Genomic DNA, 142,883 nt, shown 5'->3' on the forward strand with positions numbered 1-142,883 from the left:
GCGATTCCCAGAGACCCGGGGACGCTGCCTCATGTTGGTTAAGCATGGCATAGATATAGGCCAGTTTTTTTTATAAGTTCTCATCTGGCTTAAGAAATTCACAAAAAAAAAAAAAAAACCACTCCCGTACCTAACTTTACTTTTTTTTTTTAAATATATTATTATTTTTTTCTATTTTTTGTTTTTTCAAATAAAAAATCAAAAGAGCGAATTGTCACATGCGTACACGTGTGGCAAGAGACTGGTTAGTAATTAAGAGGCATTCTATAATAAGGATGTCCTTCTTTGAAGGAAAGAAAAACATAGTTTTTAGTGTCAAAACCGTGTAACTTTTAGGTTCGAAAAATATCAATATTGAGCCATTTCTACGAAACAAAAAGGAAAGGAAGGACATGCCACCAATTGGCTAAACAAGTAATTGTTGAGCCCTTCACTTATACAAATTTAAGTTTCAAATTTATATAAAAATGAATTTTTATTTCACATTTTAGATACTCGATATTTTGAATTTATAAATAACATTATACATACAATAAATGAATGAGGAGCTAAAATATTCACGATTTGATATATAATTTTTTATACATCCGTTGGATCATCATCAAACAACTGTTATGAAATAGCCTTGCAAATGATGTATCAAATTCTAACCACAATTATTATCATTCGCATCTACTATATAAAAGAAGAAGTCACAGCTCGCAGCTCATAAAATATGCAGTAGATTTGTGAATATGATCCAACAAGGATAGGCTTATCCAGCTTCCAGTCCAGGTGGCAGCCTGTAAGTGAAGTTCAATATCCTCTAAACAAAACCCATCTCGGCACGTGTCATGCTAAGATCCATGCAAAAGATCAAAAAACCAATCACGCTCCTTAACCCAACCGTGACACAGAAGAACCAGAAAAGGAAAACTAGTAAGTCCAGATACTCAAAGAGTAGCAGTAGACCAATATTATTGTTAGGCAATGGCATCTTTGGCAACCCTAGCAGCTGTTCAACCTGCAGCCATTAACGGCCTCGGCGGAAGCTCCCTCACCGGAACAAAGCTCGTTGTGAAGCCCACTCGCCAGAGCATCAGAACCAAAAACATCAGGTACTACTACATGGATATTTGAAAATAGTAAATGCTTCTTGTTTCTTGTTCTTGTATGCATTGTGATGGTGTGTTGAGTGATATTACTGGTGTGGTCTGTGGTGGTTTAGGAATGGTGCTGTGGTGGCCAAGTACGGAGACAAGAGCATCTACTTTGACCTTGAGGATCTGGGCAACACCACCGGGAAGTGGGACTTGTATGGTTCGGATGCGCCCTCACCTTACAACCCTCTTCAGGTTCTGAGAGAAACTTTAACAAAAAGTTCCCGTACTGTTCAATTTAACAAAAAACCATATTTTTACACTAAAAAATCAATCTGGTATTATTCACTTTACCTTTTATTTTGTCATTTTCGTTAAAACTCAAAGCTTTCAAGCACTTTCATTAGTTTTCCCTTCTTTCAATGTGTTTATCAATTAAAAACAAAAGCGGAAAAACGGAAAGAAATAAAAACGAAAAATGCTTTCATTGAGAGTTGAACTCAAGACCTCCCACTTACTAAACGGGTGCTCTAACCAACTGAGCTATGAAAGCTTTTGTTGACAAATTGTTAATTAATCTTGCATTAGTTTGTAGGGAAAAATTTATCGATGTTCCTTGAACTAAAGATCTATTTTTCTGTTTTTAATCTCTTTAAGGAACCATCTTTCAAATTTTAAATGTGTCAATTTGTCTTCATTGTCAAGTTATCACATTAAATGTTCGTTTACTCTATTTGAATAAAATAGCCGTCAATTTAACAAATGTTAGAATAGCAGATAAATTGACATTTTTTAAACGATTAAGTATTCGGTGCCAAATTAAAATTCAAACGCTTAATCAAAGTAAGGCACTTGGTTCATGGGACATTGCTAAAATTTTCCCTGCATTCTATCATGATCAAGGGATATTTACTTCTTGACCTTTAAGCAAGCATTGTTTGAGTTAATTAAGTTGTTGAATCTGACTGCAGAGCAAGTTCTTTGAGACATTTGCTGCTCCATTCACCAAGAGAGGCTTACTCCTCAAGTTCTTGATATTGGGAGGAGCTTCCACCATTGCCTACCTTAGTGCCACTGCCTCCGATGACATTCTACCAATCAAGAAGGGCCCACAACTTCCACCCAAGTTGGGGCCACGTGGCAAGATCTAATTCTTATATGGGATTTAATCCTCATTTTCTCATGCTTTTCCTCATGTATGTGTAATTGCTTCTCTATTTTGTAATTGTAAAGTACGTTTAATGCAGAATTAAAACCCCTAAATTTGGCAATATGTTAAAGATATTTGGGAACTACTATTTATATTTTAATAGATTATTGTTTGATCATGATATTATTTTTATCTACAATTGTCGACGTACGATTTCAATTTAATACCTCTTTCAACAAAATAGATACGGCAATACGAAGAAAATCGGTGAAAAAACATTGCAAACATTGTGAAGAATCTGGAGTACGAATAGGTGAGGAACAAAATTAAGATATGTCTAAGATAATTCATCAAAAATTTTTTTTTTGTCAGTCTACAAACCCTCATTGGTTTTTTTTCCTTCTTCCCTATTACACAACAAGGAAGGAATAGAATGAAAAATAAAGTCATCACACAACTCCAAGGATGCCAATGAGTGCTGTGAAATTCACATTTGAAGGCTTAGGCTTTCTGTATCTGTCTCAGTTAGTTCCTCATTTTCTCGCTCTTTCTTCTCCGATTTCCCCCTGTTGGCGCTGTTAGTGGCGTGCCGTTGGACTTCTCAATCCACCCAAGGTCTCTAGATAGGAAACCTTCTTGTTGGTCACTATGTTTGCAATCTTCTGTATATGTGGATGCTTAATCTCACAAGAGTCTTTGCCTTCATCTGCAGCATCCGGGTCCTTTTTTGGCTCGGTCTCAGATTGAACCACGCCCCAACCCATGAAATCCAACAGTGTCATTGAACCGGGTGTCTCCCCACCGGCATTTTCTTCCTTTGAAGACCTATCCGGAGAAGTTTCAACTGTAGCGTTTCCTAAATAGGGCCGTTTACAAGCTACATGTGATGGATTCTGAGTAGCAAAATCAGCATATAGTACATCTTCAATCCGCGACAAAACTGTGAAGGCCAAGCTTTCTAGTATTCTTGAATAGCTCTCCAGAATAGCCTGTCCAACATCCTGTAAAGCCAAAGAATAAGCATATGCATAAGTTCATAAGCATGATCAAATACTTTATAAGTGATTCACTCATTTTTCTGCAGTATTTTGTGTGTGTAAAATGTGCACTAGTACTGGAAAAATCAAGGCATAAATTATGTCCTTACCTCGTTGTATTGGATTTTACTAATGTCAAGTGACGATTGAGGGATTCCAGGGAACCTCTGCTTGAGGAGGAGTAAGATTGTCTCTGCTCTCTCTTCAAAAAGTTCTCTCTTCTCCAAGCTCACTGCAGAGCCCCAACCCGATTTCCCATCTTTTTGGTTCATCTTTCTCTTCCATATCACCATGGAAGCCTCCATTTTGTTCTTGAGGTCTAGAATTTTGTGCTCTGATGATAAGTCCATGCTGCAAAGAAATTGGTCAGGATCAAAGAAATCAACTGTAATGCTCCGGTAAATTGAGTCACCAAGACTTGCCCTCCCATTCTGCACAAAATCGACAATATCAGAACCTGGTTAGAGAACTCATCAAGTCACATGTAATGTGACACGACAACGAGGATAGTTCCCTCTTTCTTACCTTGGGGAGGGATTCAATGTAGTTTTCGGGGATCTCCATTTCTGTTAAAACTTGAGCATTGATGGCCATAGCTGCTTTAAGCACTTGGTTGACGCAATCTTTTTGATACTGTATGAACTTTCGTGCGGCATCTGATAAACCATTTGGTGGAACTTTAGGAGTAGGTAGCCACCATTTGTCATCTTTTCTCTTTGCAGTTCCTTTCTCTTTCTCATCGGCATCTTTGGATACATAATAGAACTCTTGCTTTGTTTGGAAGTTATCTAGACAATCCTGCTAATTATAAGTTTTGTTCCAGAAACATAATCCATTACCACATAAAACATTGATCCGAGTCTCATTAAAGAGATTAAAAAAGCGTTAACAAGACTTACAATAAGCATTGCATCGAGCTTACGCAGCGCAGGGATGTTCATGTGAAGATCTGTTCGTTGCCGAGTCACCATGATCTGTTAATTCAAAACACACATTCTTAAGAAAATGTGAGACACAAGTGCATACGAGTATGTGACATGGAACGAAAGAGAATAGATTTACCTCCATGTTAGTTCCATCCTTGCCCTTCTGTTGTGAAGGAACAAATTCAACTATGTAATCGCTGACACATAATAACCAATCTATTTCTTTTCTCCACCTCTTTTTCCTGTCGGCGGACATGGGTTCTAGGCGAGTTTGTTCCCCAAAAACAGAAGCTGCATTGCATTCGGAAAGTAATCGTGAGCGATATGCAATCCAGAAATCAAAAAATCTGCTTCACATTGCACTAATACAAACCATATTGATAGTATACATACCGGCAAGATTCGTAATAGCATTCGACAATGCCAATGCTGACGAAACGCCCTTACCTCCACCGGACATATCTTCACCCAGAAGCAATTTGGCGAACCTCTCCTTCATCTGTTCCATATCTGAATCAAAAATCCAACAAGCAAAAAATAATTAATAACTCAAAAAGAAAATGTATGCAGCAAAGTACAAGTTATATACGGCTGACAAATCATCACCTGTTTGCTGTTGCTTTTCTCTGGCTTCTCTAGCGGCGGCTTCCTCTTTGCTCAACCTTGATTTAGGGCCTTGAGCTCCATTACTACTTCTCGATGAAGCCTTCTTATCATCATCCTGAAACTCTAAGGCGGTAGCACTCTCGATGCTCAAGCTCTTTGCATGCCTTCCGGTATTCTCATACATTCCCTTGAAATGATACAATCTAGACTTGTAATCCTCTTCTTCTTCTTCTTCGAGCGCCCGAACCATTCTCAGCTTTTTGGCGAAGACTTTTATAGAATGAACGAGGGAGAACAAGGCATGACTGCTGTTCAGCCTATTGGGAGGGCGAGGAGGGAGAGATGGATCTATTTTGTCGGTTACGCGATTTCCTGCCGGAGAGGGAAGAGAGCTTCCAAATCCAAATGACTTAAGAAACAAGACTTGTTAATCTTCTTGTTTTTTGTTGTTGATGTTCTTGTTGTTCTTGTTGTTTTTGTTTCTTTTTCTTTTTTTTTTTCCTGAGAAAATGGTAAGTTTTGACAGAAATGTGGAGGTGATTGATTGGGAAGATTTGATGGGTTAGTTAATTTCGTTTTCTTTTCTTGATATTTTTCAGTTGGGTTGGAGGAACGTGGGGTGCATGTTGTGAGAAATTAGGATGAAAAAACAAATGTTTTTTGATAATTTTTTTTTGTTTCTAGTTGTTTTGGTGAGGTTTGGTTTTTGGCTTTCTTGAGGAATGCATGAATTGGACGGTTGAGGTTTTGGTGGTGGTCCCGAGCAGCTAAGATCCCGGGAAGGACAGCGGTGCTTTTTTCTAATTTACCACCTCTTCTCTCTCTCTCTCTCTCTCCCTCTCTCTCTCTCTCTCTCTCTTAAGTGGACGATTCCGGTGGGTCAATAGTAGCTCTAGCTCCTCCCCTAGAATATTCAATTTCATTAGGTCATCTCCGATGAAGAGAGCTAAAAGTTCAAAAGCCAAAAAATAACATGATTTTTCCAAAAACTCATCTCCAACCGATGATTGAGCTATAATTTCATGGAGCCCACTAGGCCATTATTTGGCTAGAGGGGCATTAGGTCATCTCCAAGCGAAAGAGGGCCAAAGAGCTGTGTTAGCCCTATAGCCCGCAAGAAATTATATTTTAATGACAGTGCCAAACCATATTTTATATCATCTCCAACCGAATGGGCCAAAGAGTTATAGGCCAAACATAGCCCTTTGACAAAAAATCATCTCCAACTGAGAGGGCCATAGGCCAAACATAATTTATTATTTTAATTGAATTAATATGGTTGATTAAATTAAACTACCATATTAAAATAGGATTTTCAGACATATTTTAAGTGTCACTTATCACCAAATGAATAAGCCTACAAATTAATATTGTTAATTAAAATCAAACACTTACTTTGTCGTAGTAATTGGCTCCGCTTTCATATTTGCTTTCAGTCCTTACCACGACTTGATGTCATTTATTCAAACTTTGTTGAAGATGTTTTTTCCATCTCGAAGACCAATTCTCGTGGTTTCGAGGATTCAGTGGAGTTGTGCCTTCGTAGAACTCATAGTACTTTTTGGACATACGAGTCCAAACACCTTCACTTGTTTTGATAACTACCTTTGACACTATCTTCCCAAACCCATCTATAAGCCCTGCAAAGAGCTTCATCTTCTTTTCGGGTCCAAGCCCTTCCTTTCATTGCAGATGTGGCCATTTGAAAATTATTGAAAAAAATTAAAGGAAATATTATTGGAAGAAGTAAGAGAATAGAATGTGAAGAATTGAAATAAAATGAGGTAAGATAGTATGGAATGGTGAAAAGTATGTGAGAAATGGTGTAGGAATGACTTAGGTATTTATAGGAAAAAAAATTCATCCAAAAAATAAAATTTCAATTGCTAGCTAACATCATGCTAACGCCAGGTTACCATTGGAGTGCAAGTGGGTTGGGCTGAAGGACTGGCTAGTTGGTTGGTTGGCTGGAAATGGCCAGCCCGCTAGCCTGATTTAGCGGTTTTGGCCCGGTAGGGCCCACAAACCTTTTGGCCTAACCCTCGGTTGGAGACGATTTTCGTGTCATTTCGAGCTATTTTTAGCCTTTTGGCCCCTTGGCCGGGTTGATTAGGCCATCTCCAACAGAGGGCTCGTTTTAGCCCTCTGGCTCTCCAAGATATTAGTATTTTAATGAACAGTACATGGCCATATTTGCCTCCATCTCCAACCGAGGGCCAAAGGGTCATAGGGCTCGTTTTAGCCCTGTCACAAAAAACCATCTCCAACCAGGGGCCAAAGGGCCATAGGGCCAAACATAATTTATTATTTAAAACCTACAACTTAAATTCAAATCCAACGGCTAAGTGACGTCAGCATGGATTAGGCGTTTAAGTTTTATGTTGTTTTTTTAAAAATGTTGTTTAAGTTTCATGTTGTTAAATGTTTTTTTTATGTTGTATAATTTTTATGTTGGTTAATGTTATTTAATGTTGTTTCATATTGTTTAATGTTGTTTCATGTTACTTAATTTAATTTAATGTTGTATAACGGCTTAGGAAGTTATAGGAAAAAATTATAATTTAAAAAAAAATGAAAGAAATTTTGTAAAATAGAAGTTATAGGAAAAAAATAGAATTTAAAAAAAATATGAAACAAATTTTGTAAAATAGAAGTTATAGGAAGTTATTGAAAAAATAGAATTTAAAAATATAAGTTATAGGAAAAAAAAATTTGTAAAAAAAAAAAAACTGTAAAAAAAAATTCAAAAATAATGGCTAGCTGACGTCAGCTAGCCATTGCATTTGAAATTTTGTGACACACCCCGACCCGGAATGTCCACTAGGACTCCGAATCAAGCTGTGTTGGCCGACACTCGGAAGGTGAAGAAGCCATAAAGTGTGATGGTGTGGAAAATTGTGAATAAATTTAAACCTAAAAGTGTCTAAATACCAGAGTGCACTGGTGACACGTGATGTTAGAGCATAAGCAAGTACAGAAAAATGATATAAGAATCGTACCCTCAAAATAGTCTCCAATACTAAGAATCACTGCGAGTCTTTGGTGATAATAAAACTCAGCTAATAATACCTAGAGGCTGAAGACAAGACAAGGGTGAGTGGCCATGTAAGTAAATTACTAATAGAAAACATATAACACATGTAATCCCTCGTTACAACACCTGTATAATTTCCAAAGAAATCATAATGTACCACAACACATCATCTCAACAATAATATCAAATAATCATGCGACTAATATCTCATAATAGTACGCAAGTCGGAGTCACCTCTAGCGACGTGTACGACATATTCATATCTCATCACATATCTCATCAATCATGGCTAGCAAATAAGTCGGAGTCACTTCTAGTGACCTATACGACATATTCATATCTCATCACATATCTCATCAATCATGGCTAGCATATAAGTCGGAGTCACCTCTAGTGACCTATACGACATATTCATATCTCATCACATATTTAATCAATCATGACTAGCACATATTCATATCTCATCACATATCTCATCAATCATGGCTAGTATATAAGTCGGAGTCACCTCTAGTGACCTATACGACATATCCATATCTCATCACATATTTAATCAATCATGGCTAGCATATAAGTCGGAGTCACCTCTAGTGACCTATACGACATATTCATATCTCATCACATATCTCATCAATCATGGCTAGCATATAAGTCAGAGTCACCTATAGTGATCTATATGACATATTCATATCTCATCACATATCGGAGTCACTTCTAGTGACCTATACGACATATTCATATCTCATCATTCATGCTAATACCGTATACATACTTGAATTTACTTAAACTTACCTGAACTTACCTGAATATCCTACGTTCACCTTTGCACTTCAGAGCGTTCACAACAACACAATTATATATAATGCATCAATACCAATTCATATGCGAATTATAAACTTATATGCATGGCATTCAAGGCATAATCTCATTTAAACATATTTCTGGGAAAATATCAAGTGTATACATATATACTTAAAACCAAAAGGCCACACATATTGCTCAATTCCTTAAACAAGGTTATGGTCTCGGTTATTTAATCTCATTTCTTATATGGCTGCATCTAACGTCTCGTTAGACTGCTTACGTACCCTAAACATGCATCAAGCTATTCGTAGTTCACAATAATCATTTATAGTAATACGCATATGGATAGATCACGATGAAATCTAACTCAACCATCTCATAGTATTTTATAACATATAAATATAAATATATATATATATATATCATGGCATAAGTTTCTTAGTTTTATTTAAAAGCATTCATAGAATTATCAATCATGAAACATAAGATGAGTAAGGAAAGATCCACTCACCTGGAGTCCGTGCTACAACTTCCTAGCACAACCATCGGGGCGTTTCGAGCGATCGGCGCCAACTTGGAGTCCAAATGGTGGCCAGAAAATGGTCTGAAAGACTGCTGTCCGCGGGAAAACTGGTAACTTGCCGGAATTTCTGGGCAACCTTACACGATGGCTATCTCACCGTGATTTGGCCGGAAAACGCCTCGAAAGTGGTGGAGGTCGCCAGAAACTGTAACCCAGGCCAAATAGTCCGGGAAGAGCAATTTTGTTAAAACCCGTCGGTAACCCTATACTTGGGTGAACTTCGATTCTTCTTCCTCGGTGCTCTAACGGGGTCAAGGCTGTTCGTGATTTTCTCCTAGGATGATGGGCTACAAAGCCCAAGTGGTGGTGTCGGCCATTGCTTTGCCGATTCGCCGGAAAAATGAAAAGGGTGGTCGGAACACCATTGGTTTTCATCGGATTTTATGGCCTCGAACCGCCACGTACAGGGGTTAACCAAGGTGGTTCTTGGGTGGGTTTTGTAGAGGGGAATGAGAGCTTCAAGATGGTGTGGTGGCTTCGAAAAACTCCGCCGGAGTTGGCCGGAATCAGCCTTGGAAAATGGGTGGTCGTGAGCGGAAAAACCCACGGGAAAGCTCTAGCTTTCCCCTTTTTTTTGTCTTTTTCTGATTGGCTGGAGGCTTTGTCCTCTTTTTATGTGATTGGTTCTCTTTTCTCTTTGCTTAAAGGCTGATTGGTTACTCTTCCCACAAGGTAGGAGTTCAAATAAGTTAACTACCTTTAAATAACCAAATTCAAACGTCTGTAACTATACCGTTATAATTCGGACTCATAAACGGCTTTCGCCTATGTGTTTGTAGTGACAAGTACTACGAGAATATGCTAAAAAAATAAGTTATACGCCACTTTAACCGATGATCCGCGAAAGTCAAAGTCCTTGCCTCTAGGGCATTTTCTTAAATTCACACTTCTAAAATTAATAAAAAATGTAAAATTTGGGACGGACTGTCACATTTTGGCCTAGCATTCCTATTGGATATAACCGAAGGGAAACTAAATATTCATGTCGGTCATATCCCACATGAATGCTCACATTTCTGGCTAGCCCGAGGTTGGCTGGCTAGCTGGATTGGGCCAGTCCTTTGGCCCTTTTCAGATTCTGTGGGGCCCACGAGCCCTCTGACCTAGCCCTCGGTTGGAGATGGTTTTCAGGCGTTTTTCGGCCCTCTGGCCCTCTGGACCCTTCGATTGGAGATGGCCTTAGGCTGGCTAAATGTAGCCCCCTCTTAACCTTTTTTTGGAGCCTAACTGCTTAGTTGCAATAATTGATTCAAATTCAACGTCTAAATTTGAGAACATTCAAAGGTAATTTAATTAAATTGACCAATAAATTTAAATATAAACTTAAAACTTTAATTTAGGGAGCTATGTTTGGCCTATTCGGCTGTAGATGGTATATAAGTATGGTCTGACACTGTTTATTTAAAAATAATTTTTTGAAGGGCTATAATTTTGGACGAGGTTATATTTAGCCATTTCGGTTAGAGATGACCTTATAACTAGGAGGGAGAGATAAATATCATTCATGATTGATTGATTGATTACCAGTTCTCCAATGCATTAACGGCCTACCTATCTAACAACAAAGAGTCTTTTGGTTTTAAGGATCCAATAAAAATATATTAATGACGGTTGTCCAGTAGTATTTATGTTTATTTAAAAGAAAAATATCATTTATTCATGATTGATATTTGACGGTGTTGTTTTCTCATGATGTAAACATATTAACAACTATGGACCTTTCAGCATGACAATGGACCATACAAGTTGGATTCCAAATTTTGATCCCCACTAAGAATTTATTAATTTTATCATGTAGTGCTAGCGAGTGAGTCCAAAAATATCGAACAAAATCGAATAAGAATAAAAAGCATACTGTAATTTTTTTTTCTGTAAAATAGTGAAATATAGACACTTAGGCCATCTCCAACCGAAGGCTGGCCAGAGGGCTCGTTTTAGCCTTCTGGCCCTCCAAGAAATTAATATTTTAATGAATAGTGTAGGGCCATATTTCTTATCATCTCTAACCGATGGCCAAAGGGTCATAGGGCTCGTTTTAGCCCTGTCACAAAAAACCATCTCTAACCGAGGGCCAAAGGGCCATAGGGCCAAACATAATTTATTATTTAAAAACTACAACTTAAATTCAAACATAATTTATGCTGTTAAATGTTTTTAAAAATGTTGTTTAAGTTTCATGTTGTTAAATATTTTATTTTTATGTTGTCTAATGTTATTTAATGTTGTTTAATATTGTTTAATGTTGTTTCATGTTACTTATGGTGTGTTTATGAAACCGGAACGGAATGGCAAGATACGGAATTGCATTCTTTTACAGGCATTCAAGCTGTTTACTAACATTTCCGGAATCAAAATAAGATGGGATCCACTTAAAATCAGGAATTGGATCCCCTGGATGGAGGTGGTATTTGGATTCCGGGGAGAAGGCTCTTCCAGGAATCCAACTTTTATACCTAAACTCCCCTCATATCTTCTACCTCCCCCTTCATATTTGTGACTATCTTTGCTGAGTTTGCTGACTCCCTTGCATGTTCACTAGCTCGATCACGGTTCTGGATGATTTTGTGCCAGGATGGGCTTCAAAGAATGAGTTGGTGGAATGGGTTGTCGTTGGCGAAGAACGGATTTGAAACTTGTTCGGTGCCACATCTGCCAATTGAACGACTAACACCTAGAATTGAAGCTGCAATGGTGGTGGACCCACTGCTATGGTGGTTGTGGGTATATTCCAATGGTTGTGGCTATGGAGGCGTAAGGGGGGTGGAAGATAAAGACAGGGCAAGGAAAGGCATGGGTGGGTGGTGGGCAGTGCAGCTTGACCTTCAGGATGAAGGCGTGGGAAAGATGGAGACGTGGGGAATGTGCAACTGGACCTATTTATATATTTTTATAGATGATTTTTATTATATAAATTTAACTAAGAAATTTAATTTAATTAATTAGTATGAAAATAATTTATTTATGTAAGGGCAATTTAGTAATTAACCTAGTTTTAATTCCAGTTGAAGTCAATTAGTAAACAACTTATATAGATTTAGCATCATTCATACTCCGATTCCAAACAATTTTAGTAAACAACTTCAACAGGAATCTAATTCTGATTCCACCTCATTTCAATCCCTCCTCAATCCAATTCCTCCTCAATCTAATTCCTATCAATCTGATTACGGATTAGTAAACGCACCCCTAATGTTATGTAATGTTTAATGGTTTAGGATGTTATAGGGAAAAAAATAATTTTTTTCAATTTTTAAAACAAATTTTGTAAAAAAACCAAAACAATAAAAAAAAATAATAATGGCTAGCTGACGTCAATAGCTAGCCGTTGCAATTCGAAATTCAGCCCACCCAGGGGCCGATTGGCTGGTTGGTTTGGGCCGGACGGTTGGCCCTTTGGCCCCTTTTTTGTTCAGTGGGGCCCATGAGCCCTTTGGCCTGACCCTCGGTTGGAGACCCTTTTTGGGCTATTTTCAGCCCTCTAGCTCTCTAGACTCTTCAGTTGGAGATGGCCTTAGTACTACGGTCTAGTAGTAGTAATATTCTTCTTTACCTGTAAGTAAGAGGTCTTAGGTTCGATTCTTGTCAAAGGCGAATTTAAACCACATTATTGCTTGCCCATTGTAAGGGTAAAACCCTACCCCTCTTCTTAGTGTAGATAATATCGTTTGTTCAAAAAAAAAAAAACAGTGGAATATTTCAAAGCCAACATGTTGAAACTTCCATTTGATCATGTTTGACAAACCATTCAAATACTTAAATCAAACTTAATCCCCAATTAATGAAAAAGGCTAAAACCCAGTTTTGATTTTGTTATTTTAATCTACTCCAGGTCATCCTTAGCTATATTTTTTATTAGCAAAGTTCCCATTAATATCCATATGCTTATGTAAGAACCAGACTCCTAACAAGATTACTTGCTCAAAAATCGAAGAGGCACCGCTCTCCGAATCTCGAGAGCCAGACTCCCAACAGGATTACTTGCTCAAAAATCGAAGAGGCACATCTCTCCGAACCTCGCTCCCAATAGGATTACTTGCTCAAAAATCGAAGAAGCACCGCTCTCCAAATCTCAAGAGCCAGACTCTCAACATGATTGCTTTCTCAGAAATCGAAGAGGCACTGTTCTTCTCCGAATCTCGAGAGCTAGATCCCCGACAGGATTGCTTGTTTGAAAACTGAAGAGGCACCGCTCTCCGAACTTTGAGAGATAGATTTCCTTGGATAAAGCTTGTCTGCAATCTTCACACGCAACATCAGCTTTCCAGATACCACAGACCACTTTTTCAAAGTGCTCTAACAAAGTTAAAACACGTGAATCTTGCAGCTCCCACTACATTGCTATGACCTATTGGGACAATTCCTATATATGTCGACCTTCATCCTCCACAGTCAGGCAGACTTGCAAATAAAAAAAATGCTCAACTTTTCTTCACATCCGAGATGGCACTCTCAGCAGAGTCTTTCGAAATACTCAGCTTCTTTTCCCCCTTATAATACCTCTGCAAACAAGCCACACCAGAGTAAGAGTAGCTCATATCATCAGGGTTAAAAGCAAGACTATCTCATATCATGTTTTTTCCCTGTCTTTTCCTTTGGCCTTGTTCTTACCTGCAAGACAAGGAGAAAGAGAGTAATCAATCAGCACTTGGAATCAAGCTTCCAGTCAGGAACTGACTGCCTGGAACCCCTTGCCTAATTACTTACCTGGCATTGCTTTCGCGTACTCATCTTTAACATCTTATGCTTTCAGATAAGATATCACATCTGCCTGAGGAACAGATAGGGCAAGTTAGAAGGATATAAGGAAGCATGTGGAGACAAGCATAACATAACATGTGCCAATACATCCACTACTTTGTCAACAGCAAAAGTATCTCATATCATCAGGGTCGAACGTACTCTAGATTTAATGGACTTGTTTTGACCCTCAAATTCTTGAGTCGGCCTTTTACTCTGGAGGAAACCAGAAAACCCTTCAGCCTAGTTCAAGAATAAGCTTGTGGAAAGTTGCTTCTTCAAAAGCAAAAGTATCTCATATCATCTCTTATCCATTTGCTTCTCCTTATTCTTGTTGCTGTTTACGACACAAGGAGAAGGAGAACAATTAACCGGAAGCCGAAGTCGAACCTCCGATCCAGGTTGCTTGCTTGGAAGTCTGATTACTTACCTTATCTGTTACCTCCTTCGGCAAATCTCCTAGCTCGGCGACTTGGGGGACTCCTACTATAGGGTTTGTATCGCACTTGACCAAGCCCGAAACTACAAGTAAGCTTCAAGTGAAATTGATACATTACCTTGTGCATCTTCATCGGTTAAAGATACCACCCTTGGATGGAGGAAAAGTACTTCCAGAGAAGATGCCACATCTACATATGAGACAGATAAGGCAAGTGAAAATGATACCACACTTTGATACTTAGAAATTTCGTGATTACTCAATGGCTTGGATCTTGCAAGTCCCCAACCGAAGAGCTTCCCTCACTCGGGAACTTAGGGGAGCACTGTTTGTACCATACTTGACCAATCCTGAAACTACTGAGCACCAATCAACGTTATTCCGTCAAGGACCTAGAAGAGTTTCCCTCAAACCAGGAGGCCAATCACAGTGTGATACGTGTTGACATCAGAAGCCAATCACAACACGACACGTGTCAATGTCAGAATGAAACTAGAAACTCTCTTCTATAAATAGAGATCATTCTCTCACAATATTTCATAATGTCATTTGTACTAAATCATTCACTAGTACTCACTAAAGGAGAGCTTGAACCTATGTACTTGTGTAAACTCTTCACAATTAATGAGAACTCCTCTACTCCGTGGACGTAGCCAATCTGGGTGAACCACGTACATCTTGTCTTTGCTTCCCTGTCCCTATCCATTTATATATTTATCCACACTAGTGACCGGAGCAATCTAGCGAAGGTTACTTAACACTTTCTGTTGTACCAAAGTTCTCACTGATTTTGTGCATCAACAAAGTGAATTAGTAAACAACTTATATGAATTCAGCATCATTCATACTTCGATTCCAAACAATTTTAGTAAACAACTTCAACAAGAATCTAATCCTGATTCCACCTCATTTCAATTCCTCCTTAATCTTATTCCTCTCAATCTGATTACGGATTAGTAAACGCGCCCTTAATGTTATGTAATGTTTAATGGTATAGGATGTTATAGGGAAAAAAAAGAATTTTTTTCAAATTTTAAAACAAATTTTGTAAAAAAACGAAATAAATAAAATAACGGCTAGGTGACGTCAGTAGCTAGCCGTTGCAATTTGAAATTCAGCCCGTCCCGGGGCCAATTGGCTAGCTGGTTTGGGCTGGATGGTTGGCCCTTTGGCCCTTTTTTGTCCAGTTGGGCCCACAAGCCCTTTGGCTTGACCCTCGGTTGGAGACCCTTTTTGGGCTATTTTCAGCCCTCTGGCTCTTTGGTTTAGTAGTAGTAATATTCTTCTTTACGTGTAAGTAAGAGGTCTTAAGTTCGATTCTTGTCAAAAGCGAATTTAAACCACATTATTGCTTGCCCATTGTAAGGGTAAAACCCTACCCCTCTCCTTAATGTAGATAATATCGTTTGTTAAAAAAAAAAACAGTGGAATATTTCAAAGCCAACATGTTGAATCTCCATTTGATCATGTTTGACAAACCATTCAAATACTTAAATCAAACTTAATCCCCAATTAATGACAAAGGCTAAAACCCAGTTTTGATTTTGTTATTTTAATCTACTCCAGGTCATCCTTAGCTTTATTTCTGATTAGCAAAGTTCCCATTAACATCCATATGCTTATGTAAGTTTAGCAAAGCGATTAAACAAAACCCTAATTTCAAAACTTTAGACATAAAAGTCAATGAGTCACTACTATTTTACAAAATGTTTGGCAACTTCTTAATCATATTCATTGAGAAGCTAAGATGAATTTGCCTTTTTAGGTCTGGTATATCCAAAAACTCATCTCCAACCTATGACTGTGCTATAATTCATCGAGAAGCGGTCATAATTACGAGTGCACGATCATTCATATATCTGATCTAATAATTTTCTAAATGTAATCTTGTCTAGATTAAAGTTTGACTTGTATGGAGGATTTTCGAAAGAAAACGAGTATGAAACATAAAATAGGAATGAAGAACTTAGAAGCACAAATGATTCACAAAAGATAGAAATACACAAAAGAAGGAAATAGTCATTTACATGGAAAGAGGCATAATAAACACCAAAAGCACCCTTTTAACAACATACAGTAATACAGATGAAGGGTCTCAAACCCTTACCACTAGCAATTTGCTTAGTTCAATGGACAACTATGGATTCTGATCCCAACGAAAGCAAGCAATAACGTGAACACCGTTAACCCTAGTAGTCGAACGGCCATCTTGAATACCCCATCTGATTATTGTGTTCGCGCATAGTTGATGAACTACTTTCAGTTGGGTTATGGCTAGAGCTGGAGCTGGAGCTAGAACTAGATGAGCGAAATGGCCACAAATAAGAGAGAGGATTTCGCCTTCCTTGGTTTTCTCTACCACTCTCCCTTGCACTGGTGTTACTACCAAAACTACTGCTTCTACTTCGACTACTTGTGCTATGACCGCTTCTTGCTCCTGGTGAACCTTGCGGAGGGAGTTCTTGACGGCAAACAGGGCATGAGTTGTGTTGTACTAACCATGGTACAATACAATCTGTGTGGTATAGATGGTCACAAGGCATTTGCCTTGCTTCAGATCCCAACTCGAATTTGTCCTTGCAAACAGGGCAGTGCGCATCAGAACGGAGATGCCTGTTTGTGATCTTAACAGTAGGCATTGCATCAATTGAACCTCTGGAGGCTGGGGCAGGGCCTCGCCGGTCATTAGCTGAAAGCTGTTCAAATAGTTCTTCTAAGCCAGGACCTACAAAATAATCACCCATGTTACCCCGTGTCACGCCTATTCCAGGAGACCCATTGAAAAGAGCTTCAAAAGCACCGTTCCCAGACAGTCGAAAAGGTATTTGGCCACCAAAAATCAAGAGATGAGCAAATGCCGGGTTGCGCTCAGGAACTAAATCTGATCTTGCCCTAATGCTACCATTACGCCTTCTGTCTGTCAATTGGTGCAACACTGAGAAAGCTTCCAAGAACCTCCTATCACGATCATCATCATTGTGCAGTTCAAAGAAATCCATTGGGCTGACATGAACCATATCATCAAGTTCTTGAACAAATCCTCCATCGCAGCCTGGGCAAACCGCGTCTCGCCCTCTCAGCCGAAATGGGCGCCTGCAATCGTAACACCAGTGGGTGTTTCGGCCACCTGACATCCTCTCCTCTTTTAGAAATTTATGGGTACAAACAAGTCTCGTCCCTGAACTCCTCAATATATTAAGCATCACCTGAGCATGGTGACTTAGGAGATCGCAATTCAAGGTCAAGCCACCTATTTCAAATTCAATATCATTAAGATACAGTATGGACCCAAACAAGTTCGAAATTGGCGGCTCATATAAAGTACTTGAAACTGCATTCCGTACTGCTTACACAGGAATATAAGAACTCAGATTGTATAAGATATTTATGCACAAAATAAATAAATAAATTGTTACAATTGGTTTCCAAAATCCAAATAGATAAACAAATAAACAAACTCCAATTTATTTCCTATACGATTACAACAATTACCCAATTCAGATACTCCAAACCAAAATAGAATTCGAGTCGAATTGCATCCATCTATTTCAGGTTGATCATTGCTTGAGTAATTCCATATTAAACAAATAAACAAAATATTATAACCAAGATCACATCAGCTCAACAACAGTATCACTCAGATATAATCTTTTTTGTAAAACAAAAACAAATATATTTTTATATTTAAATTTTCAATCCAATTTATTTCCTGTACAATTACAGTTACCCAATTCAAATACTCAAAATCGAATTTGGGGTCGAATCCAATCCATCCATTTCAGGATGATCATTGGTTGAATCTAAACAATCAGTAATTCCGTATTAAAAATACCATAATAGTCAGCTAAATTAAAGCCAAGATCAGACTTTAATCAGCTCAAAAATCAGTAAATTCAAATTAAAAAAATAAAATATGAATAAAAAAAACACCAGTCTTATTTTGCAGCAGGAAATTTAGAAACTTGAAACAACAAAGATAACACTAACTTCAGATTCATAAAACCATCAAAAATATTTCATACATACATATATATATATATATGTATGTATAGTGCAAAAAGGAAAACCCTAACCTTGAGAAGGCGAAGGTGAAGGTATGCTCAAATATCTGAGACTGTTTCCGTATCGATGGTGCGACGAAATGAACGCTGTGTTTTTTCTGTCCTCTCTCTCCCTGTCTAGTATCTTCCTTCAGATTGGTCTTCTGTTACATCACACCCGTTAATTTGATCCTGCGGCTGGAATTGAGTGCCTGTATTTACCACTGCAACTTGACCAAATAAAGACTTAGACAAGTCAAATCTTAAACACCCGGATTAGGTGGTCTTAGCGAGGGCCCTCGAAAACATCAGGATTGCTAAGACTTCGCTCGTCTGTTTCCACGGCTTCCCACAAGATGAAAAAGGTAGGGGATCAAATCGCCAGGCTTCAGCTCCAAGAAGAGTGGGTCAGCCGGGTCTGGGTCCTGGGAAGCCTAAAGGGGCTATGACGGTGGGTGAGCTGATGAGGATTCAAATGGGAATTTCAGAGGTCAGCTCAATTTCTTCACTTTTTTTCTCGTTTGTGTTTTTCGTTGATCTGAATTTGAAGGGTTTAATTTTGTTTTAATTTCTCTGTGATGTTTGATTTCTTAAATGTTTAGTTGCTGGGTTAGTGGATTGGATTGCCATCTTAATTTGTGTAATTTCGATTTTGCTTGATTTGAAATTTACAACTCTAATTGTGGTTGGGTTTTCGTGATATCTTCTGTTCCGTGTTTTCGTGTTCAATTTCAGTGAATTTCCTTCAAATTTGGGGGAATGTCAGCGAGGTGCTTGATGATGATGATTTCGTTATTGTTGGTGCAGTGGACATTGGGGAAGGTAAGTAAAGCGAGAATGATGAACCGGGCAGTGGCGAATTGAGGAAGAAGAAGAGGAAGAAAGAAAAAGTTGCTGGCGAGTTAAAGGGTGAGAAAAGGTTGAAGAAATCAGCTAAGGCGAAAGATGATGCTGAGTTAAATGGGGAAAAGGATGTTGGTGAGAAGAAGTTGAAAAGGTCATCGAAGGCAGGAGAAGAAGATGGTGCCACTGTCAATCATAAGAAAGATGGGTTGTCCTTGAAAGAGAAGAAAGAAGATGGTACAAGGAAGAAAGCAGATGAATCGTTGGCTCGAGGAGAATAGTCTATTGGAAAGAAAGAGAAGAGAATTGACTAAATAACCATTCAATAAAAAATTTCAAGTTTTTTTTACAATTTTCATGATTTTTATTTATTTTTTATCAATATCGATAATATTTTAATTTTCAAATTTTTTTTTATAATTTTCATAGTTTTTATTTAATTTTTATCAATATCGATAATATTTTGATAATTCCATAAAAAATTTCATATTTTTAGAGTACCGATATTTTCGATATCATCTGTTTTAAATCTTGGTCACTACCACCGCTATCAGTTCACCAAATCCCAACCTCTCCAACCGTTTTGATATCTGGGGCACCCAAAAAACCCACAACCAATCAAATCCCACTCCAAATCCATCAATGGAGTCCGTCGGCGTCCTCATGCCAGTCCCAATGTCCCCGTACTTAGAGCAAGAGCTCGAGAGGCGCTTCAACCTCCTCAAGCTCTGGACGGCCCCTGAAAAAGCGGAGTTCCTCAAGGCCCACTCCGGCGCCGTCCGAGCCGTCATCGGCAATGCTGGGAACGGAGCCGACGTCGGGCTCATCGAGGCGCTGCCGGAGCTGGAGATCATCGCCAGCTTCAGCGTCGGAATCGATAAGGTGGATTTGGAGAAGTGTAGGGAAAAGGGTATTCGGGTCACGAACACGCCGGACGTTTTGACCGACGACGTGGCGGACCTTGCGATTGGGTTGGCGTTGGGTGTGTTGCGACGGCTCTGTGAGGCTGACGGGTATGTGAGGAGTGGGGGGTGGAAGAACGGCGACTACAAGTTGACCACCAAGGTTTTGTTTTTTTGGTTTTTTACTGTTTTAGACATAATTTGAATTTGATATGTTTTTATAATTATTGCGTGTGGATTGACAACTAATTTCTTAAAATGTTTTAAGAGAATTGGAGATTGTGGTAAAGAAACCAATTGTTGAAGTAAAAAGAGAGGAATAAGAAATGTGATATGGATATTGAAAAGTTGAAAGGGTGAATTTTTATATGACTTTACTGGTAAGATTCAAGAGCATCACGACATGAGGTTGTGGATTTGATGTTCAACTTGTTGTGCAGTGGCAAGACCTAGTAGTGCCTGCATCTGCATGTGAAAATTAGTAGTCGCTCGAAGATGTCTCCAGTTGTTAGTCTTTATTGAAATCGACTTTGTAATAGTGATGCATTTAGGATGACACTGAGCCAGCTAAGGTAAAATGGGTGAGATTGTAGTCACTAGTCAGTGTACTGCAGGTCATCCGTTTTCGATTCTTGTCTGGACTGGTTCTTGTTCTTCTGCCAATGCAATGAGGCATTCTTGCTGGCGTTGTCGATTTCTTTTTCTCTGAGTCTCTGCATGCCTATCTTTTTCCTTTTTGGTTATGGAGTGTACCGTGTTTAGTTCGTTGGTTGGAAAATTCTGACTCATTGGCTGCTTTATTCTTGGTCTTTGTGTATGTTGAAGCTTTTCTGTTTGCATAACTGAGCTTCTAAGTTTCAAATTTAACAATGATAGATTTGAAAATTGGTTTGGGAAGGCATAGTCTACTGTTCTTGTTCATTTTATGCATTCCAAGCTCCGTGTTTAACATGAGAGAATGCCGATTATTAGTCTTGATTTGATTAAATTACTGAATGTAGTTCATTCTGAATTTTCAATTTAACATACTGCATTGTAAAACTGGTTTGCAAGGAAATTGTAAACTGTTGATGTGCTGCATTCAGCGTTGTTGCGCATTTAATGAAAGAAAATGCTATATATTTTCAATGGTAACCGAAGACGTTTTTCAAATAATGATAGCAGGATGCCCATGATGTGTTTATAGGGTGGTTTAAGTGCACTAATTTTGTGACAGAAGTTAGATGCAGCTTTAATATGAAATGTAAGTTGATAAAAAAAAAAAACTCAGCAGTAGTTTGTGTTTTCTTCCTGAAACAGAGTCAATTGTTTAGTTAATAACTGCAAGCAAGTTACATGTCTGCCCTGAATCTGTTCTTCGTTATAATTTTAATAGTTTTTCTTTCATTTCAGTTCACTGGAAAAACTGTGGGCATCATCGGATTGGGAAGAATTGGAAAAGCAGTTGCCAAGAGAGTCGAGGCTTTTAGCTGTCCAATCGCATACTACTCCAGAACAGAAAAACCAGATTTAAAGTACAAATACTATCCAAGTGTTGTGGAGTTGGCCTCCAACTGTGATATCCTGGTTGTTGTATGCCCGTTAACTCAAGAGACCCGCCACATTATTAATCGTGAAGTCATTGATGCTTTGGGTCCAAAGGGTATTCTCATTAACATTGGGAGGGGTCCTCATGTTGATGAATCTGAGCTGGTATCTGCACTGCTAGAAGGCCGGTTAGGTGGTGCTGGGCTCGATGTTTATGAAAATGAACCAGATGTACCTGAGCAGCTGTTTCAGCTCGAGAATGTGGTACTCTTACCTCATGTAGGAAGTGACACTGTGGAAACAGACACTGCCATGGCTGACCTTGTGATTGGGAATCTTGAGGCTCATTTTTTGAACAAGCCATTGTTGACGCCGGTGGTTTAACAGTTATAGTACCTAAAGGAAAAGTTTGCTGAAATCAGCACCGTCTTGATCAGATACCATTTATCTTCTTCAATTAATAACCGTTGTTCCAAGAATCAGCGAATGAATCTTAAACGCAAACAGGCTTCTGCTTGACTAGAGATGATTTCACCCGTTTATCCAATCAGTTATATTTTTTGGATGTAGTTAGACTAAGGATTTGGGAGCAGCCTCTCCATAAATGGGGGTAAGGCTAGCCGACATTCACCTCTCACAGATCCTGCGTAAAGCGGAAGCCTTGTGCACTGGGTACGACCTTTTTAGTTAGACTAAGGATGGTTCGCTAACAAGTCTTTTTGCTTCGCTTCACAGCTGCTTGGAACCTCTCATATGCATTCAGCTGAATTTCAAAGAATCAACATTGTTTTCCTTTTCGATTATATGCAAGTATTGTAATTACAAGGATGCACATTGAATACTAATTGTTGTTTTATTTTCTTAATGTACTCCACTTCTGCTATGGTGATCGAACTTAACTAAATTAGTTAGGAGGCCAAGGGCACGTGCCCCCTCGTAATTTGTCAAAACTACTTTTAATACATCTCTTTTTCAATCATTTTTTTCAGGAAACAAACGAGTTAAAAAAAACTAAATAATATCGGCATCTCTCCAATGCAATTCTATTACTAGATCCTCATTCAAGACCACCAAAGGAAAATTGTATATTTTTTTAATGAAACGACACTGTTTTTTTAGTAAATTTTGAAGTTAGTCATTTAAAAAAAATAATAATAAAAGGCCCATTTGCGATCAATGAGAACCCGTATATATATATATACACATAAGTTCATGTGGTCTATAGCATCATTAAGACCCACTATAACAAATTGTCAACCGTTCATTTTCCCCGTAAGCCACCAATATTCATGTTCATTAATTTATCCTTGTAATTTCTTATAGAACTTTCCATTTTATTCGTATGAGTAAAGCTCCACTATGAGCCATATGTTGTTATTTATCAGTAGTCTTAGCTTGAGGGGTGGACTTAGCCTTACGATGGATTAGTAATAATGTGGTTCAAATTCGTCTTTGACGAGAATTGAACCTAAGACCACTCACTTACAAGTGAAGAAGAATACCATTAGATTGTAGTACTAAGTGGTATTGAGGTGACTACTTTAGATTGGTTATAAGATAAAGTTTTTGGCACGAGAACCCTAATATCAGGATGAGGGCAAAAGGTGCTCTTTCATTAGGTATAGTTTGCTTACTGTTGGAAGCTATACTTTAGCGTGGCACATCATGGTTTATAGCTCTCTCCTTTTATATTTTATATTGAGGTTTTAAGGTGCTTGTGAGCACTTTTCGGGTAAAGGGAGATGAGAGGTGGTCTTTGATAGTGTATGCAGGGGCGGATTTACAGAGGGATCCGGGTGGTCCCGGGACCCTCCAAAGTTCTGGAGAAAGGCTTGAGAGGACCTTCGAGGACCCCCCGGTAATCTGGGCAGTTTGTGCTGGCTGGGTTTATATGCACAATCGACGGTGCAGTGGCTGCAGCTCGCGAAGAAGACGAGTCCTCTTGTTTTCTCTGTTTCTCTTTTAACCTAACACGTTGTCGTTTTTAAAATCTTGACTTTAATAAAACGGTGCGTTGCTGTTTTTTTCTTTTGGGGAAAGGTTGCGTAATTGTTTGCTTTCCCTTTTTTTTTTTTTTTTTTTTTTTTAGATCTGATTTTTTTTCTCCTTTTTTGGGTCAGATTTTTTCTCTTCTAAAACTAAAACCCCACAAACTCCAACATATCTTCACTGTTATATAGAATATCCGTGCCCTGATAATTTTATTTTATCCTAAAACCAAAGCAACTCATCTAAACACTACATTAATGAAATCCTATTTATCGATCAAAAGAAGGTAAAAAGATATGTTCTACCACAAAATAAAATCATGGGTAGTAAATTAAATTCACACAAACTAAATTTTACAGTTTTTTTCAAAGCCTCACCCCAAGATGAACTGCCGTGGGGCATATGCTAGTATTAATTATAAAAACACTTATTAAGGGCAGTTAGATAACCATCTTATTTTTAGTTTTTATTTTTTTTACACTTTTTTAGTTTTGTTTTACTTTTTTTCTCTACCATAGGATTAAAATTAAACGATGAGTGAACGTGATTTTCTTGAACCCTAGAGTCTAGGAGAACAAGACTTGTGTTGTTTGTACCAACATTTATAAATGAAAGTGACGGTTTAATGTTTCAATGTTGTTTTCATCTAATTTTTTTTTTTTTTTAACATTTACTTTAGGACCACCCGAAGTTAATATCCTGGATCCGCCACTGAGTGTATGACACCTTTTGCATGCATTTGCTTGATCACCACGTAGTAATAGAGTAGGAGCAATATGCCCCATTATTTTACATAATTCCTCCAAAAGGGTATTTATCATTTATAGCCAAAACTTAGTACACAAATTCATTAATGTCAGTTTTTATAAAACAATTCAAATATAGCCAAAAATTCACTTGAATAGACCCAATTATTCTCAAAATTAAAACTTAATTACACCTAAAACCAAAAGCTAATTAAGCATCGTTGTTCCCCAATAACATTGCTGCCATATTGGGATCCAGAAGCAACAACATCAATTTTCTTAGACTTTGGATTTGAATCGTCATATATATGATTCTCCTCACAGAAGAAGCCAATCACCATAAAATCGATCTAAAATATTCTCATCTTCCAATGCACTTGTCTGGAGTGATTTGCTGCAAAGACCTTCGTCCACCTCCCTCTTTTTCTTTTTGCCTTTTACAGATCCATATTAAAATTGATTTACCGGTTGTGCATATTATGCTCAATTTCCCTTAATTAAATGCCTAATTTGGGCAACCCTCTACTTAAAGAGATCATATGCAGAATGCATAAGAACATGCAATCGCCGTTTCATAAAAAAATTACCTGCCGAATACTATTTAAAAAATATCCATAAGTTAATAGTTCTAGCAAAATTTTCTAAGAAATATCAATTAATTATCACACAAGAATATTCAAAAATTGTAGTTATGTGAAATTTTTATCATGATCTTCGTTGTAGGCTTGTAAATTAAGAAATGAAATTTGATAATTTGATTGACTTAATTTCCATTAGAATAAATACCTCTTTATTAAATGTTTAATTTCATCAGGCTCCTCCTTCTATCTTTTTGGATTCGAATTGAGATATGAAAATAATTAAGTTCCCTGTACTGTTCACTTTAACGAAAAACCAGATTTTTACACTAAAAAGTCAATCCTGGTACTATTCACTTTACCCTTTATTTTGTCCTTATCGATAAAACTCAAAGTTTTCAAGTCATTTTCATTAGTTTTCCTAATAATAAAACCCTAAAATGAAAAAGAACACAGAGAATCTCTTTGGCGTTTGTTTTACATTTTGAGGGTAATTTGGTATATTGATGTGAGATTTTGGTTATAAATGATAGTGTTTATAAAAACTGACAATTTTGAATTTAAGACATAAATTTTGGCTATAAACGATAATTTCTCCAAAAGAATAGGCTGCAAGCGGTGCATGCAATATGGTTCTCCTAGGCAGGGACGAAGCCAGAGATTTGTGTGAATGGGGGCATCCTCAAACAACAAAGTCATAATTAAAAAGCTCAAGAATTTACTAAACACAATACTTATATATTAATCCAAAAAGTTTTTCATACAACAGTCCCTTACAATATCCCTCGACGCGTTTTCATGTTTTGAAAGCGTTGCATGACAACATCGTTACCAATACCATCAAATATCTCTCTCTCTATAAAAATAACCATGTTATCATTCATCCATTGATCTCCCATTCGATTTCGCAATCGATTCTTCAGAATTTTCATGGCCAAAAATGCTCTTTCAACGGTTGCAGTAGCAACTGGAAGAGTTAGTGCTAATGTCACAAGCAAGTAAACCAGCGAATACACCTTGTGTTTTTTGCATTGAACCATTTTTTTTGCAAGATCTCCAATCTCTTTTAAACCTGAAAACTCAATGCTAGACCGCATATCCATAATGTAAGTCTCAAGTTGAATCTTAAGTATCACCAGCTCATTCATAGAGAAGTCTTTAGGATAAAACTGGGCAAGACGCAATAGCTTTTGGCTATCAAAAGCAGAGAAGGAGTCGGTTGGACATAAACATGCCAAACAAAGAAGTAACTCAGTGTTGGTCTCATTGAAACGATTATTTAGTTCTTGAAGCTGCCAATCCAAAACAACATAAAATATCCCAACACAATAATGATGCATATTTGTGACTGCTTGTGCTTTTCATTGCCCTCGCCTTCGAGAAAGAAACATATCATCCATATTAGGCACATCAATATCATGTTTAAGACAAAATTCTGAGACTTCACTAAGTAAAGAATCCCAACCACTTTTCCTCATTATCTCCAACCTTTGCTTACAAACTCCAACCAACTTCATTGCATTTACAATATCCTGATCCTTCCTTTGCAATGCTTGTGACAATTCATTGGTTATTCCTAGTATATCTTTCATCAAGTGTAGATTAAACACAAAATCAAATGATTGCATGGAATCCAATAAATTATTCGCTTCACATCTTTGTTGAGAGCTTACTCCATCATCTGCTATTACTTCAAGTACATCAAGTATGGATGAAAACATAGTCATGATACTTACTAAAGTACCAAAGTGTGAACCCCAACGTGTTTCTCCAGCACGTTTCAAAGTAGTTTCTTGATTTTTGCCTTTCCCACTTGTAAACTCACCACTGTTAAGTGCTTTAATAACTGCAATAGATTGATTCTCTCGAAGAAGATCACAACGCTTCGATGAAGCTCCAACAACATTTACCAAAATAGTAACTATACTAAAAAGAGACTCAATTTGGATGTTCTTCTTTGCCACAGCTACAAGAGCTAATTGAAGTTGATGTGCAAAGCAATGAATATAATAGGCACAACCACTGTCTTTCATAATAAGAGCTTTAAGACCATTGAACTCACCTTGCATATTGCTGGCCCCATCGTAACCTTGCCCACGCAACCTAGACATGCTCAATTTATGCCTAGAAAATACCTCATCAATGGTTTCCTTGAGTGAACGAGCAGCAGTACTAGTAACATGCTCAATGCCAATAAAACGCTCAACGACATGCCCATTCTTGTCCACATAACGCAATACAATAGCCATTTGTTCCTTCGTTGATACGTCGCGAGATTCATCAATCAAAATAGAGAACAATGAAGTGCCAATGTCTTTAATAATAGTCTTGATGGTCTCAGTTGCACAAGCATTTACAATGTCTTTTTGAATATCTGGTGATGTCAATTTGTGATTCTCCGGAGCATTTTTCAAAGTAACGGCTTTCACATCCTCATTGTGGTCGGCAAGAAACTGTAGAAGCTCAAGAAAGTTTCCATGGTTGCTTGAATGTTCAGATTCATCATTACCACGAAATGCAAGCCCTTGTCTCAAAAGAAATCGACAACAATCAATTGATGCATTCAACCGAGCTCTATATTGAATTCGAGCTTCATCATGAGTTTTAGAGAAAAAAGATTGGATATGTTGCTTTTGACTCCTTAAAGCTTCAAAATTACTCCATGCTTGATTGTGTGCACTATTGACGCCTCCAATATGAGTTAGAAGTCTTTCTTTCTTCTTCCAGTTAGAAAATCCTTCTCCAACAAAGAAATCACCACCTGCTTGTTCTCCAATGTTTGGTTTAAAAAGGTAGCAACACAGACAAAAGGCAACATCTTTTTCTACACTATATTCCAACCAAGTAGGAAAATCATCAAACCAAGCAGGGTTGAATCGTCTTTGCGTGTCTCTATATTTCTTGTAAGGAAAATTATGGGTTTTAGGTTGTTGAGGACCAGCTAGCACATACGCTCTTCGTACTTGATCTCGAATATTAGGATTGTAATCCAAAATTCGAATTCGCTTACCAGGATCTGATGGAAGATTTGATAAAATAAATTCTGTACTATGTTGTCCCTGAGTATCATCATTTTTCTCAATAACTGGGGATGGCGGCACTGATATTTTTTTGAAAAACCTATCCATGATGTTTTAGTCAGCAAAGTCAATCATATTGATACCAATAACATATAAGGTTCATACGTAATTTGTAGAATTTATAGAATAAAAATCTCAATAAAATTCTTAGACTCTTAGTCCTAGAGTATACTATGCTAATATGCCTAATAACTAATCCATATCCAACCTAGGCAACAATTCAATTAATCAATATGGCAATACCAATAAGCATACAAATTCTTCAACAAATAAACATTTAATTCAACTAATCATATGAATAAATGTATACCCATATTCATAGAATTCGTAATTTCATAATTTCATTCATCAATAATCATAGAATTCATATCAATAATCAATAACCAATTACCATATGATTCTATATGTCTATACCAATTAAACAAAAATTCGTCTTAAATAATTAATTAGGGTTATGGATTATAGATTTAGGAATTAAAAATTTTACCCTAAATATATATATGTTGGCTAGAGAGTAGCTGGCTGGAGTGGCTGGCTGTTGGCGTGGCTGGGAACAGCACCTTGCTCCTGTTCCGTTCCGTTTCAAGATGTTGGGAATTTGGGGAAAGAGAGCAGCACCACGCTGCTCTCTGATTGGCAAGGGAAATAAAAAGGAAACGGGGAGATGGGAATCAGGGAATGGGGGTGGACTGGGGACAAGCGGTCCCCCCTTTAACATACTTTTTTTTTTGTTAACATATACGAAACGACGCCGTTTCGTTTTTTTTTTTTTTTTGTACCAGGACCAAAACGACGTCGTTTTGGCCTGGATTTAAAAAAAAAAAATATAAGACCCAGCTCTGCTTCTGCAGAACCAGGTCAGTTCAGTGGGGGCTCTGCTGCTGCAAACCCAGCTTAGTTTGAGCAACATGCCAGCGTCAGAAAAATCTCAGTGGGGGCATCCGCCCCCCTAAGCCCATGGTAGCTCCGTCCTTGATATCAATAATCAATAACCAATTACCATATGATTCTATATTTCTATACCAATTAAACAAAAATTCGTCTTAAATAATTAATTAGGGTTATGGATTATAGATTTAGGAATTAAAAATTTTACCCTAAATATATATATGTCGGCTAGAGAGTAGCTGGCTGGAGTGGCTGGCTGTTGGCGTGGCTGGGAACAGCACCTTGCTCCTGTTCCGTTCCGTTTCAAGATGTTGGGAATTTGGGGAAAGAGAGCAGCACCACGCTGCTCTCTGATTGGCAAGGGAAATAAAAAGGAAACGGGGAGATGGGAATCAGGGAATGGGGGTGGACTGGGGACAAGCGGTCCCCCCTTTAACATACTTTTTTTTTTTTGTTAACATATACGAAACGACGCCGTTTCGTTTTTTTTTTTTTTGTACCAGGACCAAAACGACGTCGTTTTGGCCTGGATTGAAAAAAAAAAATATAAGACCCAACTCTGCTTCTGCAGAACCAGGTCAGTTCAGTGGGGGCTCTGCTGCTGCAAACCCAGCTCAGTTTGAGCAACATGCCAGCGTCAGAAAAATCTCAGTGGAGGCATCCGCCCCCCCTAAGCCCATGGTAGCTCCGTCCTTGATATCAATAATCAATAACCAATTACCATATGATTCTATATTTCTATACCAATTAAACAAAAATTCGTCTTAAATAATTAATTAGGGTTATGGATTATAGATTTAGGAATTAAAAATTTTACCCTAAATATATATATGTCGGCTAGAGAGTAGCTGGCTGGAGTGGCTGGCTGTTGGCGTGGCTGGGAACAGCACCTTGCTCCTGTTCCGTTCCGTTTCAAGATGTTGGGAATTTGGGGAAAGAGAGCAGCACCACGCTGCTCTCTGATTGGCAAGGGAAATAAAAAGGAAACGGGGAGATGGGAATCAGGGAATGGGGGTGGACTGGGGACAAGCGGCCCCCCCTTTAACATAATTTTTTTTTTTTGTTAACATATACGAAACGACGCCGTTTCGTTTTTTTTTTTTTTTTTTTGTACCAGGACCAAAACGACGTCGTTTTGGCCTGGATTGAAAAAAAAAAATATAAGACCCAACTCTGCTTCTGCAGAACCAGGTCAGTTCAGTGGGGGCTCTGCTGCTGCAAACCCAGCTCAGTTTGAGCAACATGCCATCGTCAGAAAAATCTCAGTGGAGGCATCCGCCCCCCCTAAGCCCATGGTAGCTCCGTCCTTGATATCAATAATCAATAACCAATTACCATATGATTCTATATTTCTATACCAATTAAACAAAAATTCGTCTTAAATAATTAATTAGGGTTATGGATTATAGATTTAGGAATTAAAAATTTTACCCTAAATATATATATGTCGGCTAGAGAGTAGCTGGCTGGAGTGGCTGGCTGTTGGCGTGGCTGGGAACAGCACCTTGCTCCTGTTCCGTTCCGTTTCAAGATGTTGGGAATTTGGGGAAAGAGAGCAGCACCACGCTGCTCTCTGATTGGCAAGGGAAATAAAAAGGAAACGGGGAGATGGGAATCAGGGAATGGGGGTGGACTGGGGACAAGCGGTCCCCCCTTTAACATACTTTTTTTTTTTTGTTAACATATACGAAACGACGCCGTTTCGTTTTTTTTTTTTTTTTGTACCAGGACCAAAACGACGTCGTTTTGGCCTGGATTTAAAAAAAAAAAATATAAGACCCAGCTCTGCTTCTGCAGAACCAGGTCAGTTCAGTGGGGGCTCTGCTGCTGCAAACCCAGCTCAGTTTGAGCAACATGCCAGCGTCAGAAAAATCTCAATGGGGGCATCCGCCCCCCTAAGCCCATGGTAGCTCCGTCCTTGCTCCTAGGGCAGCAGAAAGTGGGGGAAAAAAGAAATAAAGAAAAAGTAGAAGAGTTACACGGTGATTTAGGAGTGATCAAGAAGCTTGCTGAGTTTAGCTATTACGGTAGTGAAGTGGATCTTTGTTTAGTCTTGGAATCAAAGTAGGGGGTTTTTTGTGGAACTTATCATTATTAGGGTATGTCTTGTTTAAGCTTTGTGAAATATGTGTTAATTGATATAATCATTTATATGAAACTTTGATATGTTATTGTTATTTTTGATAATGTGCATATCGTGATAATGTTGATTATATGTAGTGATAATATTCATATGACTGTTTGGTGAGAATCAAAGAAGTTATAGCGATTTAAATTTTTTTTAGAAATCGGCGAGAATTTCTATTTTTTCGATGACTATGATGGTAGACGTCAGACGTCGTCGACGTCGGCAATCGGAGTAAGGGAGAAGACAGAAAATATTTCGTTAGATTCTTTGAATATTCCTTAACAGTGTCAAGGTATATTATGTGATATTATGTTAGTTAACGAAATATTTCGTCCAATGATAGTTAACGAAATATTTCGTATTAGGACAAAATATTCCAACCATGCCATTCTTAGCTAATTTTGATGCCCCGAATCATTTTAAGGTAGTTTTATGGTTGCCCGCCATTTAAATTTGCGCGGAGATCTGACCGTCAAATTGTCACAAAATTTTAATATGTTGCTCTAGAAGCATAATAAGACCTTAGGAAGTTATGGATTGAAAATTCGATGTGCGGATCTTTCAGATTGAATGACGTGGAGTGTACACTGTACCATTGATGGTTGACTTTTGGTCAACGTGTCCCGAATCCCTCTAGATTGTTGTAGTTGACTGTACAAGTGAGATTTACGTGTTCTATCGAAAGAATTCTAAAACGAGACTTGTGATTTGTTCTATGCGATGATTGTGAGTCACTGTCTCGATATTTGTGCTAGGAGTCGTTGCGTGGACTCAAAGTGAGTGACTTTAATCTATTATATATAAAGAGAATGGAAAAGGTGAATAGTGATTTGTGTCACCATGCTTCAACAAAAAAATTTGGACAAAAATGCCCCCAAAACAAAAAAAAACTTCAAAGGGCAACCCAAAATAATACATCAAATAAGGTAGGGGTATTTTCATCATTTTAACAATATTTCTTTAATAATTTACTTTTTGGTGCTTTAAAAAAACTAATGAAAAGGGCTTGAAAACTTTGAGTTTTAATGATAATGACAAAATAAAGGGTAAAGTGAATAGTAACAGGATTGACTTTTTAGTGTAAAAATGTGATTTTTCGTTAAAGTGAACAGTACCGGGTGCTTTTCGTTCCCTTTTTTTAATTAATACCTCACAATAAGCTAGCAATAATGTGATTTAATTTCTTTATTTTTAAACATGTTCAAAACATCTTAAGAGGCGTGTAATGCCGGTTATAAAAAAAGGTTTTTCGCACTCGGATAACAATGTGATTAAATAAGTTATCAAATGACTGTTTTTTTTTATTTTTAACAAATGATATTATCTACACTAAGGGGGAGAGGGTGTGAGTTTAGTCTCACAATGAGCTAGTAATAATGTGATTCAATCAGTTAGTTATCAAATATTATTTTCTCTATTTTTAAACACGTTTAAAACATCTTAAGAGGCGTGTAATACCGGTTACAAAAAAAGTCTTTCGCATACGGATAATAATGTGATTAAATTAATTGTCAAATGATTTTTTTTTAATAAACGATATTATTTACATTAAGGGGGATGGGGTAAGCTTATCCTCACAATAGGCTAGCAATAATATGATTCAATCAATTGTTTTTTAAAATATTATTTTCTTTATTCTTAATGTAAATTTTATAGAGACTGATTTTATTATGTGAATTTGGCTGCTTTGATTGGTTTATGAGGGATTTCTTCTAGTATGATCTAAAATTATTGATTTACTTCAAATATTTGACTTTCCTTTTGTCACTTTACGCATAAAATACATTTAAAACATATAAGTCGTGAGTAGCACGCCATGATTTAAAAAATGCCTTTTGCACGCGCGTGCATGAAGGCTAGTATATGTCATATGCTTGATTACCCATGAATCCAATTGTTCGTATCCTTGGTGGATATGACATGGTTTTATAAATGTGTTTTATATTAAATTGTTAACCCATTGTCATGGGGAATTGTGCATCGAACCTTGTATTATGTCTTGTTTCATTAAGCCGTTTTGAATTATGCTCATTGGATTATGCTTGGTTCCGTTAAGTGGTCTAGAACCGGGTTTCACTAGGGTTCCATTAAGTGGTTTAGTTCCTTGCTTCGTGTGGATTCCGTTGAGTGGTCCGAAATTCATCCATCTTTGTCTGGATTTCATTGAGTGGTCCGAAATCGTATACTATTTAGATTTTGTCGAGTGATAAGGAATTCCTCATACTCTGCGATTCCATTGAATGGTCCAAAATCGTATCATGTTCGACTTCAATGAGTGGTCTGAAACCCGTTTTCAGTTGGACTTCGTTGAGTGGTCCAAAATCGCATCCCCTGTCTTCATTGGTTCATTGATTCCTTGGATTTGGTCTAGAATGTGAAAGCTTAGGAGATGTAGGCTTCGGCTGAACTAAATCACTATAGCCCTAGTTTTCAGTGCATTTATCAACTAAATCACTCTAGCCCTAGATTTAAGAACCTTTGTGGTTTGATTTAGAAAGGCCGATGGATGTTTGGGTGACTCATTCGGGATTTTCAATGTGTTTATGATTTTATGAATACTGTTTATAAATTATGATCGATGGACTTGTTTTATGATTATCACATACGTCGGATTATTGTCACTTGTATGAGCTTTGCAGCTTATCCGACTTGTTGATTTGTTCGTTGCACAATTCCCACGGTGTAGGGGCGATTATGCAGGTAACAGAGTTTAGTTGATACGAGGAGTTTTGGGGTAGCAGTCATAGTTCAGAGAATGGAGTGCTTAGGATACCCTTATACATTTCCTTGTATTTCTTCTAGACTTTCTTTTGAGTGCCTATGGGCATGTAGCTTGTTGAACAATTGGTGTATTTGTGATAGAGACCCACCACCTTACTTTTATTTGTAAATTTCAGTATCATTATTCCCCTGTTTATTTCTTATTTGTATTCCTTGCACCTTCTAAAGTAGAGCATCTTGTGTTTATCCTGGACGTTGGTCGGGATCGGGGCGTGACATTATGTCCTTATTAAGTTGTGGTTTCGCTGACCTTATACATTTTAGACCTTGTAGGTTCGGTCCATGATTAATGAAGGGTAGACAAGTTGAGACTAGGTTAGACGAGAGATTTTAAGAATTTTATTTATTTTTGTACACCTTGTAAGGATAATAGAGTTATTTGTATATGAGAAGTTCGTTTTTATTTTTATTTTTAGTTTTTAGTTAGCACATTGGGCGCGAGGTTTATTTTTCTACCAACCCTAACTCTGGGGCGTGACATGCTTCTTTATCAATCATCTTATAAATTTGAGCTCCAAACATATATATATATATATATATTGTGTTCTAAAAAAGGGCTTAGGCGCTAGTCGTCAATCAACTGTTGCTGTTAGCCCATAAGCAATCACAAAAACAAAAACTAATTAGACGGCGACTGGACAGAGTTAGGCGGGATTAGGCGAAGCTAGGTGAGGCTAGACGGAGTTGGACGGGGTTGGGCGGGCTTATGTGGAGACCGAAATCTGCAAAAAAAAAAAAAAAATTGTTGTAGCGGCAACTCGCGAAGAAGATGAAGGCTTCAATATTTCCTCAGCAACATGGTGTCGTTTTCCAGTTTGCTAACTCTTTGTTTGTTTACCTTTTTTTGGTAAACCTAATGTACCGACCGAAGGATTTTTCAGTATGATCTGTACATGGGATGATACATCACGTGTCACTAAATAAATGGTGAGATATGTGTGCTAAGAAGTTACTAACTTAAAAAATAAAATTTTCTACCATTCTTATTAAAATATATGATGCATCATTTGTCTTTCTATCATAACTAAAAATTTCTCGTACCGACCTCACTATTTCTTCTCTTCCTGCTTTAAACTTTCTGACCCCACCTGTCATTTGTCGTTTGATTGCCCATTATCCTTTTTTTTTCCTCTTCTTAACCCATCTTTTTTTATCGTTTGTTAACTTTATTTACTCATTTACCTTTTTGAAGGATTGTTTTATTTATTCTTGTAACTTTTTATTTCCTTCTTCCTTCTTTTTTCTCTAAGGCTTTCGTTATGTTTATTTTAAAATTTCACATTCTTTATAAATGTTGTATTATTTAAAAAAATAATAATATAATGTATTATTTAATATTTATTTATATGATATATAATAAATTTACTTAAATCCGCTTAAATCCGCTTAAAAACTTGTCTAGTCACCTAAGTGCTAAAATCCAGTTTGCCGCCGGATTAGCACCTAGTGTTTATATATATAGACACACACATATACAATTAAAAGGAACTGAAGAGATTAAGACCTAGTTTGGGAGTGAGGTGCTTAAAAAAAACACCCATGAAAAAAAGCTGTGAGGGTTTTAGGTGTTTGGTAAACTGAAAAAAAAGGGCTTATTTTGGAAGCTGCTGTGAGAATAAGCTGAAATCAAAGGAAAAAGCTGAAGCTGCTATTTGTAGCTTTGGAAAACTGGCTTTTTTTCAAAGCACACGGAGCTACAGTGCTTCTTTAATGAAAAGACCCACTATTAGACTATTTTTTTTTTCCAAAAGCACTTTTACAAAAAAGTTTACCAAACACTCTGCTGATTTATTTCACAGCCGCTTATTCTCACAGCAGCTTTTTTTCAAAGCACAGCAATACCAAACCAGCCCTAAGCACACAATGCTATCGCCCAAGTAATTGACAAAATGCCTCGTCAAAAACATTGAAAAAAAAAATTTGGCAATTGTGCGCACTATTGTTGGATGCAACGACGATTCTCTTGCATCCGTCACTACTTAGTTAGTTGTGTCATCAATGAATTAATTTTCTAACTTCGTCCCTGCTTTTCTGTACCCAAATTTGAATCTTCATTCGTCTAATTTGGAGTAGATCAACGCTCATATAAATTACTTGTTTTAAAGTTTCCATCTATTCCCCCATTTTCCATGGTAAAATGATTAAAACCTACCGATTTTAAAAATTATGCTATTCCAAACTACTTAAAATAAAAATATTTGTTACATAGTACTATGATTTAGTGGTATCTCTCATCACTTGTAAATGAGAGGTCTTAAGTTCGATTCTCTCAAAAAGCAAATTTGAACCACATTATTGCTAGCCTCTTATGAGATTAAATTCATCTAATCTCTCTTAGTGTATATAATATTAATTGAAAAAAAAAGACAAATATTTGAATTTTATGACACCTCTTTTTTTTTATTACAGCCTAATTTAGTATCGAATTCGTCATCTACAAGATTCGAAACTAAAACCGCTTACTTCCAATTAAAGAATAATACTTCTACACCGGAATATTGAGTGACTATGACACGTCTCTTAACCCTTTAATTTATTATAATTTTTCTATTCAAGCACCGTTTGGGCACTCTCACATTTTGTGTTATTTATTTAACCAAACGTAGTGATTCTCTTGTCCACTTCCCCGATCACCACGGACATTACAAGGAGTAATTATCATTAATAGCCAAAATTTAACACTAAATTTCATAAATGTTACTTTTTATAAAAACTTTCAAATATAACAGAAAACTCACATGAATAGACCTAAATACCTTCAAAATCGACATCCATATATAGAAGAAATTCAAGAAAGTTGGGATGCATGATTGCAGTCATAGTGTATTCTTGACATTCCTGATGCTTGGAATGAATTGTTGTTTCTCCATTTGCTCCATTAGTATATTTGCATCTTGAACAAGCGCACCAATTCTAGTTTGTTTGTGCCATACTCAGTGCACAAATGAGTTAAATCATATGGTAATCAATTTTTTTCTGCATAATGATAACAAGATATACAGGCTGATTAATACCCAATTTTTTCCCAAAATTAAGGCTCGATGTTGCTGTTCTCTCATAGTTGAAGCAAGATTGGGATCCTGCAGTTCTGAAAGCTCCACCTATAACATATATGGAGCAGAGGTAAAGATAAGCATGAATAAATTATCCAAATTTTTTACAAGAAAATTTTGAAACAATGAATATTTATGTTCTGTAAATTAATCTACCTCACTAGCTAGAAGCAGACTAGGGCAATCATCTGCATTGGGTACGTAGAAAAACACCGTACAGCTGCCAAAAGTTATCTTCCTTATCAAATGCGTATATAAGAAGGATTGCTAACCTCAGATCCCAATTTGTCTGCCATTGACTATTTTTCCTCATTGAAAAACTATGTAGTTAGAAGAGGCCACAATTCAGATTTTTTTTCATTACATTACCAACTACATCCTTATTTTATTTGATTTTAATTTTGAAGGTATTTAAGTCTATTTAAGTGAGTTTTATGTTATTTTTGAAAGATTTTAGAAAAAGTGACATTTATGACATTTCTGAAAGCTCCACCCATCGCTACCAAAAGCTTCCCATAATCCCACGACCACCACCTTCTCAAATCCCATCCTCTCCAATCCTTACGGGGACGGCACAAACCCCGAAACCAAACAAGCCCCATTCTCCAAATCCCACAACAATGGAGTCCATCGGCGTCCTCATGCCGATCCCCATGTCCTCCTACTTGGAGCAGGAGCTCGAGAAGCGCTTCAACCTCCTCAAGCCCTGGACTGTCCCCCACAAAACCCAGTTCATCAAGGACCACTCCACCTCCATCCGCGCCATCGTCGGCAACGCCTCCGCCGGAGCCGACGCCGAGCTCATCGCCGCTCTGCCGAAGCTGGAGATTATTTCCAGTTTCAGCGTCGGAATCGATAAGGTCGATTTGAAGACGTGTAAGGAAAAGGGTATTCGGGTCACCAACACGCCCGACGTTTTGACTGATGACGTGGCGGACCTTGCTATTGGGCTGACGTTGGCGGTGCTGAGACGGCTCTGTGAGAGTGAACGGTATGTGAGGAGTGGGCAGTGGAAGAAGGGCGGCTACAAGTTGACCACCAAGGTTTTTTTTTTTTCTCAACTATTTTTTTATTTAATTTTCAATTACTTGCAATAGGGTTTATTTGCTTTTCTTATTTTTATTGGTTTGAATGGGTATTGATATTTGATTGTGCTGCTCGTGATTTGAGGGTGAGTTGATGGGCTATTTTTGAAGTTATGGTAAAATTTTGGAAGTGTTAACTGTGGTATAGGGTAAGTGTAAAATTTTGTTTATCTTACACTGCGGGTCCCAAGGCCGGATAAAGGAGGAGGTGGAGGGCGTCAAGTAGTCGACAGCCGGAACTTTGTTTTTACATGGAATCCTTATGAATATGGTAACTATGGTGTTATTTGTAGAATACCCTGTTGGAGAGTATGGTAAAAAAAATTTACCAATTGTTGAAGTCAAGGGGAAAAGATTAAGGAACAACAGTTGAACTGTTGAACTGGTGGTTCCTGCTAAAGCTGCTTGTTAAGGGAAAGAGGGTGAAGTCCTGAATTTGACGTTCTTTGCTTAATTTTGTATTCGAAGACACGAACGTGTTGTGCTTGTGTAAATTTTCAGTCAGTCAAAGTACATTTCTCAGTGAAAGATGCGTTCAATTCTCTGTTGGTAGTGATGTATTTAGGATGACATCACCAAAGGGAAAGGGGAAAGAGATGGTACTCGGTGTTGGTTGTTTGTTTCTCGTTCTTGTATGAAGAGGTTCTTGTTGGTGACGCACGAGACTGTTCTTGATTGCTTGCTTCTCATTGTTGTCTGCATATACACTTTGTTTGCCTTTTTATTTGTGGAGTGTCTATCACTTTGTATATCTTTGGTTGCAACTGCTTACTTACTCGCTGCTTTGCCTGCTAGTCTTCGATGTACTGAAAATTTTCTTAGTATCTTATTGGAGTTTCTGAGTTTCCAACGGTTGAAATTTTCCTAGTAGCTTGTGCACGTCTCATAAGAGAGAATAAAAATATTTCCGTTCCAATTCTTGAACTAACATGGTACAAATTTTCTATCCATTGTGTTCCTCTGTGTGGTTTTGTCGTTGCTAATATCACGGACTTACTACATCTCAATGCTCTGTATTTCTTTTGCTTTTCCTTCTTTCATGTATCGTTTCAACTTTGAAGGATTTTGGCACGTTTTTGTTAGTTTATGTGCTATGTACAGCAGTAAAGCCTTGAGTTCTTGATTTTAATTTTTCATCCATATGATATATTTGTTTCCCCTCTTGTGTAATAGTTCCCTTTCATTTTCAGTTCACCGGGAAAACTGTTGGGATCATCGGTCTCGGAAGAATTGGCAAAGCAGTTGCGAAGAGAGCCGAGGCTTTTAGTTGCCCAATTGCTTACTTTTCCAGGACAGAAAAGCCAGATTCGAAGTTCAAATACTACCCAACTGTCGTGGAGTTGGCCGCCAACTGCCATGTTTTAGTTGTTGCATGCCCCTTAACCGAAGAGACCCGCCACATTATCAACCGCCAAGTCATTAATGCTTTGGGACCAAGGGGTGTTCTCATCAACATTGGGAGAGGTCCTCATGTTGACGAAGCTGAGTTGGTATCTGCTCTGGTAGAAGGCCGGTTAGGTGGGGCGGGGCTTGATGTCTATGAGAAGGAACCCCACGTACCCGAGCAGCTGTTCGCTCTCGAGAATGTGGTCCTCTTGCCTCATGTCGGAAGCGGCACGGTAGAAACTCGCAATGCCATGGCTGACCTTGTGGTTGGGAATCTTGAGGCTCACTTCTTGAAGAAACCATTGTTGACACCAGTGGCCTAATAGCTTTAAGCATCTGGGCATGATGACCAGTGGATACATAGTTTCATCCGCTGCCACAGATGCCTTTGTTCAATAATTGTTTTTGTCAATCCGAAAAAGGATCGTTGTTTCTAGAATTTCTGAAATGTTCTTGTTGAAACTGTTGATTGATGATATTTTCTGGTTAATTCTTCATAAAAATCCTTGTGTTTTAATGAGTCTTATAATTTTTTTTATTTTATAAATTATATATTTACGTCAAGGGGTGAGAAATTTGGGTTGAATCATACAAAGGGCTAACACTAACAATTTTGCTTTCAACTTATCATCAACTGAAGTCAATATAAACAGAAATACCATTATGCAATAGTGCTAAGTGTGCTAAGTGACAAATGTCTTGTAAATAAATGAAGGGTTTTCATCACAACTAGTCCCCGAGATTGCGGAACTCTTGGATCCTCTCCACATTAAAAGCATTGCAGTTAAATCTTTGTTAACTTGAATCTCAGTGATTTTGATAAGAATGTCACAGTAAATGACTAAATATATACCAATTCCTCTCGCCTATCGATTTCCTCGGTGTTTTAGTTATAAATCACTTAAGTATAACATTCAGTATATATTTCTATAACTCACCTTTAGCGGCGTTATCTTTGGCTTTCAAATGTTTGTTGATGGTTGCGGCCACGTCCTTCAAACTCGATTTTGTAGAAAGTTTGATCTGCACAGTGAAAACAATTTCTTGCATAAGTTGGCTATAGAGCACTCATATGAATCATAACAGAAAAACTGGGATTTGTTGTAATCACTAATTACCGGGTTGGCTTTATCGATGGCTGTGTATAACAAGAGCGTTGGGTAGTCGCTTGCCTGAATAACAGTAACCAAACAAATAAATAACAAACAACAATAACCGAGATAGATTTCAGAATCATCACTCTGGCATCTCATCAACTGAAACTTTCATGGCCAGGGACAGTTCTCATTGACAGATAATGTTTCTGAGTTGTAAAATTCGTTGTGATTCACACCCGACACCCTCTTCTTTTATTTATAATGTATCGTGCAATTTTCAGAGGATTGACAGAAAGCATTGGAATGTATTATTCGTCAAGCTATTTGAAACAAAAAAGACAACCACCGGGCTTCCAAGTGTTCATTGAGAGCTTACATAAATGCTCTAGCTAATCCAATGTCCAAGGTTATGGATTACATAAAAAGCAAGGTTTTCATCCCAATATCACAAAAACAAATTATGATGTAAAAAAGAACACTTACTTGCAGTCTCGGATGTTCATTCGCAGACGCATCTATTCTTGCAAAGAGTAGATTATCCAAACTTTTAAAGTGCTTAGCCAACTTTTGTACATGCTTAGCCGTGGTCTAACAGGAGATGCACCATGGTGTGTATACCTGTTCCATAACATTGATAATATTTTTCACGGGCATGCTGCATGGTCAAAATTCTCTCTCCATAAAAAAAAAATTCTAAAATCACAATAACTTGCTATACAACAATGGTAAGATTGATCATCAATTCTAATGATATTTTAAGGGCAATTTGCCATACAATTCGAAACCAGTACAAAATTAATTAGCAGTTTTAGTTTTGATTACCGGACCTCAAAAAATAACTTATTAGGTTGATTCCAGTAGAGAAAAAATTGTTTAATTAATATATTTACATATAGATGCATGCAATTTCTTCATTTAGTGATTTCCTATTTTTGGAACATTGATGAACCAAATAATACGAATTTTTATTTTTGGTTGGAAAAAGCATGCCGGTGCTGTTACTATTGAATTAGTAGTGTTATTTTCATGAGCCTCTATTCTGAGTGTGGCTATGTAAGTTTGCAATTAATTTTAATTAGTTCATTATTTAGTTTGAGTTATCTTGTGCAGAGAGAAGTAAAGAGTCTGTTATGGGTTGAGTTGGAACTACATGTGCTGAGTTGTGGTTGATAGAAGGTCACCCTTTCTTAGTTTGTTCTTTCTTGTTAATTAATTTTTTCGACGGCATGTCTATATAAACGACGTCCTATTCCTCTGTAAGACATGCGCTTGAACCTGAGAGTTTCTTCACAGAACTCACTTATTTAAAATTTACTCTTACAGTAGCAATATAGGAAGAGAGGAATGGGAAACATAGCTTTAGGTGCAGGGGTGATGGCGATTGCTTGGTTAGTATTTACATTACAAGTTGTTGTGAATGCTGGTGACTTGGAGAAATTGCATGACAATGCATCAAATCCAAACCCAGAAGAATTGGCAGTCAAGAGGGTTGAGTTCCCTACTGATTTTGTGTTTGGCTTCTCTACTGCTGCTACACAAATAGAAGGATCAGCAAAAAATTCAGGAAAAGGACCAAATGTTTGGGACAACTTTGTTGAGAAATTCCCAGAGAGAATTTCAGACCACTCAAACATGTTCATTGCCATCGACTCGTATAGTTGATACAAGGAAGATGTGAGTCGATTCTTACAGATTTTCCATCCCTTGGACGAGGATTCTTCCGAATGGAACCTTGAGTGGTGGAATAAACCAAGAAGCCATTGACCATTACAACCTAATTGACGAGCTAATCAAGAATGGCATCACACCCTATGTGACCATTTTTCATTTTGACTCACCCCAAACCTTGCAAGACAAGTATGTTGGCCCTTTGCACCATTCCTTTGTGGACGATTTTAAGGATTATAGCGAAATGTATTTCAAAACAATTGGAGATATGGTGAAAAAACTGGATTACAATCAACGAACCATTTATCATTTCCACTTTCGGGTATGTACTTGGATTTGCTGCACCAGGCAGATGTTCTTTGCATACAAAATTCGTATGTTCATCTGGTAATTCGTCTACGGAGCCTTACATTGTGAGCCACAACCTTCTCCTTGCCCATGCTACTATTGTTAAGTTATACAAAGAGAAGTTCCAAGCAAACCAAGGAGGACAAATTGGAATCAGGCTTGTAGGATAATATGTTGAGCCCTTTCAGACTCAGAAGAAGACAGCTGCAGCGAGAGTTCTGGACTTCAGTCCGAGATGGTAGGTGGAGCCATTAGTCTGTGGAGATTATCCAAAGAGTATTGAGAGATTTGGCTAAGGACAGACTACCTAGTTTTACCAATGAAGAGAAGAATTTGGTCAAAGGGTCCTTTGACTTTATTGGCATCAATTATTATACCTCAATATATGGTAAAAACTCCCTACTGAGTCCACAGAAGCCAATTAGCTATACAACTGATGCTTTAGCTGAATCACCCGAAAAAAAAAAAATGGAGATCCTATTGGTCCTTAGGCTGAAGGAAGTAGTTTCGTGTCCATTTGTCAGCAATGTCTGCAGAAACATCGACTTTATGAAGAAAAACTACCAAAGTCCTAAAATCTACATTACTGAAAATGGAATCAACGACACAAAGAACGATACTCGCAGACTTGATGAGACACCGAAGGATCTGCATAGAGTTAAAAATACTCTTTGGCATTTGTACTGGCTCAACAAGGCAATCAAGATTGGTGTGAATGTGAAAGGATATTTCTATTGGGCACTGCTTGACAACTTTGAATGGGGTATGGCTATACCACAAGATTTGGGCTTTATTACATTGATTACAAAGACAATCTCAAGCGCATCCCTAAAGATTCTGCTAAGTGGCTCCCTAAATTCCTCAAGGGTGAAGTTTAAAGACACAATGCTCAAGCTAAGGCATAAGCTGTACACGGCTGATCAACCCCAAGTTCTTAAGGGCAAGTTTCCTACAGATGTGATGTGTATAAAGAAAGAGTGATACTCACACGCACACATACACATACACATTTAGTTACATATATATACATATATGTATATACTTATATATAATGTACAAATTTTTGGTTTATGGAGCATCTTTTAGAACTTTAATAGTACCTATCTGATGAATACTACAGTTCTTTGAAAAGTAGCAGTTTCTTATTAGTTTCTTACGATCCCATTTTTTTGTGTGTGAACGTGATAAAGCTCATTCCCTGTTTTGTTCTGATTTATAAGAAACATTATTTTGTTTTCAAACTTCAGGAACTTTGACTTGGATGTGATCGTGTGAGCAGCAATAAAATAGATGTAGGAGAGGAAGACACACATACCTCTAGTACAACATTCTTGTGACTATTTAAAACCAAGTCATCCAATGTCTTTCCTACAACGCTCAGGACCGTTTCATTCTTCTGCATTTTTCACATAGTACAGAAGTGAGTTCAAAACTTTGTGATACAATACAACATATATTCCTGTGACCATTTAAAACCAAGTCATCAAATGTCCTTCCTACAATGCTCAGGACAGTTTCATTCTTCTGCATTTTTCAGAATAGTACCAAAGTGAGATCAAAACTTTGTTATACAATAATAATAATATAGACTATTAACTTGAATATAACTAACACTTCCCAGCTTTGTGAGCTGATTTAGTACTGCATTTAATGTGATAGAATTACAACGTTGCAGGAAGTGCTTTCATATTTACCATTTCAAGGCTATGTAAAACCAGCACTCTGCAGTACGGTTTTGGTTGGTTGATCAGCTTCAGAATAACATAAGATTTTGGCTTAAGGATAATGCAACAATGGGAACCAAAACAACCAACTATTGTCCAAAGTTATAGAAAAGAAACTAAGGTAGAATTCCAAAATTAAATTGCCATCATTGATCAAAAAATCATTTTTAAGGAGAAACAAGACTCACATTATCAGGTATTAGTTGCGATTTGAAGTGTGGAGATACAGTACCCTGTAGAAGCCCTGAGCAGAACTCCTACAAAATCCAATTCATAATATCAGTAGTCTAGGTAGATAATCTTCAGGAGGAAAATTCAAAACGTGAGAGATTATTACTTCAAGATTGCTTTGTGTTGGATCTGATTCCAACAGATATTTAGAGTTCCCTCTGATATCAAAAGCAATGACCTGTGCAGAACACAGACAAAACCTGATTAGAAGTAGCCTTAGCAGCAAATTCCTTGATAGAAAGAATTCACGGTCAAGGTGTAGGTCACAACTGGGAAACTGACCACAGTGCTGTTCGATTCTTCAAGCCCAAATACCGTTAGGTAAGGCTTAGCAAGGTTTTCGTCCGTAATGTCTATTAATATAAACAGTATCTGGATCAAGAGAATAAAAGAGGAAAAGCATTAGTAGATTTAACTGATTCACACAATTACTTCAACATATAGTCCATTTGCATACCTTTGACTTGAACTGTCTAGCAACATCTTGAAGAGGCTCAAGAAGTTTCTTGAAGTCATCTGCGTCTGCAAAAACATGAACCTGTGCAACAATAAAAGCGAGATATTAAATGACAGTCATTAGCATGCCATTTCTAATTCTTTAAATATGACTCAAGCTAAGGAAAGATATAATGCTTAGAGGGTCACGTAAGTACGCAAATATGATTTGATGTTTGATTTGCATTAAATGACGGAGAACAAATTCTAATTTTAAGCATCAAATTCCAGAAGGAAGAGAAATGCAACACCTGAAGAACAGTTTTTGCCAGTTTTTTAGAAAAAAACCTAAATATATCTTCTGGTTATTGTATCCAATATGTGTACTACTTTTCGTTTATAATTTTGAGTCATCTAGGCCATCTCTATGCATGATCTTGTTTTGTATGCATTATTTATTGATAAAATACATGATCGTGTACTTTTACTATTGTCCAGACTTCAAAATCTCATTTGTAACAGGACTAAAAAAAAAGTATATAAATGTGGATGTGTATGCAGCTCAACCGTAAAAGAAGATATGATGTACTGGAGGAATCAACGACCTGAATTTGAATAGGGCTGGAGTACACTTTTGCAGAATTCGCTTCAGTAAGTCTGTTAACTAACGGAAACTTGTTATGGTCAAGAAACTGCAGTATTTCATCCGCTCTAAAGGTCCCCTCTGCAAAGCCAAACATTCATGAATAAGAATAACTATGTTAGTAATTCTTCCTGTTCTACCTGACTTGCAAAAAATTCATCGAATGTAAACCAAGTACAGTCAAATATGCAAGTTGACACAGTCATACATAAGTCTCGTAAATGGTTTACAGAATCTAAACTTGATTTATTTGAGACAGATTAATAAAAATATAATATACATTGGCCAAGTTGCACATGCAAGTAAGAAAACAACAAAAATTTCATCACCTTCGGTAAGAAAATTAAGCAACTCACCATATGCAGTGCATCTTTCTGGCTCACTTTTCACAATTCCAAGGAAAAAGCTAGTTGGTTTCATATTTGGAAAGAGAACGTTAGCAACCTCGATGTTGCTTGCTTCTACAAACTGGATTGCATTGTCAGCTGTCGCTGCATTTACAAACTCTTTGTGGTTAGGCCCCTGAATAATTTTGATAACAAACAAGCCCAAAATATCCATAATGTACAAACAAAATACACAATCAAGGCAGAGGCCTCATACTAACTCCAGACTTAATCCTAGGTTTTCAGTATTTCCTAGGTCTAGCATTCTAAGAGAAATTTGAAAACAATAACAATGTACATACCTCAAACTTTTCAAACAAACCAACAACAAATATGTCAGACTTCTTGAGAAATTCTTCAGCCTCTGTCACCGAGCTTATCCTAATAACAGGTTCACCAGTTTTCTTCCTCGCCCATATCACTATTTCTTCCCTGAATCACAATTTGCCCCCACAAACACATTAATGGAAATGCACAACTCAATTGGTACATATATTCCTAGCCATACACACGAAATACTGATACTGCATACAAATGATTTCAAAGATATATGGGTACTGTACAGGAAAAACCGATATTAAACCTTAAACGAAAAGTTACTCGAATAAATTAGAACAACTCAACTAATAAATTATGTAATTTACGGCAATGGCAAAACACAGGGACAATATATAAGCATACAGATAACAGAAATGACAAAACACAATCTGAATTATAACTTATAATATAAGTAACTGGCCAAAAAAATGATTCACATACCATATTCAAATCAAGTTAACATAAAATATTCCCAATTAAACATCTTGATAAAGTTTTAGAGCCACTCACGCAGAAAATCCACCAGTGTACACTTGGGAGGTGCCATTGACAAACAGAAGCAGAGTAGGGAACCCTTTGATCTCCAAAGACGAGGCAGTTTTCGCGTGCCGCTCGGCATCAATCTTCGCCATCAAAAGGGGGCTCCCCAATTCCTTCAGCGCAGTGGCAGCCTCAGCAAACTGAGGCATCAGCTCAGCACTCCTGGAACACCAAGGAGTATAACCAAGAACCAGAACAAACTCATTGTTCTCAATAACCCTCTTGGTATTGTCATGATTAAGCTCCAGAACAATCCTTTGTGCATTGGATAAAAGCTCGGCCTCCGAGGACCTTGTGGTGGGCGCCAGGAGCTCTTCAAGTTCGCCATCTTCGGTTTCGTCTGCGGTGAGGTTTTGGGGTTCAGAGGATATGATGGGGGTCGGGAAATGGAGTAGGAGGGTGAGGATGAGAGTGAGGACAACAATGATGAATCTGGAGGTGGGTTTTGATCTGGACATGGTTTTGAGGTAGTTGTGGCTGTGGGTTTTGCAGATTTTTGCAGAGGGAAGTGGGGTTCTTGTGAATATTGTGAGATCTATGGAGTGAAAAGACTTAGAATTGAGAAGGTGAGAGGGATGAATGGAGTGAGAATTTGGGCTTCATGGATTCTATATACCTTTCACTCCCTTTATTGGCGGCAATTACTCATAAAAAACCGTAATCATTTTATTAACTGTTTTAGTATGTATATAAATTGGAGTAATGCTACTCATTTCATCTATTTGTACTATCATTTATACTATCTTTTTAATAGGGTTAGGGTCCGTCAATACATGTGGATCTCATTTATAATGCAGAGATGAAACAAATATATGGTATGGATAATATTTTTGAATAAAATGACTCTTACTTCCGAGATGTGTAACATGTCGAGTCTAATATTCTTATTTATTAACATTAATATGCATTTTTTTAAAATCATGCATGTATATAATCATTGTTGGTCATGCATACATTGAGTTATATTCATATAAATTTGAGATTTTTTTTTCTCACAACTCTCAAGTAGTGGTGATGTGATGTTCACCATCATATTTATTGCTTTTAGATGAATTTGAATTTTGCTATATATGTAGCGGATATAAATTTTAAAATTTAAATTCATCTAATGATAATAAATAATGTAGAGAGCACTGCCAAAATTAGATTTGCATTTTTTGGAACATGCACAGATATATTCATTGTCGTGGTAACCACTAAGAACCAAGAAGTATAATATTGGAAATTGCAGTTGCTGCACTTCTACAGAAACAGCTTGTTCAGGGTCCTTGAGAGTGCGAATCTGATCGCGCAAGGTTCTCACATTGGTCCTTGAAAGAGGAGACAGACTCTTTTCCAAAAGATTCCAGGCTTCATAAGCAGATGTGCAGGGAATTAGAAGAGTCTTGATCGACGGGGATGCAGTAGCTTTGAGTAAGCCGGGATTGATGGGGCCATCAGGTAATTTCTTTGGAGGTATTGCTAGCTGCAGTGGTGACAACTTGGTCAAGGTTATGTAACTCAAGGACATCTTGGAATTGTGACTTCCAAGTTCCAGCACAAAAAATTTATGCGGTCCATTTGAGTGGTGAATAGGTGAGAAGTATTGGAAGAAGTGAGGAGAGAAGAAACAGCTGCCATAAGCGAGGATGACGAGTTCTGTGACGTTTGAGTTGCGGTGAAGGAAGAAAGAACAGAAGAGGAATTCCATAAAACAGAAATTGATAGAGTAGAGAAATAGTTGTTAAGTGTGGAGTTTTATGACGAAAGGTTTTGATATTAATTGGATTGGAGTGAAGTTAGGATTTTAAAACTCTTATTTTCTCAAAAATACGGTCGATGTGAGATATTTCAACAATAGTGAAATGAGAGAATTAGTGAAGAAAAGAAAGAGAATGATATTTTAGGAGAACGACTTGATGGGTTGTCCATTCACATAGCTTTCAATAGAGACATATTTCAAGTTGACTACGTACAACCACTCAAAACATTGTTCTGCTCGTCCAAAGCTCAGTCTTTAAAAACATACATACAACATGCATTACACAATTTCAAACAAACCTATTTACATTTATTTTATAGAAAATCATAGCTAAATCAGTGACATGAATTTGGAGTAAAAAAAAAAAAAAAAAAAAAACCACCGGTTACAGGAATTATTACAGTAAAGGGTTTACGCTGGCCAAAAAAATGTTTATTTTTTATTTCTTGAAAAAGGATGTCATATGTGGAATGAACAACTCAACTGGGTTTGCAGTCCTGGCCAAAAAGTAAGCTCAAATTGCAGTAAATTCTGTACTCGATTTTCACAAGCATTCACAGAAGGGGATCATCAGTCATAAGCGCATGAAGTCTTATTGAACTTGATGGGTTTGGTGACAGTGGGATCCAAAACCAAAGGACAAGAGATTCGCCTTCGACGCTTCGTTTTCACTAGCTTCCCTACCACGTACGCTCGAGACCGGATTTCAAATTTTAAGGTCAACGGAATTGGAACCAATGCACCAGTCTTTGAGTACTTCAAACTTGATCCAGCCCCGTATAGAGGAACCTTGGTTCCTTGCAAGTTTACTGATATGGTTCGGAGGCTCTTTCTTGGCTGATAATATTTCTTCAACTGCGATAACAAAATCCAGAAAATTTTGTAAGTTGCTAGATATATGAATCAAGAGTCAAGACCGAACGTTCATAGTTCGGTAACATTATGTCCTTGTACAGTAAATTACTTTGTCCGAAAATTGCCAATGGTAAGCGGCCAAAAAACTCAGGCGCACATAAGAAAATTTGAAACTCCAAGCACCAGCATGTGAGAACACAGAAACCGAAATAGCATAATAGTTTACCCTATACATTCATAAATTTTCTTAGAGATTAAAATTGTAGTCATGGAATAGCGAATCCGACCTGACCAATTGCTACCGCAATCTCTGAATAGAGGAGACCGATAGGTGAGGAGGTAACGTGAATGCCGAAAATTGAAGCAGAGTTGCGTACACTGAGCCTTAATGAGCCATTCACCGTCACCAGCTTTGTTGGAACTCCACTGAAGTCTGAACCCTCACCAATGTAGAAGTTACTGATATCCAAGCTCTGCAAGAATCACAAGTCCTCCGTTACATCGAAACAATTTCATCCTATTGAAACTGCATAGTTCCCATTTTTCCGGCTACATTCCTTGAATTGAAGAACCCCGGACACCCTTTTCGGTTTTTCCACATTACAAACTAACTATGGCAAAACGAAACACATTATACATCATCACAATAACAACTTTAGACAAAATTCAGCATCATTTTTTTTTTTTTGTGTAATAAATATTATGGGCATCTTGAACAAAATATTACACTAGTTCAAAAATTAGCTTACCTTAACTACAACTTCTGGTTTGTAAGGCCTGCTTGCACCCCATATGATCAAGCAGAAGACAGTGAACAACACCACAAAGCTAAGAAGAGCAATCAAGACCTGCACACGCCGCGAAAGCGACTTATCGTTGAAATCATCATAACCCCCTTCCTCCATAATCACCTTACACTCCGGCCACCCCTTGTCATTCCTCGGCTTCCTACCGCCTTTTCTACCGGAAGATGACCTGAAAATCCCAGAGAATCGGCTCGCGGAGGAGTTCCTCGAGTGGCGGCCGAAAGAGGGGTGTGAGGGTGACTCCATGGGGCTGTTGTTGTACATTGGAGTGGCATGCATTGACGAGGACTTGTCCCCATCGTGTGAGTCCCTTGAAGGGCTCTGCACATAATACACAGGTGCCTTTGGGGACCTTGATGGTGATGATGCAGCTAAGCTTGTGATATCAGACTCAGATTTTGTTGAATGCATCATTGCCTGATTAGTAATAACAACGCAGGATTTGAAAAAATCAAAGCCTTGTGCCAAAAAACTCCACCACAAATTTGGAAACTACACAAGTGAAAAGAAACACATAAATTGAGTGGAATTTCACGAAAGATTGAAACTTTCATCAAATTCTTGGGTACCCAGAAAAGGGTTTTGAAAAATATGAGCTGGTTTCCATGGTAGAGTGAGAAACTGAACAAATTGATCACTTGGAATTCAGTACTAGAGAGAGAAAAATCAATGAATAAATTTGAAAACACTTTCAGAAACTCTCACCAGAAAACTACTTGAACAGATGAGACGGTGATAAAAAAATCAACAGCCGCCACAAATCAATGTGTTTATCTGTGTGTCGGTAAGAAAAGCAGAGAGAGTGAAGTGATGCTTTTGTTAAGGGAACCAATCAGTAGCAGTGCCCTCACATGTTATAAATTGATCAAAGGGTAGTGTCGGCAGCACATATAATATTAGAGAAGTGCTAAAAAGGCTCTGACGTGATTTTTTATAAACCCTATATTACTAATATTTTTTGTATAATATTTTATTATATTAAAATAAAAATTCTTTTACAATTGAGATATTGGTAGATTTTATGTCACCTTATATTTTGGAAACAATACTTTATAATGTTGGGAAATTATGTCAAAACTATAATGTGACAAAATTTTTATTGAGAATCCCATTTTTAAGAGAATTTTCTTAACATTTCTTGTAATATTATTTTATATATACTTGTGTAATTATTTAATCATAATTGTAAATATTATAATAGTATTTGGTGGTAGTGATAAGGATGCTACTAAACCAAATAGCAGCTGACCAAAAAGACAAAAATAAATAGCATTATTTATTTGATGGGATTTTTTTTGGACAACCTACCTAATTTTGATTTGGAGCATAGTGTTTGTGTTTGTTTATTTATTCGTTTCTTTCTTTTCTGTTTAATATTTTATTTTGTTCGTTGAGGTACTTTTTAATATTTCCGAGTGGTTGTACTTTTTTCTTCTACAACATGCTTTATTAAATGGATGAAAACAACTCACTTGTATATTTAACGTTAATGCATTTTTCTGGTGTACCTGGAAAATGGTTATTTGTCAATGGGTGATTAAATTTCTAATACAATCGTGACATAAGAGGTAGGAGACTTTACGAGCCACACCGACGTAAAAAAAGAAATAGTGTTTAGTTATGTTTAGTTAATTCAACAAAAGTCAGTTTAGTCAATCAACAGTAGTAAATTATAACTACACAACTCTAAATATTTTACAACCACAAGTTTTTGTAAAGTTCAATTGCGAAATGATCTCATATGTTATTTGATTCTTTTCATATAAATAATTTTTATACAGTAATTTATAATATGAATTATTTCAATCATAAGTATAAAGTTCTATAAATCGATTACGCAATGTTTTGAGAGAGATTTCCTCATTGTTTGATTAGATAGGTATTATTTGGAAAAAAAAATGAAGAGAAAAAACCAGGCATTGACCCAAATACACGTGGGCTACATGCTAAGGATTGGGATGAAGAGATTTTTCAGTGTGACCGTCATATAAGGTGGTACATCACATGTTTTTATATAAATTGTGGGATATGTGTGTTAAAAGATTAATAACTTAAAAATTAAAAATTTTCATCACTTACATAAAAATACGTGGTGTATCATCCGTGTTTCTGTCGTAACTAAAACTTTCTCGTTGGGTGGGAGTGAGAATGGAGAAAGTCAATGGGTAATTCATTACTAGTTGCCCAAAGCAACGAGAAAAGAAAAAGAAGTGATTTCAAATTAAAAAATGCTTTTAAATAGCATTATTGTTACTAGTGTTAAATAAACAAATTTAAAAATAGTATTTTTAAAAACACATTCAAATTTGAATAATGGGTGGTTTATGGTTGACTTATATTTTGTTCTTGAATAATTGTATGATAAAAAAATAGTTAAATAAAAAAACTTAATTTACGAAAGTGGCCCTTTACCACAGTGATGGAAATGTGTTAAGTCATTGCATGATGACGTGGGTCCAAAACCCGTCTTGATAAAAAATATTTAAATAAACAAACTTAATTTACACAGGTGGTCTTTTACCACAGTGATGGAAAGATGTTGAGCCATGACATGACGATATGGGTTCAAACCCTGTCGGTGGCTAATCTAACATTTAATCTGTGACAGCCCGTCCCGGACGTATATATTATTTATCCTCAAGAGCATGGGAATTTCTATTATACCCTTGTTATTATTGAGTTGTGTGTGTGTGTGTGTGTATTAACTAAGGTTTTGGACCAATAGGTTCTATCCCTTATTATTTGGACCTAATTAGAACTAAAGACTTAAGATTTTGGTTGGTTGACTGCAAACTGGACCACACACACATACCCTCCCCTTATCTTGTGACTCCCTCTCCTCCCTCTTGCATTTTCTTCCATGTCCGTACAATTGTACGAACAAACCTTGAACCCTCCATTTCACGCACGGATCGAGCTCGTGGTTAACATCATCATCTTCATCTCATCGTCACGCACTCATCTATACTATTTTTAGAACGTGAAGACCTTATTTTCCCGAGAACCCAGTTTTGGGTCACTGTTCATGCACTCGTGTTATCGAAGTTTTAAAGAGATTTAGCTTTAGGACATTTTCACGAAGCTCATAGAAGAAAAACGAAGTGAATTGGACGTTGAGAAGTCGAGTTTGGCGAGTTTCAAGTTTGGCCAAATTATCAAGGTTCCTTTGGCGAAATCCTGTGGATTTCAAGGCTTGAAAGTGGTAAGGTTTTGTTCCTCTCGTCCGAAGCTTCATTTTGGTACAAATTTCATGAAATTTGGTTGAGAAATGAGCTGGAAATGACAATTTGAAGTTTTTTAGTTTTCCGGCGATGACGTCGGTCACCGGAGTTCGAAGGTTGAAGACGATAGAATATTCTGTCAAGTTTGACGGAATATTCTGACGGCGTTAGGTTAGTCTTAACGGAATATGCTGCTTTTTGACAGAATACTCCCTAATGCTGTTAAAGATTCTGCTAGGCATGCCAAGCACGTGGCCTCGCGTGGGGGTGCGTCTGGCCGTGCCCCTGCCTGCGCGTGGGGCATTGGAAAATTTTTCTAAAAATATGGGGGTGTTCCTGAGGTTGAGTAGGTCATGGTGGTATATTCAAATGTCCCATTTGAGCATTGTATGAGAAGTTAATTCCTAGTTTTTTATATGTGCTTTAAATAACGTTTATTCAGTTATTTCGCAAATAGATGAGACCTATCCTGAGGACGAGCACCATCAATTGAGGCTCAGGGGCTACGACCCTTCAACATATCAGTGAGTGGGCTTTTGGTTTTTCGTATATACCTATATACTTGAGATTTTTCCCAAAAAATGAATTTGAATGATTATACGTTTTGAAATGCCATGCAAAGTATCTACCTATTTTATTTATGCATTAGTAGTTGCATATAATTATGATTGGTGCTATGGACGTACAGGTAAGTGTCAGGTAAGTTCATAAATTAAAGATGTGAGATTACTTCAGTTATGTGAGTTATGATGTGATGTGATGAGAGCTCATAAACTTGCACCCGGTGTTAGTGCTCCCGCCCAGAGTTGGGGCACAGTCCTTTACGTGATGTTCACCTACCGCACCGTATGCTCACCTTGGATCCAAGTTAGGTGCACAGTCTTGTCGTACATATCACTTTAGGTGGTTTTGACTTGTAGGTGACCCGCGATTATTCGCACAGCCTTCACATGATCGTAGCACTAGAGCATATTTATTTTACACCTAGTCTTGTCGTACATACCACTTTAAGTGGTTCTGACTCGTATACAGGATTTAATTTGATATGATTGAGATTGGTTATGAGCTATATATTCAGTAGTGCAGTTTGAGTTAGAGAGATTTGGCTGATGCAATATTTGACATTGATATATTTTGCCTGGTTTACCTATAACATTGCATTGAGATACTTTGACATGGTATACTTCTATGGATTTTCATCTTGACTATGATTTCTGATTCAGATTATTATTATTATTTTCTGGGAAGTTATACAAGTTTTACGGCGAGGGGTTAAAACTTTTGAGAAATGAAATGATTTTGAAAAGCTTTGTTTTTGCCCACTCACATTTTCTGTTTTGCATCCTTCCAGGTTTTAGGTAGAAGTGCTTGGTGGATCACTAGGATTTCGACGGGGGTTCCGACAGAGCATCATAAATGTAGGATCACCCTTGGGTGTTGTATAATTAGTACTTGTCCTGCTTGACTGCACTTAGGATATTTATGATCTGGTTATGTATTTCACATTTAATCTCGCACTAACACTTTATCATAATTAGTTCTACTAGTAGTTTGGTTTTTATTCCTTCGCAATTCCCTTATATCTTTATTGCTTCCACATTGTGCACATGGTTACGTCACTCCCATGTGACGGCCAACATGCCCTGATTTAGGTCGGGGTGTGCCAGTTTGGTATCAGAGCATTAGGTTTGCAGTCCTGCATATCTTGAGAATTTCTAATTATTTTGATGTCTTCTGTTAGAACTATGCCGCCTCATAGAGATCCACATCTTTCTGTTGACCCTAGTTTTCCCGATATAACTCAGTTAGGGGAAGCTATAGCTAATGCTATTCAGTCTTCGCTTCGTCCTCCCCAAAGAACACCATTTGAGACTATGTATAACCTGAAGCTGAATCATTTTATAGGGAATGAAAGAGCGGAGAAATGGAGTAATCATATTGAGAAAACTTTTCGTGTAATGCAAAGTCAAGGGAATCTTCCTCCTGATAGGTGGGTTGAGATGACTACCTAGTTTTTGGGTCCGAAGCCTGCATCCTGGTGGAGATAAGAGTCTTATCAGTTGACTTCAGGGGAAATTGCGAACCAGGAAGTATTTAAACAGTTGTTTCAGAAAAAGTTTATTCCCCCTGAGTATATTGAATGCAAAAAGCAAGAGTTTACTCAATTAAAGCAGGGGAAGATGACGGCAAATAAGTATTATAGGAGATTCACTTGCTTGTCTCGTTATCATCTGGAGGTTGCTGCTAATCCAATTGAGATGCTCCATCGTTTCAGGTTGGGTACTAAGAAGAAATGGCGTTCTATAGCGACCTCGACTCCCTATGCTACTTACCAGGAGTTTTATGAGATTTTGTTGAGGATTGAGGACTCAAAGAACATGACCAGTGAAAGTAAAGATGAAGAAGAAAAGAATGGGAATCAGATGCGAGATGATAAAGGTAAAGATCAGTCTTCTCAAGGATCTCGCAAGACTCAGAGCTTTAAGAGGAGTGGAACTAGTTCCAGCTCTTCAAGCGGAGGTTTTAGTGCCATTGGTCAGATGGGTCGAGGTGGTGCTTACCATTATCAGGGCAATGCCGCTCCTTATGCTTCAGGGCAGTATCAATATTCATAGGATCCCTATTACCATAGTGGGTATTCTTAGTATCCTGGAGGGTATACACCGTATCCTTCCATTCTAGCTGGTGGATCTTAGTGGTACCAAGGAGTACAGCCCCAACAAGTAGAGATTGCTTCCAGCAGTGCAGGATCTTCTAGGCAATCTGGTCAGCCAAGTCAGGGACGAGGTATGCAGGGGCGAGGTAATTAAGCTAGTAGAGGTCGTGGAGGACGATAACAAGCCCATAGACGTATTAATAATATCTCTCTGCAAGATGCTCAGACTCATCCGGACTTGATCATGGGTATGTTAAACATTCTTGGTCACTTTGCTAGAGTTTTAATTGATTGTGGTGCTACGCCTTCTATCATTTCTCATACATTCGCTCAAGTGACACAACATCATCCTACGCCTCTAGGGTATGATTTAGAGTTTGCTATGCCTAAAGGGGAGATATGTTATGTTGATTGTGTATATCCAGGATGTCCAGTGATGGTGGAGAAGGTGGTTATGCCAACTAATCTTATCCCGTTAGATATTGTTGATTTTGATGTGATTTTGGGTACATATTGGTGGCATTATAATCGTGCCAAAATAGATTGCTACGGGAAAACGATTACTTTCCATCGTCTTGGATTACCTGAAGTTATTTTTGTGGGTGATCGTAGTGGGGTGAGACATGGTGTTATTTATGCTGTAAGAGCAAAAATGTTGCTATCGAAAGGTTGCCAGGGATATTTAGCTCATTTAGTGTTGAATGATGTTGCTTTTAGTAGTGTGGAGGATGTTTGAGTAGTCAGGCATTTTCCTGATGTATTCCCTGATGATTTACCTAGATTACCACTAGATCGAGATGTGGAGTTCACTATTGATTTGCTTTTAGGTATGGATCCTATATCTTTGACTTCATATAGAATGGCTCCTGTTGAATTGAGGAAATTGAAAGTCCAGTTGCAGGAATTAGTCGATAAAGGTTTCAGTTAGCCTAGTACTTCTCCCTGGGGAGCTCCAGTTTTGTTTGTAAGAAAGAAAAACGGGACTTTGAGGCTATGTATTGATTATAGGCAATTGAATCGGGTAACGATTAAAAACCGTTATCCATTGCCGCATATAGATGATTTGTTTGATCAGCTTCGAGGTGCCTGCGTGTTTTCTAAGATTGATTTGAGGTCTGGTTATTACCAATTGAAGATCAGCATCGAGGATGTCCCTAAGACTGCTTTCAGGACTCATTATGGTCATTATGAGTTTCTAGTGATGCCATTCGGATTAACAAATGCACCAATAGCTTTTATGGATTTGATGAATCAAGTATTCCAGCCATTTATAGACAGGTTTGTCATTGTTTTTATTGATGACATTTTGGTATACTCTAAGTCTAAAGTAGAACATGTTTGACATCTTACCTTGTTGTTGAAGAAATTAAGGGAACATCGGTTATATGCTAAGTTTAGCAAGTGTCAATTTTGGTTGAATCAAGTGGTATTTTTGGGACATGTCATTTCTGCTCAAGGTATTCAAATAGATTCTCAAAAAGTGGCAGCTGTGGAGAATTGGAAGCAATCTCGAACCGTCACTGAGGTACGGAGTTTTCTTGGCTTAGCAGGCTATTATAAACGGTTTGTTAAGGATTTTTCAGTCATTGCTTTGCCATTAACGAGGTTGACTAGAAAAGAAGTTAAGTTTGAGTGGGATGATAATTGTGAGCAAAGTTTTCAGCAGTTGAAGTATTATCTCACTCATGTACCTGTTCTGGCACTCCCAGATGATAATGGTAATTTTGAGGTCTACAGTGATGCTTATTTGAATGGTCTGGGTTATGTATTGATGCAACATGGTAGGGTGATTGCTTATGCTTTGAGACAGTTGAAACCTCATGAGAATAATTACCCTATTCATGATCTGGAGCTAGCGGCTATCATCTTTGCTTTGAAGGTTTGGAGACATTATCTTTATGGTGAGAAATGTAAGATCTTCACAGATCATAAGAGTCTTCAGTATCTTTTTACTTAGAGGGATCTTAATCTTCGGCAGCGAAGGTGGATTGAGTTGCTTAGTGATTATGATTACACGATTGAATATCACCCTGGTCGTGCAAATGCAGTGGCGGATGCACTTAATAGGAAGAATCTAGCTAGACTTAATGTTATCTATGATTGTCATGTTCCTATTCTCGCAGATTTGAGGTCCACTGGAGTGAAGTTAGGAGTGGAAGATCGAGATGAAGCCTTACTTGCAAATTTTCAAGTTAGGCCAATTTTAATTGATCGTGTGCTTAAAGCGCAGATGAATGATGAAGAGGTCCGAGAATAATTCAAGCAAGGAATCAGGGGAAGAAGAAAGACTTCAGAATTCGAAAAACTGATGGTATGCTTATGCAGAAGAGTAGAATGTATGTGCCAAATAATATGGAATTAAAGAAAGCAATTCTTGATGAAGCACATATTTCAGCTTATGCAATGCATCTAGGAGGTACAAAAATGTATCATAACATTTGACCATTTTATTATTGGCCAGTTATGAAAAGAGAAATTGCTGAATATGTGAGTAGGTGTGTCATTTGTCAGCAAGTCAAAGCAGAAAGAAAGAAGCTTTTTGGATTGATGCAGCCACTTCCCGTTCCACAGTGGAAATAGGAAAATATTACTATGGATTTTGTGTACAAGCTTCCTCGTAAACAGAATGGTTATGATGGCATTTGGGTGATAGTTGATCGGCTTACTAAGTCAGCACATTTTATTCCTGTGAGGGAGAAGTATTCTTTAAGTCGATTAACTGAATTATTTGTATCGAAGATCGTGAAGTACCATGGAGTTCCAATTAGTATTATCTCAGATCGTGATCCTAGATTTACTTCCAAATTTTGGATAGCATTTCAAGAAGCTCTTGGTTTGAGATTATTTTATAGTACAACATATCATCCTCAAATAGATGGACAATCAGAGAGGATCATTCAGACGTTGGAAGATATGCTGAGATCTTCGGTGTTGCAGTTTGGTGACACTTGGCATAAGTGGTTGGATTTGATGGAATTTGCCTACAACAACAGCTTTCATTCAAGTATTGGTACGTCACATTTCGAGGCTCTTTATGGTAAATCTCGTCGCACACCCTTATGTTGGTCAGAGGTTGGTGAAAGAGTTTTAGTGGGTCTTGAGATAGTGGAAGAGACTACGCCGAATGTTCAGGTGATTAAGTCCAACCTGAAAATGGCCCATGATAGACAGAAAAGTCTAGCAGACAGGCATGCTACTGATAGAGTGTATAATGTAGGTGATTCGGTATTTTTGAAACTATCACCATGGAAAGGTGTTGTGCGATTTGGAAAGAAAGGCAAGCTGAGTCCTAGGTACATTAGACCGTATTTGATCATCGAGCGAGTCAGTGAGGTTGCTTACAGGCTTGAGTTGCCTCCAGAGTTATCAAAAGTGCACGATGTTTTTCATGTTTCTATGCTTCGTCATTATGTCTCAGATCCTTCTCATGTGATACTTCCTCAACCTCTGGAAATTAATTCAGATTTGACTTATGATGAGGAGCCAGTGACTATTTTGGATTAGAAAGATAAGGTTCTGAGAAATAAGACAGTGCGCCTAGTGAAGGTTTTGTGGAGAAACCACTCGGTGGAGGAAGCCACCTGGGAGACGGATAAGTGTATGAAAGAGACGTATCTGCACTTATTTTATGATTATTAGTGGATTACATTTATTGTGTAAATTTCGAGGACGAAATTTTCCTAAGGGGGTAGGTTGTGACAGCCCGTCCCGGACGTATATATTATTTATCCTCGAGCGTGGGAATTTCTATTATACCCTTGTTATTAATGAGTTGTGTGTGTGTGTGTATTAACTAAGGTTTTGGACCAATAGGTTTTATCCCTTATTATTTGGACTTAATTAGAACTAAAGACTTAAGATTTTGGTTGGTTGACTGTAAACTGGACCACACACAAATACCCTCCCTTTATCCCGTTGACTCTCTCTCCTCCCTTTCGCATTTTTCTTCCATATCCGTACAATTGTACGGACAAACCTTGAACCTTCCATTTCACGCACGGATCGAGCTTGTGGTTAGCATCATCATCTTTATCTCATTGTCACGCACTCATCTATACTAGTTTTAGAACGTGAAGACCTCATTTTCCTGAGAACCCAGTTTTGGGTCACTGTTCATGCACTCGTGTTATTGAAGTTTTAAAGAGATTTAAAGCTACTAGTGAGCTTTAGGACATCTTCACGAAGCTCGGAGAAGAAAAACGAAGTAAATTGGACTTCGGGAAGTTGAGTTTGGCGAGTTTCAGGTTTGGCCAGATTATCGAGGTTCCTCCAGCAAAATCCCGTGGATTTCAAGGCTTGAAAGTGGTAAGGTTTTGTTCCTCTCGTCCTAAGCTTTATTTTGGTACAAATTTCATGAAATTTGGTTGAGAAATGAGCGGGAAATGACGATTTAAAGTTTTTTAGTTTTCCGGCGATGGCGTTGGTCACTGAAGTTTGAAGGTTGAAGACGACGAAATATTCCCTAATGTCGTTAAAGATTATGTTAGGCGTACCAGGCACGTGGCCGAGCATGGAGCATTGGAAATTTTTTCTAAAAATATGGGGGTGTTCCTAAGGTTGAGTAGGTCATGGTGGTATATTCAAATGCCCCATTTGAGCATTGTATGAGAAATTAATTCCTAGTTTTGTGTATGTGCTTTAAATAACGTTTATTCAGTTATTTTGCATATAGGTGAGACCTATCCTGAGGACGAGCGCCATCAATTGAGGCTCAACATATCATTGAGTGGGCTTTTGGTTTTCTGTATATACCTATATACTTGAGATTTATCCCAGAAAATGAATTTGAATGATTATACGTTTTGAAATGCCATGCAAATTATCTACCTATTTTATTTATGCATTAGTAGTTGCATATAATTATAATTGGTGCTGCGGACACACAGGTAAGTGCCAGGTAAGTTCATAAATTAAAGATGTGAGATTACTTCAGTTATGCGAGTTATGACGTGATGTGATGAGAGCTCATAAACTTGCACCCGGTGTTAGTGCTCCCGCCCAAAGTTGGGGCACAGTCATTCACGTGATGTTCACCTCTCGCACCGTATGCTCACCTTGGATCCAAGTTAGGTGCACAATTTTGTCGAACATACCACTTTACGTGGTTCCGACTCGTAGATGACCTGCGATTATTCGCATAACCTTCACGTGATCGTAGTTCATATTTACTTTACACCTAGTCTTGTTGTACATACCACTTTAGGTGGTTCTGACTCGTGTGCAGGATTTGATTTGATATGATTGAGATTGGTTATGAGCTATATATTCCACACTGCAGTTTGAGTTAGAGAGATTTGGCTGATGCAATATTTGACATTGATTTATTTTGCCTGGTTTACCTATAGCATTGCATTGAGATACTTTGACATGGTATACTTCTATGGATTTTCATCTTGACTATGATTTCTGATTTAGATTATTATTATTATTTTCTGGGAAGTTATACAGGTTTTATGGCGAGGGGTTTGAACTTTTGAGAAATGAAATGATTTTGAAAAGCTTTGTTTTTGCCCACTCACACTTTCTGTTTTGCGCCCCTCCATGTTTTAGGTAGAAGTGCTTGGTGGATCACGAGGATTTCGACAGGGGTTCTGACAGAGCATCATAAATGTAGGATCACCCTCAGGTGTTGTATAATTAGTACTTGTCCTGCTTGACTGCACTTAGGATATTTATGCTCTGGTTGTGTATTTCACGTTTAATCTTGGAGTAACACTTTATCTTAACTAGTTCTGCTAGTAGTTTGGTTTTTATTCCTTCGCAATTCCCTTATATCTGTATTGCTTCTGCATGGTTACGTCACTCCTACGTGACGACCAGCATGCCCTGATTTAGGTCGGGATGTGTCATAATCTAACAAAATCTACTACTTGATAAAAAGAAAAAAAAAACACAAAACAAACAAACTTAATTTACTAAATCAGTTTTTTTTATTAAAAAGAATTATTATAAAAACTTAATTTAACAATACAAAGGCCAATTATGCATTTGGCAAGAGACTAGTTTACAATTAAATGATGAACACACATTGAGTGGTCAATTAGTCTTCATTTCTAAATAAAAGGTAGGGAGTCTTAATGAAACACTCCGAATAATATTCAAATTTAATCTTAAGGACATTTTCAATGTGAAAAGTCCTTAATGAGTCAAACTCTCTTCTTTATTTACTCTTATGCCATTATATTATTGTTATAACGGGGTCCATAATGATATTGACATTTTTGTCTGGTTAAAATACATTATATTGCATGATACTAGTTCTCTTATGCTACTTTTTATCTTTTGCTAGCTAATCTGCTGTCAACTCTTCATGCTTCCATCGTGTTGTCGATGTTATGCAGCTTCTCTTTTGTCAAGTTGTTACAGTATTGTTCATCTCCTTCTACTAGCTATGCCTCTTTTTCTCTATCTTTCTTTTACCTTGTAATATATATTTTATGTTTCTCCTTTGAAATTATGATGCTTCTAGTAAGCCTAATGATGAACTTTTGTCTTGCTGTAAATATACATTTCTTCTTCTTCTGCTACTAATATTATGTTATACCTAAAGTCTTCAAACTCATCTAAAGCTAACATTTGGATCCCTTGAAATCTCAAAATATTTTTGTATAAATGAGTCAATCTATGTGTGGAGATAGAGGATAGTCTAAATGACTCTTCATTAATCATGGCTATATGCCTAACTTTCTCCTTATGCATATGTACATACCAATCTTGAGGACTACTAATAAAACTTATACAAATTTCTTTCCACTCTTCAAGATAATTTTTTGCTACTTTTATAAGCTTTTCAGGAAATGATTCTAATTGAGCAATATAGTTAATGAATGTTTTTATCAAGATAGCCAAACTTTAATAGTAAGGTTTGGGTAACTTCTACTACATTATGCTTCTTTTGATGCTCATAACTAAAATTCCATAGGTTAAATTCTCTTATGTTAATTTTGGCCACAACTATGATAACTTTTGGTTTACAAATATAACTCTCTATACTACCACAAAGACATGGTGGATGTATTTTTTTAATAATATACATCCCTAATTTTGAATCAAAGATGGACTGATACAAAGTACATTGTAATTGTAATTGTAACTCTTTCATGGAATGTGATGCTCTGCTTAAGATCTCATTTCGCATGTCTGGTGGCATTCTTAATTTTATTTTTGAAATTTCTTCTTATAAGATATCGTCTTTTAGTCTAATGATATATTCCTAAGAAATCTTTCATATCTTTATTATTTTTCTTTGTCTGTCATGTGTAGATGCTGCTCCATTTCAATATCTTTTTCTAAGAGCTCAATCTTAATCTCTCTTTTCTATGGGCTCATTAGCCTCTTGTTCTATGGGTACAATAACCTTTTTTTCTTTTCTTATTCTTATGCTAATCCGTTTCTATGCATATTTTCAATTCTCTTTTCAGGATGTTACTTGCCTTCTGTTGCATTATAAAAGATTGGAGTTCTTAGTTCATTTTGATGAACTGGTTAGGCAAATGCCTCATGGTCTCTAGAAAGGGCTTGGAGGTTGTATTCAATAGGATGAATATGATATTGGTTTTGATGAAAATTAAAATTAAAGCTATCAAATTCTTGTTCTAAAGCTCTAATTAATTTTTCATGACCTAACCTCATACTTGACTGCTAGATTTAAACATTCCAAAAATTATGTAAAAGAATCTGTTGCCTATTAGTGAGTTCTGGTGCCTTACCCTATACCTCAAAGTTGGATTTTTTATTCCTTCAACTATAGTGCCATTAAAGTTAAAGGTGGGTACTGATGGTGATGTTGGTATGCTTATGTTATTTTGGAATCCACTTAAATGTAGAGGTCCATAGTGCATCATTATGCTTTTGAAAGGTGTTATTCTGCCTTGTAGCCTTATGCTATTTGAGGATGATGATCCACTATATTCTATTCCTACTTAGTGAATAAGCCTTAATAAGATATCAGCTAAATGTTCAAAAATATTGATAAGATATCATTATGCTATTGAAATGTGTTCTTCTGCCTTGTAGTCTTGTGTTATTTGAGGATGATGGTCCACGATATTCCATTCATGCTCAATTTTAAAAAATTGGTTTAAAACCATTTCCTGCAATTGAATCAACAAAATTAACCCATTTTCGGGCTGCCTGTTTATTAGTATGTATCTTATTGTAATGAGAAACTATATTTTGACAGTAAGTTCTAATTGTAAATACGTCATTATATAAAAATAAAGAAAATGCTTCAAATGAATATATTCCTAAAATTTCTAAATCTGCTGTTGGTAATCTTGACTGTACATCATTAAATTTTCCTGATGAATATTTACAAACTTGTTTATCAGACTTTGGTGACTCCTTATATATTTTCTAATATAGTATTTCTGCCCATCCTAGTGATGATGATCTGTTTCAACTATCTTGTAACTATCATCTAGTAGCAATGTCAATGATTTAAGCTTTGTAATTTCTTCTTTTATATTTTGAACTAATTTAATATCTTCACTATTAAAATGCTTTTGTCCTATTTTACTTGTTTTACTAAGTAATACTGTTATTTTTCTTCCAAAATTAGGAATAAAATTTCTTGCATGATTTAACAATCCTAAAAATGCTTGTAACTGTTTTTATCTTCTAATTTATTTGGAAGTTCTAAAACTTTCTTGGCTATAAGATCTTGTAGTTGTATTATAACTGACTTAATATACATTGTTAAAATTTATATATCTTGCTTTTCTAATGCTATTTTATTTTTGGTAATTACAATTCCATTTTTAATAAATTCTTGTAAAACTATCTCTAAGTGCTTTCTATGTTCATTTTTATTTTTATTATGTACTAAAATATCATCTACATAAACATTACAAAAATTTTCTATGTCTTAAAAATTTGTTCATCTTTCTTTGAAAGATTGAAGGCGCATTTTTAATTCCAAATGACATTACTAACCACTCAAAATGTCATTCCAGACAAGTAAAAGTTCTCAACTCAATTGATTCTTCTGCTAATCGTATTTTCCAAAAACTTAATTTACAGTCAAATTTACTAAAATATTTACTCTCTTGAATTTTGTTTATAATTTCCTTTTTATTTGGTAATTTATAGCTGTCTTCATATGTATTATCATATCATATTTTATAAATGTACACTATGCTAATCTTACCTCTCTTCAATTCTGAATGTTTTCTCACTATGAAGGCTGCTGATCTATGTGACAGCCCGTCCCTGATTTTAAGAGTTTTTAAAGTTTTAATAAAAGATTTTACAAAAATGCCCTTTGAGGCATGCGCATTATTCGAGGTTAATTGTCATGTCGTGCCATCTAAGATTTGTTTTCTTGACATATCCTCGTAGTACTCGTCGCTATGGAAGCGTGGGCACAGACGGTTCGTGATTTGGAGTTATAACGAAAAAGTTATTAACGTTTGAAATTTGGGCATTTTAGGAATTATAATTTTAGTAAAATCTGGAATTTCTTTTATGAAAGTGGACGGCCCAGATTTAATGAAGAAATAAATGGATGGTTGAGATGAGAAGAAATGAGGTTACGGGTGTGTGTGCGTGGCTGGTGGAAGAAAGAAAGGAAGAAGAAGAGATTGGGCAGAACTGCCCAACCAGAGGAAGAGAGCGGGAGCTCCGGGAGAGAAAGGAGAGAGAGCTGGTGAATCAGGAGAAGAGAGAAGGAGAGGATGGCCAACCAGAAAAGAGGAAAGGAGGAAAGGAGGGAGAGAGTGGCGCGGGGGATCGGCCGGATCCCCTTGGCCCATTCTTGACCCGGTCGGCACCCATGCCGATTTTCGATGATTTTCACCCGTTTTTCCGGCGAATTGCTTCAAGAAACCTCATGGGAAACACTCTAGGAGCCTTCCTCTATACATTCCATCTCAAAATTGGAGAGATTTGGCTTTGAAAATGGAGAAAACCGCAAGAAAGGGGTGCGGCGGCTTTGTCTTCGAATCACCCAATCCCGAAGCAATTTCTTCCAATTGCCACCACCCATAGCTTCCTCTTGAGGCCTAGAACAAAGCCCAAGCATTGGTTGGGATGGCGGAGTTGATTTGAGGACGAATTGGAACTCACCCATTTCTAGGGTCCGCACGGATTTTGGTGAAATTGAAGTGTTTCCAAGTCAAATTGGCCTTGGCCTCAGGTATAAAGTTTACTCTACTCATTGAGATCTTCATTTCTGTAAATTTTGGTAATTTTTGGAGATAGTTGGATTTTCCGGCGAGCTAGGGCAGCCAACCGTCACCCGCGGCGGCCCGTGCGGCGGCGCGTGTCCAGTGACCCACCAATGTCATTCTTAGCATGTTTTTAATGTTCTAGGTTCATTTTGATAATTGATTGACGTAAATTGAGTAATTGAACCTAAGTTCGTTACGATTCGTGGTTAGGTGAAAATGTGAATTGACGATCCGATCGTTGGATCGTCACCAAACTTTGATACGTTATAATACATAATATTTAAGGATTATAGGAACTTACGGATTGGGAATCCAATTTACGGATCTTCCGGAATTAGAGTTGTAAGTTCATAAAATAGAATGTTAACCGTCACTTGGTTTTGACAATTGACGGAGATCCGACCGTTGGATGGTAAGGAAATTTTAGGATGTTGTTCTAGAGATATATTGTGGACCTCTGGAAGTTATGGATTGGAAATCTGAGTTGCAGATCTTCCGGATCGAACTGCGTAGTGACGTGTTTTATATAAGTTATATATTCTATCGATATTATTTCTGAGGTTTGATTTGATGATTGTTCTAGGCGCCGATCATCATGACGCCTTGATGTGTTGTGCTAGGGAGTTGTAGGGCAAACTCCAGGTGAGTGGGCAGTATTTTTTGTATTTACCTATATACTATTGATTTTCCCAAAAATTGAATTTAAATGAAAGTATGTTTTAAAATGCCATGCATACATATATGTGAAATATATGAATTGGTAATTGTTGCATATATATGTTAAATGGTGCTGTGGACGCACATGTGAGTATCAGGTGAGTTTTATGTTAATCATGTGATTTATTGTGAAGTGAATTGTGTTGAAAGCTCAAACCTGCACCCCTGGTGTTAGTGCTTATATTATTCACCCCGCACCACACGCACACCTTGGATCCAAGTAGGTGCATGTCGTACAGACCATGAGAGGTGGTTCCGACATGTCGTACAGACCATGAGAGGTGGTTCCGACTTGTAGGTGAACTTAGATTATTATACAGCTGTTGATGAGAGAAGCACTAGAGCGTATTATTACATCATTCTTATCGTACAGACTACTTCAGGTAGTTCTGATTTATGTGCATAGTAGTGCCGTACAGATCATAGTTGGTGACTCCAGTTGGATTGGATATTGAGCTATAGAATTAACTGTACAGGACCAACTGCAGGGTCTCCGGTTGATTCCTTATTTCACCTATTATAATGTTGCATCCTTATTATGTTTTGATGCATAGCATGGCATGTTTTCTTAAAAAGTATTAAAGACTTGTGATTTGAGTTTTGAGATTATATATGGTTATATATATACTATTTTCTGGGAAAGTATACAGGTTTTACAGCGAGGGGTTAGAAATGTTGTTCAATGAAATGTTTTCGAAAAACTTTGTTCTACTGACCCACTCAACTTTGTTTTGCGCACCTCCAGGTTCAAGATAGCAGAGCTTTGGTGGCCACGAGGAATCCAATGGTGTTCTGACAGAATTCACAAAAGTAGGACTCACCCTCAGGTGTTACATCTTAATAATTGTATCTTTAAAGCTTCCGAACTGTGTAATTGGTTACGTCACTCTCACGTGACGGCCAGCATGCCCTCCTTCGGGACGGGGTGTGTCAATCTATGTCTAGATTTAGATGGTCTAATTACTTTTAATTTTAACGACTCTTTTATTTATTGCTCAAACTTTTGCTTATCTAACAAATTACAAGGCGTATCAATTATCTTAATGGCTTAAATCTGGATTAATAATATCTAATTTTGCTAATATTTTATTTTTGCTCCAATTTAATGTATGTCTTCTCCGATAATTTTAATTTGTTATGCTAATTGTAATAATTATTCCAAACTTTTTGGTCTACCTAATTGTAATATCTCTATACGATTTCCTTGTTCTAAAATTGGATACTCTTGCTCAAATATTTCTTCATTACATTCTTCTATTTTATTATGCTCATCATTTTCTTTTGAATTTTCTAAGTAATTATCTTGACTACTAGATTCTTCTATACTTATACTTTTGTATGCTTCTAAGTTATTGCTTTGATTTGTTATTGTAATACCTTTCTTAAAAAATGTTACGTTAGGATTCATAAATAAAAAAACCTTGTAAACTTTTCAAAAACTTTAAACCTAAAATAAATGGATATGATCCTTGTGATAACCTGTCCCTACTTTTACGATTTTATTAATTTTAGAAGAGTGAAAGGACGAAATTTCCCTTAGAGACGAGGAGGTTGACTTTCGTTGACTGCCATGTCATGTCATGTAAAACTCGTTTTCTTGGCATATCCTCTTAGTACTTATCGCTACGAATGTGTGGGCGCAAATAGAATGCAATTTGGAGTTATAACGAATGAGCTATTAACGAACGAAGACGAGGACAAAATGGTCAAATAATTATTTTCAAGAAGGCTCCAAATTTTTTGAAGCTAAATCTGGAAAGCCACGTGTGTGGCTAAGATTGAATGGAAGGAGAAATGGTCAGTGAAGATGGAAAATAAAGGAGAGAAATGAGGGAGAGGTAAGGACAAATGAAGAGAATGGAGAGGGGGAGTGCCCAATGGGAAAAAGAAGAAATGAGGGAAGGGAGGGAAGGAGAAAAGCAGCCCAACCTTCCCGAGGTTTTGACCCGGGCAAACCATCCCTCACCCAATTCTACATCAATTTTTCAACGCCATCTTCGGTGTTTCTCCGGTGATTTATAGCGCGGGGCCACTTGGACACAACTTAACATCAATCTCTCCTCCATAATCACCCATGATTCGTCGTCTTCATGAGTCGTGTCATCTATTCCAACTATTAAACAACTTCCTTTGAGCCCAGGAACAATTCCCAATCATTGGTTGGAGCGTCAGAGTCCATTTGAGGACAAATCAAGAAACACCCATTTCTAGGGTTTCCGGCGGATCGAGGCATTTTTAGGCCACTTCCTGGCCAAATTGGACTTGGCCACATGTATAAAACTTTCTCTACTCACTGAGATCTTCATTTCTGTGAAGTTTGAGAATTTTTAGAAATAGTTGATTTTTCTGGCGAGTCGGGGTGGCCGACTGCCGTGTATGGCAGCGCGTGGCGGTGGCATGTGGGTCGAGGCATCCCCTAACCTTCTTAGGCTAAATTTGATTCTCCAATTTCATATGTGAAGTCCGATTGATAAATTTCCGTCGTTTGAACCTAATTCCATTAAGGTCTGCCGCTTAATTATTATAACAATCGACAATCCGATCGTTAGATCATCACCAAACTTTGATACGTTATAGTACATAATATTTGAGGATATTAGAAACTTATGGATTGGGAATCCAATTTATGGATCTTTCGTATAGGATATGTAAGTTACGTGTTCTATTGATAAGAATTCTGAGACATGATTTGATAATTATTCTAAGTGCCGATCGTTCGTGATGCCTCGATATTCGTGCTAGGGAGTTGTAGTGCATACCTCAGGTGAGTGGGTCTTTTTCATTTTTATAGTGTGTGTGTGTATATATATATATATATATATATAAACTTTACGGTTTCCAGAAACGTTTTTTTTTATATGGAACTATGCTTTGCTTGCCATGTCGTAAATAAGTTACATTTTAAATATTGCATTGTTACACTTGTGAATTGTATTGTGTGATGCTACAGAGACTCAGGTAACTTTCAGGTGAGTATTATGTGATTGAATGGGTTGTATTGCATTGGTATGCACACATTTATTTAGAGCTCATCATGGCTGCACCCCGGAATTAGTGCTCCCGTCCGAGGCTAGGGCCAGCCTTCACGTGATTGTTCACCTCCTGCACCGCACACTCACCTTAGATCTAAGTTTGGTGCCAGCCTGTCGTACAGACCACAATAGGTGGTTTCGACTCGTAGGTGACCCACGAATTATCGCACAACATTTATGTGATTTTAGCACTTGAGCATACATATTTATACCTAGCATGTCGTACAGGTCACATTAGGTGACTCCGACTCATGTGCTTGCCTAGATTGATGAGTTACAGGTCCAATCGTACAGGTCACGTTAGGTGACTCCGATTGGCATACTATTTTATATTGGTTTCACACCTGACTTACATTTATTATTGCTGAGATATTATGACATGGCATACTTTAGTTTTCGCTACTCTCGTGCATTGGTTTTTATTCATATGTAGTAGTATTATTTTCTTGAAACTATACGGGTTTTACGGTGATGGGTTATAACGCTTTCAAAAGGTTTTTATTAAAACTTTATTCTGAGGACCACTCACCCTTATTTTTCGCCCCTCCAAGTTCTAGTAGCAGAGTTTTCGTACCAACGAGGATTATTGGCAAATCTTGGGGTAAACGATTACCATTGATGGTATAATTCTCACCCTATTTTACTGTACTGTACTTATGCTCTGTCATCACGTGTGAAATGGGTTCATACCCGCTCACTATGCACTCTTGTACTTAGGCACTTTTAGGTTTAAATTTATTCACATCTTCCACATCAATACACTTTATGGCTTCGTCACTTTCCAAGTGTCGGCCAATACAGTTTGATTCGGAGTCCTAGTGGACATTCCGGGTTGGGGGTGTGTCAATCATATTGGTAAAACAAATGTTAATGGTAAATTAAATTATTATTTTTCTACTCTAAAGGACTCATTATTTATGCAATGTGAGAAGTAAACTGGTTTCTTATCAGATTGTGTTATTCTAATTGGTTTTGCTAATTTTTGTCTAAATTTTTCTAGTACTAATTCTTCTTTTATGACTCTTTGTACTTCATGTATTTATCATTGCAATTGTTTGTATTTTGTAATCTTTTGCTATTTCTATTTCACAATTTATGGTAATTAAAGACCTGTGTTTTTGTTTCTCTATACTATGAACATTATTTCCTAATATATCATTACTCTCTTGTGATTCTGCCAAATTAATTTCTAATAACCTATTATTATAATAATTTTCACACAATATTGAATGTTTTATATTATTAATGTATTTATACTCTTCTTCATGTTGTTCTTCTATGAATGCACACATTTACTCTTTAAAATCACTGTTTGAACTACTTGAATATTATGAGTCTGAATCTATCATATTAATACTCTCTATACTATAAATACTTTCATTATCACTTAAATGATCTAAGCTATTTATTGATTGAATATCTTCATCTTCTTCTAATTTAAACAACTCCAATTAATGTACTTTACCTCTCGACTGTTTATCTAATTTTGAACACTTAGGTCTAATATGTCCAATCCATCCACATAAATAACCTTTACAACTACTTTTATCTTTTGGTGCTTTATATTTTCAAATCCATGGTCTACCATGTTCTTGAATGTCTCATACTAAAATTCTTATACTATTTGTATTGACTGTATGACTTATATTTCTTTTTGTATATTTTATTATGCTTATTCTTCTTTTTCTTATGACAACCATACTGTTGTAGTAAATCTATATTTTTACAACTCATATAAAATTGTTTCCCAATTTGTCTTTTAGTTTTTATTTGGCTACACTCTTGTCTAAGTATATCATATACATGTTGAATTCTAGATCCTATTGCAATATCATTTTTCTTGGATTCTTTTGCCATTCATTTTTCTTGGATTTTTGTCATATAAGTGTCTAATAAATTAATCTCACTAATTCTATATGTTCTTCCTAAATATTTAAAGATTCTGAAGTATACTCAGCTATGTAATGTAAATCACAAATTTGTAACTGTTCTAAATTTCTAATTGCTCTTATTTGTTCTTGTTCACTTCTGTCATCTAGTCTATTATGTTCTAAATTTTTTGTTTGATTAAAGTAACAAAACCATCTATTTTAAAATGTGTTTAAGCTACCTGATGCTATTTTGGATTTTGAACTTTCCATGATTTAAAATAATAAAAAACTAAACCATCTAAAGTATGCGTAAAATAATCCAACATATTTTGTAAGTTACTAAAATCTAACATTAATACTACATGTACACAATATTTTTATCATCTTTCAATTGTTTTCTACCAATCTTGTGGATCTACATTATTTAAGTTTAATATATTACCTGAAATCTTAATTTGTTCTAATTCTCTCAAATATGGAATCTTATTTTTTCTAGGTGGTTTCATCATTTTTCATCCATATAATCTACTCCTACTTGTTTATTATATTGTTCATTTGTTTATCTTATAAATTGTTGATCAGTTCTAGCTATGTATCCTGAATTATTTTCTACTCCTGATGTACTATTTTCTTCTGCTGGTATCATAAACTACTTTCTAGCTGATATCATAAACTACAATCTTCCTTTTCCTAAGGTTATAGCTAATTAATTTCTTAGAAACTCTCCTTCTTCTCTCAAGGTCTCTAATGTATGATCAGTTGCTCTTTTTTTGCTTCTAATACGTTATGTTGTACTTCGGTGTTTTAATATTTACTAATAAATGAAGAGTGTTCAATATAACTAAGATAAAACTTCTGCTTCTTCAAAGTCTTGCTAATTCTATTGGAAATATATGCTAATCTTCTCTTTATGCTAGTTATAATTGGGTGTCTAGAACAATAAATACATGTTGGCTGTGGTTGATGGGGTCTACAAGGATAATAAAATCTCGTGTTCATACAAAATTAAACAAGTGTGAGATATTAGTTTTGTTAATGACTTCCGTCCTTAAGGTACTTTACTATTATAATTATAATATTAAAATGCTAAACTTGGCTTTGATACCAAATTCGGAGCAAGGCCCGATTAAATAGTCGGATGACCATTATAACAACTAGACATAAAACCTTGCATATGGAACTCAACATGTTTCAGCATGACGACCACTCACAATGCAGGTATAAGGCCATAAAGACTGAACTTAGAGGTACCCTAGTTAATGTCCAGTTATCTGTATGACAAGCATTCAACTGTAATAGAGTGCTCGAACAAAGTATGATCGTTAATTTAGCAGGTTAATAATATAACTATAATAGTATTTCCCTGTTTTGAATTGAAAGTCTAATTAAAAGAACACACTAAAAGAAAGAAAGAAAACTTACTTAAAGCCTGGAGATTGCTTGAATATTTATACTTGAACTTTTATTGATATAAAATGTTTACAAAGAGAAGTGTTTACAAAGAAGTAAACAAAGGGAGCAAGAAGGCTAGGAGAGCTAAAGGCTTCATTTATAGTTATGGTAGTAGTGTGTGTATTTACAATGAGGAAAAACCTCTCTTATATACATGAATGAGTATATTATTGTCAAAATCAAAAATCAAAAATCAAAATGAATGGTGTAGACGTCTCTTTGGGTGCTTGTTAACTTTCTATTGATTTGTCAATTTGCTTCTACTGTTTCTGAATCTGCTGAAATTGTTGGCACTGTTTATGAAGACTGAATTATTTGTCTTCTTTTTGTTTTGTCTCCTTTTGCGTTTGTTTTGATAATCGTCATGTGAACTTACTGCATGTCTTGTCTCCCTAGAGCCCACACTTGTCATCTTTTATTTATGCCCATTTTGGGTATTATAACAATTTTTTGTCATGATGATTAAACACAGTTTTTAGGGGCATTTCATTAGTTTTCCGTAAAAGATATGGTCTTCATTTCACTATTGGCCCACCAAGGCCAAAATTGTAAGTGAAAGGTCCAAGTCAAATTATGCAAAAAAATAAAAATAAAAAAAATAATAAAAAAAATAAAATAATAAAATAAATAAAATAAAAACATAAAAAAGAGCAAAGAAAGCCTTCTCTACATATTAGAGCCAGGTTTGATCCTAGGACCAGTGGCCTACCACACTTCTAATGCGCCACTCTAATTTGTTAGTAATAGTTATACTTTTCCTTTACTTAACTACTTAACAAAGCCTTTGAGTTTCATAATCAAGTAACTGTCCAATTTTCAATTTATTTTTTTTTCTCCAATAACTTCTACACCATTCAAATCGTTCTTTTAATTTCCTCTTGTCAATCCATATAAACCCCATACCATTCACCCTCTGAGAACATGCTCCATAAATAATAAAAAAAAACAAAAAAACAAAAACAAAAATTCGTAACAAATCACCTCAAAATTCACGATACAAATTTCATGTAAAAAAGCTAGCAAATAACAATTAGGGCTCCAAAGTTCAATTTGAAATTAATTTTAGTAAGAACTAACAATAGAATGGGTTGTTCTCATGATAATTTTTTGAAGGTCGTGATTCTCTAGAGCATTTTGAGAAATCAGAAATTGTTCAAGGCCAAAATGAATACAACTAAACAATCACGGAGTCTCTAGAAAGTTATAGTGTGATTACTATGTAAGAAATTAATCTGACATTTTAAAACCCCAAAAAGATGAACTCATAGCCCACTTCAATGGTAATCTTCTCCTCTTTTGTAGAAATAATATGCTCGACTTATAATGGGATTAAGTCCAATAGTGAATGCTTTTTTTTTCTTTTTTCTTTTCTGTGAGAGCATGACTACTATTTGTATGGACAAACAATCTATATGATCTCCTATTAGAATCCATATAAAATAACAAATAGTCTTCTTATTAAATTTTAAGTGTTAAAAATCAGTTCATAAACTAAGTCCAATTCCATGTAAATTAGGACAAAATAATCACCTTTTCATAAGACATTTCTGTACCAATTTGAATCAACACAATCCCCTTCATACTCATTACAAGCTTCTAGTTGTGCATGAACTATATTTTTAGCACAACTTTCAAATTATAACAAAGATGATCACTAAGATCAAAAGATTTTATCATAACAAACAATTTGCCAATGCATTTCAAAATATAGATAAAAAAAACCACTACTGCAAACATAATGCAAAACGGATTCTATGATCGCTGATATCCAATCTGTATAATCAACATTGTTATCAAACTAACAAAGCAAACTCAAAATAATTTGTTCCCACTTATCTAACCAAACTTAACAACAGTGATGTTAAGCTTCAGTTAACAACAAATTCTACTAATTTTCACATCACTTGAACACAATGAGTTATAAAGTAATAATTCAACCAATTACTTAATCAAATCACATTTTGATTCATAAGCATTAAAATGAATTATAACTTCACAAAAGACATGAACCAGATGCAAAACAAAGCCAATTGTTTGCTCGTACTCATCTATGCCAAACTCAGTACTAACACATAATACTTGGTTCTAATTGTCACGCCCCGATCCCGACATATGTCCAGGCTCGACGCGCGACAGTATGCTGTAGGGGGATGCCAGAAAATACGAACTGAAAACAACAATAATCATAACTGTTTAAGGAAAAGTATAAGGGTAACCTAAGACTCTAAGCTCTCTGAACTCTGTCAGCTACCCCAAAGCTCCTTGTATATACTAAAACCTGCACAATCGCCCCTACACCATGGGAATGGTGCACCGAGCAAACAACAACCCGGATAAGCTGCGAAGCTCGTGTGAGTGACAATAATTCTACGTATGTGATACCATTAAAAACCAACCATCGATTACGGTTTTTAAATGTCAATGATAAAATCATATTTATGAAATCATAATCAAGTCACTGAAAATCTCGAATGAGTCACCTAGACATCCAACGGCTTATCTAAAACAAATCACAAAAACTCACAACCACAAACTTATACAACACAATGAAAAGTAGGGCTAGAGCGACATAGTTCGGCCGAAGCCTACATCTCTGAAAAATGAGATTTCAGACCACTCAACGAAATCCAAAAACATCAAGTTCCAGACCACTCAACGGAATCCAAACTAGGATACGATTCTGGACCACTCAAAGGAATCATGAAGTATAAGGGATCCGAATCTCTCAATGGAATCCGAGTGGATACGATTCCGGATCACTTAACGGAATCTCGTAGTACAATGCATATCGAACCACTCAATGAAATCCAAGCTGGATACAATTCCAGACCACTTAACGGAATCGCGGAGCACTAGGGATTCCGGACCACTCAACAGAATCCAGACGGAGCAGGGAACCGGACCACTCAACGGAACCCTAATGAATACCCAGTTCCGGATCACTCAACGAAACCGAGCGGAAGGCCAACAACCATAATTTACAACGGCTTAAAGAAACGAGACAAAGCACAAGTTACTTAATTTACAAAAGCTTAACAAAGTGAAGCAAGGCATAAATACTAAATTTAGAACGAATCAACGAAGCGGGAAATGAAACAATATCGAAGCAACGAATCCCCCTCACAATGGGTTAACGGTCCACTACTAGCTCTCACATTTCATCACAACAAGCCAATCATACAAATAAAACCATATTTCAAATTGACACGTCAAATCTCATTTCATAAACATAAATCGATGGCTAAGTATTAAAAATAACAATTCAATAGAAAACACATTTATAAAACCAAGTTATATCCACACAGGATAGCAATTACGAAAACAGGGTAATCACCAATATCACATATATTGAAGTCACTCACCTGGAGTTTGCGCTAATGCACCCTAGCATAAAAATTGAGACGTCACGCACTATCGTCGCCTAAAACAAAGTACAAGTCCACATTTAGATTCCTTCGATAATTCATATACCCAAAAACTCCATATGTCCCCCACAACAGCATTTAATGGGAATCAAACCGTCGTTCATAGGTAGGGTCCATGATCCTACATCACTTGCTCCGTAAGATCCAACCACTAAATTTTTTATTCGTAAGTTCCTAAGGTCCCTAAATATTACGTACTATAATGTATCAAAGTTTGGTGGTGATCCAACAGTCGGATCATCGATTGCTATAATGTTCAAGTGGCGGACCTTAACGAAATTTCGCCGGATTCTGCAGATTTTCTGGGCAATCTTTAGAACTCCATATCTCACTCATTTCTCACCCAAATTCGGCCTATAATATAACAAAATGAAGCTAGAGAAGTGTAGAATAAGATTATACCTGCTTGAAGCCCAAACGGTGGCCGGAAAAGGGCATGAAATATGGCTGTCAGCGGAAAAACTGGTAACTTGTCGAAATTTCTGGGCAAACTTTAAACGTCCATAACTTTGTCAATACTCAACGAAATCAAATGATTCAAAACGAAAATCATAGCTTGGAACAAGAAGAACAGATTGGTACCTTTCCATATGATAAATTGTCGTGGTTTGGTCGAAAAATGGTCTAGAAGGTCATGGGTTGGCTAGAAACTGGGCAAATTTTAAATTGTCATAACTTTCTCATTTCTCAACCAAATCACATGATCCAAACATGAAAATTCATCTACATATCATGATGAATTGATTTATACCTGTTTTGAGTCCAGAAGATGGCTAAAAATTATCTGAATCACGCCTAGAAGTCTCAGCCCAAAACCTTATTCTTCGAACTTGAGGTTAAGATTCGTTTTCAATGAAACAAAACTCAAAATTGGGTTTATGGTGGTGAAGACATGTAGATAATGGTGGTTTTGGTGTTCAATAGGCCAAAAGTTTTGGTGATGATGGTGGTTTGTTTCAAGGGGAGAAAAGGGGAGTCGAGAGTGAGTGAGAGAACTCTCGAGAGAAAGAGAGAATGGAAGAGAAAAGGGAGGAGAGAGAGTTCCAGAATTTTTTGGGTGCCCATGTGGCACTCACCCAATGGTTAGACAAAAATATCACATGTCCAATTAATTATCAATTTACCAAAATATCCTCAACGTTCAAAACCTTATAAAATCTTCGTTACAATTCTGAATCACATTCTGTTTGCGCCCACGCGTTCGTCTCGACGAGTACTATCCAAATATATAAAGTTAAGTGAAAAAATACGTAGGGATCAAATACACCGTAAATATAAAAGCGTCGAAACTAAAAATACGAATATGATACACAAGATATGTAATTTTAAATAGTGAAATCCCGGGATAAGATTTCACACTAATCATCTCATTACTCAAACATAATAAATAACATGATCATCGTTAAACCAATTGCTTAAAGCCAAAACTTTAGAAAGATCCATAAACAAACACCATGAATGATTATATTACAATTCCACCAATTCCCTTGTCAAATTAGAAACGAGTTTGAAGCATCGTAAAAATTATAATTCCAAACTAGTAGACCTAAATAGATCAACCAAATTTTTGACTATGTCTGTGAATATCGCATTAATATGTATTGATTACAACATGACAACAAAGACAACTAATCTTCTGCATAATTCAAAATTCATTTTTATTCAGAGGTTGGTTTTTTAAATAGATCGAACACTTATAAGCAAATATGTATTTTGATCAAAACTATATAAATTCTAATTTAGCTATCCTGGATTCAAGCAAGGCAGAAATCACTGAAATTTAACTTCAAAGAAAATAAGCAAACCCAAATTTCAAATATCTTGAACAAATCTCAAAAGATAACCAAATTGATACGGCATTCTTCTCAATTTGTGATTCCTTTTGAAATAGCATAAGCATGCATCATAACTTAGATCACAAATATACCAAAAGAAGAACAAAAGCAAAAATTTTTGAAGAAAAGAAAGTTAGAACTATCTTTGACCCTTATTTTTTAAGCCGCATAATTTACTTGTGGCAATTGGTAACATATACTATGATTTTAATGATCATTATGTCAGTTATCCTTGTAGCATGAATAATATTGTGTCTAGGTATCCACTAAAGACATGGTATTATGTCAACATACGTACCCTCATAATCAACTTATTATCAAAATATGATATGAAATATTAGTTACTTCACTGTGCACATATTTGTTCAGTAAGAGAAATTGATAGTTTTCAATTCAGAAATTATTATAAGTGCTTCTATCAAAATGGAATAAGCCTGATTCTTATATTGACATTCACGCACATCCATACAATCTTAAATCAGGAGCACATATGCTTATAGATACAAATCAAATACTACAGGAAAATCTTGAAAGATCTCAAATTAGGCTTTAATACCATATGTAAGAACTAATTTGACCTTTTATAATTCAAAGAAGGTAAAGCTATAGCCGACTTCAATAGTAAGCTTCTCCTCTCTTGCAGAAATTTTATGCTTGACTTACAATAAGTCAAAGTTCAATAATGAGCGCTTTTTTAGTGAAAGCATGACCACTATTTATGTAGACAAACAATTCATATGATTCTCCTGTTAGAATCCAAATAAAACACCAAGATGGTCTTCTTACCAAATTATAAGTGGTAAAATCTAGTTTATAAACCAAGTCCAGTTTCATGTAAACTAGGACAAAGTAATCCTCTTTTCATAAGACTTTCTACACCAATTTGAATCAACCCGCTATCATAATCACTTTCATACTCATATAATATATGTGAATGATGAAATGATACATTAGCGCATCACTTGCATTGGGAGTGATGTTAACCAACGAGGATAGATCCAGTGAGATAGATTAATTAAACATGTAAAACAAAAAACTTGTTGGGTGGAAAGGGAGAACTCTGTCCAAGGAAAATAGATTAAATCTTGAGAACTTTAACGAAAAGCTTCTGGTACTGTTCATTTTAGCAAAAAGCCACATTTTTATATTAAAAAGTCAATCATAGTACTATTCACTTTATCATTTATTTTCTCCTTATCTTTAAAACTTAAAGTTTTCAAGCTCTTTTCATTAGTTTTTCTTTAAATCTTATTAATTGTAATCTTACCAGTATGCCGAATTATGTAATGTCTTGCTTTAAGTGGCCCAGCAGAGTTACAGCTAAAATTGATAAAGAATATAGAGACTTCTTTTGTTGGGAAGGGGGGGGAGAGATACAAAACTGAAACCGATGGCCTGGAAGAAGGTATGTCTCATTTATTTTCTCCTTATCTTTAAAACTCAAAGTTTTCAAACTCTTTTCATTAGTTTTCCTTTAAATCTTATTAATTGTAATCTTACCAGTATGCCGAATTATGTAATGTCTTGCTTTAAGTGGCCCATCAGAGTTACAGCTAAAATTGATAAAGAATATAGAGACTTCTTTTGTTGGGAAGGGGGGGGGGAGAGATACAAAACTGAAACCGATGGCCTGGAAGAAGGTATGTCTCATTTATTTCCTCCTTATCTTTAAAACTCAAAGTTTTCAAACTCTTTTCATTAGTTTTCCTTTAAATCTTATTAATTGTAATCTTACCAGTATGCCGAATTATGTAATGTCTTGCTTTAAGTGGCCCAGAAGAGTTACAGCTAAAATTGATAAAGAATATAGAGACTTCTTTTGTTGGGAAGGGGGGGGGAGAGACAAAACTGAAACCGATGGCCTGGAAGAAGGTATGTCCCCTGAATAACCAGGGTGGCATTGAAATCAAATGTATTGATAAAGAATATAGAGACTTCTTTTGTTGGGAAGGGGGGGGGAGAGACAAAACTGAAACCGATGGCCTGGAAGAAGGTATGTCCCCTGAATAACCAGGGTGGCATTGAAATCAAATGTATTGACCATTTTAGTAAGGCTTGCTTGGCTAAACTGGGATGGAAAGTTTTAACCAATGAGGATAATTGGTGTGTTAAAATAGTTAAAAATAAATATTTGCGTAAGGTTGATCTCTTGAATTCTAAGGTTAAACAAAATTACTCCCTTGCTTGGAAATACATTCTTATTAGGGAATGAGGTGGATTGTTGGTAATGGTGAAGACATCTTTTTCTAGACTCATCAATTGATTTTTCCTTACCCCTTATTTCATTTAATTCTTGAATGACAGGAATAATATTGATTGGGGGCTTAAAGTTAGCGATTTAATTGTTAATAATAGTTGAGACAACAATAAACTAAATACGGTAATCGATTGTGACATCAGTAGAAGATTTGCCTAATTCCCCTTCCTTTACAAACTTTGAAGGATAAGATAGTTTGGGGTTACTTTTCCATCAAGTCTACTACTTGGCTTCAAAATCGGAATAACCATTTTGCTAATCGTATTAACTTTTTATAGAAAATGTGGAAGCTAACTATTCCTCCTAAAGTTAAAATGTTTCCGGCACATGATACAGGAAAGATTACAAACCAGAAAACGTTTAAGTAGGTTTGTTAAAAATATTGACACGTTATGTCTGTTGGGTAATGAAGTTGAAGAAGACCAATGTGTCTTTTACAAATGTTGTTTTGCTAATAAAGTTTGGAACTTAACTTTTGGCAATCTCAATTTTGATTACATTAGTATGAATGATAACTTTCTTGATTGGATACATTCTTTAAATTCTAATGACAAAGATAATCTCTCTGATCTTAGTAAAGTTATTCTTAACTATTGGCAAATTGGACGGGAAGAACTAACTTCGTGTTCAGAAGTGTGCCACCAGTCCCGATGCATTGTATTGCTAATGCTGCTAGTGTTGGTTTAGTCTCTTTCAAAGCTAATGGAAAGCTTGAGTTCAAGAAGTTAATCCCCTCCTCTACTTCCATTAAATGGCATCCCCTTGATTAGAACGAGATTAAGCTCAATTTTGATGGTTTAGTTTCTAATAACCGTGCTGCTACTACCTTTTTACTCTGTAATAGTAATTCCCAGGCAGTTGGGGAGGGGGCCTTTAATTTGGATGGTGCTACTATTTCAGTGGCTGAAGCAATGGGTTTACAAGGTCTCTGGTTTCCTAAGCGTAAAGTTTTTCAAAAAGTGTATGTGGAGGGTGACTTTAAACTCATTATTTAAACTGTGCAAGGTCATTGGGAGGCTCCCTAGAGTGTCAATTCTATCATCAATGTTGTTCATTACCTGGCTCGGTCTTTCATTCATATTGATTGGAAGCCCATTTTCAGGGAGGCGAATTTTGTGGCAGATACCTTTGCTCATCTTGGTCTTTCCAATTCGAATCCTCAGTTTGAGATTTCTGTTTACCTGATGTGGTTCTTCTTGTTTTTCATTTTGATTGCATTGGAAACGATTGTACTAGATGTTTTGTGATTTAATGAATTTTCTTTGCATAAAAAAAATAATATTGGCATTGGGAGTTGTCTGGAACTCTATATTTCTGCCAGTTAATGCCATGATAAATTTCGGAGTTTAAGAAAATGATGAACTACGAATGACTTTATCCCGTCTTAGAGTATGTAGACAGTCTAACAAAAAGCTTAAGATACAACCATAAAAGAAACAAAAGAATGTTACGTTGTTGAATTATTTGGTTGTTTTTAGTACTTCACTTTGTGGGACTACTGGCCTTGTTGATTAAGTGCTTTGTGTAAGTATTTATTCAAGTTTTGAATCTAGCTTGACTTTATGTGGTTGTTCCGATATGGTCTGATGTTTTTTGTCGATCCTAGACGTATCTTATGATCTGGAAGTCACATGGAGTGTTGTACGAGTGGGCTCGGGGTGGAATACAGGTTGGGGTGCAGGGTGGAAATTTTAGGATTTTTAAAATTTTTAGGAATTTTAGAATTTCTTTGCAATTTTTAAACTTTTTATTTTATTATATATATAATTTTTATGAATTTTAAGAAATAATGTCATTTAATAGTTTTTTTTTAATTTTTTTTTAATTTTTTTATAGAAATTACTATGATTTATTAGAATTATTTCTTTAATGTGATTTTTTTTATACATGTCATCGCAGTTGATCAACCGTGGCCGCCGCTCTTCATCTGGTTGGGGTTAGGATGACCCGATAGAAATGATGAATTTCACTGGCAAGAATTAGTGGTACCAAGACAGCCATCGTAAAGTAAGTGGTTGGGCCTATTACATCAGCTTCATTGGTTTGGAAGCCCTGATCTGCCTTACATACGTAGCCAGAAACAACATGGCGTTGTGCTAGCCCAACCCCTATTGTTGACGCATGGCAGGACGATGCCAATTTGGCTACCTTGCCCCTGCGAGAGACGAAGAACTCCCAGCCAGTATGTGAAGAAAGTGAAAGTGTAGGGATTTGTGGAGGCTTGTCCTTGATCGAATTATTCACATAACACAAAGCAAGATCATGGTCGTTTATAACCCAAGATATGGGTGGTGGACGCCAAAGTCAACAACCTGTTGACTCATGACATGGGAGCCATCATTTGCACCAAGTGCCCCATGAAAGCCCCTTTATAGAATGAGCATGCCCCTAGGGTGAAAAAGGAGATGAAGAAGGAGATCTCGGCATGTGAGCTTTTTTAAATTTATTGATTTATTAATTTTACTTATTTAGTGTATCTTTTAAAGTAACACTTATTTTTTTGTCTATTTCAAGTCAACTTCGAGATTGACATGGAGTAGCTAGGTATGTCCGAGTACATAAACCGAGTGTGGACCGATCAGTTCAAGGAGTAGAAATACGAGCTGCACAAATCCTTCGAGACTTATGTTCTAAAACTCTTAACGATCCACCCCTGAGTCTATGGAAATGATGAACAAGTGGCACTGGCTCTAAGGTCATTCTCAAAGCCAGGAATTTTTGGTAACTTTTTTTAACTTTCATTTCAATTCTCTTTTTTTTTATTTAATCAAAATTTTTTTTACAGTGGAAATCAACGGGCAAATAAGGCTAATTGGGAAGTGAAGAAGCACATCCATCACTCTGGTACTTGGCGTCTCACTTACCGAGCCGAGGAAGGAAATCGACGCCTGAGGGATATGCATGCTAATTATGGAAGAATGATGAGTACCTCACCAAACTCTCCCTGCAGTAACATGACATGCCAAAAGAGCAGCTAACACCTGATCTAGGATGGGGTTGGGCAACAGGAAAGTTAAGAGTTCTGCGGCCTAGGAGTAGGTCAGATTCAGAACCTTAGGGAATCTTCTTCATCTAGCTCTCAGCTTGCAAGGGGGACATTTTCCATACTACAGTAGTTGAAGATGGAGTTAGAGACCATGCGACAATGAGAAGAAGAGGCAAGCCAACAGGAGGATAACTTTCGACTGTACATGTGAAAGATGGTGTAGGCAGGGTAGCCTATGGCATTCGCTTCCCCAATCCTCCAAGCGACCTTTTGCTGCCATCCCACCAGCCACCTAATGAGTAGTTAGTTAATTTAGAATATTTTACATATTTGTACAAATATTTCAGTTTTAATATAATTAAGTAATTTATTTTTATATTGATATTTCTTTTGAGATTAATATAATTAAAATTCATTATTTATTTAAATAAAATGTATAAAAATGATTTTTTTTAATTAAAATGTTTGCTGGACGAATTATTTCGTCGAACATGTATTTTGTACTATTTTTTAATTTCTTTTCTTTAAATTCCTTGCTTGACGACTGTTTCGTCAGGTAAAATATTTTTTTTGTTTTTGAAGGATATAATTTTGCCAGACGAAATAGTGGAATATTCATCAGGCAAAATTATAAGTTTGTCATCATTTAGGATACTATTCCAGGAACCAGGATCCTCTCCTGAGCAATTCCCTAGGGATCCCGCAATCTTGTCCGTTCATTTTATATCGTGCGGTCAGTTTTCGTTAGGTACTATTCATATTTGAATTTTAAAATTTAAATTTTAAATAATTTTTTACCGCACGATATACGATGAACGGATAAGATTGCGGGATCCCTAGGGAATTGCTCAGGAGATGATCCTGGTCCCTATTCCAGCTCAACAATGGGTTTGGGCAACAAAATATTGCCGTCGGGAAAGTTAGGTTCGTTAGGTCAAGTTGGTCAAGTAGCTTGACAAAATTGTCATCGATTATTTCATCTGGCAAATTGTATTTGCCCGGTGAAATTTTATTATTCATCAGGTAAACGTTTGAGCGATGACTTTTGGCCTACTAAATTTGCCCAATAAATGTCCATTCGGTCAAAACATTAGGCGACAATACCATGACAAAATTCTTTGTCTAGAAAAGGGGTTTTTTTTTTTGTAGTGCCAGATTATAGAACAAAAATTGTTAGGTAAAAGTCAAAAGGTCAAAGTCATGAACCAAATTGTGTACTTAAATTTCAGATCACAACCAAGCCATAAATGGCTTAAAACTGGTCTAATTGGTTTACCAATGTCGTGGTTTAGTTTGGTTATCTTTGCAGTTTAACGTGTATCTACTACCAAATGAAACTTTTTATTTTTTATTTTTCTTATTATGGAGAAGTAAATATTTAAAAATATTGTATAATTGGTTATAAAACTAGTGGGGCCGAAAAATACCCCAACCAAAGCTTAAACACATGCAAAGGTGAGTAATCGGGAATATTTACAATCACACCACATTAATAAAATAATAAATTATGGAGCAAGTGTTTGTATATACACGTCAAGCCCACGAAAGTCCATATATTGTTGTAAAATCGACGGTTGGTGCAGTGGAATAAATGAAACAAGACACAAAATTTACGAGGTTCCTCTACAATCAGTGTGACTGGAGTACGTCCTCGGGGCAGCAGTGGTGCTTTCATTATAATCTGAAATAATAGGAGTACAAAGATAACTCTCTCTATTATCTCCTCTCATCTTCCTCTATTCTCTCTCTTCCTCTTCCTTCTCTCTCTTCCTCTTCCTTCCTTCCTCTCTTTCTTTTCCGTGAACTCCCCTCACTTCATTCATCTTCTTCCTTTATATAAACAAAAGAAAGCACTATTCACTTTACAAATTTTCCACAAATGAATAGTGAAAATACTGTGCATAAATAGTAACAAACTATTCATGTGGACCATCCACATAATATTTACAACACTCCCCCTTGGATGGCCACAAGTCTTCGATTGACTCGTTAAAATCTTGATCTGTCTTGGATGCTCCCCCTGATGAGTATCTCCCCCTGATCTCAAATCATTTAGGTTGATCGTTGATTGTTCTGCTTTAGTCTCTTAGTAAGAAGAATTGCTAAAAGAGTTGCTTTACTTATTGTTAACTTTCCACAGCCTTTTTCTTGAACTGGGTTGTAGGACTTTCTGCTAGACTAGCATTGAAGATCGGAATTTACTCCTTTTACCTGGAGCGGAATTTGATTCAAGAGTAATGAACACTTGATCTTGAATCGGACTTGTGATTTCTTCAAGGACCTTCGAGGCTTGATCTTGAATGAAATTGGACCATGAGGAGCTTCATGTGGCAAGTGATCTTCAGTTTTGTCAGGGATGAATCAGCACGCGTTTGTTGCGCTTGTCTCCACATGCTTCAATGTATCATTTTCACTTTCCTTACTTGCTCCCCTTGCTTAAGTAGTATTTTCCCTGCATTTCCCCCATGCATGTGTGGCATCTTCTCCAGCAGTATTTGCCCTCTGATGCCGGAGTGGAGTGCAACCCTTGCATTTGGATGGTTCATCACTTCTTGGTGACTGGAGACCCAGCTCCAACCGTTGAAGATGACTACTCGAGAGCAACATTAGGTAAGCAATCAGGAAAGGTTCCAGGCAGTCGGTTCCTTACCGGGAGTTTGAGTGGAGGTTTCGACATATTGCTTTCTTTATTCTTGTCTTCGCAGGCAAGAACATGGACAAAGGAAAGGACAGGGAGATTGCATGATATGAGATAATCTTGCTCTGGTCCCTGAAGATATGTGATAATCTTGCCCTGGTGTGACATGTTTGAAGAGGTATTCTCTGAGAGGAAGAAAACTGAGTATTTCGAGATGCTATGTTGAAGATGCATTCTCGGAGATGAGGAAGAGTTAGGTATTCTTGCAGAGTTGCAGGTCTGCCTTGTTATGAAGAACAGAGGTCGACATATATAGAGATTTCCCAATAGCAAGTGGTGGTGCTGTGCTTTTACTCTTGTCAGCAACTGTGGTGTAAATAGAACAGTAAGATTTACGCGGTTTCAACTTTGTCAGAGATCTTTGACAAAATTGCACGCGACATCTGAAAAAGTTGGGATTACGTCTGAAAAATGCCAACGAACTTTATTCAGGAAAATCTGGCTTTTGAAATTCGGAGAGCGGTGCCTCTTCGATCTTTGAACAAGTGGCTCTGCTGCCTCTTCTTTTATAGAGACATCAATTGTGTTCAAGAGTATGCTCAGAAAGTTGCTGCCTGTAGAAATTTCCTCTATCTTGCACTTCTGAAATTTTATTTGACCTCTGTTTTTCCTTCATCATTTCTGAAAATGACTTGCCCATCTAACATTTGCTTAGATTTGAGTCTTAGGAGTGATACAGACGAGCAGCGTCAGGATAATATTTAGCGCCCATCCTTCTTATCTTCTAATGGTCCTCTTACGGTTGGGGACTCTATGATGAAGAATAACATAACCGCTACTGTGGTAGCTAGGAATCTTCTCACTCCAAGGGATAACAAGATCCTTGCAGAACGGTCTGAAGAGTCGGCCGTTCAAGACTCCTTGGCTCTCAGTGTTCAGTGTGCTGGCTCTGTGTCCAATATGGGCCAACGCCTACTTGCTCAAACTCGCCAAGTTGAATCATTAATGGCGGAGGTGGCAAGTCTTAAACAAGAGATCAGAGGGCTCAAGCACGAGAATAGGGTGTTACACGTGCTTGCAAATAGTTACTCTACGAGCATGAAAAGAAAGCTCGTCCAACTGCAGGAATCCGAAAGTCGGATTCAAAGTGATCACCAGAGGTTCGTTGCTAGATTCCGAAAGCAACTGATGCCTTCCCCTTCTGGTGTTTTGCTAAGTACTGGGGTGCCACATGATCAATCTCCAGTACCTCCCCCTTCTGGGGTACTTCCGAGTACTGAGGCTTCACATGAGCAACCTTTGTGAATGCTCCATCCTGTTTGTTTGTTTTAACTCATGTGTATGTATATATCTGTAATTTCTTGGAGATATTAATAAATAAGCTTTATTTCATTCAATGTATTGTGCCAAATACAATAAAGCATATACTTCACTAAGATGTGGTACTTCTGGACCAAATATTAATTTATCTTTACCCTCACGAAGATAAATGATTATTCTTAGTGTCTTCATCATATGAGTATTCAACTCATAATCTTCAATCCATATGGTTCTTTTAATATCATAAATATCATGGATAAGATTCGTGTTGGTAGATTGTTCGATCTGCAGCTCGAGACAATAATTCCTTCAACACTTTATAATTTTTTTTTTTTTTTTTAGACTCTTCAGGAGTCCCAATTTAATATCATCAACTCTTCAAGAGTTCTAATTTAATGTCATTGACTCTTGCAAGAGATTTTAGTATGTTGCAACAATATTATAATGATAGTACTCACTAAGGCAATTTATATCATTCATTGGTATTGAGTACATATTTTATGTTTTACCCTTCAGAGGCTTACTTCAAGCAATTTGAATCCTTCAAGGGTTTTCTATACTTCATGACACATTTTCCTTTGGAATTTATACAGAGCAATTTGCTCCCATGTATACTTGAGGGATTTACTTATGGAGATATAATGTGGGCGACTCACAACCCTTCGTATATAATTCTCCATTCATATGAACTCGTTTACAACCTTGTGTCATATCATGTAAGTGTATTACATTGTATTACAAATGCCCATATATAACCTCCTTGGTTCAACATCTTTTGGCTATTTGTATTGTATTCAAATATATATAGGTTCATTTGTCCACGTTCTTACAAAATTGTAATGGAATTGCCTTTCTCCATTTTGGCCAATAATTTTTCTTTTGTCGACGAACAAAAGAACGTGACTCAATATTAACACAGCTCATTGATGAATTTAGTAGCTACTTGTAAAAACCAAAATTACCATTGGTTATCATCAATCCTTGATCCCATATTCTCATGTGCATGCGCATGCATAAAAGCTTTTCATTTCTTTGGATATCCATTGCCTCTTCAAGGGCATTACACTATCTCTTCCAGGATAGTCATAGTTTAGAGAATACGGATCATAACCTCTTCTTGAGCGTTATAGAGCTTGGATTTTAATCTCCACTTCCAAGAGTTGAGTCATTTAGAACCTATACGTCAATCATGCTTCATGCATGAGACATCAATATTCCCATGTATGTGGATTGTCCTATCTGGGACGTGTATCCACGCGGCGACTGTCATGCTTCTGGCATGCAACAGTTATGCTTCGGGAATGCAATAGTTCAGTAGTGCCATATTATTCTTCTTTCGAATAACTGAACCTTTTGAGTTTAAAAATCTGCCACGCTTCAGGCGTGCAACAGATAAATCATTTAATGTCTCATTATTTTATCCAACAGAGACATCAATTCTTGTAGGCACATTTGCAGTAAGTATATATGATTTCATCACTTTCGTTGCATCATTCAATTATTCATATTTTCATTTTCTTATTGATTGCTTCGTGAATCAAAATAAGACAAATTCTCTTCGTTCTTCTGGAACGGTCTTTTCTCATTATTCTTTTGGAATGATATTTTCTCATCGTTCTTCTGGAACGATATTATTTTCTCCCCCTAATGTCAGGAAAATTGTCTTATCAAAATGACAGTCCGCAAACCAAGCGGTAAATATATCCCCAGTCAAGGGTTCTAAATATTGAATGATAGATGATAAATCAAATCCAACATAAATTTCCAGTTTTGCGTTGATGCCTTATTTTAGTATGTTGTGGCAATGCAATAGGCACATTGATAACACAACCAAAAACTCATAACTGTATAATGTTTGGCTTGTGCCCAAACACAAGTTGTACTGAGTAGTATTGATGGTTGGAAACTGGTCTCATCCGAACTTAATAATGCGTCATGTAAAATGACATGTCCCCATGTAGAAAACTGGTAATTTCGTTTTCATGAGCAGAGCGCGGGTAATCAATTTCATCCGCTTAATAAATGCTTCTGCTAAACCATTTTTAAGTATGGACATAAGGAACTTCTGGTCCTTATTAAATAGTCTATGGACTGAGACTTTTATGACCTTTATTATAATTAAGTTGAGGCACTGTGGCACTTCAAACTTAAGGTACTCATCAAGGAATTTCATGTCCTGATCTTCAGGATCAAAGGACTTCATGCCTGATCTTTTTGTATGATGGAACTTCGGGTCCAATCATTTTATATGATGAGGATCAAGAAACTGTAGGTTCTGATCTGATCAAGGAACTTTGGGTCTTATATATACTCATTGTAACAAAAGATAAGTACAATAAATAAATTAAAGCAATAGGCGGTAATTTCAGCCATAATGAATAAATTGCATTTAAATAAATAAAGCTTGTGACAAGGGCTTTAATTCAGCACCATTAAAACTTAAAGCAATAGGCGGTAAAACCGTCCATGGTAAATAAATTGCTTTAAAGTAAATAAAGCTTGTGACAAGGGCTTTGATTCAGCACCATTCACATAAATATCAAAGCTTTAAAGCAAAGGGTAATAATTCTACCCACTGTAAATAAATTGCTTTAAATAAGTAGAACTTGTGACATGGGCTTTAAACCAACACCATGCACATAAATATGCCAAAACAGAAAATGCAATGATTAAGTCCTCATGTTTTGCTTTTTCATTTTCTTGGTCTGCCACTTCTTTTGTTTCATCCCTTTTATTTTTATTATTATTTCACAGTTCGAAGTCATTTTGGTTACTCAGTAAATAATAGTAACAATAAGTTCCAATTGGTGTTCCTCTTCCGGTGAGTTTCGAAAAAGTCGAAACGATTCCCATAAGTTTTGGAGTCAAGAGTGTCTGCAACTTATGAGAAGATCAAACCGTTAGATTTAGTTCAAAATTTAGTATGATATGGATAAGAGGATACCAAACAACTTTCGTGAAGAAACAATTTCGATTTGAACTACCGAAATGGAGTTTTGGTACTCATAAGGTGGCTGCCCAGTTTTCTGCGGAAATTGGAAACGGGTTTGGTATTTCAGACATCTGCGACGATCGCATCGTTAACATTTTCTGAAATTTTGATATGTTGTAGATACTGAGCAGACGAACAACTTTCAAGAAGAAAGTATTTCAATCCGAGGTCCGCAAGTTGGAGTTCCGAGGCTATTTACATGGCTGTCAAATTCTCTTACAAATTTTGAGTCTTTTACTCTTTTGCTTCTGCAAAGGATGATATACAGTCATATAACAATATATATAGTTGCTTCAAGAAAATCAATTGTACTGAGATTTGAAGATGAAATGAAATTTTTTTCTTATCTATGAGATTCCAGCTGGAGGAGGTGAACATGATTTGTGGCGTTGTGCTTTCCACTGACATGAGAGCTTCTCGTGCTGATAACGTGTTGTAAAATCGACGGTTGGTGCAGTGGAATAAATGAAACAAGACACAAAATTTACGAGGTTCCTCTACAATCAGTGTGACTGGAGTACGTCCTCGGGGCAGCAGTGGTGCTTTCATTATAATCTGAAATAATAGGAGTACAAAGATAACTCTCTCTATTATCTCCTCTCATCTTCCTCTATTCTCTCTCTTCCTCTTCCTTCTCTCTCTTCCTCTTCCTTCCTTCCTCTCTTTCTTTTCCGTGAACTCCCCTCACTTCATTCATCTTCTTCCTTTATATAAACAAAAGAAAGCACTATTCACTTTACAAATTTTCCACAAATGAATAGTGAAAATACTGTGCATAAATAGTAACAAACTATTCATGTGGACCATCCACATAATATTTACAACATATATCTATATATTCAGCACATCAAACTTTAACATGACATCATTGTCGTGTACAAATCACGCTAACTATGATACATGATCACGTAAATCCAAGCCACATAGTGGGGCTTGCCAAGTGGATCGTGGTGTGAATTGTTACGGAAGTTTATTGGGTCTATGTGGAGTCAAGCTTATGAAAGTCTTTGGGCTGCTTGGGAGCACCAAAGATCCATACCCATAATATTTGAATCCCACGTAAGCAATTCTGGGAGAAAACAAACCAAGTTTCCCTTTCCCGTAACAAACTAACTAACCCTGATAGGAAGAAACAAGAATCCAAATCCTCAAGTTCACGTGAAATCCTAGTGCAGGGCGTCCCTTAATGAATAGAAGAGATATTTCTCTTCCTAGCTCACGCAGAAGAACGATGAAAGAAAACAAAAAGACACATTGCCAGAAGAGGCACCTATGGAAGGTTGACTAGGGAAGAAGGCAATCTAAACGGAAAGTGTGATGCAACCATCACGGGGGCAACGACATTCATCAATGTTACACTAAAAGAAAAGTTGTAGTTGTGTTGAGGAAAATAGAGAGGAAGACTTAGCCAAAGCAAGAGGAAACCGGAAAATCAATGGATTCCTTAGTGAAACCTAGGAAAGCTACCCTCCACCTGTAAAAGGGAAGAATTAACTCAATACAAGGCACTGAACGCAAAAGCACATCAGACTGTAGGATAAAGAGAGAGACAAGGGAGAATTCTATATGTATCGCACCAAGCAGGGAAATCCTTCTGTAAGTGTAGGCAGTCTTACATCCTTAGAGAAATCACTTTTCTAGGTTTTTAGGGTCCTTTAGATTTCCTTAGAGTTTCCTTAGCCGACCTAGGTATCCTTAGACCCTTATGAAAACCAGATTATCCATCCCTCAAAACCATGCAACCACATAAGTTCTTTCTCATGCTAAATTGATAAATTTCTAGCTTTCCTACTATATATCGCTTAGGCAAGTCACTATTTGCTTAATCATGCTATCTTTGAGTCTTTGATCTTAACCGAGATGCTTTCTAAGACATGCTAATTCTTTTGAGATATCTCGGAACTTAATACGCAAACGAACTAGGGGAAGCAAAAAGTCCTCCAACAAAAACTAATGAAAAATAGTAAAGAGAAATGAGAAGTAGAGTAGAAAAAGACAATAGAAAGACGTTCTCCAAAAGCATCTATTTATAGACTTACAATAATAGAGTATTGGTTATAAAACATTAAGATGAGAGGTTATGGACATTATGGTGGTCATCCACAATATTATAAGCGGTTTGGTTTGGTTAAACCACAATTTATAAAATCAAAACGTAAACCGATTCTTTCGATTTGGTTGGTTTTTCGAGTTTTCGATTTGTTTCCACACCCCTAGGTGAACTTAAAACATATATTCGCTATTTTCTTTATGATCAGAAATCTTCACCGTCTAATATTCAAAAGGTTTGTCTTAATTTATGTCATGATAAAGAGGCTGATTTTGATTAGAAGCTACGCACATATTAATTAGATCGTGATGTGGAGGCTGAGGTTCAAATCCTTGTCAAATGCATACCATCAAATTTTCCCATTATATATTATGAAAACGCACAGGTCAATAGAATGGTGTCAATACAAGTTTATGCATCTTTAAATACCAAGTATTCAACATATTAAAGAACAATTATACAATTACAAAGCAGGAAATCGAAATTTGAATTTGGTATATGCACTTTGGAGAACAGTAATATTATTATCTTGTATATGATTAGAAGTGTGAAGAATTTTTTATGCTCTGGAAGTTAAGGTAATGAAGAGTTTTAGGGGTTAGGATTTATGAGTACACATCCTCTGAAAACCCAAGTTCTCCTTGTGCTCAATCTTTTTGACCAAATTTGCTATGCCAACCCCACCTGTTTAGAATAAAAAATCAGCCATACGAAGATTAACAAAAATCCATGAAAAAGTGGCTGCATATGTGAAAGTGGAGAGCACATGAAACTGGGGCGCCAAGGTGGCGGTGCCGCAAACCGGTTGCATGTCATCACGTGTTCTATTGGGACACCACCATCTTGGTGTCCTGAATCCTTTGGAAAATATATAAGGGCGCATTAACATACCTAATGTCAGTGCGCTCACAAAAATTGTGAAAGCAAGAATGAAGATGATCAAGGATGCTCGTCCTATTGCCTTAATCACCTTCCCTACCACATGTTGCCCTATGATCGCAGAACCGATAGCCACAGCAGCGAAATAGAGAGCTGAAAGTTGAAGAATTGTAACGAAAGGACCCGACATTTATGATTTATTTGAAGATAGAAATTGCCTTCTAACTAAACATCTGTAGCCATCAATTTACGAACATAAACTGGAATGGCTCAGAAATTTACCGTAGGGAATTGGAAATCGCTTTAGGAGGTAGTATTCTACAACAGACATGGATGACGAGAATAACATGATGAAGGTGCTTGTTGCACTTGCTACCTGCATTTACATGAAATAAGGATTGTAAGGTATCTAATAACAAGTGGTTCCGTTATATCGATAACAAACAGTACTAAATAGTCTTGATATATGACATAAATAAAGTATCAATATTTTGTCGATACCGTCGATTTTTCGACTTGCTATGTTCATAGTGCTAAAAATAAATGAAGTATGAAATGTACCTGAGGAGGAATTCCCATCTCCAGAAAGAGAGGACCCATAATAAAACCTCCACCGAGACCAAGCAATCCACCAATCAATCCGGCTATTATGCCAAAGAAACAATAAGAAACAAGATTATGCACTCTCCATTTTGCACCTGCTTCTCCCCTGGATGCAATTACCCTCTGCCCTTTGTACACTTTAACTGCCTCATACGAAGTCACTCCAACCGTCACAGGAATCTGAACAAAAGAAAGGAAGAAAAAAGTTCCCGCTGTGAGGTTCTTATTTTGCAATCAGATCGGAGGAATACTGTTTGTTCACTACAAGGAGCATGGAAGGTACCTGTAAGAAATCTAATATCCAATATGCCGCTGAACATTTTGCCACATAATTCTGTGACAAAAAAATATTTTCCCATCAATTTTATTTCTTAATTAATGCATATAATTAAGTGAAGGGAAAGTGCAAATCAAAAGCTACTAGATAAAAACCTTGCCAATCTGCAACCCAAGTATTATGATCCAGACAGCAAAAATAACTCCAAGTTGCTTCCAGTAAACGTTACAAAGAACAGAAACCTGGAAATTGTCACAGAAGTTAGTTCCCAATATTAACCACGCAAAAAAGTTTAGGCTGTTTATTAGCTTTAAAATTCTAACCACTTTTCTTTTAGTCTCCTTGATTTCTGGTATGCCGTTGTCAGTGCCTCCATGAATATTTCTGCCTTCGATGTCTTCACTGGCAATGTCTAATTAATGAGCATGTTAGGCAGGAGAAAAGAAAGATCTAACAGGAAGTGAAGAAATAGTTGATCAACTTACCTTTCGATTGCAAGCGTATGGAAGCCTCCAGTGAATTCTAAAGGAAATGAAATAAGGTGCAGTGTTAGATATGGATTAATACAATGCAGAATGCACAACCAACATAGAAAACACGAAAAGCTTAAACGCCACCTTTTTCGATGCAGTTTCTTTCTTCCACGTCTCAACACCCTTGAAGAACGATTTAGTTGATGTGCCTGCAAAAAGAATTGAAAAGGTGAGCATTGGTGTTGATGGAACTACTTACATTTCACGAATTGGGAAGATATGTTGCAGTTAAGAGAAGTTTTACCTAAGAGAACAATAATTAGTAAGATGGTGATCATCCATTCGGAAAGTACAACATTCAAAAAAACTCCAATGCTGATCCCTAACACCAACATTGGTTGGAACAGAACTGCGAGATCATAGTCAATGAGGGGCAACTCAAGTGTGGGATGCCTTAGCCTTAAATTGTACAAGACAGTCGCTGCTGCTCCCCCTGTGATCATACCTGATGAACCAAATAGAAAGACGTGAAAGTGCATTCAGGTGAAAGGTAAATAACAAGGCAAAATTTCCATGTATTTATCTTATGAAACTAGTGTACAAGTTTAGGCTTTCTTAGAAGGTAAACATAAAAAAACTGAAAGTACTTACATTTTGATATTGCTGTTGACGATTTCTGGTCAAAGCCGATAATCAGGGTGAGCATCGGAACAAAAAACCCACCCCCTCCAACACCTCCCACGCTCCCAAATGCTGCCCCAAGGAATCCAATAAACGTACCAACCACAATTTTCCATCCAAATCGCATGTCCTGTCACCAAATTTCAATTACTACTAGCAGTACAAAATTGTTCCATAAGAAGTACATAACTAAAAGCCACACTTTCTAAAATCTATTATTAATAATAAAAAGAAAGGTGAGTGTTTATTGAAGAAACAGAGGAAGGTAAAAAGTATACATATATGTAAAGGTCATAATTTCACATTGCAATCATTCTTCAGAAAAAGTTTCTCACCAGCCAAACAGTTCACTTCCATACGATTGATCTAGATTCACGACATTAAGACAAAATATCCAACATGCTTAGTGAAAATTGGACTTACAGGCCAGTCATGCTTGTAAACCACTCCACCATGATGTGAAGGCAATTTGGACACTCTGATTAAGTAATTAGGTTCAACCTTTTCTCCATGATTCTGACTTGAAGATTGTTGCTGAAAACTTTCTTGTGCCGAGACAAATACTACAGCCACAAGAAGGAAAACCACTTCAATCAACCTCAGCCTCCACCAGTTTGATTTTCTCCAATCCATCTGATGCTTCTGAACTCCAACAATTCCTCCTCAAACCCAAGAATTAAACAGAACAAACATTCTAACAAAAACTCATGGTTCAAACCGAAAACCTGGTTCGTGTACAAAGTTCTGCAGAAAGCAAAAATTACTGTTAGACTTGGGAGAAAGTTAGAAGTCTGGGCTCATGAATGCGTGTGTGTGTGCATTATTTATGTATTCACTTTGTGACAGCATGGCAACAATTATGATACTGTTGGCGACTTATCATTTTTTAAAGTGGTTTTATTTCACCCAAATAGGTTGCCTAAGATATTCCGATATTGGCGTAACATCGATACTTGTATACTACAACAGATGTATGTATCTATGATATGCGTGTATATATGCTATTAATTTCTACAAATCCAAAATTAATAATAGCAGTAAATATTTTGCTTTCATAATATTTGACTGAATCAAAGTTCATCGTTTCTCTTCACTTCTCGGATTGTGTGATGTCCTCTTTTAATCTCAGATTTCGTTAGGTGCGTGACTCCTCCTTCTAAAACAAATATTTTGCCTGGCTGAGTGAGTGAAATCCACGATTAACAACCTTAAGTGAGCTCTGTTACCCTTAGTAGAGAAAATCCCGAAATCCCCCAATCCCCTTGCTTTCAATATCCCTCTGGCCCGAACTCTCAAAACTCTCAGTCAAGAGCCCTAACATTCATGTGATTGCATGCGATTCTATACAGATATTATGTAAATAAAATGAAACTCTGTGTATGCATAAATGGGTCCTTGACTGCACGACCCAGATATGAAAAAACAAGCAAAGCTTGAACTGATATGTGTCAGCTCAGCTGGCATTAATCTGCTGAATTCTCTGAGCTCTGCTAATTAACGCTGTTTCGCGGGACATAAGGGATATATCCGCAGTTACACATCAGAATCCCTTCCATTTTCCACTAGCCATTCTACTTCGCATGACATGACAACATTTCCTAATGCAAAATGAAAGAAAAGAAGGAAATTACTCTAACCTTATGAAATATCTCTTGTCAAAAAGTACTCAACGCATAATCTTGAATTTCTTTGTTTGGAACTCCACTTTAGCATCCACCATATATATGCGTGTGGTGTATATTTAATTGTTTTTTTTTGCGTATAATCTTTTGGTGAGTGGTGTCTTTGTTTTAGTTTTGGCATCTTCAAGAAGGAAAGTAGTGGAGCTTTCTATATATTATTTTGGGATTTTGGGTGGTGTCGCAATATTGGTTTCAAGGGTAGCTTGATCGGATGGCTCTAATTTGTTTTATCAAATGTATTTCTCGTGGATCTTAATATACATACATACATACATATACATAAACACATACATACATATATATATATATATATATATATATATATATATATTCTCTTGCCATCTTAAGCCTTAATTAAGGTATATTTTATTTAAGATTGAATACCTAAAACCCCATAATCTTTTAGTGTCATTTTAAATTGGTCTCAACTTTTTAAAACATTTCAAACAAGTACCCAACCTAACAAAAGTGAAGATCGGAAAATCTCCTAACAAAAAAGAGAGTTAAAAATTCGGATAGAGTTTCAAGGAGCTTGTTTCTGCTCATGTGATTTCCTCATTCGCCGATTTTTGGCTAGTAAAGTGTCTAGTTCTTCTTTGTGGGCGGTGAAGATAGTGGTGGCCGCATCATAACAGTTTATATCCTTTCAGCAACATACATGACCTTCTTCTCGATATTGGTGACTCAAGTTGTAAGGTGGAGTTTGTGGTTATGCGTTGGGTTTGGAGGTGATGGCATGAGGAGGTGATAGTGACCGTTACTTGGTGGAAGTCATGGTTCCATGACCTACTGATATATATAATTTTTTTTTTGAAAAGGACTTTTTATCGATGTTGGAAACAAAGTAAGCCGTATTTAATTGAACATAAATTTAATTGGGGCTTAACGGATATGAGAATTTTAATAGGTTGGGTACTTATTTAGAATGTTTAAAAAGATTGAGACTAACTTGAAATGATACAAAAATGTTGGAGAACTTTATATACTTAATCCTTTTATTCATTGAATGAGATATCTTAGAACTGTAAATATGAACCTTCTAATCTAACGGTATTTCTGTCTTCACATGTATTTTTGTTATTATATGATATATTCTGATTACGGATAGGGTAGTCATGAGCTGTAGCCTAACCTAGTGGCAGATCCAGGATTTTAAACTCGGGGGGTCCCAATAATAAAGGTCAAAAAAATTTATAAATAAAAATAACATTGAAAAGTTAAATATAATACATTTCATTCAAAGTGTATGGGAACTCATACTTTGTAGGCCTACAAGGTCCCATTTGCATATATGCTCTTCGGACCTCATCTTGAATATTAGAAGGATAGTCCTTCATTCGAATTCTTTTTCCCGGGTCTCTCTCAAGATTATTAAAATCAATGTCACACTCATTTTGTCTTAAGCTCGAACTATCCAAACAAGTAAATGGTGCTATTGGCTTTGGCTTGAAAATTCTTTTCATATTTCTTATTTCTAAACTACACATTTAACCAAAAACACAAAACAAATACCAATCAACCAATAAACAAAAATTCCATCTAAATTTCAATTATAAAATGAGTATACAAACATAAAACATATCAACAATCATATCAATAATAGACTAAAAATCTCCACCAATATCTAATATAATTTAATTGAGATTAGATTAGAATACCAAAAAACTTAATTGAATTTTGAGCCAAATAGTGGTGGCTTGGAGAATTGAAACAAGTGGAGGTATGATATTGAAGTAATGTAATTATAATACGGGATTGGGTGGGATTAGAAATTTAGTGTTTTGGGTGAATATAAGAAAGATGGGGATTAGGAGGGAAAAGCAGAGGAACGGAATGGGGAAACGAAAGGGACTCTCTGGAAAGATGGCCCATGTGGGGTTAGGCATATGGAATCATGGACAATTGACAAACGGCACCGTTTGTCTCGTTAGCTTTTAACAAAAAAAAAAAAAGGCCAAAACACTACGTTTTGGACCAACTTTAAAAAAAACCTTGTTTTCTTTCTTCTCCCCCGCAACTCCGCTGTCTTCTTCTCCGTTGCAAGCTACAAGCTACAAGCTGCAACACAGACCTCTTGTTCTCATCGAGGGGTCCCCCGGAAAAATTATAGCAGCATTTTAGGATCGCCGAGGGGTCCTGGGACCTCCCTGGTCCCTCTGTGGATCCACCTCTGGCCTAACCTAAGTGAGATTTTGTGAGATCTTGAAAGGGAAACAAATAGTAGATGTTGTCATGATTTATTGAATTTCAACCTACCTGTGTAAACGTGCAGAAGCTTAAGTGCATTATGTGTTTCACTTAATTTCGAGATTTTAAATAAATGTATGTGATTTAGAATTTTATTGGGTCGTTTGTGTTTGTTGAGTTATATTTGTCGATTGTTTGTATCTTTGAGGTATTCTTGTATAAAAATATTAAGATTTTAGACTTTTAGTCATTTATGTTGTATTTGCATTGCATGTTTGTTTTTTATTTTTGGTTTTTTCTTGTATGTTTTTGTATTCGTTTTGAGGTACAAAGCTCAGCATGTCCTCCTAATTAAATTTACTTGTATCGTGGATTCCACTTCTACCCATTTATGTTTTTGTATGTATATATGATAAATTTTAGAGGCACAATATGGTCCACCAAAAATAGCATCAATATTGTCCCTACTTAACCATGTACCGCTAGATGTAGGTTATATAAGGCATCGGTGATATTAAAGGTGAAAATTCTCATATATAAATAGCATTATATTTTTCGCCTAATGTGCAACTATATTCTCCAACATATTTTAATCGAAGATATGAGAAACAATATTGAAAGGCTTTTTAATAGGTTGTATTTAAATTTATAAAGGCATTGGTGGTATTAGGGGCCTAAATTTCCATACCACCAATATTGTCATCCAACAACAATACATGGCACAAAAATTCACTAATTTTTTGGATTTGATCTCTGTCTTACTACTTGCTGAAAAGTAGAACTAGCTTTTGATGAAGAATCATAGAGTTAGACCTACTGGCTCGAATGATGCGCCTAAAGCACTTGCTACCACTTCTCAAGGCCACAAATGAGCAAGAGGCGTTAAGGCAGTGGCAAAGGGCTGAACCCTTAACCACGGGCCCAAGGTCCACAAAGCAGAGGCCCATCCAAGGGAGGAAATCCGACCTCGAAGTGCAATTCCCTGGATTCCAAGGCTTTTAATTTCAAGAATAAGGACAAAGCTCAAACCAATCTAGATTCAACTGATCTTGATATGTGTTACCGTTGTGGTTCAAAAGGACATTGGCCTTGTTTTGCTGAGCTTCACCTAATGTTATTACAAAGTATCATTCACGTCGTCAAAACTTTGAGACAAACTTTGCACAAGTGGAAGATACCACCATAGAGATTTCTAATTTTCAGGAGACATCTACTTCGATGGAAGATTAGATTAAGTTTTTACACATGTTAGTTATGTTCCCTTAGTGGTTGAACCCCAAAGGCTAATTATTTGTTTGGTTCTTTGTTTTAAACTGTTTAGATAATTACATATGGATATTATTTCTCGAATAATTAACTGAATAAATGGAATTCAAATTTTACTTTATGTATATGATCAATTCAATTAATTTATTTCTAGGTATGTTTTGTGGAAAAGTTAGTTGTCTGTCAGATAGTGCAATAACGTACACTATCTTCTATGAACGTCACTATTTTACTAACTTCGTACCTAAAAATTGACCTCTGACAGCTTTTTCAGGCCCATCCAATCTGATTGAGGGGTACGGCACGCCCATATCATACTGTCCAAGGGTACTATATTAACCATTAAAGATGCCTTTTACTCACCCATTCCGGAAGAATGTTGTTGAGATTTAAGAATATTTGAGAGAATAATTATCATGCCGAAATCACTGAAAATAATGGTTTGGAATATCTTTGTATCACTTCATACAAATATGGCTGGAAGCATATTCATGAGACAAAGGAAAGCTCACAACTGGATTGTATACTACACCATGTGGCTGGCCAGAGGTTCGGGTTTCAAAGCATTTCCCTACTTTGGCACGATCGTATGGGACATCCAGGAAGAGATATGATGTGCCGTATCCTCGATGTATCGTACGAGCATCCTCATACTAGAAATTTGAAACCCATTCTTGGACATACGTCATGTCAAGCTTGCTTTATGGGGAAATTGATTACTTAACCATCAAATACAAAGATTATTCATGACCCCCCTTTCCCTTCCCCCTCCCTGCCAATAAAAAAAAAAAATCAAAAGTTTCTTTAGAATATTCAAGGGTATATTTTGCGAAACTTCTAACATAAATTATTGAGCTTAAGGATCACCATCCTGATTATTTGATTAAGTTGATTTGATTGGATAATTTAGAGAGTTTACGTCGCAGACTTTCAACGATTAGTGCATGTCAGTTGGGATTGAAGTTGAATATCTAGTACCCTATGTTCACACCTAAAAGGGGCTAGCAGAACAGTTCATAAAAGTGCTTTCTATTAATCACTCAGACCTTGGCCATGTGCACCAAGCTTGCGGTCTCTGCAATTCTTCACGCAGCTATGTTGGTCCACTTAAGGCCCACCGTTATCTAATATTTTTCACCTTTACGGTTGGTTACTGGGTATGAGCCTGACTTTTCACACTTACATGTGTTTGGGTGCACAGTTTATGTGCCTTAACTACATACCGAAATGGGTCTTCAGAGAAGAATAGAAATATATGTCGATTATGATTCCCTATCAATTATTTGCTATTTACAGCCCTTGACAAACGATCACTTTACTGCACATTTTATGGACTAGTCACTTCGATGAGATAGTCTTCCTGTCATTAGGGGTAATAAAAATATTAACGTTCCTGAATAACATTGTGAACTGTCGTAGATTATCCCCACTATGTCTCATTTAGATCTTCACATTGCACAGCTAAAATTGAAGTGCATTGTATTCTAGATCTGCGGAGCATTGCTCAAAGCATGCCCGATGCTTTTACTAAGCGAAGGTGACGAGATCACATATACATGTTGCAAACACGCCTGCAAAGATATGGATTGCTTGTTTCCAATAAACGAATATATAAACCTTTCAATGAAATAGCACACATATACCCGTTGCAAACACACCTGCAAAGATATAGGTGATGAGATCACGTATACCTCATATATGTCAAAACATCGCTTCTGAAGGACGAGTAGCCTTTGAAAGATGGTTGGCCGCACGACTTGGTCCACTGGCGATTAGCCAATCATTTGCTCCTACCCGGAAGCATGATAGACTTGTTAGTTTAAAGGATTCACAACCTCATAATAAGGAACTCAAAGCATCAACTAGTGAAACTAGTTTAAATCTGACCATCGCCTATTGAACCATTTCGATGCATAAGGTTATTCTAAATTATGGAAGAGTCTTAGATGAGAAAAATCTGCCTTCTGAAAACCAAAAGATTTCGGTCCATTATGCTAGCTTGGATGAGGTTGAAATTGAAATGAGATGATAGTCGATGATACATTTGTATACATAATAGCTACTAATATCATGTTAAGCGATGACATTGAACTGAGTTCATTGATGAATGTTCACGTAGAACAAATTGGTCAAATTGGAAACAAGCAATCTATATAGAAATAGATTCACTTGCAAATGCAAGGTGTTTAGGGATGTAATTCTTCGTTGGCTACAAATGTTTTTTTGTAAGGTAGTGTTATGAGAAGAATGAGATAGTGCGATGTAAGGCACACCTTGTGACACAAGGTTTCTCTCAACGCCTTGTGATTGATTACAAGGAGACGTATTCTCCTATAGTGAACATTATAATGTTTTTCTACCTTATTAGTTTGCTAGTTTTCGAAAAACTAAATATGCAACTGATGAATGTGGTAACCGCTATCTGTTTGAGGATCTTGATACGTAAATCTACATGAGAGTTTCTGAAGGACTTACATTGACTAGATCAAATAGTTCTAGACTATGAAACACCCTTTCAATTAGATGAGGCGAACACTCTATGGATTGAAACAATATGGGAGGATGTGGTACAACCATTTCAGTGAGTATTTGATTATTCAAAGTTACGTGAAAAATGAACTATGCCCATGTGTGTTTATTATACTTAGGTCAATGCACTAGACTGGATATCTCTTTCACTGTTAATCTTTTGACCAGATATAGCAATGTGCCTACATGCAAACACTGGACTAGTGTTAAAGACATATTTCGTTACCTCAAAGGTACTATAGGTTTGTGCTTGTTCTACCCTTAAGCTTCTTTGAGTGTCATCGCCCCACTCGGTTCTCGAGTTGATTCTCGCCTTGTTGGTTATGTTAATGCAGGTTACTTATCTGACTGCATAAAGCACGTTCCTAAATGGATTATGCTTTTACCATTAGAGCAATATCTTGGAGGTCAAGAAAGCATACCTTAGTTGTGACTTCTTCGAACCATGCTGAAATTCTTACCATGCATAAAGCTATGCATGAAATGCTTATGTCTAAGAGTTGTTATAGAGCATATTCGCCATTGACGTCCTGATAACGATATATGAAGATAATGATGCATGCATTGACTAAATTAAGAAAGGATACATTAAAGGAGACAACACCCATCATATTGCCCGAATTTTTTTTTTCACATCAGCAACAAGAACATCAGAAAATTGAAGTCAAGCAAATCTGTTCCCAAAACAACTTAGCCGACCTTTTACAAAGTCATTGCCGAAGTTTACTTTTTAGAAGCTTGTTCAAGGAATTGGTATGCGTAAATTGTCTTATTTGAATTGCTTGTAGTTCTCATTTGAAAATTTTGTCAAAATCAGGCGAAGTTTCTAGAAGTATGCTCACTTGATCTTACTGTGCTATTTTTCCATACAATTAGGAGTATTTTTCTAATTGAGTTTTTGCTACCTTACAAGGTTTTAATTGTGGATGTAAATTTCCGCCGTCTTCTCCTTTGATGAAAATGCACCTGCAAAACAATAAGACCTAAGATTAAGGCCAAAAACGTCACGTGTCCATGATGAATAGGAGGGGGACTTTGGCCGAAGAATCTTTGATGCCAAAGTTACAATTCTAAAAAGAATGTATGTAGGAGTTTGTGGGTAGCAAATGGCTTGAATTTTTAGTGGGTTAATAAGGCTATTTATAGGGGAGTGGCCGACCCTATTTGGAGAATAGTGGCCGGCCATAAATGGTGTAATTGAGTGAATAATTGCAAGATATCATGTGAAATAATATCTTGCAATTAACATGGCAATTAATACTAAATTGAATAGGAAATTTGGGAGTTACCATTTTTATCATCTTTGCCTCTTTCTTGATTGAGCCGTTATTATACATTGTATGCACGTGGGAATCCTGGTGTGCCTGTTGGAAGTATGCCCATAAAGCCAGTCATTTGATGTAATAGCTTTTGGAATACTTATTGTATTAAACCTTTATATGTTTAATAAAGGGCAAAGCTTATTGTTAATCACTATTTATTGTATCATGTGTTTAAACAATAAGGGAATCCAAGGAATGTATTTGATCTAAGAGATAAGTGATTTAAGTAAGTTAGATTATCGAGACCTTTCTCTTATGTTCATTCCTAAAACGTTCCTAGCCATAGGATTGCTAATTGGGCATTGACAATCCGCTAAGGTTAGTATGTGTTATGTCGACTCAAGCGTGAGTATGACTAGTCTCAAGTCATTTAGTGTTGGACACTAAGGCAAACACATAGGTGCCCGAAAGAGTGATCGAGTACACTGAACAACGATCAAAAGAGAGTTCGAACATACATGTCATGTAAGAACTCGAGAGTTGCAATATGCAAAGTAGTCATTTGACCTGAGGCATCATAGATGTCTAATGGTTGGGTCCTTGACCTTTGATCATGTCAAAGGCATTCCATTGGAGTGTCCACGGCATTGTTGGGGTCAAGCTATCTAGTCATGTAGGCATATGAATGCACAACAAGGGATCTCTAACCTTCCATGGTGGAAGGAGAATACTCTAAGATGTGATTCGAGAGTCTTTGGCCAAAGCATATGAATATGACTTAGGAAGTTTGTTCCAAATCTTATTCAAAAGAATCATATGGAGATGTATTACATTGGATAGTAGACATGAAACAAACTATCACTTAAACAATGTGATTAAGAGTATTGTATTAGAGAAGGACCGTATTGCATTGTAGTTGTAACTGGATAGGTTCTCCAACCAATTCTACTTAGCTTGGGTAACCATGACATGCTGCTAGGTGTCACTCATGGTTTGTGGAAGCCCTGATGATTAGCAAACACTAATTTTAAGGGAGAATTGAAATGTGGTTTCAATTCACAATCGATCGTTAAGAGTAACAATCACCCACTACCTCGCTAAATGGAACCTAATGGATCGTACACCGAGTAAGGATGAAAGTGAAGAAATTAAATGAAATGGATATGCAATTAAATAGTTTAATTGAAGAATGGTCAAGATTAATTAATTAGTTAATTAATTTTACGAAAGGTTCGTATTAAGCTTTTAAGTTGGTTTTGGGTTTCGGGGCCCAAAAGTGTTTTGGTCCACAAGGCCCATTATGTTTAAGTTGTATGACAACTAAAACAAAATGGGCAATAAGCCCAATCACAACAAATAGGCCGGCCATGGTGAGGAGAGGGTGAAGGTTTGCTTAATTGCAAGTTTGCCACTCACCTAAGAAAAGTGTTATAAAAGCAACTTTATAGCTATTTTTCTCATTAGGGTTTTTCTTGTAGAAAAGAGGTGAAACCTATTCTCTCTTTTTAAACAAGGAGGCCGGCCACTTAGAGGAGATTTATCTAGCAATCTTTTCTTCTCTAAGTCATCCATTTCATCTTCACACCTCACCCTTGGTGTGGAGACTTAGAGACACCAAACCTTTGGTGTTTTGGAGATCCTTTCCTCACATCCTCAAGAACCAAAGGAGCACAAAAGGAGAAGGAAATCACAAGCAAGAGCTTCAAGGGTAAAGAATCTTTAAATTCTTCATTCTCTTTAATGTTGTTAAAGAGTCTTTTGGTTCACCATTCACTAGGCTTTGAAAGTCATGGGTTTTATGAATTGTTTTTGAATGCATGCCTACTTTAATGTGTTAATAGTTTGCATATGTATTCAAAAGTTCTTACTTGTTCTTAGCTAGGACAAAATTTTTCCTTCAGTGCCTCGAGGGTAATTTTGTCTTTTTCATCCAAATGTCCATGTGTCACCTCCATAATTTTCTTGATTATTTTTTGCTTTACAAATACCCCCACACCTGTTGGGTTGCTCACAGGAAAGGGCAACAAATGTAGAGATCTTCCCTTGCTTTAGGAAACATAAGAATGTTTCATATTTTGATGTAGATTCCCATTTTAATTGGAAATTAGATCATTCTAGGCAGGGAAGTAAATCACTCCCAAAGTCTATTTAAGTCTACCTTAAGTGGATGATTAAATCAACTTCAAATAGCAATTTATTCTACCCTACATGAGAGAGAAAGCTAGATGATATTTGTTCCCCTTCCCTTAGCAATCTTCTTCATTTGCCCGTGCAAAGGACCGTCTTTCGTTGCTTTCTTTGTCTTCATGTCGCACCAAGGTAAGAAAAAATTAATTTTCCTTGTCTTCTTAATTTTTTGGGAGCCTTGAGGCTTGAAATTTAGCTTGATGGGGGTCAAGGATGTGTCAAAAAGGGGCTTAGCGAGGCCACGACATTGTTGTCGCGGATGGCTTGCTGCTATCGGCTCAGTGCAGCGACAATTGGTTGGGCCAGGTGCGACTCAGCTTGGGCCGAGCTGATTGGAGTGCTGGGATGTTGGGTTGGGACTGTCACGGGCTAGGCGTACAAGCAGTAGGCTGGGCTTTAGGCCTAGTCTATTGAGGTGGTGTTAAGGAGGTGTGGGCCTCCTGGTTTGCTGGGCTCGAGCCCGTATGCAGAGAAAGTGTAGGAGACACGGGGCATTTGTCCCTCTTCTAGTTTAATTGGGCCGAGAGAGAAAGGGACCAGGCTAAGGGGCTGGCGTGCTTGCTGAGCTTTCTGCAGTGTCCTTAGGCCATGGGGCAAGTGCGCTGCTGTTTTTTTTTGTGTGCAGTCGACTAATGATTCTTCCTTGGCATCTTTGTAGAGTTTCTTCGAGCATGTCTTCTTCAAGACATAAGAGTGATGATCGTGTGCCGCCATTGTATCATCAAGGCGGACCTTTGAGTAAAGTGGGCTACTTCAAGGCCACTCACTTTAAAATTATTATGATAATTCATTCAGAGATTTCCTTGAAGTATATAGGCATGCCATTCTGTATGGGGTGCATGTGAAGCTTGTCAAGGAGAGGATTAATCGTGAGCCATGTAGTAAGGCTCAAAGAGCTATCAAGTTTCACCCTTACTACTTCTGTTGGGATTTACTTTTCCCAGGCCGCTTTTCTTCAAAGAAGTGCTTTGCTCCATGAAGTGTGCCTCCGTTCAGTGTTCTCCAACGAGCCAATTCTTTGACTTGGATCTAACTATTAACTAAATCTGGTACTTTTTTAACATAGGCCATATTGATGGAGTTAGGCAACTGCGATCTCGCCATAGGCTCTTCGATCATTTGAGCAAGGGAGATCATGATTGGGCCAAGGAGACTTTGGAGATAAGTAGAGAGTATAAGTCTGATTCTTCTCTTGAGCTGCGTGTTCTGATGATTTTCATCATTGGTAAGTAGACTGCTTAAACTTTAAACTGCTTTATGCTTTTCCTAAGCCATTTTTTGATTTGTTGATTGTCTTCCTCTGTCTATGTAGATTTAGAATTTGGCTTAACTCTCAAGACTTTTCCAGATATGAAGAAGGTGCACGGTTGCTTTAGGTATCCTTGTTGTGTATCGTGAATGGCATTGCTTGCTTAATCCTTTTCGCTGAGGGAAATGTGGGCTGCCCTCGAAAGAGGAGATAAAACAGATCAAGGCGGATGCATTGGCTCGTCCAATCCCTGTCGTGGAGCCTTCTGCAACTGAAGGTGAAAGGAAGAGATCTTCCTTGCCTGTGTAAAAGATGTTAGTTGAGAAAAAACCAAAGACTTCCACTGCTGCTCATGAAGGTCCTCCTGTTGTCGAGAGGCTTCTGATTGACTTGACTTCTTCCAAAGGTAAGAAAAAATGAGGCTGCTAGATCTGAGGCCGTGAAGCTTACCATGCTGAAAATGCTAGTATGATTACTAATAGGATTGCTCAACACAGAGGTTCCATCATGCCCCTAGTGCCGAAGTCTGTACCAAGACGTCTGTTGGGAGCTAAGTTCGATTCACCTTTGGAGAGGCTTGTTACTATGAAGAGCGATAAGGTGGACTTTGATGCTAAAGTGGTGCCAAGGCCTACTCATCTTGCTGTTAGGACTGGTTCACTTGCTGAGAAAGAGAAAAATGCTCACATGGGCAGTTGTGAGAAATCTGCAAAGCCTGTTTCTGGAGAGTCTGTTGAGATATGTGCGCTTTTAAAGCCCGATCTGCTTGAAGACATGGACACATGCGCTAAGCTTGTTGATGACATCAGAGGGTTTGTTTGCCCAAGTTCCTTTGCGAAGCATACAACTCAATATATAAGGATTGTTATTGCTTTGCTTGCCATGATGCAAAAAATGATGATTTTGGCTGCCAAGTTTATGCTCGTTGACCAAGGCGATACCAAGGCTGCCAAGGAGGTGGCCATGACTATGGCAAATGAGGCTTATCTTCTGCCGAGAAGATAAAAAAGTTGGAGTCTGAGCTCGTCGCTTTAAGTACTGGTTTGTAAAGTGGGAATAAAAAAAAAAAACTGAGCTAAAAAAATGTTTGGTAAACATTTTAAAATAGCTTATTTTCATAGTTTTAGGAGAAAAAAAGTTGAAAACGTGAAGCAGCAAAAATGAGCTTATTCTCACAGCATAGCATAAGCAGTTTTTTTTTTCAAAGCACATGAATACCAAACCAGCCCTAAAAGGGTCCAATATCTCTGCCCCCACTTCTCTGCAACTTAAGACCGCTCGCTAGGAGATCGTTGACTTGAAGACTAGGCTTGAAGTGATCCAAGTTAAGTATGAAAGTGTAGAGAAAGAGATTGGTCGTTATATACCTTAGATTCAAGATCTTGAATGTGCCATTTCTAAGCTTTGTTTTGCTGCTAATGCAAAGGATGAAGAGTTAATTGTTGCTTATAATCAAGTGATCCACTTACAGAAGATCGTGAATAAGCTTGAACCCTAAGTATTGGAACTCCAAGGTGCGTTAAAGATCAATGAAAATCTGAAGAAGGAAATGGATGAGCTGCAGCGCATCCGTGTTGGCCTGCTCAAGGAGAACGAGTAATTGAAAAGTGAGAAGGTTGGGCTAGACGCTTCGCTTGTCCAGTGTCAGGCTGATTTTTACAAGTTGGGATATGTAGATCACTTTTTCAGTAGGCTGTCTGACTTTGAGTTTGTCGAAAAAGGCTTCAAGACCTTCTCTATTTCTCTGGAAGACTTGCTTGCCTTTACTTTTGAGGCTTCCATTGGTGAAGTAGTCGAAGAAGTTAGTGCCCGAGCTGGGGCAACCGGGGGTGAAGTATTTGATGATGTCGCTGCTGAAGGTGTGGCGGCTGAGTAGTCGTGGGATGTCTAAGTTACTGAAGGTAGTCTTCTAAGTAGCCTTTAGGATTTTCTTTGTTTTCCTTGTTGCTTTTTTGCTTTGCTTGAGCTCCATCGGCCCTTGCTATTTGCTTATCAATTTTGCTAGAAAATTTAATAAACTTGCTTCATTCGCTTTTCTTCATCTTCTTTTATTTTGTTTATGCCTAACCTTTGACTTTTAGACCAGCGGCAGACGTGCTACTTTTTTATAAACAAACAAGCCCAACCTATGCAGCCATAGGTTTTGGTGTAGAACTTTTTGCAAAGTTGTTAGGCATAAGGTCGGCAGCCGGACACCTTACTTACAGAAGCAAATGAGTCCGCGCTTCCACTTGGTTGTTAACTTTGGCTTTCTTCAATCCTTTGAGTTGTGTGGCCTACATCACAACACACTAAAGATTTATGAGGCATGAAATTCACTAACCTTTCGTATCAAAAGTACACGGTTATATGGAATTTCGTAGGCAAAGGTTTGAGAGAACTCCTTGCTTTTTATGTAACCAATTCCATGGGTTGCGTAACAAGTATCACAATACTTTAGGAATTAATGTAGATCTGAATGATTATTCCGCGCATGGCTGAGATAAAGCTTATCGATTACGTAACATGTCGGCAATGGATAGAACTTCGTATATGCACACTAACTATTTAACCTTTCACAAAACCATGCGGTTGTATAAGTTTAGCACGACTTATTGCTCGAAGGACAGGCCGTAAGCAATCTTCTGGAAATCGTATGCTACCTTAGTACACTCGGTAGCAGCTTCTAGGTGCACTCGATAGCAGCTTCCAAGGTAACTGTCCATAGGGTGTACTGCGTAATATGCTTCCTTCGTTTCTGAGGCCCAAGTCCCCAAGGATTAAGCCAAAGACCAAAAATCCTTTAGTTAGCTAAGCCTTGAAAAAAACCATTGTGGTTACTTCTAGGAATCTCGGCACAAGCCATTATGCATTTAGTTACACCAGACAACCCGACTCATCCACGTCTGGATATTTAGAGTGTATAGTTTATCCTTTCGTATCAGAGAGCAGATCTATATGGGTGTCAGGGAATTGGTTTACCCTCTTGCACTGGAGAGCATGGTTGGTCCCCGAGGAGGTGCAAGTCCTACGGTAAGTCCCAGAAAGGGTGCGATCTTCATTTGAAGTGTAAGAGTGATCAGTTGTCGTAAGCATGCAGCCAAGCCAAGTTGTGAATAACTTATGAATTCTTTAATGAAAAACGAGTGAAACGAATAAAAAAACTTAGTTGTAAAGTAGAAACTGCATAACAACTGGATAGTTCTTGGCTTGCGAGATGGTGCCCATCGAGCTATTTAAGTCCTCGGGCTTTGATGTAACGGGAGGTCACACATGGTACTTTCTCAGATTGTAAGCGTTCCACTACTTTTCAATCTCTTTGTTGTTCATGGTAGGGAGGGTGTAGATACCCTTGCCGCCTACTCTACTGATTTTATGCAGACCTTCCCAGATGAGATTCATCTATTTGTAGGCTTCTATGCAGATAGTGATGAAGGATTTTCTTTGGACTAAACCTCCAAGCTGGAACTACCAGATATTTGCCTTTTTGTTGTAGCTGGAGAAGAGCTACTGCTGGTAAGCTGTGATGCGGGTGATGACATTCTCGCGTTCCTCCTCTGCCAAATCTAGATTTGTGGCCATCTCCTTTCTGTTCTACTCGATTCTTGGCAGTTAGGTGCTGATACTTGGCATGATGACATTGGGAGGAATGATTACTTCTAAACCAAATGCCAATGTGAAATAAGTCTCACCAGTTTCTCATCATTTGGTTGTACGATACGCCCATAGACATCTGGGAAGTTCGTTTGGCAATTTTCTCTTCTTGTTGGAGATGGATTTCTTGAGGTAGTTGAGGATACCTTGTTTGATGTTTCGACATGCCCATTACCTTGAGGATACCTCGACAGGGACATGTGCTGCTTAATGCCATATTTTTGGAATAACTTCACCAAATCTTTACCTACAAATTGTGGGTCGTTGTCTATGACGATGGATTAAGAGATGCCAAATTGGCAGATGATTTTCCTCCATATGAAACACTCTACGTCCGTCTGAGTTGTGGTTGTCATGGGCTCTGCTTCTACTCACTTGGTAAAGTAGTTTGTTGCTATGATCATCATGCCTCTGCCTCTAATACCAAGCGGCATTGGCCTTACCAGGTCGATAGCCCACTGTATGAATGGCCAAAGACCCATATGTAGGTGTAGTTCGCTAGTAAGCAGTGCTGTACCAGCTTGTAGTGTTGACAACTGTCACACTTTTGTACTAACTCCTTAGCTTCTTGATGCATAGTAGGCTAGTAGTAGCCTGCGTTTAGAGCCTTCAGTGCTAAGGATTTGCCTTCGGAATAATTTCCATAAACATCTTCGTGGATTAATATTAGAACCTTCAGGTCGTTGGGAGGTGCTAGGCAGCGTGCTGCATTCGTTTAGAGCTTTTTAAATTCCAATCTTTCTGTGGGGAGTGTGCCATTAACCAGGTAGTCTATAATGAAATCTTGCTAGTTTGGAGATGTACTAACATGTGACTACTCGACTACTAGCTCCGCCTTTATGCTTGGTTTGTCCAGATACTCCACTGAAATACATCGTTTGAGTTGATGGTCAAGGGCGGAGCCTAGGTCGGTAAGTGTGTCTGCGTGGGTGTTGTCTGCCCGAAGAACTTAAGTGAGGGTGTAGGTCTGAAATGCCTCAAGCTACTTTCGTACCTTCTCTAGGTATTGAGCCATCTTCGAATGCTTTGTCGTGTACTCTCTGGTAGTTTGGCTGGTGATTAGCTGGAAATCAGAATGAATTACAAGCTTTTTCTTCGCCAAGTGTTTTGCCATTCAGAGGCTTGCTAGTAGGGCTTCGTACTCTGCTTCGCTGTTTGATGCTTTGAAGGCTAGGGTGATTGCCTACTCGAGCATTAAATCATCTGGGTGACAAGGACAACGCCTACTCTTGAGCCCTTGTAGTTGGATGCACCATCAACGTGCAAATGCCAGAAGTCTCCATTGGGTGAGGTAGGTGTAGCTATGGCATGCTTGGTTACCTTCGTGGCGTCGTTGGGTAGCGCTATTATGTCACCTAGGTTAGATGTGAATTCTGCTACGAAGTCCGCCAAGGTTTGGGCCTTTATTGTCGTGCAGGGTCGATAAACTAAGTCGTATTGGCCAAATTCCAACGCCTATTTCATTACTTGTTAAGAAGTGTCTGGACCATGTAGCTGTATGAGCTTGAAAATATGGTCTAAGCTTCCAAGCTGCAACAACTAGCGCCAAAATCAATTTCTCGATCTTCATATATCTAATTTTCGCATCAAGAAGAGCTTTAGAAATGTAGAATACTGGCAGTTGAGCCCCCAGCTCTTTTCATATGAGGGCAGAGCTTACTACTACTTCTGAAACTGCTATGTAGATGTAAAAGTCCTCTGTTGTTTCCGGCTTAGATATTAAAGACGGTGATATAAGATGCTTTTTTAGGTCTTGGAAAGCTCTTTCACATTCATCATCCTATTTATCTCGATGTGCCATCTTGATTGCTTTGAAAAAAAGGCTTGCATTAATCGGAGGATCGCGAGAGGAAGTGGTTGAGTGCAATTGCTCATATGGTCAAGTTTTGGATCTTCTCCAAGGTGGTTAGAGACTTCATCTCTATGATCGCTCGAATTTGCTTGGGATGTGCTTCGATTCCTCGTTGGGTAATAAGGTACCCTAAGAATTGCCTGAAGATACTCCAAACGTGCATTTGGTGGGATTGAGCTTCATCTTGAACTTTTTAAGGATGTTGAAAGTTTCCACCAAGTTGGTGATGTGGTCTGATTGCTACTTGCCTTTCACCATGATGTCGTCGACGTAGACCTCTATGATTATTCCAATTTGCTTCTTGATCATTATGTTACGTGATCATTGGTAAGTATTGTCCGCGTTCTTGAGGCCAAAAGGCATGACTTTTTAGCAGTAGGTGCCTCACTCGATCACGAATGTAGTTTTATCCTTGTTGGGTCGATGTAATCCACGTAAACTCTCTATTTGTGCCTCTCTTTCTTGATTAGTAGCACGAAGTTGGCAACCCATGTTGAGTGTGCCACCTCTTCTATGAACCCAGCCTCCAGTAGCTTATTGATTTCATCTTCAATGAACGTTACTCGTTCAGGTACAAAATTCATTCTCTGTTAGGCACTGGTTTGATAATGGGGTCGACGTGCAGCTTGTGCCAAGCTATCTCAGGGTTAATGTTGGGCATGTCATGATTTTCCCTAAGGAAAGCCATGAATTCTTCTTTTTCTTTCGGGCATAGATGTAAGCTAATTCTAACAGTTTTCTCCGACTAGTGGGGATCAAGAATGATCTGTTCGACGTCATCTTCAGGCTTTCATCCCATCTCATCTGCTGGCGTGTTGATTTGGACACCATTTTCTCAATCTGTCTGCTGTAATTGTTATTTGGTAGCTTCGTTATCCCTTTAGACCTCAGTAGCCTCTACGGGGATAAAGATCTTCTTCTTTGACTTCTTCAGTGTTTGTACAATGCATCGTCGAGATGTGGCCTGGTTAGACTTGATATCTCCGACTCCTCTTCCCAGGATGCAAAATCAGATTTTTTATACTTGACGGATGTTACAACATCTAGCTTTATCAGCCAAGGTCACCCTATAATCTTATTATAAGGAGACAGGTCGTTTACTATCGTGAACATCTGCTTTGAGATAACAGGCAGTGTTCTCATGTCAAGTGTAATGTTGCCAATGGCAGTCAAAGTGTGCCCGTTGAATCTAGTGAGTACCTTCACTCAGCGTATGATTGTGCTCTCTAGGCCTATCTTATGAATTACCAGAAGCTGAAGTAGGTTAACTGCACTTCTATTGTCAGCCATCATTCTATCGACTATAACATGGGCTAGTTGAATAGATATCACTAGTGCGTCGTCGTGTGGGAAGTCAACGCATTCGGCATCCTACTCATTGAAACCAACGATTGGTCCAGGTTGGGTGTTGGATGCTTGGACCTACGAGACTAATAGAGTTTGATGGATCTTCCTCTTCTTAGAGTTGTTGGTGGCCCCCAAGTGCTCAGATTCAATGAAGATATCATTGATCCAAATTTTCTTGGTCGGCGACTATTCGTCGGCATCTGCGTTTCTTCTAGGATGTGCAACTGGTTTGTCCAAGTATCTGTCGACCTTGCCTTCTTTCACCATGTTCTCTAAGTAGTTCTTCCAAGTGTGGCAGTCATCGGATGTGTGACCGAGACCTCGATAGAATGCACAGTACTTGGTGTGGTCCAACTTGGAGGTATCTCCATTTGATGGTTTCGGCAACTTGAACTATAGTTCACTCTTGATGTCGCAAAGGATTTGGTGGATCAAGATCGAGAACTTAGAATAGTTCTTAGGCATCATGCCTCCTTTAGTCGGGGATCAGTATCTGCGCTTGTTATCTTGCCTGCTTTTGCTATTGTACTACTTTACATCTTCTTTTGAGCTACTGTCGATTTTTTTCGAGGCTACTCAGGCGCCTTATCTGCTCGTCGAGTCTCGTCCCAAAGTGCATGCTTCTTTGCCAGAGCGAACGAGTCTGCTAGAGTTAGATCTTATTTCATAATTAATTCTCCAAATAGCTATGAGTCATTTTTAGAAGGCTACACTAGCTATTGAGTTGTTGCATCCGACTATCTTCACCTTCTTTACTTTAAACCTCTTCACATAATCGTAGAGCGACTCATTTAGGTTCTTCTTGACGTTGAACAAATAGTCGAACTTCTTCTTGATCGAGCGATAAGATGAATATTCCTTTGTGAAAACTAAAGAAAGCTCATTGAAACTCTGGATGAATTGTGGCGACAAGGTGTGGAACCAATCTTGCGCCTCACCTTGCACATAAGGGCATGTTCTGATAAAGGATCACTGGACTGTGGTAATGCTTTATGTGCATCTCCGGGTCTCCATCTCATTTGAAAGATGTGAAATATGGTGTGTTGAACTTGCATGGAGGCTTGGCCTGCTCGATCTTGTCCGTGAAGGGTGACTTGCTTATATTAGTCATGTCTCGTCATAACGCCTTGTCAGTGACTTCATTGCGCTGAAAAATCGTGCAATCACTCGGTCATGAGTTTCTTTACTTCTTCTTGAATTTTCCTTTGCTGGGGTAGCGAAGCTTTCAGCTATCCCTGGTCATGACCTGCTGGTATAGGCATTTATTCCATGTGCTCGGCTCGTTTATGTCGTGACTATGGTACATGTGGTACGTTCCTAGCAAGTGAGCGAATTACTCGTAGAGTGCCGGTTAAACTTGAGCTGGATTGAGTGACTGCTTCTCTCTATTCACCTTGTCGCCGACTCCGATGTGATGTGGAGGATGCTCCTTACAAGCCTAACCGCAAATGAACATTTCGTATGGAAGTTTGCTCATGTCGATTATCAGATTGTGGCCCCAACCATGAATGTGTGCTCATCCTTGGGCCTAACCGAGAGTGCACGCTCATTCACGCGCTAAAAGGAGAATATACGATACCTCGGGGGCCCAGTCGAGAGTGTACATTGCCAGAACGCTCTATTTGTGGCTGGTTGATGGGCTGCTTTCCAGGGACACTGCTGGAGAAGTTCATCGTTTGCCCTTGTCTTACTTCGAGACACCTCTCTGGGGCACGCTGCAAAAGCTGATCCACCAAGGTTGTCTGTTGCACGAAGTCGCTTGTCAACTCTACGGCTTGTCGTGACAAGTGTTGTTCACCATTTAGGTTAGAAGAGCTTAGACGGTATGCGTCTTCTTGTGTAGTGGAAGTGTAATGGACTCCAAGCGCGAGATTTGAGTTGGGAAATGTCAAATCTGCACACTCCTCTGCGTACTAAGATGAAAGTATACGCTATCTCGGGGGCCCAGTCGAGAGTGTACACTGTCAGAACACTTGGTTCGTGACTAATTGAGAGGCTACTTTCTGGGTCGTTGGTGGAGAGGTTTGTCATCTGCCTTTGTCCTACTTCAAGACACCTCGTTTGGGGTACACTGCAAGAGCTGATTCACCATGGTTGTCTGTTGCGCGAGGGCGTTTGTCAACTCTACGACTTGTCGAGACAAGTGTCGTTCGCCATTTAGGTTGGAAAAGCTTGGACAATATGTCTCTCCGTGTGTAGTGGAAGTGTAATGGACTCCAAGCACAAGATTTGAGTTGAGAAATTTCAAATTTGCAGAAAAAGGTGAAAATACCCCTGGTTCAATTACCCATCCAGAAATTTGAAGCAAGGACGGTTGAACTGGTCTTGGGAGGTAAGCCACATGAGTGAGCTGGGCCACGTGTGTGAGACCTCATGTGTGGTGCGCGTGGGCGCTTGGCCAAGGCTTTGCTTTGGAGCACGTTAGCCTTGGGCCGCTAGTGCTAGGCTGCTCAATCTTCCACATCTGCTTGGGCTTGGACGGCTTAGGCTGTGCTCTGAGTTGAGGCATGCAAGGCTTGGGCCTGCGCTGTTAAGGTAGCAGCTTGGGCCGACTCATAATGGGCCTGGCTAGGTTAGGTTGCCTTGCGGCATGGGCTGCTTGGGCCACCTCCTAGGCTGCTAGCACAGTTGCTATCTACTCTTCGTGGTCTTGCTGCCATCGAGTTGGCCAACTCCCCACTACCACGGTGGTCCCCATGGCTGCCATGGTGGTGGTGCTCCGTGGTGGCAAAATTGCTCTTATTGCCATTGTGTTGAGTCTTGTGGATAGTCGTGGTGGGGCTATGCCTCGATCTTCATCACTTGGTTCAAATCCTTGAACGTAGGGAGTTTCGTTCATTATGGTTTCCGAATTTCCTGTCATTATATTTTTCCCTTACCTCTATTCAAAGAATTAAAAAAAAATTAGGAATAAGAAAGTATGAAAAATTTACGAACGAACAAAAAATGAAAAACTTTGAATGCGAGAGTCTTCTTCAAGCATTTGAATCAAGCTCTCAATGAAAGCACCAATTTGTGGATGCAAATTTTCGCCGTCTTCTCCTTTGACGAAAATGTACCTGCAAAATAATAACACCTAAGATTAAGGCCAAAAGCCTCATGCGCCCATGATGAATTGGGAGGCTTTGGTCGAAGATTCTCTGATACCAAAGTTAGAATTCTGAAAAGAATGTGTTTAGGAGTTTATGGGTAACATATGGCTTGACTTTTTAGTGGGATAATATGACTATTTATAGGGGAGTGGCCGGCCCTATTTGGAGAATAGTGGCCAACCATATATGGTGTAATTGGGTGAATAATTGCAAGATATTATGTGAAATAATATCTTGCAATTAACATGGCTATTAATCTTAAATTAAATAGGAAATTTGAGAGTTACCTTTTGAATAAGGCTTTGATGAGGAGTGATGAGAGGAATTTGAATAAATACAATTTTAATCACCTTTGACTCTTCCTTGATTGAGCCGTTATTGTCTGTTGCATGCGCGTGGGAATCCGGTTGTGCCTCGAGGGTAATTTTATCATTTTAACCCAAAAATTCATGTTGTTGGAAGTATGCCCACAAAGCCACTCATTTGATGTAATAGCTTTTGGAATACTTAATGTATTAAACTTTTATATGTTTAATGAAGGGCAAAGTTTATTGTTAATCACTATTTATTGTATCTTGTGTTTAAGCAATAAGGGAATCCAAGGAATGTATTTGATCTAAGAGATAAGTGATTTAAGTAAGTTAGATTAACGAGACCTTTCTCTTATGTTCATTCCTAAAACGTTCCTAGCCATAGGATTGCCAATTGGGCATTGACAATCCGCTAAGGTTAGTATGTGTTATGTCGACTCAAGCACGAGTATGACAAGTCTCAAGTCATTTAATGTTGGACACTAAGACAAACACATAGGTGCTCGAAAGAGTAATCGAGTACACTGAACAACGATCAAAAGAGAGTTCAAACATACATGTCATGTAAGAATTCGATAGTTGCAATATGCAAAGTAGTCCTTTGACCTGAGGCATCATATATGTCTAATGGTTAGGTCCTTGATCTTTGATCATGTTAAATGGCATTCCATTGGAGTGTCCACGGCATTGTTGGGATCAAGCTATCTAGTCATGTAGGCATATGAATGTACAACAAGGGATCTCTAACCTTCCATGGTGGAAGGAGAATACTCTAAAATATGATTCGGGAGTCTTTGGCCAAAGCGTATGAATATGACTTAGGAAGTTTGTTCCAAATCATGTTCAATTGAATCATATAGAGAAGTATCACATTGGATAGTAGACATGAAACAAACTATCACTTAAACAATGTGATTAAGAGTATTGTATTAGAGAAGGACCGTATTGCATTGTAGTTGTAACTGGATAGGTTCTCCAACCAATTCTACTTAGCTTGGGTAACCATGACATACTGCTAGGTGTCACTCATGGTTTGTGGAAGCCCTAATGATTAGCAAACACTAATTTTAAGGGAGAATTGAAATGTGGTTTCAATTCACAATCGATCGTTAAGAGTAACAATCGCTCATTACCTCGCTGAATGGAACCTAATGGATCGTACACCGAGTAAGGATGATAGTGAAGAAATAAATAAGATGGATATGCAATTAAATTGTTTAATTGAAAAATGGTCAAGATTAATTAATTAGTTAATTAATTTTACGAAATGTTCGTATTAGGCTTTTAAGTTGGTTTTGGGCTTCGGGGCCCAAAAGCGTTTTGGTCCACAAGGCCCATTATGTTTAAGTTGTATGACAACTAAAACAAAATGGGCAAATTAGCCCAATAACAAGGTAAGGCCGGCCATAGGGTGAGGGGTTGCAAATTTGGATTAATTACAAGTTTGCCACTCACTTGAAATGAAGTATAAAATCAACTTTATAGCTTTATTTCTCATTTAGGGTTTTTCTTGGTGAAATGAGGTGAAACACTTTCTCTCATTTTCTCTAAAGAGACCGGCCACTTAGAGGGGATTTAGCTAGCAATCTTTTCTTCTCTAAGTCATCCATTTTCATCTTCACACTTCATCCTTGGTGTGGAGACTTAGAGACATCAAGCTTTTGATGTTTTGGAGAACTAATCCTCAAATCCTCAAAGAAGAAAAGGAGCACTAAAAGGAGGAAAATCACAAGGAAGATCCAAGGAGCATGGAGGTGACTTGAAGGCCCTCCACTTGGGTGAATCCCTTGTTTAAATAAGGATGAGCTTCAAGGGTAAAGAATCTCTAAATTCTTAATTCTCCTTAATGTTGTTAAAGAGTCTTTTGGTTCACCATATACTAGGCTTTGAAAGTCATGGGTTTTATGAATTGTTTTTTAATGCATGTCTACTTTAATGTGTTAATAGTTTGCATATGTATTCAAATGTTCTTACTTGTTCTTAGCTAGGACAAAATTTTTCTTTCACATGTGTCACCTTTATAATTTTCTTGATTATTTTTTGCTCCACAAAAGAGGCACTCATCCTAGGTTAGTCATACCTTGGTGTGCGTTCTACTTGCGTCCTGAAGGAATTTAGTATTGACTTAATGCAAGTTCTCATTTTTCTCTTTAGGCTATGGGTTTTTAGCCTATCCTGGATTTTACCGTTGCGAGGTTTTATGAGTTCTACTACTTATGCATTCTTCCATTTGTTTTGAAACTCACGTTCTCTCATTGTACCGACGACTTCATCAACTGTTCTTACTTCATCGCTAAAGACCTAATGTGACATTTTGTTTGAGTATTTACATACTCAAGAATGAGTGTTGTAGTCCTAATTTAGTTAGTAATGTGATTGTGTAAATCTTGATGGGATTTTATAATATATTTTTTTTTTCTAATGTCTTAATTAAGATGTATTACTTGAAAGACAAGTATTCTCTCTTCCTTGTTACTATAAATAAAGGCACAATAGGGTGAAATAATACACACCTCAGAATTCACCAACTTTCTCTCTCCTCTCCCTTCATAATTCTTCAGTTAAATAGGCCTACAATACAAATTAGATTATCCAATAAACGATTATGTAAACCCTTCAATAATGTATGACCCCAAATCAGTCGTTGATTAGGTTAGGTTACTGAGCCTGAGTAATGTCAAACGCTTTGGATGATTCTCCAGATTCAAAGGACATTGAAGTAAGAAATAAAGGCAACTTCCAAATATTATCTAAGTTGAAGCAATTAGATATGGATTTATCTATACTTATATACTATATTCAAGAGAACTTTCGTTGTCAACTAAAAATCGAGAAATAACATAATTTTGCATTCTTTGATACGGGGAAAAAGTATTAAAAAGAGAATAGAAACATAAAGAGAAGTGTTTATATGAAAATAGGAGTGCTAAAATCAATTCTTTTTTAAATTTAATAAATTGAATAATAGCTTAAACAACAAAGAATGATACATGTAATTTTTACCATCTCTTTCCCACCTCCTATTTTATTTCTATTATAAATACTCTTGCATGACTTCCACCATCACATGCATAACGAGTGTAGAAAGCTAGTGGTCATGAAGAAAACTTACCCCTTCCAATACTATCATTTTATGAGAACATAAAACAATAAGTTTCCTTCATGACAAAATCTTTTACCTTCAACTTTTTACAAAATTTAGACATATTACCTTCATTTCTTCATTTAGCATATCTTAAATTTTTTAAAATATAATACTAGGCACCAAATCAGGCCTCATCTTTGTTTCAAATTGGCTAGAGTTTTCTTCCCCTGCTCAAAATTAAGGGATTTGGATCACATCCGAATCCAAATTTGTGAAAATCCTATGAATCCTCACATTCTAACCGTTTTTCGTACATCGTGTATTATTATCAATGTCATGTGTTATTATCAACATCATTATCATTATTACCATTTTTTGTCATATTCCGGTTAAAAATGTGGTCCAACAAACAGCTTAGTCCTTCGGTGTCTCATTCATGAAAAGACATTCCACATACACTGTCTCCTAATAACATGATCTGTAACATTACTATGATCAAGAGACAGGTCAAATCAATTAAAAAGTACCAAGAAAAATTGAACGTGTTCATATTTGCTTTATGTGATGGAGAAAAAGAAAGCAAATAATGAAGGGAAGCTGTTTTGTCCATGTGTGGATGTAACAAACTTGATACAAGGAAAACTTGTTGTCCATAGGAACGGCTTTTACCACAGGAAGCTAACTTCGGGCCGATATTTGTATAGAATTGGGTCTACTTTACCAATATGGTGGGAAACATCCACGTAACCGGTTATTTTTCATAGGAACCTAACATCTTGCCGTGGTGGTTCAGATTCTATCCTCTCCAGTTTTTTGTCCACATTCTTCATAAATATAAAAGGATACAAGATACTTTCTCTAGTTTCAGGAAACCGCATCCATCAAGAAAATTGCAAGAGATCATTTAGGAAATTCAGCACTTCTATTTCTACATAACAAATGAATTATTTAAAACAAATGCCATACATCACTTGGAAGAAATTGATCATAAAAACCAAATTAAAAAATTTGCCTTCTAAATGAGCAAATTGCTGCTGAACGGGAAATTCACTAACTTATCATGGCAGGGAAGAGGATGCACTTGAAACTTGAAGGAGTAGCCGGACAGTTCATTTCTCCTCCCTCTCATGCTACCTACGTACCACACAAGTTCATTAGTCCGGAAAATAAAATATCAACATTTGAGGGAGGCATATGTGAGAATGTGAGGACAAAGTTCCATATCGGTGAGGAACCAAACCATGTAAAGGCTTATAAGAGGTTGGGATACTTCTCATATTTTCAATTGGTTTTTTGGTGGAACGTCAACTTTATTCATGGTATCAGAGCAAGTTGGCTCACGTGTGAAGCCCAACGGCTACACGACCATGTTTGTGTTGTCCATGTATAAGGCTTGAAAATCCCTCACACGTGAGGCGGCGTGTGAGAATGTGAGGACAAAATTCCACATTGGCGAGGGACCAAACCATGCAAAGACTTATTTGCCACACGTGAGAGAGCGTGTGAAAATGTGAGGACAAAGTCTCACATCGGTGACGACCAAACCATGCAAGAGCTTATAAGAGAGGTTGGGCTACTCCTCATATTGCCAATTAGTTTTATGATGGAACCTCAACTTTCTTGAGCAAAACCCTAATTAGGGTATGGCAAAGGAAGCTTGAAATGGGGGGAAGTGAAAGCAGAACAAGTTACTAACACTAGGCATCATAAGTGCAGATGTTTTCAAATTCCATGCACTCTTTGTTCTCAATCTTTTCGATCATATCTGCTATTCCAACCCCACCTGTTTAAAAGCAAATTAAGCATTAATTACTAGAGAAAATGAATAAAAATGACACCGGAATCGATTTCACGGGCGGTACATACATACCTATAGTGATATTGCACTCACAAAGTGTTGAATCCCACATCGGCCAGAGGGTCAAAAGAAGAAGAGTTTAAATAGAATTACCTCGTTCTAACTCATACCAAGGTATTTTGTGATAAAACCTCATACCTGATTGATGGAGCAGATGGTAATTACCAAATTGAAGACAATATCGGTGTTGTTGGACTGAATTCCTTGGCCCGTCGACCTGAAAAATTCAACATGGTATTAGAGCCCCATATCGGACAGATTGGGCATGTGGTAATTATCAAGTTAAAGACAGTTTGTTGGACTGGAACCCTTGATGTGTGGACCTGAAAAATTCAACACAGAGATTGTGAAGGCAAGAATGAAGATAATTATAGATGCTCTCCCTAAAATACCGACTACCTTTCTCACCACATATTGCCCTGCTACGGCTGAAAATGTGGCCACAGCAGTAAAGTGGAGAGCTGCAAGAGAAATTTTTGAGCAAACATCAAATTATTGAAAAATAAATTTCCTCTCCCTGCCATTTCATTTTTTTTTAACTGGCAGCAACTTGGATGGCTAAGACGATTTCCGTAAGGAATTGAGAAGGTAGTACTTTACAACAGACATGGAGGCAGAAAATGTCATGGCAAATGTGGCTGTGGCACTTGAGACCTGCATCAAAGTTCTCAAATAGTGTGTCGGTTTTGAGTGAAAAATGTGTTTCTGTGTATAAAATATTTTGAGCTGTTTTAAGTGAAAGTTTTCGCACTTCCTGTTGTGTTTTACCGTAAAAACTGACTCCACCCTCTATAATAATTTCAAGTTTTTGGATTGAACCATAATCAGTAAATTCAGTAAATACGAAATCAACTACTTCACAAATATAAAACTCACCTGAGGTGGGATTCCTAGCTCCAGAATAACTGGACCTAAAATGAAGCCTCCACCAAGACCAAGCAATCCACCAAATATACCAGCTATAATCAGTATGATGCCACAAGCACTACAAAAAACAAGCTGGTGCACTTTCCAATTTGTGTTTGATTCTGCCCGAGACGCAATCACACTGTGTCCTTTGTATAGTTTAACTGCCTCTAATATAGTTACTCCGAAAGCCATGGGGATCTAAGAATTCATTTGAGGAGATTGAAGGCCAAACATATATGGTGCCATGATGGTTTCAAACAAAAAATAAAGCTCAAATGAGGGTTGTATTTGAAGCGCGAAAAATACAAGATGAAGGCTTATGTTTTCTTCCAATTCTAAGGGACATGAAAGGCAGATAGCTGCAAGAGATTACATGCCCAATATGCAGCTGAACAAGTTGTGGTATAATCCTGTGCCAACAGAAAAGTTTCTTAAAAATTGAATCAACGAATAAATAAAAGCAAAGGAAAGTATTAATAATAACAAAAATCATCCACATTGTAGGTATTACCTTAGCGGTCTGCAATGCAAGTATTATAATCCAGACAGCAAAAAGAATCAGTAGTTCCTTCTAGCAAAGATTCTCAAAGATAGAAACCCGAGAAGGTTAAAGAATGTCAGTCTCTAAAACCATGCATCAAGGAAAGCTCAGGCTCCAAAGAACCCTACGTCTGTTCTTTTGGATTCCCTGGTTTCTGTTGGAGTACCGTTGTTTGGGCCACCAGGTTGAGGCTTGTATTCAGCTTCTGCACTAGAATCATCACCTGCATAAAAAAAAATTAGGCATCTAAATTTGAGTAGGTAAAAGGTCATTGCTACCAAAGAATTAATAATGATAGATCAACTCACCATTTGACTGCATTCGTCTAGCAGCCTCCTGAAAAAATGGAAAACTAGTTGAGCCAATATGGATTAAGGGGTGGTTTGGGAGTTAGGTGCTTAAAAAAAAAGCATCCATGAAAAAAAGCTGTGAGGGTTTTAGGTGTTTGGTAAACTGAAAAAAAAAGGGCTTATTTTGGAAGCTGCTGTGAGAATAAGCTGAAATCAAAGGAAAAAGTTGAAGCTGCTATTTGCAGCTTTGGAAAACTGGCTTTTTTTCTTCAAAGCACACGGAGCTACAGTGCTCCTTTAATGAAAAGACCCATTATCAGACTGCTTTTTTTTCCTAAAACACTTTTACAAAAAAGTTTATCAAACACTGCTGATTTATTTCACAGCCGCTTATTCTCACAGCAGCTTTTTTTCAAACACAGCAATACCAAACCAGAGTTATGCCATATGTACAAATTAAACTAACAAAATTTAAGATGACCCTTTTTATTGTAGTTTCTTCTTTCCATGTCTCAGTGCCCTTGAAGAATGCCCTACTCGATGTACTTGCATGTCATCAAAATGGGATCACTATACTTGCATGTCATCCATCCAGCTTGTTTTCTATGGTTGAGATCTCCATCTAATTCTCCGTTCTTTTACAAGATAGATCCTAGGTAGCAAAAACGGTCGCTCTTTGGTATTTCCTGATCTCCGATCCTCACCCCAAACTCATTTTGGCCTCCATTTGCACTGAACTTGCACTCCATATATTCTGTCTTTGATCGGCTTAGGCGAAGACCTTTAGATTCCAACACTTCTCTCCAAAGGTTAAGCTTCGCATTTACCCCTCTTGAGTTTCATCTATCAACACTATATCGTTTGCGAAAAACATACACCAAGGAATATCATTTTGAATATGTCCTGTTAACTCATCCATTACCAACGCAAAAAGGTAAGGACTTAAGGATTGTTGATGCACAAAATCAGTGAGGACTTTGGTACAACAGAAAGTAATAAGTTTGTGATCTTTGCTAGATTGCTCTGGTCATTAGTGTGGTTAAGTATGTAAACGGATAGAGACAGGAAAGCAAAACACAATATGTACGTGGTTCACCCAGATTGGCTACGTCCACGGAGTAGAGGAGTTCTCATTAATTGTGAAGGGTTTTCACAATACATAGGTTCAAGCTCTCCTTTAGTGAGTACAAGTGAATGATTTAGTACAAATGACATTAGGAAATAATGTGGGAGAATGATCTCGTAATCACGAAACTTCTAAGTACCGAAGTGTGGTATCGTCTTCACTTGCCTTATCTATCTCATAGGTAGATGTGGCATCTTCTCTGGAAGTACTCTTCCTTCATCCAGGGGTGGTATTGTTAACTGGTGGAGATGCACAAGGTAATGTATCAATTACACTTGAAGCTTACTTGTAGTTTCAGGCTTGGTCAAGCGCGATACAAACCATGTAGTAGGAGTCCCCCAAGTCGCCGAGCTAGGGGATCTACTGAAAGAGGTGACAGACAAGGTAAGCAATCAGAGCTCCAAGCAATCAGTCCCAGATCAGAAGTTTGATTTCGAGTTTCAGCTGATTGTTCTCATTCTCCCTATCTTGAAGGCAGCATGAAGGATAAAGAGAAGAAAAAGGAGAATAGATGATATGAGATTCTTTTGCTTTTGAAGAAGTAACTTTCCACAAGCTTATTCTTGAACTGGGCTGGAGGGTTTTCTGGTTTCCTCCAGAGTATAAGGTCGACTGAAGAATTTGAGGGTCAAAACAAGTCCATCAAATCTAGAGTACGTTCGACCCTGCTGATATGGGATACTTTTGCTGTTGATAAAATTGGATGTATCGGTACGTGTTCTGTTACGCTTGCCTCCACATGCTTCCTTGTATCCTTCTCACTTTACCTATCTGTTCCTCAGGCAGATGTGGTATCTTCTCTGGAAGCATAAGATGTTGAAGATGAGTACTCGAGAGCAATGCCAGGTAAGTAATCAGGTAAGGGGTTCCAGGCAGTTAGTTCCTGACTGGAAGCTTGATTCCAAGTGCTGACTGATTGCTCTCTTTCTCCTTGTCTTGCAGGTAAGAACAAGGCCAAAGGAAAAGACAGGGAAAAAACATGATATGGGATACTCTTGCTTTTAACCCTGATGATATGAGATATTCTTGCTCTGGTGTAGCTTGTTTGCAGAGGTATTATCGGGGGGAAAGAAAGCTGAGTATTTCGAGAGGCTTCGTTGGGAGTGCCCTCTCAGATATGAGGAAGGGTTAAGCATTTTTGCAGGTCTGCCTATCCGTTGAGGATGGAGGTCGACATATATAGGAGTCTCCCTAACAACAAGTAGTAATGATATTCCTTTACCCTGCTTGGTCATAGCACGGTAGTAGGAGCTGCCAGCTTCACGTGTGTCAGAGCACTTTGAAAAAGTGGTCTGTGGTATCTGGAAAGCTGATGCTGCGTGTGAAGATTACAGACAAGCTTTATCCAAGGAGATCTGGCTCTCGAAGTTGAGAAAGCGGTGCCTCTTCGGTTTTCGAACAAGCAATCCTGTCGAGGATCTGGCTCTCGAGATTCGGAGAACGGTGCCTCTTCGATTTTTGAGAAAGTAATCCTGCTGGGCGTCTGGCTCTCGAGATTCAGAGAGCGGTGTCTCTTCGATTTTTGAGAAGGTAATCATGTTGGGAGTCTGGCTCTCGAGATTTGGAAGGCGGTGCCTCTTCGATTTTGGAGCAAGCAATCTTGTTGGGAGTGTTTTCTCGAATGTGAGTAAAGGTTGGGCATGTTTGCTAGTCTACCTTGCCACAGAGCACAGAGGTTGACTCACAGGGACTTTCGAATTATCCAGCAGTGGTGTTGTTCCTTTACCCATATGGGTAATAATATGGTAGCTAGACCTTCAAAATTTATGTGTCTAAACTTTGTTAGTGCTGTTTCTTTGCTATTCTTTTACCCTTCTTGGTCATAGTGATGTAGTGGGAGCTGCAAGCTTCACGTGTCTAAACTTTGTTAGAGATCTTTGGCAAAGTTATCTGTGGTACCCATGAGCTGATGGTGCGTGTGGAAAGTGGATGATTGAACAGTAAGATTCACGTGCTTTCTACTTCACCAGAAATCTTCAACAGAATGCCCATAATTTCAGCAAAGCTGAGTGTGCATGTGACAGGTGCTGACAAGGCTAAAAAAAGCAGGTGCCTCTTTGATTTCTAAGATTGGCCCTCGTGGTCTCTGAGCAGCCCAGCTTTTGAGAAAGCAAGCGCCTCTTCGATTTCTGAGATCGGCCTTCGTGGTTTTGCAGCCCAACTTTTAAGAAAGCAAACGCCTCTTCGATTTCTGAGATCAGCCCTCGTGGTCTCTGAGCAGCCCAGCTTTTGAGAAAGCAAACGCCTCTTCGACTTCTGAAGCTCCGTCAAGTGCAGATTTTTATAGAGGTTGGCATTAAGTTCCAAAGCACACTTGAATCTCCACCAGTAGAAGCTCCCTTATTGCACTTCTAAGATCTTGATTTGTCTGACCTCTTCTCTCTTCAACACCTTTGAAAATGTCTGGCTCCTCCGACTGTCGTTTTGACTTGAACCTTGTTGAAGAGGCAGACACGCCTTCTCCAGACAACATATGGCGCCCATCCTTCTTATCCCCTACTGGTCCTCTTACCATTGGGGATTCCGTGATGAAGAATGATATGACCGCTGCGGTGGTGGCCAGGAACCTTCTCACTCTCAAAGATAACAGACTACTTTCCAAACGGTCTGATGAGTTGGCTGTTAAGGATTCTCTGGCTCTGAGTGTTCAGTGTGCAGGTTCTGTGTCTAATATGGCCCAACGCCTATTTGCTCGAACCCGCCAAGTTGAATCATTGGCGGTTGAAGTGATGAGTCTCAAACAGGAGATTAGAGGGCTCAAGCATGAGAATAAACAGTTGCACCAGCTCGCACATGACTATGCTACAAACATGAAGAGGAAGCTTGACCAGATGAAGGAATTTGATGGTCAGGTTTTACTTGATCATCAGCGGTTTGTGAGTTGTTCCAAAGGCATTTATTGCCTTCGTCTTTTGGGGCTGTACCACGTAATGAAGCTCCAAATGATCAACCTCTGATGCCTCATCCTTCTAGGGTTTTGTCCAGTACTGAGGCTCCGAATGATCCCCCTCCGGTGCCTTCTCTTTCTGAGGCTCTACCGACTGCTGAGACTTCTCCTAAGTAACCTTTGTGAAGGCTCCCTCTTGTTTGTTTATTTTGACTCATGTATATGTACATATTTGTAACTTATCGGAGATATCAATAAATAAGCTTTGCTTCATTTCAACGTATTGTGTTAAATACCAAAGCCTTCTTCACTGAGTAGGGTCGGCTATATGAATCTTAGAACGCCATTGTGCTCGGTCATGTGTCATGTCCTCCGTTAGATCCAAGTACTCTAAGTCTTTTCTTAGAGTCACTTCCAAAGTTTTCCTAGGTCTTCCTCTACCCCTTCGGCCTTGAACCTCTGTCCTGTAGTCATATATTCTAACCAGAGCGTCAGTAGGCCTTTTTTGCACATGTCCAAACCACGGTAACTGATTTTCTCTCAGCTTTCCTACAATTTCGGCTACTCCTACTTTACCTCGGATATCCTCATTCCTAATCTTATCCTTTCTCGTGTGCCCACACATCCAACGAAGCATCCTCATCTCCGCTACACCCATTTTATGTACGTGTTGATGCTTCACCGCCCAACATTCTGTGCCATACAGCATCGCCGGCCTTATTGCCGTCCTATAAAATTTTCCCTTGAGCTTCAGTGGCATACGGCGGTCACACAACACGCCGGATGCACTCTTCCATTTCATCCATCCAGCTTGTATTCTATGGTTGATATCTCCATCTAATTCTCCGTTATTTTGCAAGATAGATCCTAAGTAGCGAAAACGATCGCTCTTTGGTATTTCCTGATCTCCGATCCTCACCCCTAACTCATTTTGGCCTCCATTTGCACTGAACTTGCACTCCATATATTCTGTCTTTGATCGGCTTAGGCGAAGACCTTTAGATTCCAACACTTCTCTCCAAAGGTTAAGCTTCGCATTTACCCCTTCATGAGTTTCATCTATCAACACTATATCGTCTGCGAAAAGCATACACCAAAGAATATCATCTTGAATATGTCCTATTAACTCATCCATTACCAACGCAAAAAGGTAAGGACTTAAGGATGAGCCTTGATGTGATCCTACAGTTATGGGGAAGCTTTCGGTTTATCGTTCATGAGTTCTTACAGCAGTCTTTGCTCCTTCATACATATCCTTTATAGCTTGGATATATGCTACTTGTACTTCTTTCTTCTCTAAAATCCTCCTTGGGACCCTATCATACGCTTTTTCCAAATCTATAAAGACCATGTGTAAATCCTTTTTCCCATCTCTATATATTTCCATCAATCTTCGTAAGAGATAGATTGCCTCCATGGTTGAGCGCCCTGGCATGAACCCGAATTGGTTGTCCGAAACCCGTGTCTCTTGCCTCAATCTATGCTCAATGACTCTCTCCCAGAGCTTCATTATATGACTCATTAGCTTAATACCCCTATAGTTCATGCAATTTTGTACGTCGCCCTTATTCTTGTAGATAGGCACCAAAGTGCTCTTTCGCCACTCATTTGGCATCTTCTTCATTTTCAAAATCTTATTGAATAGGTCAGTGAGCCATGCTATACCTGTCTCTCCCAAGACTTTCCACACTTCGATCGGTATATCATTTGGGCCCACTGCTTTTCTATGCTTCATCTTCTTCAAAGCTCCAACCACTTCTTCCTTCCTAATTCGACGATAAAATGAGTAGTTTCTACACTCTTCTGAGTTACTCAACTCCCCTAAAGAAGTACTCCTTTCATGTCCTTCATTGAAAAGATTATGAAAATAACCTCTCCATCTGTCTTTGACCGCGTTCTCTGTAGCAAGAACCTTTCCATCCTCATCCTTGATTCACCTCACTTGGTTTAGGTCCCTTGTCTTCTTTTCCCTTGCTCTAGCTAGTTTATAGATATCCAACTCTCCTTCTTTGGTATCTAGTCGCTTATACATATCGTCATAAGCCGCTAACTTAGCTTCTCTCACAGCTTTCTTCACCTCTTGCTTCGCTCTTCTATACCTTTCACCATTTTCATCGGTCCTGTCCTTGTATAAGGCTTTACAACATTCCTTCTTAGCCTTTACCTTTGTTTGTACCTCCTCATTCCACCACCAAGATTCCTTTTGGTGTGGAGCAAAGCCCTTGGACTCTCCTAATACCTCTTTTGCTACTTTTCGGATACAACTAGCCATGGAATCCCACCTTTGGCTAGCTTCCCCCTCTCTATCCCACACACACTGGGTGATTACTTTCTCTTTGAAAATGGCTTGTTTTTCTCCTTTTAGATTCCACCATCTAGTCTTTGGGCACTTCCAAGTCTTGTTCTTTTTTCTCACTCTTTTGATATGTACATCCATCACCAACAAGCGATGTTGATTAGCCATGTTCTCTCCCGGTATAACTTTGCAATCCTTACAAGTTATACGATCCCCTTTCCTCATTAGAAGAAAATCTATTTGTGTTTTTGACGACCCACTCTTGTAGGTGCATGTTCTACTCTTTTCTTAAAGAAGGTGTTGGCTAAGAAGAGATCATATGCCATTGCAAAATCTAAGATAGCTTTCCCATCCTCGTTTCTCTCCCCAAAACCATGGCCACCATGAAAACCTCCATAGTTGCATGTCTCCCTGCCCACGTGTCCATTTAAATCTCCTCCTATAAATAACTTATCCGTCTGGGCAATTCCTTGCACCAAGTCTCCAAGGTCTTCCCAAAATTTCTCCTTCGAACTCGTATCCAACCCTACTTGAGGTGCATACGCACTAATCACATTGATGAGTTCTTGTCCTATTACAATCTTGATTGCCATGATTATATCTCCTACCCTCTTGACATCTACAACATCTTGTGTCAAGGTCTTGTCCACGATGATGCCAACACCGTTTCTCGTTCTATTTGTGCCCGAATACCAAAGTTTAAACCCTGAGTTTTCTAGATCCTTTGCCTTAAGACCAACCCACTTAGTTTCTTGTAGGCACATAATATTTATCCTTCTCCTCACCATAACTTCCACTACTTCCATAGATTTTCCCGTTAAGGTTCCTATATTCCACGTTCCTAAACGCATTCTACTCTCTTGAACTCTACCCTTCTGTCCTAGCTTCTTCACCTTCCCCCGTCCAATAGGATCAAAGTACTTCTTTTGTGTGTCCTGTGTAAAGTTGATAGGAGCATATGGCCCCAAACAATTTTGAGTGGAGTCGTTCGAAAAGAAGTTTCTATGGCCCCCTTGCTCATTTAACACTGCATCCGGGTGCCGATGGAGATACAGCGACCATTGCTCACTTATCACTGTGCTCGGGCCACACAGTGCGCCACTTACGGGTGACGCCCTAGCTTTAGCGCGATTTCGTTCTGGATTCATTTTCATAAGGATTCGACGTAACTGAGGAGTGCCGAATTGATGAAAATAATGAATTCTTAATTTCATAATTTTCTATAATTCTTACCTAAGAAAGTAATGATTAATAACACTGTGATCATCCAGTTAGCACATATGACATTGAAAGCAACTCTGATACTGATCCCAAGCACAAGCATTGGTTGGGAAAGAATCGCCAAGTCGTAGTCGATGAAGGGGAGGTCAAGTGTTGGATGCCTTAGCCTTAGATTGTAAACACAGATGAAATTGCAGTATTTGTGATCATACTTGACCAAACCAACAAGCACTCAAAATTTCATTCAGTTACATTCGAAAGGTGAAAGAGGTAGAAAACTGTCATATCCACAAAGTCTAGGGATTAGAAGTGCATAAGGATATTCCCCTCACATCATTTGGTAAAATGATACAATGAATCTAATTGAAATCTTAGATTGGTGTTGACATCTGAAGCTTTTGGTGTTTAATAGTTGTTGCTACCATCGTATTAGAGAACCAACATGTTTCCATTTGTCATCGACTCTCACATGCAGGATGGTGTGCACATCAGAGAGGGTTTTAACTTCATATACATTGTTGATTGACTGATTTCCTAGCAACTTAACTTGAGGGATAATAGATTTGGTTTCCTGCATGAACATTGTATTAGTATAAAACTAAATTTCTAAGATACTGGCATGATCGTGTGTGCCTAACTTAATTAATTATAAATGGTGCAAAAGTTTGAGGATTATGCTGCAGGTGAAAGCTGAAGAGTACAGGAAAATGGTGAAGAAGAAGCAAGAACTTACACTTTGGTATTGCTGTTGACGATTTCTGATCAAATCCAGTGATCAAAGTGAGCACTGGAACAAAAATTCCACCCCCACCAACTCCACCTACAATCCCAACCGAAAAGCAGACCCTAGGAATCCAATTTTTGTACCCACCACAATTTTCCACCCAAATTTCATTTCCTGTATATCCAATTTCACCCCGCAATTAAGTCAAATTTTGAACAATTACTGCCCTTCAAAGAGTGAAAAAAAAAGAAGCAGTTTTTCACATATAAGTTTGACACACTTTAAACAAAAGCACTTTAAAGTTGATCAAAGTATTGTAAAAGAAGTGTGAATGCCCTTTATAAAAGCAATACCCATTTAAAGACTCTGGACATTAAGTCATGGTTGGTAGGTTCATCACCTAACTTTTGTTTTCAATATTTTTTACTAATGAAATGTGAGGTGGAATGAAGAAAAGATGGTTGGCTATCTGACTATAAAACCAAGAGAAGAAGTAGCAAATGATGTAGAAGAGAAATATATCAGTAAGCTATAAGGCTAGAGAGAAAGAAAATTAATGAGAGATATATTTGTACTCCTATTATTTCAAATGAAAAAAAGAAAGTACTACTGCTGCCCCGAGGACTTAGGCACACTTGCCGAACCTTGTAAATATTGTATCTTATTTACTTTATATTCCATTGTCTGCATATCCTCAATTTCATAACATGTTATTAGCACGAGAATCTCTCATGTCAGTGGAAAACACAATGCCATAAATCTGGTGAAGCACTACCTGAAGGAAATATTTGTGAAAACTAGTTCATTTGAGCAACATCTATACATGCAATTAACAATTAAAAGGCGGAATCATGCTTGTATACACTAAAAAACAAAACTTTACCCATGAAATTCAAGGCCTAGTGAATGTGGTGAATCAAGACTCAACTCAAGAACAAAGTGAGTTGAGAAATATTATACCTTTGTTGATTCCTCTTTGCATAAGCAAAGGTTAATCACCCAAGAGATAGGGCCTTCATTCCTTACTTCTTAGCTTCATGGATTTCTTGGATGAGGATGGTAGAATGGATTCTCCAAGTTCCCAAAATAGAGAACCTCTAAGTCTCCACACCAAGGAGAGCATTCATGAAGAGATGAGTGACCTAGAGGAAGTAAGATTGCTAGCTAATTTCCTCTAGGGTGGCTGGCCACTTAGAGAGAAAAAAGAGCCTTGTGTTCTCATCTTTTATCCAAAAGAAACCCTTTATGAATTTTGGCTATAAAGTTCTTTATATAGTCACTTCACTTAAGTCACAAAAAGAACCAAAACCCTATTTCATCAATATGGCCGACCTTCTATGGTCTTTGGGCTGTTTGGGCCCTCTTGAATCTTTATTCATTAAGTTGTCATACAACTTAAGTCAATGGGCTTAACATTCGAAGCCCATTGGGCCTTCAGGCCCAAAACTAACCCGAGGTCTAAAACGAACTTATTCGTTTGATTAATTAACATATTAATTAATCCTAGCCATAAACAATTAAACCATTTAATTTTTCTTACTCAACTCCGTTGTTTCTTTAATCTCTACCTTACATGGTGTACGATCCATTAGGTTCCTTTTAGCGAGGCAGTGGGCGATTGTTACTCTTAACGATCGATTGTGAATTGAAACAACATTTCAATTCTCCCTTTGATGAAGATCACCAGGGCTTCCACAAACCATGAGTGCCTAGCAGTATGTCATGGCTACCTAAGCTAATCAGAAGAGGTGGAGAACCTATTCAGTTTAGGATCACAATGCAATATGGTCTTTCTCTAATACAATACTCTTGACCACATTGTTTGGTTTGATAGTTTATTCATGTCCACTATCCAATGTGATTCTTTTACTTATATGATTACCTTGAATGTGATTTGGAACGACTTCCTAAATCTCATTCATACTCTGACCAGAGATTCTTAATCATGTTATAGAGTATTCTCCCTTAAACGGTTTGAAGGTTAAAGATCCCTTATTGTGCATTCACTTGCCTCCATGGCTAAGTGGCTTAACCCCAACTATGTCATGGACACCCTATGACGAAGTGACTTTGATATAGTCAAAGATCAAGGACCTAACCACAAGACAACTATGATGCCTCAAGTCAAATGACTACTTTGCATTATCCCAACCATGAGTTCTCATGTGCCATGAGTATGAGAACTCCTTGTTGATCGTGTTCAGTTGACTCATTCTTTATCGAGCACCTACATGTTTATCTTGGTGTCAGTCACACTAATGACTTGAGACCAATCACTCTCCCTAAGAGAAAACATAGCACGTACTGATCTTAACGGATTGTTAATGCCCAATTGGCAATCCTATGATCAGGAACGTTTAGGATATGTATACGAAAGATAATGGTCTCATGAATCTAACTTTTTTAGATCAGATTCTCCCAATTGCATATTCCTTGGACTTATTTTTTAAGCATATAACATTTATATAAGACGGCTTAAAAGAATAATCTTTGCCCTTTAGATTAAACGAGATTAGTTTAACATGCAAAATGTCCATAAAGTATCATCATATGATTGGTTTTAGGGCACATTTCCAACACTACCTACCTCCCACCTCTGTCGATTGGAATCTCATAGAAAAGGTACAAACTTGAAATTCGCAAAAAAAAATCAACAGTCTTGATACGAGTTTTGAAACTCTGACTTCATGTGCTCAAACATAAGTTTTTCGTTCATAGAAGTTGTTTCTTATCTTCTCTTCCATAACATATCAAAATTCTAGAAAGATCAACGGTTAATTCATTCCAGATCTTAGAAATACTACAATAGACCCGAAATGCACTGAACAACCGGCAGCCATGTTAACGGCTTTTAGAATTCAACTTATTGACCTCGGATGCAAATGCTTTCTTCATTGAAGTTGTTCATTATTCTCTTATCCATGCCATCCTAAAATTTGGGTCAGATCCAAACGGTTTGGTTGTCCTATAATTCTCATACACTACCGTTGATACATGACCACGGTTAGAAAGGAAAAGGGAAGTATAGTAAGTTAAGATTTACGTTTTCCTTATTATTATTAACTTTGTTATTCATGTGATTGGTGCGGCACTGTCGCCCTTCTTATAATAACAATTATTATTTTTATGTTTTGATATTTATGTGAATGGTGCTGAATTAAAGCCCTTGTCACAATCTTTATATATTTAAAGTAATTTATTTATAGTGGCTGGAATTACCGCCTTCTGCTTTAATTTACTTATTGTACTACATTTTGTTATGATGAGTATATACAGGACCCAAAGTTCCTTGATCAAATTTAGAACATGAAGTTTTTTTATTCTCATCATATAAAAAGATTGAATCTGAAGTTCCATCATATAAAAAGATCGAACCTAAAGTTCTGTGATCCTCATCATATAAAAAGATTGGAACTAAAATTCCATCATATAAAAAGATAGGACTAGAAGTTCCTTGATTCATGTAAATAAGGACCATAAGTTCCTTAATCCATGTACAGAGTAAGTATAAACATGAATTCTAAAAAATATGAACCTAAAGGTTCTAATAATGTCGATATCAAGAATAAATAATGTTAAGAACTTGAGTTTTAACATTTTTTTGTAGACATGTGTTTATATGGTATGAATTAATTATCGCAAGTTCTGTCACACCTGAATTTCTTCCTTTCTGTAACAAGAAAATGGTGAACTTAGCAAAACTCGATTTTGTTACCATCGACATCTCAGTAAAGAAAACTTGCATGAATCCATGGTTCCTGAGAACTCATATGAAAGTATATAATATTAGGAAACATCTTTGCTTAAAAACTCATGATTCTTATTCATGGAACCAAAAGTTTCCATAGATTCCTATATCTAACAAACTGAACCAGAAGTTTCGGGCATGTATAAAACCAAAATAGATAGAATTTTTCTATATATATAACCGAAAAAAAAAAGATGAGCTTTCACAAAGATATAAACCTTCAGTACTTGGCAAAACCCCAGAAAGACGAGGCACCAGAAGTTGATCATTTGAACCCTCAGTAATTAGTAAATTACCAGACGGTGGAGGCAATTGGTGCCTTCCAAATAAAGTCACAAACCTCTGGTGGTAATATTGAATCCAACTTTCGGAGTCCTACAGCTGGTCGAGCTTTCTCTTCATGCTCGTTGAGTAATTATTTGCAAGTTTTTGCAACTCTTTATTCTTGTGTTTAAGACCTCTAATTTCTTGTTTAAGATTTTCCACCTCAGCCATTAATTATTCAACTTGGCGAGTTCATGTAAGTAGGCATTGGCCCATATTGGATACAGAATTTGCACACTTAACACTGAAAGCCAAAGAGTCTTGAACAACCAGTTTATCATACCTTTTTGAAAATACTCTTCTACCTTTGGGAGTGAAAAGGTTCTTAGCTACTACTGCAGTAGTCATATCATCCTTCATCACAGCCGTAAAATGACCATTAGAGGATAGGAAGGATAGATGCTAGATATTGTCTTCAAGAGGCATGTCTTCATCTTTTACAATATTCAAATCAAAACAACGATCAAATAGGCAAGCCATTTTTGGAAATGATGAAAGAAAAGGAAATCATAGGATAAATAGAAATCTAAGAAGTGTAATAGAGGCACACCATATCGGTGGATGATATGCTCCTTGATGAAACAGACAACAGTTTCCTTCTTGACTTCCTTTAGGGGTATGGATTTAGCCCACTTAGAGAAGTAATCTGTTGCAGCTAGGATGTAAGCTTCTCCTACAGATGACTTTGGCGTAATTGGTCATACGACGTCCAATCCCCATGCATCGAACGACCATGAAGCAGTTGTAGGGTGTAATGGTTCAGGCAGTTGATGTATGAAGTTAGCGTGGAATTGGCAGGCTGGCACCTTTTGGCATGTTCCAGACAGTCTTTCACCATGCTTGGCTAATAGTAACCCATTCTTTTAAGCTGGAAATGTAGCTTCGGTCAGGACTGATGGCCTTGCATACACCTGAGTGTGCTTCTTTCATAGCTTGATTAGCTTTTTCCTCACCTAAGCATCTCAGAAGTCCTCCTTCAAAAGAGCATCAGTAGAGTGTTCCTTTGTAGTAGAGAAAGGGAGGTGCTCATCAATGTATTTCAGAGCGGTGTCTAGGATCATCTTGAAGCCTTCCATGCTCCAAGTAGTCGATCAGCGATCGTCTCCACTCTTCAGCATCGACCGGGAGTACTGAGTTGACGTTTGCATCATCTAGTAGCATTTTGGTGACAAGCAGGATTACCCATCTTTGGCAAACTGGCACGTCTGCAGCTTCCTCTTCTCCTAGTGTCATACGCGAGGCTAGGTTGACAAGCGCGTCTACCATTTGATTTTCTTTTCTAGGCACATGCTCTAATGTCACGGCCTCAAAACTTTTGCAACAGTTGAGTTGCCAGCCTAAAGTATGGGACGATATCATCTTGCTTCACCTCATATTCAGTTAAGAGTTGATTGATTATGAGCTTGGAGTCGCCATGGACCTCAAAGGTTGTGATTTCCATGTTGATGGCCATTTGGAGCCCGATGATCAGTGCTTGGTACTCAACGACGTTGTTGGAGCACAATTAACTTAGTTGGAAGGAATAAGGTAGTATTTGCCTTTGTGGCAACATGAATACTACTCTTGCCCCCGCTTTGTCTGCTCGTGCAGATCCGGTAAAGAACATCATCCATGTTGGGAAAATGTCGATGTAGAACACCTCCTCGTCAGGTAAGTTGTCTAAGATTTTCCAATCAGCTAGGATTGGATGATCGGCAAAGAAGTCTGCTAGCGCTTATCCCTTGACGGCTTTAGCTGGGACGTAGATGATCTCATACTGATTAAGAAGCAGCGCCCATTTAGCGAGTTACCCTATCAAGACTAGTTTGGACATGATGTATTTGACTAGTTCAGCTTTAGCAACCAAGTAGATGGTGTAAGCATGCATGTAATGCTTGAGCTTCTAGATGGCGAACACCAAGGCAAGGCACATCTTTTCTATTAGGGAGTAGTTCAACTCAGCGCCGATGAGAGTTCGACTGAGCTAGTAAAGCGCTCCTTCTTTTTGGGATTCATTTTCTTGTGCCAAGAGTGCTCCAACTGAACTTTCCTTAACGGCAATGTACAATATGAGCGGCTTCCCGGGCATAGGTGCCCCGAGGATAGGTGGACTTGATAAATACTTTTTTATGCTTTCAAAAGCATTGTACCATGCTTCATCCTATATGAACGAAACATCTTTCTTCATGGGTTGGCTAAACAGTTGACAACGCCCTGCAAGGTTAGAGATGAAGTGCCTGATGAAAGCTAGCCATCATTGTAGACTTTTCAGCTTGTACAAGTTTCTTGGCTCAGGCATGCTTTGAATGGCCTTGATCTTTGATTGGTCCACTTCAATGCCACGGTGCTTAACAATGAAACCAAGGAAGTTTCCTGAGATGACGTAAAATGCACACTTTAACGGGTTCATCTTGAGGTTGTATTTTCGCAGCCTTTCGAACACTATTCGTAAATCCTTCAAGTGATCTGATATTTTCTTTGTCTTGACCACCACATCATCTACGTAACATTCTAAGTTTTTGTGTAGCATGTCATTGAAGACTTTTTGCATTGCACGTTGATATGTAGCTCCAGCGTTCTTCAGACCAAAGGGCATCACCTTGTAGCAGTAGATACCTTTTAGAGTGTGAAAGGTTGTTAGTTTCTCGTCTTTGAGAACCATGAGAATTTGATTGTATCCAGAAGAGTCGTCCATGAATGACAATGCCTCATGGCCAGTGGTTGCATCCACCATGATTTCGATGATTAGCAAAGGGAAGTCGTCCTTCGGGCAAGCATCGTTGAGGTCCCGAAAGTCTACGCAAACACATATTTGTCCAAATTTCTTAAGGACAATGACGATGTTGGAGATCCATTTGGGGTATTGCATTTCTCGAATGAAGCCTGCTTCGATTAGCTTGTCAATCTCAGCCTCAATTTGTGGGATAAGCTCAGATTGATAGCGTCTTTAAGTTTGCTTTATCGGTCGCCTTCCAGGCTTGACTACAAGATGATGCATATCGATGATAGGGTCAAGGCCGTGTATTTCTTTGTAGGTCCAAGCAAAGACATCTTTGTACTCTAATAGTAGCTGGTGATACTCATCTATCTCGTCCGCACTTAACAGTGCACTTACGAAGATAGACTTTGATTCCTCGTTTGTGCCTAAGTTAAGTTCCTTGAGATCATCAACTGTGGCTTGCCCCTATCTTCAAGTTGTGGTGGTGCAGCAGTGACATCTTCCTCGAGGATTTCGTCTTCTTTGCCTTCTTAAATCATGATGTGGAAGACATCTTGGACCTCTTCTTCAGTGTTGTCCTTTCGAGCTTGTTGGCATGAAGATTGTTCAGTATGGATAATGGTGCGCCTTCTTACTTTCAATGGTACATTTGTGTCAACCTCCAAGATTGATTGGTGCTTCATCCTCGAAGGATTCAAGCTTCGAACGTTGCCTTTTTCTGCTAACTTGTCGAGCTTTTCTTCCTTTGGTGTTGTCACCCTCTTTCTAGAAGGCTTTTCATTGTCTTCAAGTCTTTCCAAAGCTGACCGTCGTGAAGGAGAGCTAGCCATGTTGCTTTGTTTCTTAGGTTTTGACAACCTTTCAAAAAAAGAGCTTTGGAATGTTGGCACGTTAAGCCTCTTGAAGACGGAAGTTCGGTATTGACCACCAATGCGATTAAGCGCTGAAATTCTGGGTCTTGAACAATTCATCCTATTGAAAACTGACGTTCGAAGGGCAGGTTTAAGCCTCTCTTAATCTTGTTCAATACTCACACTAATGTGTTGAGCGCTAGCGTTTTTTGCTTTGCTTAAAATCATCACGGGTGCATTTGGTGTAAAGCCAACTCCAGCTTTGTTGTTGTCAACTCAAATGGTCTTTCAACTTCTTTTGAGTCCTTGTAAGGTCACGTTCTTTGTCGTTCATGGTGTTTGAATCCTTCTTTGCAGGATTGGAAGAGGAAGCGAAGTCATACTCAGCCTTGACCTGAGGTTGTAGGCGTTTGGATCAAAACCTTCTTCGGTCCTTTTGGTTGAAAGACAGCTTGGTTCCACCCCCTTTGGCAGAGCTTTTATGAAGCCTTGTGGTAGTCTTGGAACCTTAACGTCGCCTAGCTGTGTCAGAGGCAAAACTACATTCGTCTTAAGCAACTTCACATAATCCTTATGCCACTGTATGTCGGCTTTGCTTACTCCAGTTTCAAACGGGGATTGACCATTCTTTCTTCTCAACATCGGGATGTATCAACAGACGGGTGTGTTCAATCCTTTTGAGGGCGTCTTATTCCCTTTGGTTGTTACAGGTTTAACAGGTTCATCATCATTTTTGCTTGAAAATGGCACGGCTTCTCCTTCTTGGTTCTTGGGCAGGGCTTGCCAGTCCCGATTTTTAGGTGTTGCTTTGCCCGTGGATTTAATTTCTTTTTAAAGAGCTTAGGGCACCGTGTTTTCCTCCACGTAGAACTTGGCATCTGCAAAGTGTGATTTGGCTTCGGTGAATGGCTTGGTATCGCCTTAGATCACCTTTACTCCTCATCGGTAGAATTTTAAGCATTGGTGGAAGGTGGATGGCACTACTCCATTCTCGTGGATCCAAGGCTTTCTTAAGAGCAAGCTATAGGAAATTCTTGCATCAATCACGTGGAATATTGTGATTTATTTGAGTTCACCAATGGTCATCTCCACTCGGATCATGCCCATTGCTCTTTGTCCTCCTTGATTAAAACCTTGGATTAGTAGACGGCTTAGGGATAGTTCATCCACCTTGATGCCGATTGTGGTCATTGTTGACTTTGGCATGATGTTTATGGCCGATCCACCATCCACAAGCATCTGGTTGACTTTGTGCTTCCTTACCTACCTAGAGACAAAGAGAGAACAGTTGTGAGGCTTGGATCCTAGCAGCAAGTCTTTGTCGGTGAAATGGATTACGTCCTAGACAGTACAACATGTGGCATACTCATGCGGTTGAAGTTTCAAGCTTTCGTCCTTGCTTTCTTGCACTTCGTGGTCGTTGGGACTTGCCAAGACCGCTGCTAGTGCTCTTCGCATCTTCCTTGGCAATCGTAGCACTTCCTCAATGCTAAAGTGTGTTGGCAAACCTTCTTTGGGTGTGAGGTCTTTTCTTCCTTAGTGGCAATAGCTTTGCCTTTTGAGGGCTCTACCATCTCTACTTCAACCATGTGACAAGAGACGGTAATGCACTGTTGGAAGAAGTTCTTCGGGAAATACATTTGCAAGGAGACAGGAATGCTTGGCTCTTACTCCATAGGTTCCCCACTGTATGTTGGCTTAGCAACTCTTACGTTTCCTTTAGGCTTGATGTTGTTGTGGCGGCGGTAATTTCTTCCTTATTTCCCTTTTGGCTATGTAACTTGTGGTTTTGGCTTCCTTATCTTTTTATAGGTCGCCAATGTCCATCCTTCTTCGTCGTTGGTAAGTACCTTTTGGTCACTTACCCCCAGTGATGGTTGTGCAGAAGGTGTCGTGTGGCTTGAGCATTGACAGGAATGGTCATGCATCATTTGGAGAGGAACGGGGATCAAATGATCCAAACACGATCTTAGTGATGTGT

The 142,883-nt window shown here is 37.8% G+C and overlaps 10 protein-coding genes, 1 long non-coding RNA gene and 1 other non-coding gene across 20 annotated transcripts; 3 read left to right on the plus strand and 9 right to left on the minus strand.

Annotated features, from left to right (window-relative positions):
- Nucleotides 1-543: 543 nt before the first annotated feature.
- On the plus strand, nt 544-2,407 carry LOC103443793 (photosystem I reaction center subunit VI-2, chloroplastic). Its single transcript, XM_008382688.4, has 3 exons — nt 544-1,097; nt 1,208-1,334; nt 2,051-2,407. The coding sequence occupies exons 1-3, from the start codon at nt 970-972 to the stop codon at nt 2,228-2,230; spliced, it is 435 nt and encodes a 144-aa protein (XP_008380910.3). The 5' UTR covers nt 544-969; the 3' UTR covers nt 2,231-2,407.
- Nucleotides 1,559-1,632, minus strand: TRNAT-AGU (transfer RNA threonine (anticodon AGU)). Its single transcript has one exon. It is a non-coding gene; the product is annotated as a tRNA-Thr (tRNA).
- Nucleotides 2,408-2,543: 136 nt separating the features above from the next.
- LOC103443794 (rop guanine nucleotide exchange factor 12-like) lies at nt 2,544-5,318 on the minus strand. 2 transcript variants are annotated; one of them, XM_070804573.1, is made up of 7 exons: nt 4,799-5,318; nt 4,586-4,702; nt 4,329-4,483; nt 4,166-4,240; nt 3,792-4,067; nt 3,377-3,697; nt 2,544-3,230 (listed from the first exon to the last, which is right to left on the minus strand). In XM_070804573.1, exons 1-7 carry the CDS (start codon nt 5,046-5,048, stop codon nt 2,808-2,810), a joined length of 1,617 nt encoding a protein of 538 aa, XP_070660674.1. In that variant the 5' UTR covers nt 5,049-5,318; the 3' UTR covers nt 2,544-2,807. The 2 variants fall into 2 exon arrangements, with proteins under 2 accessions (XP_070660674.1, XP_008380913.3); XM_008382691.4 differs by having other exon boundaries at nt 3,792-4,064; nt 4,799-5,271.
- An 11,056-nt stretch (nt 5,319-16,374) lies between these two features.
- On the minus strand, nt 16,375-18,607 carry LOC103443795 (probable E3 ubiquitin-protein ligase RHC1A). 3 transcript variants are annotated; one of them, XM_008382694.4, is made up of 2 exons: nt 18,469-18,607; nt 16,375-17,601 (listed from the first exon to the last, which is right to left on the minus strand). In XM_008382694.4, the coding sequence occupies exon 2, from the start codon at nt 17,596-17,598 to the stop codon at nt 16,585-16,587; it is 1,014 nt and encodes a 337-aa protein (XP_008380916.3). In that variant the 5' UTR covers nt 17,599-17,601; nt 18,469-18,607; the 3' UTR covers nt 16,375-16,584. The 3 variants fall into 3 exon arrangements, with proteins under 3 accessions (XP_008380916.3, XP_008380914.3, XP_028964203.2); XM_008382692.4 differs by having other exon boundaries at nt 16,375-17,645; nt 18,469-18,606; XM_029108370.2 differs by having other exon boundaries at nt 16,375-17,738; nt 18,469-18,574.
- A 116-nt stretch (nt 18,608-18,723) lies between these two features.
- LOC103411658 (glyoxylate/hydroxypyruvate reductase A HPR2-like) lies at nt 18,724-22,572 on the plus strand. The gene is made up of 3 exons (XM_008350287.4): nt 18,724-18,925; nt 19,171-20,343; nt 21,573-22,572. The coding sequence occupies exons 2-3, from the start codon at nt 19,921-19,923 to the stop codon at nt 22,089-22,091; spliced, it is 942 nt and encodes a 313-aa protein (XP_008348509.1). The 5' UTR covers nt 18,724-18,925; nt 19,171-19,920; the 3' UTR covers nt 22,092-22,572.
- Nucleotides 22,573-25,793: 3,221 nt separating this feature from the next.
- On the minus strand, nt 25,794-28,148 carry LOC103411558 (uncharacterized). The gene is made up of 2 exons (XM_070804414.1): nt 26,463-28,148; nt 25,794-26,312 (listed from the first exon to the last, which is right to left on the minus strand). Exons 1-2 carry the CDS (start codon nt 28,146-28,148, stop codon nt 25,794-25,796), a joined length of 2,205 nt encoding a protein of 734 aa, XP_070660515.1.
- An 8,502-nt stretch (nt 28,149-36,650) lies between these two features.
- On the minus strand, nt 36,651-47,433 carry LOC103443797 (protein disulfide isomerase-like 1-6). Of its 3 annotated transcripts, none has more exons than XM_070804574.1 (12): nt 46,782-47,433; nt 46,256-46,385; nt 45,924-46,089; nt 45,530-45,648; nt 44,947-45,027; nt 44,772-44,861; nt 44,596-44,667; nt 44,447-44,515; nt 43,850-43,930; nt 40,540-40,593; nt 40,360-40,444; nt 36,651-36,998 (listed from the first exon to the last, which is right to left on the minus strand). In XM_070804574.1, exons 1-12 carry the CDS (start codon nt 47,267-47,269, stop codon nt 36,847-36,849), a joined length of 1,587 nt encoding a protein of 528 aa, XP_070660675.1. In that variant the 5' UTR covers nt 47,270-47,433; the 3' UTR covers nt 36,651-36,846. The 3 variants fall into 3 exon arrangements, 1 of the variants encoding a protein (XP_070660675.1); XR_011570976.1 differs by lacking the exon at nt 36,651-36,998 and adding an exon at nt 41,002-41,173 and having other exon boundaries at nt 40,101-40,444; XR_011570977.1 differs by lacking the exon at nt 36,651-36,998 and adding an exon at nt 41,002-41,136 and having other exon boundaries at nt 40,200-40,444.
- LOC103443798 (glyoxylate/hydroxypyruvate reductase A HPR2-like) lies at nt 37,233-39,938 on the plus strand. The gene is made up of 2 exons (XM_029108369.2): nt 37,233-37,993; nt 39,226-39,938. The coding sequence occupies exons 1-2, from the start codon at nt 37,385-37,387 to the stop codon at nt 39,742-39,744; spliced, it is 1,128 nt and encodes a 375-aa protein (XP_028964202.2). The 5' UTR covers nt 37,233-37,384; the 3' UTR covers nt 39,745-39,938.
- A 1,406-nt stretch (nt 47,434-48,839) lies between the features above and the next one.
- LOC103443800 (uncharacterized) lies at nt 48,840-51,115 on the minus strand. 2 transcript variants are annotated; one of them, XM_017334103.3, is made up of 4 exons: nt 50,919-51,115; nt 50,157-50,705; nt 49,695-49,880; nt 48,840-49,407 (listed from the first exon to the last, which is right to left on the minus strand). In XM_017334103.3, exons 2-4 carry the CDS (start codon nt 50,625-50,627, stop codon nt 49,123-49,125), a joined length of 942 nt encoding a protein of 313 aa, XP_017189592.2. In that variant the 5' UTR covers nt 50,628-50,705; nt 50,919-51,115; the 3' UTR covers nt 48,840-49,122. The 2 variants fall into 2 exon arrangements, with proteins under 2 accessions (XP_017189592.2, XP_017189591.2); XM_017334102.3 differs by having other exon boundaries at nt 50,157-51,076.
- A 26,042-nt stretch (nt 51,116-77,157) lies between these two features.
- On the minus strand, nt 77,158-77,731 carry LOC139188000 (uncharacterized). The gene is made up of 3 exons (XR_011571067.1): nt 77,508-77,731; nt 77,339-77,406; nt 77,158-77,247 (listed from the first exon to the last, which is right to left on the minus strand). It is a non-coding gene; the product is annotated as an uncharacterized lncRNA (long non-coding RNA).
- Nucleotides 77,732-93,229: 15,498 nt separating this feature from the next.
- On the minus strand, nt 93,230-97,617 carry LOC103411659 (sulfite exporter TauE/SafE family protein 3-like). Of its 3 annotated transcripts, none has more exons than XM_070804716.1 (13): nt 97,385-97,617; nt 96,171-96,491; nt 95,718-95,877; nt 95,371-95,571; nt 95,211-95,275; nt 95,079-95,115; nt 94,917-95,005; nt 94,749-94,835; nt 94,600-94,650; nt 94,275-94,496; nt 93,996-94,089; nt 93,726-93,866; nt 93,230-93,518 (listed from the first exon to the last, which is right to left on the minus strand). In XM_070804716.1, the coding sequence occupies exons 2-13, from the start codon at nt 96,378-96,380 to the stop codon at nt 93,433-93,435; spliced, it is 1,443 nt and encodes a 480-aa protein (XP_070660817.1). In that variant the 5' UTR covers nt 96,381-96,491; nt 97,385-97,617; the 3' UTR covers nt 93,230-93,432. The 3 variants fall into 3 exon arrangements, with proteins under 3 accessions (XP_070660817.1, XP_070660818.1, XP_070660819.1); XM_070804717.1 differs by lacking the exon at nt 97,385-97,617 and adding an exon at nt 96,974-97,360; XM_070804718.1 differs by lacking the exon at nt 97,385-97,617 and adding an exon at nt 96,955-97,139.
- Nucleotides 97,618-122,332: 24,715 nt separating this feature from the next.
- Nucleotides 122,333-125,058, minus strand: LOC103443819 (sulfite exporter TauE/SafE family protein 3-like). Its single transcript, XM_070804415.1, has 8 exons — nt 125,046-125,058; nt 124,866-124,960; nt 124,708-124,716; nt 124,541-124,606; nt 124,164-124,394; nt 123,860-123,941; nt 123,611-123,757; nt 122,333-123,212 (listed from the first exon to the last, which is right to left on the minus strand). The coding sequence occupies exons 1-8, from the start codon at nt 125,056-125,058 to the stop codon at nt 123,127-123,129; spliced, it is 729 nt and encodes a 242-aa protein (XP_070660516.1). The 3' UTR covers nt 122,333-123,126.
- Between the last annotated feature and the right edge of the window lie 17,825 nt (nt 125,059-142,883).

The sequence above is a fragment of the Malus domestica genome, chromosome 09 (assembly GCF_042453785.1).
Source record: "Malus domestica chromosome 09, GDT2T_hap1".
In the NCBI taxonomy this organism is placed as follows: domain Eukaryota; kingdom Viridiplantae; phylum Streptophyta; class Magnoliopsida; order Rosales; family Rosaceae; genus Malus; species Malus domestica.

Coding starts and splice junctions, on each gene's coding strand:
- LOC103443793 (XM_008382688.4), top strand. CDS start 970: ATGGCATCTTTGGCAACCCTAGCAGCTGTTCAACCTGCAGCCATTAAC. Junction 1,098..1,207: donor ATCAGAACCAAAAACATCAG/GTACTACTACAT, acceptor GTGGTGGTTTAG/GAATGGTGCTGTGGTGGCCA. Junction 1,335..2,050: donor CACCTTACAACCCTCTTCAG/GTTCTGAGAGAA, acceptor ATCTGACTGCAG/AGCAAGTTCTTTGAGACATT.
- LOC103443794 (XM_070804573.1), bottom strand. CDS start 5,048: ATGGTTCGGGCGCTCGAAGAAGAAGAAGAAGAGGATTACAAGTCTAGA. Junction 4,703..4,798: donor AGAAAAGCAACAGCAAACAG/GTGATGATTTGT, acceptor TTTTTGATTCAG/ATATGGAACAGATGAAGGAG. Junction 3,231..3,376: donor GTAAAATCCAATACAACGAG/GTAAGGACATAA, acceptor TTGGCTTTACAG/GATGTTGGACAGGCTATTCT.
- LOC103443795 (XM_008382694.4), bottom strand. CDS start 17,598: ATGCTTAATATATTGAGGAGTTCAGGGACGAGACTTGTTTGTACCCAT.
- LOC103411658 (XM_008350287.4), top strand. CDS start 19,921: ATGGAGTCCGTCGGCGTCCTCATGCCAGTCCCAATGTCCCCGTACTTA. Junction 20,344..21,572: donor ACTACAAGTTGACCACCAAG/GTTTTGTTTTTT, acceptor CTTTCATTTCAG/TTCACTGGAAAAACTGTGGG.
- LOC103411558 (XM_070804414.1), bottom strand. CDS start 28,148: ATGGATAGGTTTTTCAAAAAAATATCAGTGCCGCCATCCCCAGTTATT. Junction 26,313..26,462: donor GGGATTCTTTACTTAGTGAA/GTCTCAGAATTT, acceptor TTGGATTGGCAG/CTTCAAGAACTAAATAATCG.
- LOC103443798 (XM_029108369.2), top strand. CDS start 37,385: ATGTTATTTTTGAAAGATTTTAGAAAAAGTGACATTTATGACATTTCT. Junction 37,994..39,225: donor GCTACAAGTTGACCACCAAG/GTTTTTTTTTTT, acceptor TTTCATTTTCAG/TTCACCGGGAAAACTGTTGG.
- LOC103443797 (XM_070804574.1), bottom strand. CDS start 47,269: ATGTCCAGATCAAAACCCACCTCCAGATTCATCATTGTTGTCCTCACT. Junction 44,862..44,946: donor CTAGACAGTTCAAGTCAAAG/GTATGCAAATGG, acceptor CTCTTGATCCAG/ATACTGTTTATATTAATAGA. Junction 44,668..44,771: donor AAGAATCGAACAGCACTGTG/GTCAGTTTCCCA, acceptor TGTTCTGCACAG/GTCATTGCTTTTGATATCAG.
- LOC103443800 (XM_017334103.3), bottom strand. CDS start 50,627: ATGATGCATTCAACAAAATCTGAGTCTGATATCACAAGCTTAGCTGCA. Junction 49,881..50,156: donor AACCAGAAGTTGTAGTTAAG/GTAAGCTAATTT, acceptor TGATTCTTGCAG/AGCTTGGATATCAGTAACTT. Junction 49,408..49,694: donor TTGCGGTAGCAATTGGTCAG/GTCGGATTCGCT, acceptor TTGTTATCGCAG/TTGAAGAAATATTATCAGCC.
- LOC103411659 (XM_070804716.1), bottom strand. CDS start 96,380: ATGGATTGGAGAAAATCAAACTGGTGGAGGCTGAGGTTGATTGAAGTG. Junction 95,878..96,170: donor TTTACAAGCATGACTGGCCT/GTAAGTCCAATT, acceptor ATTTGGTGACAG/GACATGCGATTTGGATGGAA. Junction 95,116..95,210: donor AAGAAACTGCATCGAAAAAG/GTGGCGTTTAAG, acceptor CATTTCCTTTAG/AATTCACTGGAGGCTTCCAT.
- LOC103443819 (XM_070804415.1), bottom strand. Junction 123,942..124,163: donor AGCTAGGAATCCCACCTCAG/GTGAGTTTTATA, acceptor ACTTTGATGCAG/GTCTCAAGTGCCACAGCCAC. Junction 123,758..123,859: donor CTACCTTCTCAATTCCTTAC/GGAAATCGTCTT, acceptor GCTCAAAAATTT/CTCTTGCAGCTCTCCACTTT.